Source organism: Anser anser, assembly GCF_964211835.1.
Source record: "Anser anser genome assembly, chromosome: 4".
Classification (NCBI taxonomy): Eukaryota; Metazoa; Chordata; class Aves; order Anseriformes; family Anatidae; genus Anser; species Anser anser.
The window spans coordinates 23,121,511-23,265,689 of record NC_139724.1 but is presented as its reverse complement, the minus strand read 5'-3'; the positions used below and the strand labels follow the sequence as shown (position 1 = coordinate 23,265,689).

At 36.9% G+C, this 144,179-nt stretch overlaps 2 long non-coding RNA genes across 4 annotated transcripts; both read right to left on the bottom strand.

The window, feature by feature from the left end:
• Positions 1-22,934: 22,934 nt before the first annotated feature.
• On the bottom strand, positions 22,935-54,035 carry LOC310898582. Of its 3 annotated transcripts, none has more exons than XR_014583449.1 (5): positions 54,000-54,035; positions 49,622-49,819; positions 39,071-39,166; positions 28,047-28,154; positions 22,935-27,405 (listed from the first exon to the last, which is right to left on the bottom strand). It is a non-coding gene; the product is annotated as an uncharacterized lncRNA (long non-coding RNA). The 3 variants fall into 3 exon arrangements; XR_014583450.1 differs by having other exon boundaries at positions 49,622-49,816; XR_014583451.1 differs by having other exon boundaries at positions 49,622-49,737.
• An 11,148-nt stretch (positions 54,036-65,183) lies between these two features.
• On the bottom strand, positions 65,184-129,798 carry LOC310899268. The gene is made up of 6 exons (XR_014584136.1): positions 126,046-129,798; positions 109,806-109,998; positions 107,452-108,807; positions 105,502-106,005; positions 93,092-93,202; positions 65,184-66,049 (listed from the first exon to the last, which is right to left on the bottom strand). It is a non-coding gene; the product is annotated as an uncharacterized lncRNA (long non-coding RNA).
• Between the last annotated feature and the right edge of the window lie 14,381 nt (positions 129,799-144,179).

Sequence of the window (144,179 nt, the reverse complement as noted above, 5' to 3'; positions counted from 1 at the left end):
AACGCAAATCCTGTAAGCCTGTTAGAACTGTACCTCAACATGTCCTGGGTTACAAGGCGACACTTAAGTACTTGTCAAAATAGCAACGGTTGCTCACAGCAAAGGAGATAACAGTAAGAAGAAAAGAAATGCCAGCAGCTCACTCTCCATAGGAGCTGTCTCTCACTTCCAAAGTCTCACCTAATGCTATACTGCATTACAGTCAGAAATGCAACTGCAACTGAATGTGAAGAATTTTGGTTTAATGAAAGAAAAAAAAAAAAGTGTAATAAAGTTGATTTTTCAGGACCGGATATAACTCTGAACTGACTGAATGCACTGGCACATAGAATTATAACAGATGAATGATTGATAATAACATTGATATTTCATATATGCCCTTGAACATACCACCACAGTTAACCCACCGAACTGACTTTCTCTGCTTGTCTCCTGATGACATTTTACCAACACAGGGTGATCAGAGCCCAGGTAGGAACTCAGAACGGCGGTGTCCTTGCTGTTTGTAAGTGATGCCTCTTTGGTACATGTGGCACAGAAACAGAATTAAGAGGCATCTTTACTAAATATATGAATAACATTGGCTTTTCACATTCATCATTAAAAAAAAACAGGGAAAATACCCATTAAAAAATTGTTGCCACATTCTGGATTGTTTAATGTTTGTGGGTTGTCAAAATCATATCCTCCCTCTGAAATGCCTGAAATCTATTTATCTGATAATAAACCCTGCCCTAACTTATGCAAAGAAGTCTGCTATCAAACATTATATTTACCAAACTAACTCCTTCAAACCTAACAGAACTACTTCTTTTATCTATGAAACCTATCACACCTCTCCGTACCATCTATATATAATACATTGCTGTTCTGCCAATGCAAGAGAACTTTGGTTTAAATCATTTAATATTTCATGATGATTTTAAAACTAAAAAATAAAAATTAGTGCTAGGTATTTCTTTGCAAAGGTTATATTAACACCTCTAAAACATGCAGAATAAGAGCTATGCAAAAAGACGATGCAGTCTAATTCAGTCAGTGTGTACACAGCAATATATTCATCTTCTTTCTTATGGCAAAAAAAGGAAGTGTAATCTCAGTGTGGGAGTCCAGTGTTGGTTAAAGGGAGTGTGGGCCCAAGTTTAAGACAACAGCGATACTAATTGGTAAGTATAAACATAATCCTGGATAATTCACCAAGTAAGATATAAAGGCTAAAAAAAAAAAAAAAAAATTAAGTTTAACATATAAAGGTCAAACTAAATGCAGCTCTAGCTGTGATAAAAATGTATTCACATAAGTATGAATGAAGCTTTACTTGGCTCTAGCTAAACAGGATGCCTTGAACTTTGTGGTGTTCTTTACCAAATCAGTGTTCACTGCTGTATGATTTCATGAAGATATTTTCTTATGTAGAATTGTATCAGCAGGAATATAGAAGCACTCTTATCTCTAAAATCTGCTATCTTGCAACTGCACATGACAAAGTATAGAGAACTTATAGAATAATTCTATAACGCTGGAAATTAAAAGCACAAGACTAGTATACAATTTAAATTGAACAATAGCAGATAGGTTTATATCGTCTTTGTATTTTGACAAAATACAATGACAACTTTAAAGAACTGTTGTGTGTCTATGCTCACTAAGGAGATGAGCAGGAATTGCATTGCCTGAAGGACAGTATCAGGAGTTATAATGCAGTTGCAAAGGATAATAGCATCTAGGTCCTAGGAAACCATGATGAATTTGTGAGTTTTCTGCTCTCTTTTAATAGTCAGCTCTTTATTTTAAAATCAGTCCTTCACAATGCCCTTACTTCTCCTTTCTAAAACACTACTTTGGAAGCTACGCACCTTGAAGCACAGCTGGCTGGACATTTTCTCTTCAACTTTTGCCTTCTTCTTCCTCTACTCTGAATTCATTTACAGCTTCTTCCTTCAAATGTAGGTAGCACCCCAAGTGCTTTTAAAAAAATCTAGACCTCTGCTTTGCACATGTATACGCACATAGACTCATATACACCTGTGTACTTAAGACAGACTACACTGAGAAGCAGCAAAAAAAAAATTCTCCCTATGTTACATGGGCAAAATGAGGAAAAACAAAAAGTGAATGACTTGCTTAAAACCAAACAGAATTGAAAATAAAGGTCTCAGTTGACAAGAGTGTCTGCTGAAATGTATACTATTACCAGTTGTGCATGTCCCATTACTTCAGCAATACGCACATAATTAAAACTGAATATTCTTGATGAACTTCTTTGAAACTGGGTCAAAACTTTGACAAGGAAAATGGACAGTGTGGTGCTTGAACTACTGGAAAAAGTTAGTCCCACATACACAGAGGATCTTCCTTTGGTGAAACTATAATTTATATATCATGTGTATTTTCTAAGGAAAAGCAATAGAATTTATACATAAAGGAATAGCTAAACTATGAGGTTTGCTATGGAAAAGTATGAAAATACTTTTGAAAACACAATACCTGAAAATAGATACTGGTGGGTGTTTTGGATTTTATTTTTTGGTTTTACTAACATGGTTAAAAAACACACTGGTCAGAACTTGCATTTGATTTGTAAAATATCTCTGTTAGATAATAATTTGTTATCAACACAATCACAGAATGGTTGAGGTTAGAAGGCACATCTGGAGGTCATCTACATGATAAAACAGAACGAATGATTAAAGTATTTTGGGTGCTGAAAACATCCTTCTTTATGGTATTCAGAGAAATATCTCATTTTTGTATGAAGTATTTGATTACAGCTCCTGCTTTTTGGCGGTTTTTTCTTCAGAATGGTAAATGTGCTATGTGAAATTAATAACATGAGCTGTCATGGATAAACAAGTGCCATCACATAAGCTAAATGAACCACGCTGCTTAAATGGCTGGTAAATGAAAGCAAGCAAGGAACGAAAAGGAAGAATCTTTACAGGAGTTAAAAACAAATGATGTGAAAGCCTTTGGAGAAGAGTATAGCTCATATTCAACCACTTGAAAAAACATTTGATCAAAAAGACAAACAGGAAGATTTTTGAGGCTGTTATTAGGTGTTCTAAACCAGTATTAGATAGAAAATTCAACGTTCTGCTTATCTGTACCAGGAGGATCTTATTTATTCCTGAAAAAAAAAAATGTTCTTTTTAGTCATTTGACAAGCTGGTATCTCAAGTACCTAGTCAAGGCAGAAGAGAATGCAACTCAGAAACACATCATGCACATGCACTTGCATCATAATTTCACTTAAATTAATAGGACTAGTTCTATGATATAGACCGTATGTCTCAATAAAGGAACAAAACGTTTGAAGTCAGGACAATGATTCTTGTGCAACCACACAGTCAGTATGCATTATGGAAGTTTTGGAAATTTTAATCTAAATACTTATTTAAAAGGAAGATAAGACATTTTGTGTTACTCAAAGTCTGCATTCTGTCATTCTGCAGGACATATGCAGAAACATACCAAAGAGAATTATATAGAACACACCTGTCTGAATAATCAAGGCAAAAAGTGATTTAAATTGTTTATTTTAGAATACAACAGGTTGTGATCTATTTTATTTTAGGAGAAAACATGAGCTACCAAAAGAAAAAAAAAAAAAAAAAAAAGAACGGTGGCAGAGAGGAAAAATACATAGTGGAGCTTGACTCACAACACTAGCAAAAATATTTGATTATTAAAGAAAATATATGCATGTGAGATTAAAAAAAATAATCATCTAATGTGAAAACCAACTTAAGTCTTTCAAGCTATCTAAAGAAATGTTAATCATAAATGGTTCAAAATGATTTTCAAAAAGCCTGTAATTTTTCATTAACTCATTTTTCTCCAAGGTCAGTCATTCTTATATTAATAATTTATTGACAAACTCTAACCATGGAAAACAGATTTAGTGCTACTTAGTTATTTTTTTATGAAGGCAAAAAATAATAATAATAATGGCCATTTGCTTTCAGTATAAACCAAGACTCAAAGATGAGTTTCTGAAAAAGGAAATGAATGTGCAATAAGCAACATGATGCCTATAAACTATTTATGAAAAGAAATTTAACCCACAAATTAAGAGCTAATGGGTCAAATATTGCTAAGCTTAGTCAGGTGAGTAATGTCATCTATTTCAGTACAGCTCATACAAGTAGAGCTATACAATTTGACTAACATGAAACCTTAAGCAACATCCGTAACAGCACTAATGTGTGATAGATGCTCACCACAACAGCAATTAAATACTCTGCAGATCATCTAGTACTCTATCTGTTTTATGACTAGAAAACAAACGTGTTCATTTTTGTAGTCCATCTACTTTTTTTTTTTTTAATCCCAGTTGCTGATTCAATTGTAAAGACTTCACTGGTTTGGAGAATCTCAGTATAAGTAGTTTTCCTTTTCTCTTCATCCCTATACTTACTTACCATGATAGACAGCTTTTTTGAGTGGATCTAATATCAGTCCTAAATTATCACATTTGCCATCTTGTCCATGTTTGATGTGAGGTGTTAATTAGAGACAGTTACCTATAGCACACTACTAGATATAAATCCAATCATACTTTTTCCTCAGAACAACCAGGTGTTTTATCCTTTGCTATTTTTAAAATTAGACTCCAACAGATTTTGCTGCAATTTAATTATTTCATGTCATTATAATTTCATTGCATTATTTGATTAAAAAAAAAAAAAGATAAAAACTTTGACCAATAAACCTGTGGTAAGCTTCATCTGCTTCTGATTCAAAATATAAGATTAAAAAGGAGTTTTTTGGTTTGGGGTGTTTTAGCAATTGTTCTGGTGTCAGTGTCACCTTTCTTACTGCTTGTTACACCTGTTTTTTTTTTCTAGAGATACTCACCTAATGTTTCTGTGATACTTACCTAATTTCGTTCTTGTTTATGTTCAGTTAAATAGTGATTTTAGCAATGTCACACTGCTTTATTTCAGTGAAGTCAGCTGTTGAGGATTTTTAAAGCCTATCAAACTCTGGAAAAAGATTTTTAAAATAACTGCTAAAATATTCACTTAAAGATTGCCATCAAGCTGCGCAGACAGTATTATCCAGTCACTTTTAAACCATGAGAACTGTTCTGCCCAGTCAGTTTCAATTGTGTTTTTCATTAGTGACAATTCTCAAAACCTAACAGGCTACAATAATATTCTGATGCGATAATTACTATCCATTCCAAGCTTAAAGCAGTTGCACCCGTAAAAACAATGAAAGCAAACTGGAACCTCAGGCAATGTGCTTAGCACTAAATTTCAGAACCAAAATTCTGTCTTGGAGCAGGACAAGTTGAACTGGTTCTCCAGAGGTTTGACTGATGCATCTACATGGATGATGCATCAATGATGCATCTACCTTCATTCCCTGGATAAACTGAATATAACTATTACCACCAAATGTTTATCCAGCTCAGATAATCATTCCTTTCTATGAAGAGGCATGAATCGCATTCTATACATATAAACAACAGCAATCAAACGAAACAAAACAAAACAAAATACCAAAACCCAGTACTTTCTAATATATTTGAGAATCAGCACAGCAGGACATACTTATCTGACCTTAGTCTTTATAGTGCTTCTTAAATAGCTCAAATACTTCATCTTCTAATGCAGTTTCTCTTACTTATTTTCCTCACAGTTTTTATCAGAACTATGCATTATTGAAGCAAATCCCAGAAATATATATTATAATAGCAACGCAGCCTCTTGTGTTAATTCAGTGTAAAGATTTCAAGTGATCTTACCTGTAAATTCTTTAGGAAAAATACAATGCCTTTATTTTTTCTAACTCTTTTGATACTTCCTTATACGTGGAAGGTATAGTATACAGAATACTTTCATTTACACTTAAAGCAAAACTGAAAAGATGAAATCCCCTGTAACATGCATGGAAGGCTCTCTTTTTATGAAAAACTGTGACCTTTGAGAGATAAACTTTAGTCCTATAAAGTAATTATTTTCTGACACCTCAGCCTGTCTGCTTTCAATTGCCTCTTAAAAGTATACTGTTTTCTCATAGAGATACCAACACTTTAAAAAAGTCATATATTAAGAATATGCTGCCCTTTTTCATTTTAACAGATACGACATTTTAGCCAACATCTAAAACACACATATACCTAAACATTTTGTGAACTTTGACATCTCTACTTCTATAATTAATACTAAAGTCAAATAGACATGAAGTATTTTACAATTAATTTTCTTTTACTGCAATGAAAGTCTATGACTTCTTGTTGTAAATTCGTAATATTACCATCATTCAGCATTTTGGTTTTTTTCTGCGCTTGGCTAAGTTTTGGATATGATGGTTGTGAGTATCAAGTTGACAGGTGCATTCACCTTAAAGGGCTGACTGAGACCTCTCAGACACAGAGAGCAGTTGCAAGACTGGTTGTCCCAGGCTCACACGCAAAAAGAACTCTGGGAACATGGGACATGGCAGAAAGAAGAGTCGGAATTCCTTTTTCTGTAGTTCTGCCTTAGATTTGCTCATTGGTAGCACACAAGGCTTGCAGTAAGCCAAGCCTTGGAGGCCTGAAGACACACAAAATTGTGGAAGTTGTCACACCGCTATATGATGCCCAAATATTTCTCTTTAATGGACTTTACCAGGTTGTTCAGAAGTAACTCTGTCAAATAAAAGTTTAAGGAAACAGTTTTGAGTTGAATTTCACATCCCCCTACCTTGAGGCTCCAATACTTTCGTTCAATAATGCAATAAGAGCCTCGATGATAAAAGAATTCCCAACTGCAACAAACCAAAAGGATGTCAGTTGGACAGAACTGAAAGACCCACTTACAAGCTGGCATTTCAGGTGAAAGAGGAACTTGATGTTTGAACCCGAATTTTTGAGAAAATAAGAAATTCATGTGTCATCAGGATTCTTAACCCTCTTTGGATTTCATAAAAGTAATAAAGAGCTTTAAAAAAAACATTGTTGACTTACAGGGAGGTTTGTTTGTTTGTTCATTTGCTTATTAAAATCAGGCTTTCAAAGTGGTTTTCTATTTGAACTTTCAGAGGAACAAGCTCTTAATAGCACTGTGGGAGTCTAGTTAGTGGGTATAACAGGTTTCCCAAGGTCAGAATATACAATAGCCATGTGAGGTATTCAGTGACGTCAACAAATGATTCTCTTAAAACAATGAGTACTTATTATAAAGAATTGATATTACCAAGATAAAATCTTCCTCCACCAACAAGGGTGATCTCCTTACATGCAAATTACTGCGTTTTGTGTAATTCAACACAAAAACATTTCCCTAACCTGTGTCCTATAAACAAAACAAGTGAGGAATAAACAGCAGGTAGTCATGGACGGGAGGAACCTTTGGGCAAACTACAGGCAGATTCTAGTGGGACTTTTAACACAGGAAAAAAATTGGAGAGAATAAGAAAACTGCAATATTCTGAATATGAAAAATCTATGACTATCAAGTATCTTTAACAGAGCAATAATTCTGCATAATCCTCTATAGATCCACACGAACATTATGTATTTATCTCATACCTACATATCTGCAAGGATCAAATAAATTTTTTGGAGTTGCTTAGCTTCAGGTCTCCATGATCTATAATTGGATTAATAAATATATTCATTCATGAATGATGAGTCACAAGTTGAAGTCATAGAGCTGAAAACCAGCTCCACAGCCACCCATAAAAAACATTCTTATATTACTACCTACAGACAAAGGATTAAAAAGGTGTCAGGTGGTTGTAATTTTCTATTTTATAAATATATATTATCATATATTAATTTTATTTTTCCCCTCATACAACAAGATCTCATCACCTGAAAAATAAAAATAATAATAATAAAAAAAAAGAATATAAAAACTACTCTGTTTTCCACCCTAAATTTAAGACATTGGAGTTACTTCTGTTTCATGGAAAAAACTCAGCCCTCATTTCCTCCTAATTTTTGTGAAGAATATCATAAGTCATTCGTATTTTTTTTTCATAGTAGATTTTTATTACTTGAGCTGGGCAGAATCTGAGAAGAGTAAACACAGAAAGGTTATTGTAACTTTTTTTTTGAAATGTTAATAAAAATAATGCTAGCCTCTTAAATTAATAATGAAACTACTCCTGAATACAAAGATTATAAATTAAGGTTCTTCTTTTCATTAAGGAAATGGTTTAAAAATACTCTGGGGAAAATATGGTAGTTTTCATTGTATACAATTTCATTTTAGAAACAATATCAGCATATGTTTTTTATTTTATTAGTTTTACAGGGCCTTTATTCAAAATGATTTATTAAAATCTAAAGAAAAGAAAGAATGCAATCTTTGATTTAAAGAGATAGTGGGGAAGGCGTCCTAATCTTTTCATTAGATTTTCAGAAAGAAGTTATTAAATGGTTACAGTAGTCGGAAGTACAGCACGAGTATTGTTAACAGAATTAATCTTTAAAGTACTTATGAACAAGTGAACTTAGGTGTCTGACAAATGAACAGACAGACCCCTACTTTACATTTCAAATCTTATAGGGTGATCTGATGAGAACGTCTGAATTAACAGCATCACAATATGTTTCATGATCATGGGCTACCGGTATAAGTTGGCCTGCTTTGAGTTCATCGGTTGCTCTTTTTGGACTCAAGTCAGGACCCAGCCACTACTAGGCCCTACATTATTGATACATGCTGCTTCTTGCACCACAGCATATGTGGCTCAGCTCATGAACTGTGACAAAACGAAGTTCACGCATTTGTCTTGAAGACAAATACAAAAGACAGATAGAGGATTTTAAGCCTTCTGTGTTCTCAAGCTAGATAAAAAATTCAGCTACCCAGGGCAACTGTCCCTTTAGAGGCTTGGGAGGAACTAAAACAAAGTACTTTGACATAGTTCATTGGTATGTGTTGTGAGTCTGAAACCATACACATCAGGGTGTGCAGACCAGTGATGGTGGTGATGTAGAGAAACATACTGGAAATATTTCAGGATTCTGCTTGGTTGCTGCTGGGCTTCATTTATTCATTTATTTAAACTTTAAGCTCTAGTCTGGTCCCAGCGACTGCCAGCCCATTTGCAACTAGCATGCCATGTACCTCTGAAGCACAATCCAGTACAGTTTCGTCCAGACAAATCTAGTTTATAAATTTCAAGACCATACCATAATGTAAATCAAATCACAGAAAGTGAGAAAAATCAGGAAATCTACTTGAAAAGAGCTCTCTGAGCACTAGAGATGCATCCTTCCCACTAACACAACCATCCCTCCTCCTCATTCACAAAGACATTTTTGTTGTATGCTAGTTGTATATTATGTAAGTAGAATGAGTTAATCAGTACCAACTTAGAGTTCCAATTGCCCCCTGCCTAAAAACAATACAAAGTTCATTACAGACACAAAAGGAAAAGACTATTCAAAAAGGAAAGAAACAAATCTGACATTCTCATTTTTCTCAGCCCATGAAGCATCACTAAATGCCTCATGCAGATCAGTGAGAACTGGGCACACAGATTCTTTTGCCAAGGGCTGAAATGGAAATCTGTGCAGACTGTTATGACAGAGTGGATACAAGTGCCAGAGTCACACCAATGTCACAGAAATCCTGGTTTATTTTCAGATTAAAACAAAAACTTTGGCTGGAACTTTCATGTTTGCTGAAAACAAACAAGCATACATAATCATTGCCTGATACGTGCTAAATCTCACTGAAGAATTATGTCATAGAAATCTCTTCTTTTAACCCCAGAAGAAAAAGTATATCAACACAGTGGTTTACGTCCAATTTTTTGAAGTGATAAGAGTACATACAACTTTTCTGGTTATGGAAACTAGCATGCTGTCATCATATAAACACTGGTTGTTTCTGTTTTAGTAATGCCTTTCACGCTCTGTCTAAAGCTGATCCCTCTCTCAATTTTTTTCATTCTCCAGCACATGCTGATACCCTTGCCCAAACCTCTCCCCACTGCATGTATTTCCAAAACCTTATTCTCTTCCATTTCATACTCTCTTGGGCACTTGCATTTTGCCTATCTGCTGACCAAAAGGGTATAAAATAGTTGGTTCCCTCCCCAGTTCTTACCAGGAATTTTCCCCCTTTTATGAGGGAGAGATTGGCCTAGTGATGAACACTAGAAAAGAACAAGTATTGTTAACAATGCGATAAGCGCATTGTGCCTCCCAATCCCCGTCCACAAAGCTCAAAATGCTCAGGAAATACATCAATTTTACAGAATTATCTCTCTCACACCCACTCCCAAGAGCCAGAAAACACGCTTATATTTAAACTGTGTTAACAGCGTGTCTTTTTCTGTTGCTGTTGGCATCAGGAGAAGATGCTGGAAAATATCTGAATCCCTCCTCCAAAATCTGAAGCTGCATGCTTTCAAAGGAAGATTTGCAAAAATAAATACATATATAAATACTCCAGATATTCTAAGGGTTTTCCTCTACCTCCTTCTCAGAGACAAGATAATGGTTCAGCACTATATCCAGTAAATAACATTATTTATCCTGTCTGATAAAGAATACAGAATGAAATATTTACAGAAGTTTTGAATCATGAATGCTAAGTCATAAGCTACATAAAATCTGATTTTATAATGCAAGCAGTGGAATAACTATAGACAGAGCATAACCCACAGGCCCTGAGTTGAGCTTTCTGACCCCAGGTCTAATCTGGTGCAGCACAGCTGTGTGACCTTGGCTCAGCCTTACTGAGAAGATTATTGTTAAGATATGAGAATACATGAACGGGAGCCACACAAAGTAAGCGAGCCACACAGGCAGAAGAAAAATTGTTGCAGTGACAACAGCTGGCAGCTCAAGGAATCAAAAGGAAAAACACAGATGTGGAAGATATAACGCTGTAAGGAAGCCAGGCAACTTGAACATGACAAATCAGCAAGACCAAAGGTAAGACCTTTTCCAGAATTAGGGGAGGTGACACTCCACCCACTTACAGGTCAGCAGAGGTTATTCAGGAGTCTCAGAGCTGATGAGAACACTGATGTTTACACTGGTACCATACCTATCTACTATATGTATTAGCCACACAAACTGGTGTGTGTTTTATGCCATGTATATCCTCCTTTTACAGCGCCTCTTTGCATGCAGTGGACTAAATTAGGTGCCTAGAGAAAAGTTTCTTGATAGGAAGGGCTGCAGAGCTGGTAGAGAAGGGTTGCAGCCTGGGTTCTTTGGGCTGAAAGCCGGATGCTTCAGAAGCCAAATAATGGAACTTTATGGACGGTCATGCTTTGGTAGCTTTTCTGAAGCTGTGCAGTGTTATACAGCGATTTTCCTTTGTGAAATTACCAATCCCTATTGTCTTAAATGAAGACTTATTGGAGAAAGGATATAAAGGAAAAAAAATCAATATAAATACAAGCTAAACAGATTAAAGCATGTCTGCTAGATGCTATGAGTTTTGCTAGAAAGGAAAAATATCATAATAATTCTGTGTTGACTTAAGCATGATTTAAATACTTGAATTCCTAACATCCTTTACTGCACTCTTGAAAGTGAGTCCCTCTGGATACTGACTAGTCATCAGGCTACTATGTTTTCCTCTCTTGGATTAAATATGGAAAATCCCTGAACCCTGATCCTCAACTAATTTAGGTATCACTCATTCAAATTACATTAAAAAAAATAGTGAACTTGTTTTATCACTGTCCTCTGTGATCTTAATAGAGATTGTGTATTCTGTTCTTGGTACCAAGCTCTTTGCTGAGACATAGCTTTGTTTTGATAGGTAATGACAGTTTCAGCTCATTCAACGAGAGAGGGTTCTACTATATTTTAAATGTCTAATTACTTCTGAAACATCAGCACACACAGGTAATTTAAAGAAACAAAACTAAAACAAACCTCTTTCTTCATGTCTCCCCAAAGAATTCCATTCCCTAGATTGCTGAAAAAAAATATCCTAGGCCAAAGGATTCAACAAACCCTACCACATCTTAACACTCAGATAACATTGATTAAATGTTTTCACTGCTTATCTCTGGATTAGATATAAAGATTTTCATGCGTCTAACAATTCCAGTTCTAATATTTTAATCCTAAATCTAAAGTGCTCTTTAAGGAGGAATCCTGAATGAAAAACTGGGTAAGAAGGCATATACTTTTAGTGCACTTAAAAGATGCTTGAATGCAGATTTTGCAATGTCTGATGAATAGAACAGCAAGGTAGACGGAATGTTCTTCTGTTGTGGTTTAACCCGGCTGGCAGCTAAACACCACACAGCCGTTCGCTCACCCTCCCCCCTCCCTCTCTGGGATGGGGGGAGAGAAACGGGAAAGTGAAGCCTGTGAGTTGAGATAAAGACGGTTTATTAAGACAGGAAAATAATAATAACAATAATAATAATAATAGTGATAATGGTAATAGTATTAACAATAATAATGTGTAAGAAAACAAGTGATGCACAATGCAATTGCTCACCACCCGCTGACCGATGCCCAGCCTATTCCCGAGCAGCCGGCCCCCCCACCCCGGCCAGCCACCCCTATATATTGTTTAGCATGACGTCAGATGGTATGGAATACCCCTTTGGCCAGTTTGGGTCAGCTGTCCTGGGTCTGTCCCCTCCCAGCTCCTGCTGCACCCCCAGCCTGCTCGCTGGCAGGACAGAGCAAGAAGCCGAAAAGTCCTTGGCCTGGTGTAAACACTGCTCTGCAACGATTAAAACATCAGCATGTTATCAGCGCTCTTCTCATCCTAATCCAAAACATAGCACCCTACCAGCTACTATGAGCTACTTAACTCTGTCCTAACTGGAACCAGGACAGATATCCACCCCTTATTCCATACCATTTATGTCATGCTCAGGTTACACTCTGTCCAATACATTCTAATTAATCACCATTTTCATCTATGATATATAGCAATCATGGTAGTGATGACATACATTATTATATAATAATTAACATACTACAATTCAACTCATGGGCTATTCTCACCCAGTATCAAATCCCCTTGAGGTACACACCGGACCTCCCCATTCTTTTGCATTACCCACCAAGTGCATCCAGGTCCCTGAGCAAAAGCAATTCCACGAATAGGTTTGCCTTTTCCTGAGGCAGGAGTAGCCCAGACTGTTTTACCCAGCATGTTTCTTACGTGCACTACAGGAACTTTATCCCCTTCTACAGTGCGTAACAGGTTTGATTGGGCAGGTCCAGCTCGGTTGGCAGATCCCCTGGTATTGACTAACCAGGTGGCCTTTGCCAAATGTGTATCCCAATTTTTGAATGTCCCAGCACCCATTGCTTTCAGTGTAGTCTTCAACAGTCCATTGTATCGTTCAACTTTTCCAGAGGCTGGTGCATGATAGGGGATGTGATACACCCACTCAATACCATGTTCTTTGGCCCAAGTGTCTATAAGGTTGTTTCGGAAATGAGTCCCGTTGTCTGACTCAATTCTCTCTGGGGTGCCATGTCGCCATAAGACTTGCTTTTCAAGGCCCAGGATAGTGTTCCGGGCGGTGGCATGGGGCACAGGATATGTTTCCAGCCATCCGGTGGTTGCTTCCACCATTGTAAGTACGTGGCGCTTGCCGTTGCGGGTTTGAGGGAGTGTGATGTAATCAATCTGCCAGGCCTCTCCATATTTATATTTCAGCCATCGTCCTCCATACCAAAGAGGTTTTGACCGTTTGGCTTGCTTGATTGCAGCACATGTTTCACAGTCATGAATAACCTGTGCTATAGTGTCCATGGTCAGGTCCACCCCTCGATCACGAGCCCATCTGTAGGTTGCATCTCTACCTTGATGGCCTGAGGTGTCATGGGCCCATCGGGCTATAAATAATTCACCTTTATGTTGCCAGTCCAGGTCCACCTGAGCCACTTCAATCTTAGCAGCCTGATCCACCTGCTGGTTGTTTTGGTGTTCTTCAGTAGCCCGATTCTTGGGCACATGAGCATCTACATGGCGTACCTTTACAACCAGGTTCTCTACCCGGGCAGCAATATCTTGCCACAATGCCGCAGCCCAGATGGGCTTGCCCCTGCGCTGCCAGTTGTTCTGCTTCCATTGCTGTAACCACCCCCACAGGGCATTTGCTACCATCCATGAATCAGTATAGAGATAGAGAACTGGCCACTTTTCTCGTTCAGCAATATCTAAAGCCAGCTGAATGGCTTTTACTTCTGCAAACTGACTCGATTCACCTTCTCCCTCAGCAGCTTCTGCAACTCGTCGTGTAGGACTCCATACAGCAGCTTTCCATCTCCGATGCTTTCCCACAATACGACAGGACCCGTCAGTGAACAAGGCATATTTCTTCTCATTTTCCGGTAGCTTGTTGTACAGGGGGGCTTCTTCAGCACGAACCACCTCCTCCTCTGGTGATATCCCAAAGTATTTGCCTTCTGGCCAGTCCATAATCACCTCCAAGATTCCTGGGCGACTGGGGTTTCCTATTCGAGCCCGCTGAGTAATCAGTGCAACCCACTTGCTCCATGTAGCATCAGTTGCATGATGCGTAGAGGGGACCCTTCCTTTGAACATCCAGCCTAGTACCGGCAGTCGGGGTGCCAGGAGGAGCTGCGCTTCAGTACCGACCACTTCCGAAGCAGATCGAACTCCTTCATATGCTGCCAATATCTCCTTTTCAGTTGGAGTATAGCGGGCTTCAGATCCTCTGTATCCCCGACTCCAAAACCCCAGGGGTCGACCTCGAGTTTCCCCAGGTTCTTTCTGCCAGAGGCTCCAGGTGGGACCATTCTCTCCGGCTGCGGTGTAGAGCACATTCTTTACATCTGGTCCTGTTCGGACTGGCCCGAGGGCTACTGCATGAACTATTTCCTGCTTAATTTGTTCAAAGGCTTGTCGTTGCTCAGGGCCCCATTCAAAAGCATTCTTCTTACGGGTTACTTGGTAGAGCGGGTTTACAATCAGACTGTAATTTGGAATATGCATTCTCCAAAACCCCACGACACCTAGGAAAGTTTGTGTTTCTTTTTTGCTAGTTGGTGGAGACATAGCTGTTATTTTGTTGATCACATCCATTGGGATTTGACGGCGTCCATCTTGCCATTTTATTCCTAAAAACTGGATCTCTCGTGCAGGTCCTTTAACTTTATTCTGTTTTATGGCAAAACCGGCCTTCAGAAGGATTTGGACTATTTTCTTCCCTTTCTCGAAAACTTCTTCTGCAGTGTCACCCCACACAATGATGTCATCGATGTACTGCAGGTGTTCAGGAGCTTCCCCCTGCTCCAGCGCAGACTGGATCAGTCCATGGCAAATGGTAGGGCTGTGTTTCCACCCCTGGCGCAGCCGATTCCAAGTATATTGGACTCCCCTCCAAGTGAAAGCAAACTGTGGCCTGCACTGTGCTGCTAGAGGGATGGAGAAAAATGCATTAGCGATATCAATTGTGGCATACCACTTGGCTGCCTTTGATTCCAGTTCATACTGGAGTTCTAGCATGTCCGGCACTGCAGCACTCAGTGGTGGCGTGACTTCGTTCAGGCCACGATAGTCCACTGTTAGTCTCCACTCACCATTAGACTTTCGCACTGGCCATATGGGACTATTAAAAGGTGAATGAGTCTTGCTGATCACTCCTTGGCTCTCCAGTTGACGAATTAGCTTATGGATGGGACTCAGGGAGTCTCGGTTGGTGCGATATTGCCGCCGGTGCACAGTTGTGGTAGCGATCGGCACTTGCTGTTCTTCAACCCTCAGCAACCCCACAACAGAAGGGTCCTCTGAGAGACCAGGCAAGGTAGACAACTGTTTAATGTCCTCTGTCTCCAAAGCAGCTATGCCAAAAGCCCAGCGGAACCCTTTTGGGTCCTTGAAATATCCTCTTCTAAGATAGTCTATGCCAAGGATGCACGGAGCATCTGGGCCAGTCACAATACGGTGCTTTTGCCACTCATTACCGGTTAGACTCACTTCAGCCTCCAATACAGTTAACTGCTGGGATCCCCCCGTCACACCATAAATACAGATGGGCTCTGGCCCTTTATAGCTTGATGGCATTAGAGTACATTGTGCACCGGTGTCTACCAAAGCCTTATACTTCTGTGCGTCTGACGTGCCAGGCCATCGAATCCACACAGTCCAATAAACTCGATTGTCCCTTTCCTCCCCCTGGCTGGAGGCAGGGCCCCTCTAGTCCTGGTCAGAATCTTCATTTCTGTGTTTAAAGGACTGCCTGCTGGAAGTTGGAGCAGCAAACCTTTCAGAGAACTCCTTTTTCCCAATTGTTTTCCTTTGCAATTCACGTACCCGTGCCTCTAGGGTCGCAGTAGATTTTCCATCCCATTTTCTCATGTCCTCTCCATGGTCACGTAGGTAAAACCACAGGGTGGCGCGGTGTGTGTGCCCACCATATTGTCTTCCTTGCATAGATGAACGTTTACCCCTAATAGCTGAGACACTGGTTTGTACAGGTGGGGAGGAAAATAAACTCTCTTTAAGTTGGTGGATCTCTTCAGAAAGTTTCTCCAAGGTATTCTCTTTTAGCTGGTGGACACTAGTTCGTTCAGGTGAAGGGGAAGATAATCTTTCTTCAAGTTGGTGGATCTTTTCAGAAAGTTTCTCCAAAGCATTCTCTTTTAGCTGGTGGACACTGGTTCGTTCAGGTGAAGGGGAAGATAATCTTTCTTCAAGTTGGTGGATCTTTTCAGAAAGTTTCTCTAAAGCATTCTCTTTTAGCTGGTGGACACTGGTTCGTTCAGGTGGAGGGGAAGATAAATTCTCTTTAAGTTGGTGGACCTCTTCAGAGAGTTTCTCCACAGCTGAGACACAGGCCTTTAGGGAAGAGGAGAGATTTCCTTCGTACTGCCGGAGTATTTTAGTCACTTCATTCACTGTGGGATTCTCCTCCGTTTTCCAGGCTAGTATTGCCAATGAGTTGGCATATGATGATGGGGCACTCCGTACAAACTTCCGCCACATGGGTGGTGTACACTGGACTGCATCTGGATCTGTGGATGTTTGTGCGTCATCTAGGTCCTTATAAATTACTTCCCGTACGGCCAATTCCCTCAGGTACTGAATTCCCTTCTCCATGGTGGTCCATTTGCTTGGTAAACATACAAGTTCTTCCTTGAAGAGATACCTTTCCTTCACAGCTGACAGGAGACGCCTCCAGAGGCTGCGAGATTGTGCTCCATCTCCAATTGCTTTGTCAATGCATGCGTCCCTAGCAAGGGATCCCAGCCGCCTGGCTTCCTTGCCCTCCAATTCCACATAATTGGCTCCCGTGTCCCAGCACCGGAGCAGCCAGGTGACAAGCTGCTCGCCTATACAGCGACCAAAATCTTTTCGCACATCTCGTAGCTCACGCTGGTATAGAGTCCGGGTAATTACTGTTGATTCTCCGACATCCTCATCCTCATCTTCAGTCTCCTGCACCTTTGATGGCTGGTATGGAGTCCGGGTAGTTACTGTTGATTTTTCGCCATCCTCATCCTCATCTTCAGTCTCCTGCACCTTTGATGGCCCAGCCTCGTCTTCACTTCGCCCAGACTTAGCAGAAGACTGTCTGCGTTTTAAACGACCTGAGCCTCTATACCATTTTTTCACCTTGTCTACAGGGGCAACTTGCACTGCTACAGCTCGTTTCTCTGACCCAGCCACAGGGTCTGCCACAGGGGTTGGAATACCCTCTGCGGGGTCAACTTGCACTGCTACAGCTCGTTTCTCTGACCCAGACACAGGGTCTGCCACAGGGCTTGGAATACCCTCTGCGGGGTCAACTTGCACTGCTACAGCTCGTTTCTCTGACCCAGACACAGGGTCTGCCACAGGGGTTGGGATACCCTCTGCGGGGTCAACTTGCACTGCTACAGCTCGTTTCTCTGACCCAGCCACAGGAGTGGGAGCAGCTGCACGAGCTGGGGCATCTGCAGGAGCTGGAGCGGCTGCAGGGGCTGGAGCGGCTGCAGGAGCCGGAACGGCTGCAGGAGCTGGAGCTGCAGGAGCTGGAGCTGGAGCAGCTGCAGGAGCTGGAGCGGCTGCAGGAGCTGGAGCTGGAGTAGCTGCAAGAGCTGGAGCTGGAGCGGCTGCAGGAGCTGGAGCTGGAGCTGGAGCGGCTGCAGGAGCTGGAGCTGGAGTAGCTGCAGGAGCTGGAACTGGAGCGGCTGCAGGAGCTGGAGCGGCTGCAGGAGCTGGAGCTGGAGTAGCTGCAGGAGCTGGAACTGGAGCGGCTGCAGGAGCTGCAGCTGGAGTAGCTGCAGGAGCTGGAACTGGAGCGGCTGCAGGAGCTGCAGCTGGAGCGGCTGCAGGAGCTGGAGCTAGGTTGCTAATAACATCAATTGCAGCTCGATAGGCACAAGCCAGACCCCAGCACGCTACAGTGATTTGTGTCACTTTGGAACTGCCAGAGTCATGACACCTTTTTTTCAAGCATTCTGCCAGCTTTTTAGGATTTTGCAGTTGTTCAGGGGTGAATGTCCAAAACACTGGAGGTGACCACTGCTCTAGAAACCTGCCCATATCCTCCCACACTCCCTGCCACTCGCAACTATCCCGCCTCAAGACAGATCTCCGGATGAGATTCCTAAGTAGTTGTTTAACCCTCCACAAAATCTGAAGCGCATTCAGGAGACATAACAACAAGAGCAGGCTGGTCTGAGTATCCCAAGGATATTCAACATCTCGGAGAACCACCGTAACTAACTCGGGGGATAAGAGGGTGGTGGTGAAGGAGAAAGGGAGAGTGAACAGGTAGGGAAACATGTCTTCCCCTGTCCCCTTCACAGATTGGCTCCCTAACGAAAACAGGCAATAGGTGTAATTGCTAATAGTTTCCGAGATATGGGTTCCAAAGTATAGAGTCGACGTCAGTGCTGAGTACAAATACCAGGTTAAAGTCGTGACCAGATATTTCATCATTTCATAAGCCATTGTTACACCGCACAGTACCATAACAATCTTAAACCAGGGCCCGGAAAGGATAAACAGTGCAACAGGGAGCACATACAGAAAGTAACGCACCATAAAACTCAATTTGGAATACAGGTACAGCAGACTGGAGATTAAGGCAATCAACATCGTGACTAGCAACTATTAAGCAGGTCCAATACTTATACCAATTTTAGTTTAACACACTCTGGTCAGATTTGTCGATATCTCAACCCTTCGGGCCCCACGTTGGGCGCCAAAAAGACTGTTGTGGTTTAACCCGGCTGGCAGCTAAACACCACACAGCCGTTCGCTCACCCTCCCCCCTCCCTCTCTGGGATGGGGGGAGAGAAACGGGAAAGTGAAGCCTGTGAGTTGAGATAAAGACGGTTTATTAAGACAGGAAAATAATAATAACAATAATAATAATAATAGTGATAATGGTAATAGTATTAACAATAATAATGTGTAAGAAAACAAGTGATGCACAATGCAATTGCTCACCACCCGCTGACCGATGCCCAGCCTATTCCCGAGCAGCCGGCCCCCCCACCCCGGCCAGCCACCCCTATATATTGTTTAGCATGACGTCAGATGGTATGGAATACCCCTTTGGCCAGTTTGGGTCAGCTGTCCTGGGTCTGTCCCCTCCCAGCTCCTGCTGCACCCCCAGCCTGCTCGCTGGCAGGACAGAGCAAGAAGCCGAAAAGTCCTTGGCCTGGTGTAAACACTGCTCTGCAACGATTAAAACATCAGCATGTTATCAGCGCTCTTCTCATCCTAATCCAAAACATAGCACCCTACCAGCTACTATGAGCTACTTAACTCTGTCCTAACTGGAACCAGGACATCTTCGTAAAAAAAAATTATTTTGAATTATTTTGTATTCCCTAAACTTTTTGTCTAAGAAATGAAGCTTTGCAAACAAACAAACAAAAATGCTAGGGTCTCTTTTTCTCTTTTTTTTTTCTTCTTTTTTTTTTTTTTTGAAGCCTCAGGATGGATAAGAAGGGAGGTCCATTATGGGAAGCATTACTCTGTTAGGCAGAATACACAGAGCCTGCATGTTTTACAGTTTCAGTGTAATATTTTACTAAACCCTGAAATAAAAATATATACAAAATTTTATTGTTGCCATGCTATACAAAACAAGGCTTTAACAAAATTACTTTCTGGCTTTACTAAGCCAGAATTCATTTACTTCAGAGTAGCATAGGAAGAGAGAGAGTTATTGACTCCACACAATTTCTGAACACTCCTACATATTTGTCATGCTTTCACCAGGAGATTTTTAAGTGGAAAAGATGCATTCAGTGAGGATGCATGTTGGTAGTGCTTCTTACTGAAGAAAGCTCCAATACTATTAACAGTTACATAATAAAAGCTCCCAATAATTAGTACAAAACAATTAGGAAGCACTTAAGGTTAACACTTACCTGGTCTGTATCTCCTCATTCTGAATTTGGCTTTCTACCAGAACTAATGTGTTTGACAAACATGGACTAATTATTTAAATGGGGAAGTCCCTTACAAAATGTGCCCTTTGGAAGCCAATTTAATTAACGCCAATTAAAACTCCTGACTGAAAGCTGTAATAGTCTGCTTATTTTATTTCACCTTTCTCACTAACGCTATGGCCGAAAATAAGCTAACATTAAGCAGCTCCCTAATGCCTCTTTGCAAGCGTAAAACTCCAGAAGGGCCATAAGACTATCTCAGTATGCGCATATCTGTGTGCGTACATGTGTGTGTACATGCATGCATGCCTGAGTATGTATGTATGAATATACTTGCATCCAAAAATACAAAGCTTTTGGTCAGGTTGAGAGTTCCTGACAATTAGAAGACTTGAAAGTACAGAGTTCTTAAATTAGAGGGGTCTTCATTACTACATACCTTCCTTCTCTCTTCCCTTATATTATCAATATGGTGTGTATGTGATGTATGGATATCTATCTGCAAGAATTGCTGTATATCTTCTTTTAATTATTGTTTAAAGGTTTCAATAGCAGGAACAAACTATGGTAATTTTGTAAGTTATAAACTTCTTACCTATGACCCAGCTGATATTTATACAAGGTCAAGTGGGTCTAACAAAAGAGTCTATACACATGAACAAGGATTTGAATTTGTGTTTTTTCACATCCCAGATGAGACCTAATTGAAATTACTGGCTCTTTGAAATATGGGAGTTTTGGTAAAAGAAAGCAGAGGAATGGATGAGGTAGTTACTCAGGCAGGAAAGTTTTCATTCTAATGTACAGCTGAAACTAAAAAACATTGTCATGTTTACCAGGAAAAAAAAATAAAAATCTAGATAACCTTATTCTTGATTGATAGGTGATAATCATCTATAGACTATATGTTGAAACCTCACCCACTCTCAGCTGAATGTTATTCCATAAATACTTTCTTCTAACTCATCATCCTTATTCTTATTTATACACGTCACTTCAATTATTTGGTTATTTAAAGCATACATGAAAATGCTTATAAATTAAGCTTTATCCATATTTAAAATGTTTGTCTTATCAGAGATGTATAATTGTCCTTACTTGCAGTGAGAAGTCAAGCCCTATAAGAATGCACAGAATGAGACCTTATTTAGCACGGACCCAGAGACTACAAACTTATCACTAATTAAACAGAAGATAAAAATCTAATTTCCATAGCTCTCAACGTTAAACCACTTTAACTTTTTTTAATGACCTTATCTGAAGGTAGGGAGAGTCAGAACCTGTATTAATAAGAAAAAAAGGCATATATATTGCCCTCTCCAAATAGGAGACAGATGTTTTAGAGACATTTCAAACAAGTAACAAACCTCAGCTACCAAAAGTATTAGAAAATCTGTCCATGGGCTGAAGTAATATTTGTCCATGGATTTAAATAATTGCATTTCTGCATGATGTGGTAGCTGAGTGTGTGTATCCACTGAGAGGTGGATTCCCTCAGTTCAGACCTACCTATTTTCTTGTTTTGAAAGTAAAGAAGTGATTAATTCATCCTCCCTAGACATCCAAGGCACCTAGATTAGGAATAAACGACATCATCATCTCCCTCCCCCTTTTTATTGGAAACAGGTACATACAACAATATGTAGACAAAATATGTAACAAATAGATCTCTAACAATAGAGATCTACAGGCAGGCATAGCTGTTTTCTGTATATTCCATCCTCTTTCCATTAATTATACAAGACATAGGCATAGTAAGTTAGCTAAGTTTAAGTCTTATAACTGAACGAAACAAGTCAGGACATAAGAGTCACTTCAGTGGAAAGAATGATAAGTGGATCTGTAAAAAATCCACACTATGAAGTAATAATAAACAAATATGATCTTTCTTGATCTTGATTTGTTCAGTGCCATACATATGTATAAATTGCAATGTCTACATGTATATTTAACCATGTCTACACTTTGCACCATGTTAGTAAACTCCAAGGGAAAAATATGTGTATAAATATATTTATTTCTTGTCCTAATCGGAGCACTCCATTGTTTATGTTTCTATTTGAATAGCACTTTCTCTGAAATGCCTGAAGTATGAGAAGTAACAATACGGAAATAAAGTTTTTCCCCTCTCAGCACCAAGATTAATGAGCTTGTCAACTACTAGATAGTATGCAAATTTTCTATAACAACAGTATCTAGTACATTTTGTTGTACAAGTAAAAGAAGAAGCAATGGGGTCTCAGAATAAGAAAAAACATAATAAAAGCAGATGCATGGAGTCAGTCTTGGGTCAAATAACATTGTAAACTTACATTGCCAGTCCTGCTACTATCTCTGTTCAGCAGGACAATTGATAAATTTTATAAATGCGTTCTTTTGTGTACATCCTGCTCATTCTGCTAGGGTGGTCACTTTCTCTTAAATTCTTCTGGGATTTCACTCGTTGATATATAGTTTTTCAAGCCTACATACCTCACCTTCACTCACACCCCTACTACTTTGCTCTTTTGAACTCTGTAATTCATGTGATGTAGACCTTAGCCAGAACTCAGAGCAGTGCTCAAAGGAAGGACTCAAAATACTAACAATGGCCAAGAGGTCACTTTGCCATTGAATTTTAAGACATGCTTAAACATTATTGAACATATAGCTAAACAAGTAACTGAAATTAAATCACCATTTACTACCTTTTAAATGTTCTTGAAGTGACACACATTTCTCGAATCCACTAGATTATAGAACTGTAAATGCATCACAGAGTTGTAGGTGAGCCAAGAAAAGAATAAGAATGTAACAGCATTTAAAGTAATAAACGTAACTATGAGTCTAATGACTAGCTGTGAGTCTTCTATCATCACTAACTATTAAAATGAAAAATGTAAGACTGTCACCTACTGCATTTTCTACAATGTCTATCATATTTTCAGTGGAATCATAAGTATATGATGATGTAGAGAAATACTTTACCAATAATTTTAAGTACAATGATCAACCAATATTTTCCATCCTATGCTTTCTATCCAGCACAGGAACAACAGTGGGTTTACTATCATGTCAGAGATTATTTTTTAACTGAAAAGTATTTTTTTAGAAGATGTGATAGACTTTTAAAGAATAAAAATATTTCAAAATACAGGTAAATACTTTTATACAAGAAAAGCATGACAAAATTATGTAGTTTAATTAAGCTAAGCTTTTTCTAGATTATCTGACATAAAATGAAAATACAGAACAGGAGAAATAATACAAGTGATGGATTTCCTTTTATATGCACACTTCTGCAACACAACGACTACTGTTCTTGACTCTATGCCCTATATTCTCTTATAACAGCATTAGTCATAGGCTTAGCTGCTCTCCTATTTTTCCTTGATCTTCAAGCTGCACAAGCACTGTTGTCATTTCTTTATTATTATCTGCTCCTATCTTTGGCCAAGCCCTGGCTAACATGCTCATTTTTATCATTGCTTTGTTTCTTTCTTGGCTTTGGACACATCATTATAAAAGGGATAATTCTATTTACACTCATTATGTAAGGAATTTTTAAAAATGGTGGCAAAACCCTGTAGTTTCAAAAATAAGTAGTTCATTTCCTCAATTTCTTTCACTTCCCTCAAAACATATGGACAAGAAGCAAGAGAACATCAGCCTGTAACAAGGACTGAAGTTCAGTCTCCTAGAAAAAGCTAAGACTGGTAAACGAATAAAACCAGGATTCAGACAGAATTCCATTCTGAATACTGCCATATCTTTCTTGAGCAGTATTGAAATAAGACAGCTCCCATGTACTGCCCTCATATTTCTGTGTGCAAAATGGGTATGATTTTTCTGTCTAGATCATGTGACTCATTTTTGTAATTTAGTTCATCAGGTAGAAACGGAGAGCACTACATATAGCATTAAAAAGCTTTTATGAACGTCTTAACCAAAGATTGTGAAAAAGTCAAAAGTGGGCAATGGAGTATGATAGGCAAACTTGGCTGACAAAGAAAGGAAAAAGTGAATGTCTGTTTAATTTAAAGGTAGTTGGATTTTCTGGCTTGTTTTCCAAGCATGAGAAGGAAAAAGGACAGTTTAGAACTAGCTGTGGGTAGAGAAGAACATTCTGAAGACTGAGATTACCTGTCATGTTTCACAGGGCAGTACCTTGATTATTTAACAAAGATTTTTTTTTCTCCAAGTTCCATCCTTTCTTTTTGATCCAGATGTGACCTACCTATGAATGCATCTATTAATGACAGTAGAATAACATCATCAACTTAATTAAAAAAATATTTGGTTTTAGGAAAGTAGTAGAAGAAAAGTTTGACTGTAGATTGTTGCAATCTGGTATAACAAGCCCAGAACAATGAAGCAGGAGGCTTCAACATCTCAACTCCTACAGCTCCTGTTGTTCAGATATGAAAAATAATATTAAGCCATTTAACTTTCTATTTAGGGAACTATTCTTATGGTATAGATAATAACATCTGCCATGAACATTGCATACTATGAAATTTCAGACATTACAGTCGATGAAAGTTCTTTATTCATGTCTTTAAAAGAGTATGGTAAATGAAGCCCAGAGAGATTTATGCATCTAACTTTTCCTGGAGATTACTTATAATAAGTATTCTTTCTAATCCCTCCCTATCACATGACCTTATTTTTACTTTGCATATCAGCATTTTTTATGTCTCTTTGTAAAGGTGTTTTGTTTGCTTGTCTTGGAGAAGGCAGACATATCCAGCCATATACTTTGTTCCTACAAAGTTCAGTCTTCCAGCAAAAAAGACCTAGGTAGGCCTCTTCAGCACCAGTTATCTCTTGTTCAGATGGCCCCTAAAACTACCACCATGTTCATTAACTTTGCTGGTTTTGTGCTTGATAGAATTCACTGTGGTGCTTCTGGAATAGTTTCTTTTATGTTTTATGCATGGCACCAAGCAAAGCTTTCTTGCTACAGCACTGACTAGCAGTTTATCAAATGTCAGGCTTGGTCTATGTCAATATTCCCCAAGTCTGCTGTTCCTGTAATTGTCAATAAGGTAAGTTTTGACAACCTCATTTTGCAGAAGTGCTATAACACAGTAGCATTTTTAAGTGTGCTACAGCTGAGCTTTTTATGAAACAATATATAGATTTTGACTCCAACTGTCTTGCTTACAAAAAACTAGAGCTTCTCAAATACCATTGTGTTTTTGAATATAAAATACCTATCTAGATGATCCATGGTAACTTTCAGGTAAAAAATTATGTTTCTATTCTCAATGTTTTGGAAATCTCTTGGACATCTGGTTCAGCAAGCTGCAGCAGCATAGAGTCCTGCTGGCTATCATTTGTCACTTCTATTGCTTTTGTTAAGTTTAAAATTGACTTTTACTACTTTTCTACATGTTCCTTCTGATGATGAGGCTGTTCTGAGTAAATAAAGACACCACAAAACTTTACCACATCTCTGTTTACCTTGGCATTTATAGTTTGCACTTTATGTATCAAATGTCTATTTTTATACATATAGTAAGGTACAAGTTGTTGGGTTTTCTGTTTGTTTTTTAATTTCATCTAATTAAGAGCAAAGTTTGTTGAAATTTAATGAGCAGTCCCTTTTGTGACCTATTGTTTTCTACTAGAATTTGTGTAAGAATTAGTTGCATTTCATTGTGCCTTTATTTTGCATGTCATTATTTAGGTTCTCATCTTCTACAACAACACTAACCTCCAGAGCACTGTGCTTGCCTTTGTTCCCTCCCAATTATTCAGGCCATAGCTGATTAACTAAGCTTCAGAAATAACAGCTTTCTTAATATCCTGTCTAGTTTGAGCTTAAGTTACAGTCCTATATTTCAAAACTTAACTAGCTAAATAAATATAACAAATAGATAGAATCATAGAATCGTATATAACATATATATCTTATAGGAATTTAGGTATCAGTTATAGCTGCTAAGCTCTTTCTTGAAGGTGGCTTAAATCTGTCTCTGTCAGTTTAAACCAAACTAGAATAGAGTAAATTCATCCCTGAACCAGAGAAACCATGCTAACTTCTTCATTGGTTTAAATGATCAATTTACATTCAAATTTTAACAGAAGTAGGTGCAAATATTCTCATAGTCTTTAAGACAGCTCAACAGTTAAAGCTTTCAGGAGTTCAGTGCTCTGTCTTTAACAGCAGTCCTAAGGAAGAGTAACAATTTCTTCTTTATATATTCCATAAATATACTACTTCCATTTATATGTTGTACCTCTTCCTTAATACTGCTTCCAGTGATTGCCAGATCAGATTTGATGCTGTTTTTTAATTAACTCTTGATGCATCTTGTTTAAATCCAGGTAAATGTTTTACATCCTCAGCATTCTTTGTCAAGAAGTTCTGTACAGCTCTTATGTCCTTGGTGATAAACCACCTCCTCTTGCTTGTTTTGTGTATTAATATGCTGGACTCCAGTACTTGTACTGAAAGCTGCAGTGAATGGTTGCTCTCTAGCCTCTATCTCCTTAATACTCTTGATATTTTAGACTGCCATGATACCCAATAAGTCACATCTATCCCACGTTGCAGTCTCTTAGCATACTCCATCAGTCCTTGTATGAAAATTGTTCCATTATTTTAGAATCTCCCTTGGATCATCAGTCTTTTCAAACTCTGTCATACATTCCCCAAAATAAAGGGAAAGAATAGTACACTGTCTTTAAGGTGTGAGCAAGTCACAAATCTGTAAGGTGGTAAAAGCATACAGTTCAAATATGATTCAACAGTCAACAGTATTAGGTATGTTGAGCCACTATACTCTAAAAGGCTATTCCAAAATTAACACCTAAAAGGTGACATCAGTCACCTTCCTGTTAGCTTTTCCCTGATAATTTATAATTATCATCCCTGTTAATTTATAATAAAGGTACACTGCAAATTTTTAATTTCAGTATGTTATGTATGCCTCCTTCTTCAATTTTATTCACATGCCAGGACATTTAGGGTAGCATTAGCTTTTGCTCAACTTCCTAAGTCCATTCCTCCAGCTTATCAAGGTTCTTGTTGTGGGGTGATTCCAGCCAGTATTTATGCACCCCCACAGCCACACATTCACTCCCCTGTCCTCAGAGAGATGAGTAGAGAACTGGAAGAGCAAAAGTGAGAAAATTCATGGTTAAAGAAAAAGACAATAAGTGAGGCAAAGAGAGAAAAAAAAAAAAAGTGGTACAAAGGCAATCACTGACCACTTCCCACAAGCAGAACAATGGTCAGCCAGTCCCTGAGCAACGGTTACCTTGTCAGACAGACCCTCTTTCCTCCATCTTCTTCTTCTGTCCCCAGTTTTTATTGATATATTTAATATCCCTAAGGAATGTCTAACCACCAGTTACACATAATTGTTAGTCAGTCCCTAGGCCCAGTGATGTTGTCAATTTTCCACCCCCTCATGGTCCACCTATCGAAACCACCTCCTCACAGTTTGGCTGCTAGAATGTTATCTGGCTATACACACAGCAAGCAATATCCATTGCTCTCCCTTTGTTTACCGAACCAGACCTCCTTGAGACTGAGGTGAAGCTGACAAAGCCTGTAGTTCCCTAGATCTTTATATATATAAAGCACCTACCACCATATTCATAAACAATCTGGAACCACTCTGATGGCAGGGGTGAGAACAGGAGTTGGCCTGCTAGTACCTCAGCACTTCTGTTCCCAACCAATTTCAAGAAAAAAAAAACAAACAAACAAAAAAAAAAAAACAGCTACAAGACTTTGCTGGCATACCTCGAATCTGGAATATATGCCACCTGGTCCCATTCCATCCATGGTCTTGTGTATGCCCAGTTTTCTTAAATGGTTCCTAAATCAATCTTTGTCCTCTTTCACCAGGTACTGAAATCAAAATATTAGCATATATTGTTATAGCATAGGATTCTATTCCTCTGAATTTTTAAATATTTTATCCAACACCAAATGGTTTGGGGATCATTAAGTGAGAAAAATGTTAGAACATTTTCTACACCATAAATATAGAAAAAACTTCCAGTAAGAAAAATATTATATCAAGAAAAGTATCAGATATGATTATGCTGTATATAGGAATATCTCCAACATTTGCTTAAAAATTATATCGAGAGCAATTTGTTGATGAAAACAATTCTGTAAAACAAGATCACACGTAAATGTCAAATATACTCAAATGCTGATAACTAACTACTAATTTCTCAGCTTCAAAATATGTTTTACTAGAGTATCTATGCTTTCAAATATGGTTCTGTTTACATTTAAGGAAAGTTCACATTTCAATGTGCTTAAAAGCAAATAAAGATCCTAGCTGTGGACTCCATTCTGTGCTCCACATGATTAGACACTCTATCGATTGTTAAAAATGGACACAGCATGTCAGGTTTTGTTTTGGTTTTGTTTTTTTTTCTTTTCCTTAAGAGCAGTTTATTCAGACTTAGGTTGCAGTAATGCACTATTGATAATAGTTGTCCAATCCAATTTTTCTTCTTTATTTCCTTTTAGCCAATAATTTTCATGATGTATAAGAGTAAAGTAAATTTGTCTTCACAAGCAATCTTATTAACCAAAGTGCTAAAACTAGTCATCATTTACTTTTGGAGATCTCGTTATAATTCTGTTTTGAACTTTTCAGCACTGTTTCAGCCTGCAGCTACATCAGTGATATTTCAGATCACAGCTTCCTTACTTCAAAGTAAACATTTGTAAGAGTAGGTAAAAATTCTCCATGAGGGGGCAAAGATTGTTCTTTGGAAGAACATCATTACTTGGCAAATTGTCAGCAGACAAATGAAAAACTCAGAAGATGGAAAGCTAGGACACTGCTGACACTGAATAGGAAGATGAAAAGTAAGGAGGATAACACAAAATTGTCACTTGGTGTAAAATGCCAGCAAGAGGCTGCACCATTGTTTAAATTGACTAGTTCAACTTCAGGAGCACCCCTGTAGTGTCCATGAGACTAAGATGCCATAGGAAAAGCATGCACTATCCATGTCCAGAGCACTGTATATGGATTATTTTTGCCTTATGTAAGAAGACTGAATTAGAAAAGATCCACACCAAAATGCTTCCAAAAGCAAAGCGCTGCTTTCCAGTCTGCAGCACAGAGTTTGTTCCTGATGGAAAGAAAAAGGGAACAGTTCAGATTTCTTTCAGTCTGCTTTCTGCCATTCTGTTCTGTCTATATTTACTAAAAAATCTTTCATATGAAGGCCAGCAAATAAAGATAAATCAACAGATAGGTAAGGACATAAGTAGAAAGATAAATAATAGCAAATACTGCAGTGAGACATGTGGTGCCTGACTCCAAACAACTCCAAATCATTGATTTTCCAACACAGATGCTGCAATACTTAAATATATACATATATGTATATATACACACACAAACATATATCTGATATACCAAAACACAGGGACTAGGGTTCACAGGAATAAACACGGAAGTTGATGGAACAGTTGATGTAACATTGTTATAGCATTGTGTACACACATTTTGAGCATCACACATACACGCATCAATGGTACACTGAAGCCATGTGTGGTGGTTTTACCCTGCTGGACAGCTGAACTCCACCACAACCTCTCACTCCCCCTCCTCAAAGATATAAGGGGAGGAAATAAGATGGTCCTTTGGGGACCCAGGAATTGGACTCAGTGATCCTTGTGGGTCCCTTCCAACTCAGATATTCTACGATTCTATGTTCTGGACGCATACATATCATTTTTCTCCCCCCACCCCAACCCCTTTTTCTGCCCCAAATTTTGTTTAGACAAAAAAAAAAAGAAAAAAGAAAGTAATAAAGGTTCTGAGACACTTGTTATTGCTGTCAGTGGTAGAAGACTAGTGAAAGAGATTTAAGGAAAAAAATAATACAAAGTTACTCTATTTTCCCATTGGGATGTTTGTTCTTGTGATTCTCAGGATTATGATTCTAAAGAAACATTGAAGAAACATGTAAGTTGCTATTTTTGTACATAAAAGCTGCCTGTATGACTTCTGCATGCTGAATTAAAAAAAAAAAAGTCTGAACCATAGATGGGGCAAAAAAAAAAATCACTGTTCCAAAAAAGACCTAAACCCCTTATTGAATATATATGTGTGTGTGATGGATTGTCATCCAAATGTTTACCTGAGTTTGCCTAAAATAGTCAAGATATTCCTTGCTCTTCTCAGCAAGAATAGCAGCAAAATCAGCAAAGGAGGAAAATTCGGTATTGTTTTAAGTGCAAGCAGCTTAGTCAGCTGACGTAAGTGTATTTTTTAGAATGGTGAACTTTGTCCCTTATTGTACTAAGGATCTTTAAGTAAAGCAATGCCATAAGCCGTGTGCAGTAAGGGCTGATAATGACCGGGACTATAAAGTCACTCAAAGAGTCTGAAGAAAAGTACCTACACTAAAACAAATTCTTCGTTGCAGTGTAAAGTAATTAATTGACAGTCATCTCAATTGAGTGTTTACTCAGCCACCGAATTATATGGAGGTCTGCTGTGCTTGTATTTCCGTCCCTCCCTCCCCCCGGTTTTTATTTTTATTTTTTCATTTAAAGCTGTTTTCTCCTCTGGTGTTTCACTCTTTAATCTTCTTGTCCAAATGATTACTCAGTGACAACATCCTTCCCACCCACACTACTTCTTCACCACCCTTTTACAAGTCCTGTGTTTCTGTTAGCCTTCTTACACATAACCTTTCATTCATCCAACTGCTGTATCAGTAAAATTTGATAACACTGATCATTCAGATATCTGTTTCCTTTGGACTTGCTTGAAGAAATGCTGAGCTATTTGACATTTATTTGATCATAGATCCAAGGACAAAGAATTTCCAGGCTTACATCCAAACTACATCCTGTTTGCAAGCAAACTGTATTTTCTTGTATATCCTGTCATGGTCAATCAGAATTGATAGTCCATCTCTGGTGTGGATATACTTAGCTTCTTGAACTGTCACTTCACATATTCAGTGAGAGATAGTCCTGCACAAAATTCACTGCTATAGACTAAGCATGGCTAAGACTATCCAAACAGCACACAGATGGTATTGAAATACCTGACACTGAAATTTTGTTGTTTCAAAATAGCAGTAAAACAAGCATGCCATTTTCCTGAAAGCTATTCCAGTTTATATATTACTTTGCGTAAGTATCTTGCTTTCAAGGTCCCTCAAAATATAGTGATTTCCACCACCAGTAAAATCCCACGTATTATAGGGAAGATATACTGCTATTTATTTCCTATTTTTGCCTAATTTGTTAAATTATGAAATGACACAGATTAATGAATACTTTCCTAAACAAAGCCCAATGAAATATTTAAGTCCTGCCCCAGTGCTTAGACTGGGACTTATGATCAATAGAAACTATTGCCTAGAGATTAGTTTTACCATGAATATTAGTGATAAATTGATTGTTAATCTACTGTTCTTATGCAAAAAGGAGACCAACAGAAAAATCTCTAGAAGCTAACTGCAGGAGATTATCTATTCCATCTATTATGTTGGATCAAATGTATCTGTCAAAGATGTTTGCTAAATTCCTTTTAAAAATCAGTGGTGAAAGACATTCTTTCACCTTCTTTGAAAGCCATTATGATTTTTTTCTTATTACCAAACATAATGATTTTTTTACTAGAAAAACAAACAAAACAAACAAGGATCAAACTGACTTCCTCTCATTTTGTTTGTAGGAAAAACAGTTAATCAGCCTTCCCAGTACAATAGGAGTCAAGACGAGTTATCGCATATTCCTCCCCAGACCTAACCTTTAAGGTGACAAAAAAATAAATATATAAATAAAAATAAAAAATTTATTTCTTCATAACTCTTTTTTTTTTTTTTAATAAAATTAATGTTACACTTCTCTGGTGGAATCCCTTTGGCTTGTCTGCCTCTCAAATCAGCTCCAAATCAGGTAGTATTTCAGTAAAGATTTCAGTAAAGACCTCAGAGTGGAGTCTCCTCTATTTCTACATTAACATACATTTCAGCGTGAAATGTCCCTCTCTTACAACTGCAAAACAAAATTGACTAAAATTAAGTGCTTTACTATATCTTCTTGTCTAGTACTGCTGCCTTTTTAGTTATTTCCCACTTTACCTCTGCAATTTGATTTTTTTCATAGTTGTAGCATTTTGCTACATATAGTGTTATCATTAGTAGTATTTAGCATAATCTTTGCAGTTTCCTTTTTTTTTTTTTAGCAAGTTCTCCAGATTCATTAAAATCACGTAAGCCAAATCACTTATCATTCCATTCCACGGTGTTTTCCATTTATCTTTATTTAGTGCAACCACACATTGTATAAACATTGTCCATTTCATCAAGCTTTATCCTGTTCCATAGCTTAGGAGCTGAAATATTTAGGGTAAGGGCACACAAGAGCAGTATGCTGAGAGTGCCATGTAAGTCATCTAATATCAAAGATAGAGCTGAGTCACTAAATCTATTGCTTTCAATGACTTAGTTCCCTAACTTGAGGTTGCAAAGCAGGCCTAGCTTCAATCTATGTTTATAGACCATCAATATATCCTAAAGTTAAAGCAGCCCTTTGTTAAAAGTCACAACCAAGGTAGAAGCTGTCAGTCCTCTCTACCTTACACTCGTCATCCAGAGTGTATTCAGTTTCAGCAGATGAATTGAGATTCTGTTTTTTATTCTGCTTCAGACAATTTTAACGCATCTCCCCAGTCCACAAAGAGTGCCATAAAAGCAAGACAGTTGGGGAAATGCTTTACAGGATTTAGATTTGAGGTCCAAGGTTCTTGGCCACACTATATGTAATCCACTTGCAGGCATAGGGAAGGAAAGATCTTCAAAGCACCAGGGAAATTTAATGCAGAACTCCAGACATCTATGAACAGAAAGTGTAGCCATCAGGAAATAACCTAAATTTTGTCTGATAGAGAGAGGTTTAACTTCTGCAATACTTATATACGTTTATATACGGCAGGTACCTGCTGTCTGGGATGCAAAGGCTATGTGCAGTTCTGTTAGATTACCAAAAAACACTGCATGTTCCTCTGACCATTCTGTGAGCATGCCAATGAAATCAAAACATAACTTGCTCAAAACATAACTAGAATACAGACTTGCATGGGCTATGTGTCTTACTAACTAGTTGATATTCTCTTACAGGAAGTGAAACAAATGTTGGCAAGTTCCAATCCTTTTTAATTATCTATGAATCTAGGCCTCTAACAAATCTTTTGGCTTTTATTTGTGACTACATTCATTATCACATTTTATAGGTTTTTGCCAGTTTATAGTGCACATTTTTTTCTTACTACTATTAACAGCAGTTCTTTAGAATGGATGCAGACTTTATTTGGATTACGTTAAAAGAGAAAATCAAGACTTATCTGCAGGGGGAGGGAAGAAAATTTTGGTTACCATTTTCAAGGAAGACAATTTCTTTTCCAATTGTTGCATTCATTTACATATAAAATAGCAGTTTCAGTGAAACTAGAGATTAAGTCATTTTAAGGGAAGATCACTCCCACCTTGAAAAATTCCCCTCTTTTCAGATAGCTGTGTTCTATGATGAGTAAATCAAAACTTTCATATTTGAAATGAGAAAAATAATAATAATAAATCTTATCACTAGAATACTAGGAAAATTGTCAGACACTTTTAGGCAGACAACTAGTGTACAGGAGAGAAAAGAAATCTATACATCTTAGTCAAGATGGGAAACAAATCATCCCCTCATCCTTCTGTACAGATTTTTTTCCTTGCTCCTTCAAAATGACGGAAAAGATGTATGAGACTACAATATAAAGTACATTCTATGTGATACAGTCCTTAGGCATATGTGGTCTTTCAACATAGAAAGATACTTCCATATATTATCTAAAATGAAAACCTTGCCAGCCTGCAAATGTAACAAAAGAAAGGGATGTTGATGCAATATGATAAACCATTACATTTTCTTTTTCCTAGAAGCTCAGCTTAAGTTTAGACCAATACACGTTAGAGCTCTGCACTTTGAAAAAGCATTATATAAACCCAAGGACCATTGTTTGCAATGTCCTAATAAAAAGTATGCAGCAGTTCTCATACCTTTTGAAAAGAGAATGTAGCATGGCTTATCATCAAAACAATAATATTTAATACACATTTAATGCACATTGTGAAGTAGTGCTTGACATTCTCCAAAGAAGTGTAGAAAGAAAAGCTGTGAATCTGAAAGTCTCCCGACAGTGACATAGGAACTTCCCACTTTGTTGCTGCTATTTAAAGCTCACAAAGCATACCGAGTTTTAACATAAAACACCTTTGAACTTCAATGAACATATAGATACTTCCCCTCTTGCTCACCTCTAGCAATTTTTATTTAGAGACAGGAGCTCAGCCTTTATGATGTGACAGTTCGAAACAGTATGTCATTTAGCATCTTCAAACTTTCAGAAAAACAGGAACATACTCCAGACTTCACAGTTACTCGTAAAAAAGTGTTCCAACACTTCTGTGCAACTGATTCAACTGCTGGGATCAGTATTTAAAAAACATACTAATAATTCACTTTCAGAATCTCCATGCAATGCTTACTGTACCCAAGGATCACCTCTTCATTTTACACAGTTCTGTCTCTGATTTCTCTTTAGCAGAAACAAACTCCCACTTTAAATCAGCCAGTTAACAATTTGCCTGAGTTTTTCTGAAAACATAACACTTCATCACAACTTCTTCCTCCTCACTAGTGAGAAACACACAGTGTTCTACCAAATATTCTCTTCATACAAAGTAACTAAAGATGGAATAGCACTTTGTTCTGTGGAGAATGCTATCAGTCCTGGAAACAATCTGTTGATGCTACATAAATCAGTTTCATTTCCTCTCTTTGTCATTGGTTCTGATTGACTCAGATCTCAGAAGGTGAATGAATGTAATCTGTTAGATTATTTCCTCATAGTGATTTTTTTTTTTTTTTTTGTATATGCTCAGCAACAGTACTTGAGTCTATACACATATACACCTGTGGGATCTTCGCACGAATTGCTATTCTGTACTCTATATATAAGTAAAAATAAAGAGTAACCTTAATAAAATTAGTATATTCTTTTTTTTGACCTGTTCCTTTGACCAAAAGTCACATGCTGTTTTTTAAAGCATGTACATTACAGAACAAATAAGAGATTTTTAACCAGCTATGACTAAATGTTCATCTTTTTAATATGCTTTTACAACTCTTAAGGATCTCAAGATTTGCCATCAAATTAAACAAACTGTTCTTAAACTCATTTATTCACAATTATTACTGGTAGCAATGGAAGAAGTAATGGCTTCTGTTTATATGCTTATGCAGAACATGGTTCCCAGCTGGTTTGTTTTTGCCTACCACTCTGTCATACATAGTGTATTACACTACCAAAACAGCTGAGATAAAATAACCTGGATGTGTGGGAGTGCAAGATTTTTTTTTTATTACATTCACAATTTATTTGATTTGTCTACCATGATATCTTCCATTTTAACATTTTGATTAACTGAATTTTTTTTTGGTAAAGTCAGCCTTATTTATTTAGTCAGCCTTATTATTATTTAGTCTAGAATACAAACATATTCAAATATCATGAGTAAACAATCAGGACCAGGTTAAAATTTGTTCAGGATGAGTTTGAATTTAAAATTCATATAATAAAGTTTGGTAATCACTTTTTGCCACTTTTTTTACTACAGTGTACCGACCATGAAGAAATTTCAGAAATATTTAGAAATAGCGCTAAAGTTCTTGTGTGTGTTTGTGTTTAAAGCTCATTTTGGTTTTAATTTTGAAGGTTTCATTTGTTTGTTTTTTTTTTTTTAACTACGGATTTAAAGCCCTTTTTGCTTTCAAAATGTGGGTTTTATACTCTCCTATGCTCACAGAAACCAATGTGAGAACATTTTGGTATTTGTGAATGTAGCACAAAAAGTAAAATTTCCTATGGATACATATAATTGTGATTCCACTGATTTTAACTACAGGTAGAAATCTGGACCAAATCTGCTCATGTTTTCTTTTAAGATGTAGGGAACAAACAGGAAAATTTTGATGAATTATGGAAAATAGGCTATGGACCTAGGATGAGAAGTGGAAGGAAGGAAGGAAGGAAGATAAAGCATATGTGTATGAGAGTAGAAGAATAAAAGATAATTTGGTTAATTTACAATACAATACAAACAGAAGCTTTTATTCATGGAAATGTTCATTTTAGTTTTTACTGTTTTTGTATTTTCTAATATAATTAAGAACATTCATTTGAAGTTATGCTTACTGAGCTATTTATTTAAAAATCAATAGGCATTGAAAATAGAATCTATAGTTTCTACATGTTTCTTTTGAATTAGAGATTTTATTTTTAATAGGAAAAATGAGAAAAGGTCAAAATGCTTATTTCAAATTCTGGATGCTTCTATTCTTACAGACAGAAATGGATAATCAAAAGAAATGCAGTGGCCAGTTTAAAAGAATGATTAAATACCTGGTTATGTATCTAAATCCATAGTTACGTCTGAAAATGTTGTTAACTCAAGAATGTTTAAAAAAAGCATTTTTCCTGCTGTCCAGTGTCTCAGTTTAAGTTTACTGTAAGCTCACTATTTGACAAATTTATGTCTAAAAGGCAAAATAAATATACATAATTTCATAAACCTATGTGATGAATGCCTTCTCTTTCAAGCTACTGTGTTAAAATAAATTATTTCAGGATACTTCAATTAATATAATTTTTCAAGAAGTAAAGCATTTATTGATATTTGTATTACCTAATAACTGACAGAACAAATATTTTTCTTGCTTTTATTTACAACTTCATACTCATTCATGATTATGTACTCCCAAAGAATCATGAGATTACAAAACAAGCAGGAAAAAAAAAAAAAGTGTTATTTACTCTTTTTTTCATTTCTGTTTTGGGATTTGTACCTAATCTTCTCCTTCATGACATGCTTAGTTTAATTCAGGTCACTTTGTAAAACTTTACCAATCTGTGTTAGAAGCTTTCATCTCGTTGCTTCATCTCGTAAGCTTTTAAGAAGAATAAAATTTATTGATTTTTTGCATAATGTCATGATACCTGGAGATGTGATTGAAAGATCATTTATGGAACCAGCTGTGTGTCTATTGAAGCATTCCCCAGTCCCCACTGCAACAATTCCATGCCTGTTCACACATGAGTTCCTACCCAGCTTTGAGACTCTCTATATTGAAATTATTTTTTCTATTTTCCAGGCTAATTTTTTTCCTAATACTCATTTATATCTAGGAAGGTCAGTGATGGATTTCCTATCTCTCATATCAGTATCTCATTCTACTAAAAACTAGCAATTACACAGTTTTCAGTTACCAGTTTTTGAAATGTACTGAACATTGAATTTAGCAATAAATGGCAGTAGAGTATTCAGGAAATGGAGAGCGTGTTCTTTCTTGTTTACTTGCACAGTTACACAACCTTCAAGATAAATCCCAGTCCTGAAGAGAATTAAGCGTATAAATATTGCAACATTGTAAGAGTAGTGTAATTGCTTTCAATTGTTCTTGAAGAAATCAGGTTCCTAGGTGCAGTCTCTTTGCCTTCCAGTTACAAAAATCACGTGATTGAAAGGAATAGGTAAACTATTCTATCATCTAGTTTTCTAAAAGCAAAATCTGTTCCAGGTGTACTGGAAGTCCATACCTTACTATGACAAGACTTACCAGGATAAAGATGTTAAAAGTTGTTAATTTTTTAAATGTTTTCCATCTTCAATACAAAACATGTAAGAGTTTAGTTCTAAATGAAATACATTGGGCATAAGTCTGTATCACAGAGGTACTAACCCTAAAACATTGAAATACTTTGGAATTTTTGAGTGAGCCTTGGCTAGCTTTTTAAAATAGGTACTTTTTTGTAAGAGGAAAACTGTTTTAAACTTAATTAGATCAAGAAATATAACATAGCTAGTGAAATATGCATGAGTCAGTTACTCATTATTTCAAATACGTCATTTTTCAGGTATTAAGTCATTTTGAGATGGATTTTTAGTTGGTGAGAAATATCTGAAATATGCAGTTTGGGGTTTTCAACACCTCTGTTGCTAAGGCCCATCTCATTTTAAACTGGCATTCTAAATACAAATTTGGCTATGAATGTCCATTTTTTTGATAAATATACATGTGTACATATAGATAGATAGATTCTGGGTTCTGTGTTGTAACCCGAAGTAGCATGTTAGTCTATTGAAATCTATTTCTGTGATCGAAAGTCACACTAAAATTCACTATGGATTAATTTGAGTTACTTCTGAATAAAGTGATTTGTGCTCAAAAGTGTGATGTAATTAATTATATAGCGTTTGGGTGCTTGTAAACAAACCCTTTTTTGAATTTTACTGAAAATTACAGTAAAATCACCTGTAACAAAGATAGTTCCAATGCAACCACTTCAAGTCTGTCATCTACTGCTGCTAAAACATCTTTTATTGCTCTGGAGACTACCTAGACTAGTCAGGCCTAAGACTGTTAAGGTTCATTAGATCTGTTACTCCAGGGCTGTGCTGACTAGACAGTATTTCATAGCTGAATGCAGAGATGTGGTTATGTTCCATCCTTTATAAAAAGATGACCCATGGAAAGTTTGTAGTAGCTATATTTGACTTCTGATTAATTAAGCTATTCTGCTTGTTGTTTAAGAGGGCCCTTTGCTGAGATCTTATATCATCTTCAGAGAAAAAAAAAAACGATAGGTCCACTTGAGTTTTAATCACTGTACAAAAAACTAATCTAAAAGAATGAAAGCAGAAGAGAACTAGGTATATTCTTACCTTCTGCCACTCAAAATATGCATCACAACCACTTTAGAGCAGAGTGTCTTACTCATTCTTGATTCGCAATGAACAGAAGAGCTGGACAGCTTCATCCTAGTAACAACAGAAATATTCCTTCAATGGAAAAAGTCCTTCTACTGCAAGAGCTCACCCACATCTTCCCTTTGGGAGGAATGGGCTCTCATTAAACTACAGGGCACCAGCTCCCTCCTTAGAAGAACATACTTAATGCTTCCTTCAGAGTCAAGAGTTTAATCTAAAAGCCGGAAAGGAAGCTTTATCACACTATAGGTAACCAAACCCACTGCACAACACAGGGAAGAGGCTCCAGATAAGACAGTACAAAACAGAACCTCTGAGGGAATGTTGCTTGGCTTCTGTGGCTTCTGTGAGAGTCAGGACCATATGGCTTGGTCTGTGCTAGCAAATTAAGTGTGTCTGGGAACACTCCTGGCCTCAAAGGCCAACTGGCGCAGCACGGATGGTGTCTATGCTACCAAAAAGTTTGGCCTCCAAAAGAGGGAAAGCTGCCTACCAGGAATGATACTTGAAAAGTCTAGTGAACTGTGTGTGTGCTGTGTGTGTGAGAGTGCTACATTGTCACTGAAACCATTTAATCTACTGATATATGAGTAGCCTATATTTTCTAGGGATATTATCATTCAATATGACAGGCCCATATCAGCCAATATAAAGTAGGAAGAAATTCACTACAAAATCATTTTAACTCATCCTCCAGAGAAGCCAATATGCACACGGAATCCATAGACTCAGAGGCTCAGAAGCTGACTGAAGTACAGCTGCAGGTGCATCACAGCCACAGAAACTCACTGTGGGAACATCATGTGTAATGCATCTATACAAATATCACTGATATGTCATGCAGTATCACTTGCACAAGTGCTTAAATTAGGAATTATTAAAACACTACCATGTTAGCGTGGCTTTATTGTAACACAAGCCTGTTGTATAATCATTATTCTCCAGAAGTCAAATAATTCTATTTTCTTTCATACTTCTCTATTTATGCACACGTCATTATTGTTTTTACCTATTACTCCAGTATTTTTCTTCTTTCTGAGCCCCTGCTAGGCCACAGTGATTACCCATTATGTCTTCACTATTTTCCTTTCTCCCAAGCCAAGATGGTGGCACCACATCAAATAGCAAGCTATTTGAAGAACATAAACTTTTAGTGCCACAAAAAAAAAACAACAAAATTTGGCAAAATGTTTCTGACCCACTGCTTAATTAATATTCACAGGTTTTAGCCAACATGCAAAATTTTAAGACTAATCTACCAAGCCAAATTATACAAGTCTTTATTTATTTATTTTCTTATACATTTTACATCCTAGCCTTTACATTATTCTCAGAGCCCACCCATTTTTCAGTGCTTATTATGAAGGTCTCTAGACATTAAACAGCAGTAATTTTACTCTAAAACAGTGTTTCCATTTGTCATAGAGATCAAACCACATTTTTCCCATTTAGTTGGAAATTCTAATCCATTCTTTTACTGACTGGTAAGTGGATTCCCAGCAAATTGCAGTACGACATCCTCCAGTCTGCTTACTGTCATTTAAAAAAGAATACTACTCTAGCTTTTAGCACCATGCCTCAGGATAACAACCTGAGATACAATCACAAACAGCAGAACTATGGATTCAGTTACAATCTTCTCTCTGCTGTCCTCTACCACATTTCTCCAATTAGCAAGTTTTTTTATCACAGAAATCAGGGAAAACCTATCAAGAACACATCTGTTCTAAGTTGCAAGTAGTTCTTAAAAAAAGCCTTTTGCCAATTCCTTTTCTGTCAATGAACTTTATAAACCAGTAATACCAACAACAGCTGGGTCTTTCGGAAAGACCAGAAATATTGACACCTTGTCAAAGAAAAGATCACTGCAGAAAAGAATCAGAGAAAATCAGTCCCTTTTCAGCTTGTCATAAAAATGCTAAAGTTTTTTCAGTAATTGAATAGGCCTTGGAACACCAGGAGAATATATCCTATATAAACTTGTGCTTCTCAAGATGATAAGACAAATTGGATTACCTGGAGTATTAAGTGGCCCCAAATCCCATGGGGAATGTTTATTAATATGCTTCTGTTACTTTACCAGCTTTATGATTCAAGAGAGGATTTGGAAAAGACTGCACATTCTTGCTACATCTTACATTTCTGACAGCTTTGGAAATTTATTTATTGACCTGAGATTTCAGGTTCTCTCTATACATTGCACAAACTGTTTTTCAGGTTCTGCTAGCATTATTTTTTCTGAATATTTTTTCATGGTGGACTGAACTCAAATGCATTTAATATTAAAAAAATATATATTTTTTTAATATTAAATAACAATCACAGTACTGTTCTGTTATTTTTACTGACTTTGTTAACAAAGTCCATTATATAAAATACACAAAACACAAAGAAAGGTTTAAAATCCAAGATACTTTCTCTAAAAAGCAAAAACAAAACACACACACACACACAAAAAAAAAAAGCACTGCATTTATTTCCATAGATTATAGATTTTTCCTGGAACTGTTTTCTCTAATGTCAAACCTTTTGGAGATGGCTCCACAGACCTTACCACTGTCAAATATTTTGTGCCTATGGAATGAAGGACACCTTTTGCTATTTTACAGACCACTGCTATGTTCTCTACATTCTTTGATGACAAAAAAACTCAGTCCAGGCAGTAAGCAACTGTATTCCTCAAAATTCACAACTGACTTCCTTAAATCAATATCTTCCTTATAAGTTGCCTGTATCAAAATACATTTCTTGTTTTATCGATGTGTGAAATTAAAATCCTTTATGCTTCTAAAATCTCAAGAGAGAACAGATTCAGTGTGTGAAGCAAATCTTGTTTGTTTTCAGAAATCTTGACTCTTCAGCTGTCTAGGTGTTCTGCTCAGGCACCCACAAGGTTGTATGAGGTCCCTCAGTATTCAGAAAAAAATGAAGAAGATCAGGCAGATTTGGAAGCATGCAATCATCAGAAACTTAGTTTCCAAAATACAGGAAATATTTCTTTATTTTGTCTTTTTTTTTTTTTTTTAATTTTCAGGAGAGGATGACTAGATTGATCATTAATGAAAGTGAATGTGATAGATAGGTCGATCAGTTAACATAACTGTAAAGCAGAATAATGTTTGACAGTTGAAGAAACATTAGCCAGAAAAAAAAATCTTTTCCAAAGTAATTTAAACTGATTGGTTTATTATAAGAAATTAAGATGGAAAAATATAATCATTGACTATAAATCTTAATAAGCATCATTAGTCATCTTAGATCATATAGATTTTGGCTAACTTTCAATAAATTGCAGTAATGGCAGTATATTGTCTTGTATTTGAATGATGTGCATCATATTTCTGTCCTTAGGACAGAAGAGCTTGTAAAACGAGTAACAACAGCATGTTATTCCTTTCCTTAAAATCATTAATAAAAAAACAAAGCAAAACAAAACTATAACTGTTTTATGAAAAAACAGGCGGTACCTAGCAGAAAGGGAAACACAAAGCATAAAATCCAAAGAACAAAGCTCTGCAAAATGTGGTATTTTCATTTCCAAGAGTGTCTTGTAACACTGAGCCAGATATGCTGGTATGCTCCAAAAGTTCTCAACAATTCCAGTGAAGGAAGGAAACAGCAAGGTTGATTGATAAATCAACTGGCCAGAGTATACCAGCAAGTTACCATCATTTACTTCAGATTATTGCCTCATGAGTTTGTTCTTTGACTTTGAGTTCAGAAGTTGAGATAGTAGCTTGTAACAGCCAAGTTCCATTATGTTTAAGTCAATGTACATTCTACATGATTTAAATGAAAAACTATAAATCAGTATCAGTGTACTAAGAAAATGGACGCAGATTCACTATAAAGATTTCTGAAGTATAGAAAATGTTTTAAGGATGCTCAAGAGGACTTTTTTACTGACTCACAGGGAGTAGGCTGCTCTGCTATCTCCAAATTGGTGTTGGGAAGGCCAAAGTGACTATATGGGTTTGCCACATAAAATACCCTTGAGCTGAAAATGCAATTTGGAATATGTTTGAATATTAGTTTGAAAGGATTTAAGAAATTGTTCAAATACTATTTTTACCATGTAAGTATGCTGGTTCCCCAAAGTTAATATTATTGTTCCAACAATTGTACAATGTAGTACTATGTAGTAGTGCTATGTTGCACTAGAAACTCACAGCTGAATCTGTGAGACAGCTGAATCTCACTGATCTGCTCTGAAGTCAGGCATCAAAAATAGAGTTATATACGCACAAAATTCTGGATCAAAAAAATTTGAAAGATCAAAAGTGAAATTAGAGGAACGAATGACTACTATGAGGTACTTATTAGTAGATAGCCTAGATGGTAAATCTTTTGACAGTTATAGCTGTGTGAGATTAATTTAGATCCTGAACATCTACAGAATAAGTGGTACTCTTTCAAAAAGAGCCAATTTCCAATTGTATAGATGCAACTAGTTACCATACATTCCCATTTATCTTTATAGCATGCAAAAAAGTCACATAGACTTTTTGTGTTACCCTTCCTAATTTGTAGAATGGATATAATGAGAATTCCTCTCTTCACGAGTGTTGAAGAATATGCAATGGCATTTTAATAAGGCATTTACAAAATTGATAAGTCATATAACACTCATTGAAAAAGAAATAAATGTGTATTAATCATTTTATTCCTTTATCTTCCAAACAATCTATAAGCTAAAAAAAGTACTTAACTTAGAATCAGACCTGGAAAATGACTTGCATGGGAAGCAGTATAAAAACTAGTTGTTTTTTTTTTGTTTTGTTTTGTTTGTTTGTTTGTTTTATAATAAGGATTTGTCTGTGATCTGTGTTACATTTTTCTAACATGTTGTTTTTATAATGTTTCTGCGTGCTTTTTAAAGTTATCTCCAGTAGGAGATTTAGGGATTTTTGGTTATGGAGAACTGAGTATATTAATCAGAAAAAGCTTGCCTTGCCTTGAAGTCTGTTCTCAGGTTTGTGTTTTGGTCTGCTTTTGAAATTCAAATTACTATTAAAATAAGCTCATGTTCTTACTTAGCAAAATCGTTTGTGCTAACAAAGTGCTTTCTCTGCTTTACTGTAGGTCCCTAAGGTGACTGTTTCACCAGATACTGTATAACCATACTGTGTTTAGTGGCTGATGATTAGATTGTGACTGTTTATTTCCTTCTTTTTTATTATAATCTTGTTCAAAAACCTGTCATGTCACGTTACAATCCCATATTCCTTTTCATGGAAAACTTCATGCCAACTTGTCTGCATACCAAAGTCTTGAGTCCAAAGTTTTCTAGATGATTCAGAGAGAAGGAAGGGGAAAGGACAAATTTCCCTTCCACAAAGCAGAGCCTTGGAACACTATAGTCATACTAGTGGAGAGACTGAGGGAGCACAAAAGAGACCCTTTGTGACACAGCTGAATTTGCGGGCCAAAACCATACACTATTTCTATAAGCTATAGTGATGCAAAAACGGATGAAGCAAGGAGCAAGATAGATCATCTGTATCTTAACGACACAAATGTTCAGGTAAGGAACATTCCTCAAAATATTAGTAGATGCTATCAGCGACCTTTAACATGCAGCTTGTCAGAATAGCTTCTCTGGTTATCACATCCCTTCAAAATGTAAATGTGTCTCCCCTGACCTGTGTGTTCTTTGATTTCCAACTGCTTTGTGCATTTGGAGGCACATGGCACTCTTTACATACCGTGAAAAAGAGAAGCAAGCAAGCACCTGCTAATGACCCCGGTCTACTTTTAATGATCTCCACATCCAAAATTGTGAAACTGCTGTTAACCACAGGAGAGCTCCCTTAACTTGCTCACTAGATGGGATTTTAAGATTAGAATGTTTAGCAAAAAACTCATTCTGCTTCCTGATAGCAGAATTGTTACAAAAATATGAAGCAAAGCACATTAGAGTTATGTATAACAAGAAAGATCTTCACATTCTTTGGTATGTCCCCCAGCCTCTTCTTCTTTCTTTAAGGTTAAGTTGGAATCTTTCTCTAGTAACTTAAAAGCTTTTCTGCTATTGATTCTATTGGCTAAAACAGTTCATAGAATCATAGAATCATAGAATCATAGAATATCCTGAGTTGGAAGGGACCCTTAAGGATCATCAAGTCCAACTCTTGATACCGCACAGGTCTACCCAAAAGTTCAGACCATGGTTGCCCTTCAGTTGTTGCCCTTCCTCTTCCCACCTTTTTAAGTAGCAAAAGGACAGAGAACAAATCTGAGACTTTTCCTGTATCTTCCTGTTGCTTCCTTCTAGTGTGAATACTTTCTTCCTTGATCCTTGACTGCTTATTGTGAGGCCTCTTGGACTTTCAGGAAATTAGATTAGAACAGAACGGAACAGAACAGTGGGAAGGGACCTTCAAAGACCATCAAGTCCAATTGTTTGACCACTTCTGGGCTAACCAAAAGTTAAAGCATATTATTAAGGGCATTATCCAAATGTCTTTTGAACACTTATGGGCATGGGGCATCAACCACCTTGCTAGGAAGCCTGTTCCAGTGTTTGACCACCAGCACAGTAATGGATTTTTTTCCTAATACCTAGTTTGAACATCCCTAAAAATTGTTTGATAGAAACATAAAATACACTGAAGAAATGCATACATGTGTTTCAATTTGTTCCCCTGCTAGGAAGTACTACTCTGCGGTATTTGGTTAGCATATCACTTGTTTAAAAACTAATTTTCAAAATTGCTGTGAATGATCATCACAATTAATGGCTCCAGTAATTTAAGTCCATGACAAATGAAGAGACTTCAAATGCTAAAAAATCAAGCCCCCAAATGCATGCAAAACACATTTTGAACACATTTTGTATTAGAGAAAAATATATTTTCCCAGTCTCCACTTTCTGACTACACTTCCAACATTTTTTCCTCAAATTCACTATTACAACCAGAAGATTTTGAGGAAAGTATTACAGCCATAAGAAAAAAAAAAGAAACAGAAGTCCAGAAAATTTCTTATCACAGAATTAGAACAAATGTCAAGTTCAATTACCAGGAAAAAAAGAGAGAAAGTAATCATTCCTTGTTTCAACTGACAGGTAACATTGCTCTGGCATCTTAGCTAAACACTAAATGCTAACAGCCAAGCACTAAGCTGCTACACATACATCCTCCTCTATAATATGAATAAGGAAACATTCAAGTTGATAAATCCAAAGAAATTTTGTCTTTGTAATCATAATTTGTAATAAACCTATGGCATTTAGTGTCATTGAAAGTAGCTGATACAAAGAATTCCAAAAAAAATAAATAAAAATTAGGATACTTATTTAGAAGATCCAGAATTGTCAGAGCAATGATAATGCCTTTAACATTTTTGAGACAGATAGTAAACTACAAATGTACTTGGAAGCTTAATATATGAACATTTAATTCTACCTGCCAATTTTACCCAAGTCATTTGGTGAAATATTATCTTCTGTCCATAATTAGAGATAAGGGACTAAACAGGCTTTTGGTCTGTTCAAATATGGCACTAGTTATGTTCTTTTGTCTTACTGTCTTAAAGATGGTATAGGGTTGAAAACAACTAATTGTAACTTTTAAACTACTCATTCAAGTTAAACTTCACAAAATTGTGTGGAGTATTGCTCTTTCATATTAATCTATAATGACGTCAGTTTACTTACATCTTGACAGCCTACGCTTCCTTTTTCTCTTTTTGCCCTTTTCGCCCTTTTCAAGGGCTTTTTTCTTTTAAGAGATATATGATATGAACCTCTGTCAATGTATCAAACACAATAAGTCTATACAGAAAAATGTGTCTGAGCATTAGTTCTCTCTGGTCTACTTTGTTTATAAGGAAAGACAGCTCATATATTGCTTGTTATTAATATCCAAGAGTGCTGAATAGCAAAGAAGGAAACTTTCCTCTCACAGAAACCTTTTATCTTGACTCAGCTGAAAGTTAATATACTATAGTCTCAGTTAATAGATGATCAAAGACATAACCCAGTGTGAGGATTAAAGAGAGTTCTGCTGTGACCATCTTCATATATTCTGCACAGCAAGGTATTAATGAAAGCAAAGATAAGTCCAAAAAGCCAATATTGATTTTAAAAAATGAACCCATCTTTTCATCTAAAATAGGTGAATATGACAAAATGTCACCATGCACTTGAGAAACAACAACGAAAAGATAACAGCAGGAAATTAATTAGTTTACAGAAAAGGTGAGAATTTATTATACCAGGTTCTGATTTAGGAAGCCATCCCTAGTCAGCAAAACACTTTAGCGTATGTTTAACTAGAAACACATTCATAAGTTCCACGAACTTGATGGGTTATAACACATTCTTAACGTTTAAGATTAAAGCAGTGATTAATGCCTAATATTGTTCTTGCTAAACCTCAAAAGTTTTTGCTACGAACTTTTGCTATAGTTTCCCTTTTAAAGCTAGTATGCTTCTACTATTTATGCTTAGTCCTATTCTGTCTTTGTTGTTGTCATTGTTGTTATCTGAATAAGAAAATAAAATATTACTGTAATATCTAGTTGTTTTTATTTACTTCTGAAGATTAAGATTCAAAAAATAAGAGCTGACTTGTAATCTTGAATGTGGAATGTATACATTGCCTTGCTTCATGTATATATCACATACACGTATATTCAGTAGTCATATTATGTATATGTATATTATATTCAGTGTATACATTGGCTTGCTTCATGTATATATCTGTATCACAGATTCATGTATTTAAACAAGATTTTAGAAGTGTTTCTGTTCTAAGAATTATTTCCCCCTTCAGCTGCTTTTTAAAGATTTCCGACTGTTTAATTCATAAAAACAGAGGTTTTGGAGCGAACAAAACCATCAAATATTTTTTGATGTACATATCAAGGACAGATATTTGAATATGTATATTTTAGACAAGTTGTACTGTGAAAATAATTATTGTGGAGGAATACTGCTGTGTATAGAAAGCAGAGAAGCCAGATTGGAACACCAGGGGGATGGTGCTATGAAGAAGTTAACATGAGGCATTCAGACTGTGGATGGCTTTACAAGTAGCACTGACTCTGTGTGTGTTCTTATGTCATGGCAAATGAGACAAAATTAGAGGCTTTGAATTCCTCACTGTAAGTGAAATAAGTTGCTTTTTATTATCACAGAAGATGAGTATGGGGACAAACAACTGTTCTGAAGTAGCTAGTCCACTGGAAATCTTTACAAATTGTAATTTTATTTTGAATGACTTTGTCACAAAGCCATCTTGTAAGTATTGTAGGTCAAAGATTTATACTCTAAAGAATGTGTCTTCTATTCGTATTCAACTAGATAAAAATGTTCTAGAAAAAGTAGATCTTAAATTTTCAATTCTAATTTTTATGCTTATATATTTTTTATAATATTATGAAACAAGATTAAGCAAGTAGGAAAGTAACAATTGTAGAGGGACTTCTATTTATAAATATTTCTATGCAATGGGCATTTCAGAATCAATATTTGCTAGTGATAGATGTGATACACTAATCAAATAGGGAAAGCTAATACTAGTTGAGTACACCAAAGAACACAGCCATAAAGTAGAGAGCTATATCAGACCATCTTTGTTTTCAAAAGTCAGAGAGGGTCAGGTTGGTTATAATAATAGACTTTTTAAAATTCTTCTGTGTGCTTTAAAAACCTCAGTGATGTGGCAAAGCTTCAGAAAAGTATAAAAGTCACTGGTATTTTGCCAGAGAAAACCTAATGAAAGGAGTTTCATGTATATGTTTGAATCCCTTTCTCTACAAGACAATATTTGCTAGAGTTGTTTAATTCCTAGTAGACAAAGTTGCTAGAGACTGCCAAGGGAAAGCAGCATATAGCACATGTTTATGTTTTGTACACCAGACTGCTTACAGACTAAAAACAGGACACCTGCTGACAGGAAAAGTGAGGTATCTTTTAGTTCAATAGGTAGCCCTAATGCTTTTGAATACAAAGGTGCCTGGTTCCATTTTTTGCAAGAATTGATTCCTACCACGTAAGACTAATGTTTCATTTGATACCGTCCGAGTTGGTTACTTCATTGTAGCTTCCACTTCCTACATCAAGCTTTGTGATTTCTATTTGTTATTTCTTTTCAGTTTTTCATTTCCCTTTTCCTCTTACACATTTACAGAAATCAAAACATGAATAAAAGGTCCTAGGTAACCATAGCAAGAAAATGAACTATTTGCAAATATTTTATTGCCTTTGTTTTTGCATAAGGGTTTTGAGCTGTAAAATACCAAACACCATATGCATTTAATCCCTTATTCACATGTTTGTTTTTGTTTGAATTTTTTTTGGAGAGCTGTACATTAAAATAATGAAGTGTACATGAGATATTTTGGTAAAACTATAACAAATATAACTTCTGTTTGGCTACTCATAGAATGCACATAGTTTGGAAACTCAGGTATATGGTGTAATAAGCCTATTTTATGATCAGGATCTATTACATATACAAATATATATACACATATTCTATTATTCAAAGGAAAACTTACAGTTTTACAGTTACTCTGTTTTGACTTGTTTTCTAATAAAGATGTATACACAGATGTCTGTTCCACACTTAAATGGGGAAGTTTAAGCAGGAGTGATTCCAACTGCTAGTGGTGACCTGGAGAAAGCCCAAATGTTGTGAAATTTTGCAGTGGAATGAATGGAGATCATTCACATAATTGGTTACTGTGGCTCAGCTGCTGAAAAAGAAATGTCCATTTTAATCCATTACGTTATCAACAAAATGATTGTCTGTTATATCTTAAAGTTAGGTGGTTACATATTGAAAAATTTAAAATCCTCTTTTGTGTAAAGAGTAACAGAATGGACAGGTTCTGTTCCTATACACATACACACACACATGTATATATAAACACATGCTGTGTGTTTTTCCTCAGAAAGTAATATTCATAAACTCCCTTCTATTTGAAGCTCTGGACAAGATCTTTTTTGCGTCAGAAAAAATATACTCAACACATCAGCAATGGAAGTCCTGAAATGGTTCTTTCATCTAATCTCCTAAGGCACTATGTAGAAAGCTTTTTCAGTAAAGTTAGATACTTTCACCTGTTATATTCTGCTCATGGAAATTGCCAAAGCACTAGGAAACTTCTCTAATAGAATTTATATCAACCCAAGTTACACCAGCTATTGGTCTTAATCTTTTACAATAATTCTTCAATATAGATTACATCTCCTGAGCAGAAGTCACAGACTTCAAGGCCTCTTTAGATAATAAACCTGTGAGAAATTAAGTGATTAATTATATCAACAGAAACATTCTGAGGCTATTCCCTTCTGTGTGCCATGACCCACACCAACCCTTATATTATATATATATATATATATATATTAATTATATGTTATAAAAGTCACAAAACTATCACATTCAGCCAAGGAAAAGAAGTATGTCATACACCTTTAAAAACTGCATTGTTCAACATGCACTACCACTTATTTTATACAGTTCTGAATATGTGATTTCCATGAGAACAGCATATCACAGATTATTTTCATAGCTTTTTAGTTAAGATGCATTTTCTAAAAAAAATCACCTGAAATTACCCTTCTTTCCTACCACTCTTATGAAACCTCCATTTTACAAAATTGAATAAAATGTTTCTGCCTGTCATTTATGATATAATGAAATCACTGTATATTTGATATTGTGTACTTTTCATATGTGCCTTTTCATATTTCTAGGCACCTGTAATGTTTACAGAGTTTTCCAGACATTTTGGACATAATTCTCTCTTGGCTTGGACTAATGGAAATTAGAAGCAAAACCTGACCTCTCAGAATGATTGTGTTTCACAATCTATACTCTACTCTGAAAATGACTGACAAAACGTAAAGAACGAAGCTGAAGTTCTCAGAGTTTAACAAAAAGTCTGTGTTCTCTTGTGCAGAATTTCTTTTTTTTCCCCACCTTGTTTTCTTATTCCTTTACCCTAAAACATGATTCTGACTAAATGTAACTGTTTCCTCTTTGTATATATGAGAACAAAGGAATGTCAGTGTGTGGCTACATAACAGATGTACTATAGAAAACAAAACAAAACAACAACAACAAAAAACACTGATACTGTCAGAAAAAAGAACTAGTTCTTTGGGTTCAAGCAAAAAAAGAAAATACCAGGTGAATATTTTCAAATATTGAAATCCTCAAATTATGGGAAATATGAACAACCAGAAATCAAAAAGTATGGCTATATGGAGCTTGAGAATTCAAACCATACATCCACCTCCCCAAGGCAGGACTAACTATCCCTTCACGATTATGAAATTCAGCTAGGCTGTACTTGAAAATTCTAGTGATAAAGTTACAACAAGAAACACACTATTTAGTTCAGTGTTTAACCGTCTATATATAGAAATATTTTCCCAAAGTCCTAAATATCTTTATTGGAAGTCAAAGTTATCATTTTCTGTTCTTTCTATTCTGAACAAAAACAAAAGACAGTTTTTTGCTTTTTCTTTGAAGATTGCTATCACTTCTCTTCCCACTCTTCTCTCTTCTAGAGTAATAAAGCTACAGCAAATTGAAAAGTAATTTTGCACAAATTATTTCAGAGATAACTTGAGGAATTTGACTTTTTCAATCACGATGATAAAATCTTACAAAACTTCAGAACTTAAAACCAAGCATAAGCATAAAAGACCTTTGATACAGATACACATTTGGAAAAGTCCCTGTAGTGTACCATACATTAAGTAAATGCATAACTGTGTTTATTACATATACTATATGATGACAAATATGGAAATAAAAAAGAGATTGAATAAATAGCAAAAGCAACAACAACAACAAAAAAGCCTGTCTTTCATTTGACAATTTTATTTTAGTCACTCCCTTCTGTGCAGTCACTTTCACTCATAGAAGTCAGGAGAGAATTAAATTCTCACCAGATTCCTATCTAAAGAAAAGTGAAAAATGTGCCTAACCTTAAGGCTGTGACCCCAGCCTGGAGAAACAGGCAGTATTAGCTAAAACTTACATGGAGACATAATAGAGTAACAAAAGCAGAGCAGAATGATGTTAAATTACAATGAAAACAAAAAGTTCATAGCTGTCATCTGCACATTTTTCTGAAACTACAGCTAAGTTTTATATTTTGGACTCTTAAAATATTTAGGAAGTCATCTACATTGATGAATCTTAGCTATGATATTTTCTATTGTATTTTTATCTATCTTACACTTATGCAGACTGGTGATAATAAAGGATATTATCTTTCATTAAAAAAAGAATACTTTTGAATGATTGTAGACAGACATTCACAAAGACCAACTCAAAGGCACAGAAAGACACACACAAAAAGCATTTAGAAACTTCTAGAAATAATCCGTGGGTATTGTCAATCTTTCCAGTTTGTACTAAATGAACCTATATTTCATTTTCATGAATATCTGAAAAAGGATATTTGATTTCTATTACCTTGTACAGGTTGGAGTACAGGCCTGTATACAAGACTGACTAGTTATTCTAGGTCAAGAGATTAGTTATTGCTCGCATCATTAGAAACCTGGTTACTCTAATTAGGGTAGGGCCAGGTATGATCAATGTCTGCTGGCACTTTTCAGTTTCTAGTTAATTCAGAGCAGCTTTTGTGCTGTAGCAACAAAAACAAAGAAAAAGGCAACTTTTTCTGAATTATTACTACTTTTAATATTATATTTTGTAAGAACTTGCTGTTGAAATGAAAGATCAGTATTCAGAATGTAAAAGGAACAGTGCCATCAAACTGAAGAAAATTACTGTATTTCTGTATGTATTTTAATTCATATTCATCAGTATGTCTTCAAAATATTTACGTCTTTAACACTAAATATAGTGTTGACAAGTAGTACAAGTAGGGGACAAGAAGATGAGCACTAAATAGAGTCATACAAGAATTCATACAAGAATGGATCACAAGTTTTATCACTAAATATATATATATCATTTCTTACAAAATGAAAGTGCCTTGGATTATCTCTCTCAATACTGTCATTTGCTTTATGTATTTTACTCAAACTTTGGGCTGGTGCTCAGAAGACTGTCTTCTTAGACTAACCAACTTTTTTATAAGGTTGTTATTTTTAAGTCCTAATCTTGCAGTATGTTTCCTAAACTAGTAAGCATCATATTAAACATAATGCAATTACCTTCATTTTGAATAACCATAAATGTGAGTATCAATCTTATTGAAAAGTCTCTGTATAACTGTTTGACAGGTTTTCTGTTTTCTTATTATGATAACAATGATTTGTAGCCAGCTGGTCATGTATCGCTTCATTCAGCTCTGATGTTCTCCAGGATGCCCCTGAAGTGAGTGATCTCAAATTAAGACCACCTTTCCAATTCTTTTTTTTTTCCCTTTTTTTTTTTTTTAATAAAATGAAACTTACTTAAAATCATTTACCAAAAATTCTTTTACAAGTTCTTAAAGCAGAACATTGGAACAATCAAAGTAAAATGCTACAAAAGATTCTTACAATGCACTGATCAAATTTTGAGTTTGGTTTGAAAAAATTGGGTTTAAAATACCTAATGCCTAATTTGTTACCTAAATTTTGCTGTCATATTGCTACTGTAAATGATATTGTTAAATAACAGGCATGAATATGTTTCCATAAATTGTTCACTGCTATTACTCAATTATCAGACCTTCAATGCTATAAGCTAATAATTTTGTGGATAGGAAAAAAAATATTCTCATATACTAAATGGTCACAAATACTGCCTCTCTGACAAGAAGATCACAAAAATTAATATTAATTGACTTCCAATTTTTGCTGATGTTCATATTCATATAATGGCCTATATTAAATGCTGGAATTAAATCATTTAAATCAGAAACCTTGAGATATTAAAAATATACTAAATGAAGCACATACCAGAAGAAAATTTCTGTTGCAGAGGCTATGTTGAGTTGCTAGGAGTTAAATTATTTTGAACAATTTCGAGATAATTTATCCCAGTTGCAAGAGATTATTGACACCTGGCTTTTGTTTAGATTATCCAAGTACAACTAACTACCTTGAGATACTGTTTGAAAGTCTTCTACTTGCCTGTAGATGCTGATCATTTTGAGTACTGCTGTCCTGTCACAACTCTCGCTGAAGGAATTTCACTGAAGCATATATGAAGTTATAAAAACAATTCCTGTTTTATAGACACCTAATATAAAAGACTATTTTCCATGTGCTAATACAATTAAATTTAGTGATGAAAATGAAATTAGAATTCAGAATATTGTTTTGCATTATTAACATAATTTCAAGATTACTGAGAGCACACAGTGGTGTTACAGTGACATGTGACTGATGAGGTGGAAGTATGTGTGAGAGCCATTGAACACCATGAATTTTCATAATATATCATCACTATGAAAACACCTGTAGTAAAGAACATTGTGCTGATACACAGAAAATTTCTTTTCTGTGGTTGACACAATTTTCATTTTGCCCTGCCATTATTAGAAAGGAAGACAAAAATGTCTGCCAGATAGAGTATTTGGAGACTATATAAAAGACTTCTATGCTGATAGCACATTGCAGATTTTTTTATCAAAAATGAGGCTGGAAAAATCTTTCCTTTCCTTCAAGTCATTGAACTGAAAAAGAGCCATTTCAGCAGGTATTTTTGAATGACTTTGCAGTTCTAATCTTCTGCCTGTCTGAGAGATGAAAGGACTAAAGATATCAAAAAAAAAAAAGTTATTAATGATCTAGTTGGGAGAAAGTGCATCCTCAGAAAGTTTATAGATAATACAAAGCTGTGAAGGGTGGTTGATGCACCACATATTTGTGGTGGAAGGACCTCAACAGGCTGGAGATCAGCTGCCAGCAACCTCACAGAGTTCAACAAAGAGAAATTTGAAGCCTTGTATCAAAGGAGGAATAATCCCATACATCAGCACAACCTAGGGGCTGACTGGCTAGAAAGCAGCTTTGCAGAAGCAGACCTACTGTCCTGGTGGACACCAAGTTGATCATGAGCCAGCAATGTGCTCTTGCAGCAAAGAAAGCCGTGAGCTTCCTGGGCTGAATAAGGCTGAGAATCACCAGAAAGTTGATCCTTCCTCTCTACTTCACCCTTGTGAGACCAAATCCAGAGTGTTGTGTCTAGTGCTGGGATCACCAGTACAGGAAAGGAAAGGGCATATTGGAGCAAGGTTCAGGAAAAAAAAAAAATGATTAAGGGGTTGGAGCATCTCTCATATGGGGGGAGGATGAAAAAAGGAGGGATTGTTGGATTGTTTAGTCTGGAGAAGAGAAGGCTTTGGAAGAACCTTCTCAGATTCATAGAACCGTAGAATGGTTTGTGTTGAAAGGGACCTTAAAGAACATTTAGTCCCAACCCCACTGTCATAGGCAGGGACACCTTCCAATAGATCAGGTTTTGCGAAGCCCCATCCAACCTGGCCTTTTAACATTTCCAGGGATGGGGCAAACACAACTTCTCTGTACGTGTTCCAGTACCTCACCACCCACATAGTAAAGAATTTCTTTCTAATGTCTGATCTAAATCTGCCTTTTTTCAGTTTAAAGTCATTTCCCCTTGTCCTACCACTATACTCCCTGATAAAGAGTCCCTCTCCAGTTTTCTTGTAGGCCCCCTTTAGGTGTTGGAAAATCACTATAAGGTCTCCCTGGAGCTTTCTCTTCTCTAGGCTGAACAAGCCCAACTCCTTCAGCCTGTCCTCATAGGAGAGGTAGTCCAGCCCCTTGCTCATCTTCATGGACCTCCTCTGTACTCATTCTAATACTTCCATGTCCTTCTTTTACTGGGGACCCCAGGGCTGAACACAGGTGGGGTCTCACAAGAGCGTAGTAGAGGGAGATAATCACCTCCCTCAACCTGCTGGCCACACTTTTGATGCAGCCCAGGATACAGTTGGCTTTCTGGTCTGCAAGCACACATTACTGGCTCATGTTGAGCTTCTCATCAACCAACAGCCCCAGGTCCTTCTCATACTTTCAATACGTTCTCTTCCCAGACTGTATTTGTGCTTAGGATTGCCCTGGCACAGATACAGGAATGGCACTTGGCCTTTTTGAACTTAACGAGGTTCACACAGGCCCACCTCTTAAGCCTGTCAAGGTCCCTCTGGATGGCATCCCTTCCCTCCAGCATGTCAACTGCACCACACAGCTTGGTGTCATCAGCAAACTTGCTGAGGGTGCCCTCAATCTCAGTGTCCATGTCACCGACTGTTGTGCTTTAACCCGGCTGGCAGCTAAACACCACACAGCCGTTCGCTCACCCTCCCCCCTCCCTCTCTGGGATGGGGGAGAGAAACGGGAAAGTGAAGCCGGTGAGTTGAGATAAAGACAGTTTATTAAGACAGGAATATAATAATAACAATAATAATAATAATAGTGATAATGATAATAGTATTAATAATAATAATGTGTAAGAAAACAAGTGATGCACAATGCAATTGCTCACCACCCGCTGACCGATGCCCAGCCTATCCCCGAGCAGCCGGCCCCCCACCCTGGTCAGCCACCCCTATATATTGTTTAGCATGACGTCAGATGGTATGGAATACCCCTTTGGCCAGTTTGGGTCAGCTGTCCTGGGTCTGTCCCCTCCCAGCTCCTGCTGCACCCCCAGCCTGCTCGCTGGCAGGACAGAGCGAGAAGCCGAAAAGTCCTTGGCCTGGTGTAAACACTGCTCTGCAACAATTAAAACATCAGCATGTTATCAGCACTCTTCTCATCCTAATCCAAAACATAGCACCCTACCAGCTACTATGAGGGAAAATTAACTCTGTCCTAACTGGAACCAGGACACCGACAAAGACAGATGTTAAACAGCACTGGTCCCAGTACTGACCCCTGAGGAATACCACTCGTTACTGATCTCCACTTGGACATTGAGAATTGACTGCAATTCTTTGATTGCGACCATTGAACCAACTCCTTATCCCCTGAGTGGTCCATCCATCAAATCCATGTCTTTCCAATTTAGAGATAAGGATATCATGGGGGACAGTGTCAAATGCTTTGCACAAGTCCAGGCAGATGTCAGTTGCTCTTCCTCTATCCACCAATGCCGTAACCCCATCATATAAGGCCACCAGATTTGTCAGGCAAACAAGGCAGAAAACTAGAGACTGAAATAAAAATAAGCATATCCATTCTTCAAAATATTTTTTATAGCTGAAGGCACTAGACAATTGGGATACTGTGGTGATCACAAAACTACATAGCTTCTTAGATATTTTGATATTTGTAGTCTATTACCTGCAGAGAGCACTGTAGTGAAGATCATCTATTGTTTTGACAACATCAGTGCTGGATATGATTATGTGTTAAGTTAAAATATTGTCCTTTAGACTGAAAAAGTTGTGCTGTTGCTTCATAGATGGCATCTCCGTTATCAGTCATCAGTAAAAATGACATACATCTTACTTTAGAGATTTTCAGCAAATAATTTCCAAAAATAATTTCTTTCACAGTGTGAAATAGACCTAGAACTATCTTGGATGTGAGAATGTTACAGACTAAGAATAAGGCCCTCCTAACTACAGTAGAAAAAGGACACTAGTTAATTCTTGTTCTATTTTGTGTTCCAACTATATTCAAGCAGTTTTGATTCAAGGAATGGCCAGGAAAATACCAAAGAGTTATAGCTATAAGATCAATCAAACAAAAATCCCAAGACAATTTCAAATTTCATCACCAATAGTGGGTATTTATTAAGGATAACTACAAAACCAGACTTAGAAGAATTAAAACCTTACCTTAACATTGCAAATATATGCTGAAAGTAGGACAGTAATTGTATATGAGCTCAAAGTATTATGGGTACTTACCAAAAATATTAAAAGATGATAAAGCTTTGCAAAATAGAATTCACATGCTAACCATTAGCACAGATACAGATGACTGTAAATATTCACCATGATCTAGTATTTAATTAGATCGTTTCTTGTTTCATCCATTGCATAGAATAACTGGTACTAATTCAGTTAACAAGTACCCATAATTTTGCTTCATTATGTCCAAGGTAAAGCACTACCACAATGATGGAGATTTTTTTTTTCATTTAGTTTGTTATGAAGACAGAATTATTCTTTTTTATAACATTGTCTTATGATATTCTTTGCCAAAGTACACAAATATTTCTTGAACTTGCCAACAGCTTGTTAGCTGACTATACAAAATTATCCTATACTCAACCAAAGCACAGATACACTGAGGTCCTCTTAAATAAAAGCAGGATCTTAATGTGAGACACCTTCAATGTCATTCATTAAATACTTAGCTCTTCTGCTACTCACAGCATAGCTTCGTATTTGCATCATAAAGAGGAAGGGGTGTCACACTTTGTGACCATTTCTTATGTGCTCAGTATCACATAAGCACTTTCGAAAGAGGCAGCAATGAATTCCAGTCTCCTTCTAAAAACCACTAGGAGGAAGATAAACTGCCCCCATTCAGCCGCTTCAATAGGTTGCTAGCTCAGAATGCATGACTTCTCCTGAAAAGTCAGCCAGGTGTATTTAACTATTTTTGAGTAAAGATGAGACTAAGAATCAGGTTTTTCCCTTCCTGGGATAGTTCTCTAATTACAAGGTATTTCACAGACTCTAGATTCTGGATTGTACGAGGCTGTATCCTGAGTGAATAGAGATGGCTACTATTTAACCAGAGACAAGTGCTTGTACTTCAGGGAGTGACAGTAGGTCAGGCTCACCTGTGCTTTTAGATGGCTTGCTGATTACTATGTATTTTTGAGGATCCTTCTGCTGATTTGTAAAGCTCTTCTGATACATTATAGATCACTCTTCGGAGGCACTTTCCTCCCTTTTTGACTGTTTAGTTTGACAGACCTAGCTCACTTTCCTTCATTTGTCCTACTGACGATGAACTGTAACACAAATGAATTGTGTTGTAAGTATACTACTTGGAGCTTCTCTGAAAGCTCCAAGGCTTCTCACCATGACCAAACAATTCTGCTTTAGCTAGCAAACAAACATCGTACTTCCTGAAATTTTGGTCAGGAGTGATTTTATTTTAAAAAATTGTCAAGTTAACTATATTTGGTGCTCTCTCTTCTGCTGAAAGCATGTTGATTGATAGTTCCCTGATTGTGATTTTTACAATTTAAAAACCTCCATCACTCAGAATAGGTTTATAGGCTTAAGTGAAATTGCTTTTTTTCTTGTGGCAGAGATCCAGCATATTTCACAACTGATTCACAATAAAAGTTCAGAACACAGCTCAACCACATTAATGCTTTCCTAACTGTTCCTTACTTATTATCCTAATGAGCTAGCATCTAGGTTGCCAACTTTCCCTGCCATCACACAAGCGATTCTAGCATCACGGATTTATATGACTGTAGCATGACAAGTTGATTCTGCTGATAGGAAGGGGGGAGAAAGATTAATCATGTACAAAAAGATGTTGACAGAATCATTCCCGCTTAGTATGAAGGTTATTTGAAAAATTGAATTTTTATTTCTTGGCTGAGTCAACCCACTGCTTTTCAGTTTACATCTGTAACAGTCAAACCCAGTCCTGCTAAACACATGCTCTGCTTCTGCCAACTTCAATGTTCAGCATTTTTCAGGACCAAGAACCAAGGTAACAGAATTAAAGATTCAATCCAATGGCAAATTGCTCTTTTTTTCCTTTTTTTTTTTTTTTTTTTTTGACATTTTGGGCTTCCAGAGGGGATTAAAATCTTTGTACTCCTTATTCATGCAGTATCTTATATATTAAAAAAATTACCTGTCATATTTCCTAAACATGCACAAACAACAATGTACAATGAATTGTACATTGAAATTGCACTAGTAGAGGAGACCTAGCAAGAATAAAAGCTTCTCTTGATTTAGACAAATAGCTAAACAGTAATTCAGAAAAAAAAAGAAGTCCTTTCATTGAAAAGAACAGTAATTTTCAAAATCATATCTTTTGCAATATTCTCAAACAACTTTCCCATCTCAGCTTTGTCAGCCTTGTCAGCTGACTGAAATAAGCACGTCTCCAGATAACTGACAATAAAGCCAATACAAACTGGATAAATCTGTTAAAAACACAAACAAATACGGATTTTTTTCTGCCCAATGTAATTTAGTAGTGTAAATTTACTGTCTACCTGTCCTATAAGACAATATTTACGGAATACTACCTTTCACAGGTGATCAAATTTCCTTATGTCTGTGATCTACACACTGATGATTTTGAAAATACAAGGGATGATCACATTAATATAAAATTTTATAATTTATTTTTAATTTAAACCACAAATGATTGTACACTATGTATCTTCTCATTTTTAAGGTAATCTCCGTATCCTGCAAGGACTCACTAAAGAAAGTAGCACAGTATCTGAAGAAAGCACATTTGCATGGTCTGTATTTTTCATGCTGCTTCAGTAAAAGAAAGATAATTGAACAAAATTAGAATCTCCTCCAGAATTTTGTTGTGAGACATAGACAAATTAAAAGTTTGAACACTGTTTGGGGCAAAATGAGAGAACAGAGCAGAGAAGAGAATTTGGAGCTGTTCTACATGAAATCATACCTGAATAGTCATGCCTAATCAACACAAAATGTTAACACATCTCAAAGCTTATAATCGGCAGAGAAAAAAAGTTTCTGTGTTGCAGAAAGGAAACACACAACTCCCGTGTCTATTTCTATCTTTTTCACTTCAGCACCAGCCTTCTTATCCTCCAGTTTCAATATTTTCCAAACACCCTAACTTTGTCTTTGTTCATCTTTCCCATAAGATTTGCAAAGAAATTAGAAACATTTGAATATGACTCCAGTTTGATAAGCAAGTCTTTGAATTGCATCTTCAAAGAAGAAATTTTCAAATTAGGGTTGCTGACTACAGAGAACATTTAGTTTCATCAGATCTATGTTTCATATCAAAACCCAATGATGGAAGGCAAGGGAAAAGTTCTCCCATGAGCAATCAAGATATTTGCAGAATAGTTTGTTCCATCTTCTTCAGAAATTTCTATTGTAGCCACTGTCAAACTTAATAAATCACCAATCTCGGTGAACTCTAAAAGTCCTGTATTATGCTCATGGGGAGCATTTTGCAAAATAAATGTAAAAAGTCTTTTGCTTAAGACCAAAGTATCAAGATTTTACCAAAAAGAAAAAAAAGAAAGAAAAAAGAGCATATAATTTGCAACACGCATATTAATTTTCTACTAAGACTAATTTAAGAATACATGAATTTAAATAGCAATTTGTAGAGCTCTTTGAATTATTCAAAGTCGCTAGTTGGCTGCAGAATGGCAGGATTATTTAAGTGATACTGAAATAATGAAGAAATAAATAACAGCTTATTATGTTAGGGCCAATTTTACAACTTGAGTTTTTTTTTCTTCTGGTATAGACTTCTGAAGAGATTGTTTTCAAAGCAGTATCTTTCCTAATATAAAAAATATTGAGATAAAAATGACTCCTTAAAGAAATCAGCTACCATTTTTATTACAATTTTTATTGTAATTTATAGAATTATAATATTGCTAACATCACTTAAAGATCAGTTACTTCTCATGATGCATCTGCTTCATTTTTATTTTTTCAGTGTTTCCCATAAGAACAGCAGTCAAATAGTAGTCACTGAAGAAAATTATAAAATGGCTTAGGTACAAAAATATATATTTTTTTAATTGAAACTGATCAGTTGTGTGTGCTATTTAGGGAAATGATAAACTCTATTTTAAAAATATATACTCTTTGAAAAACTTCAGACAGTACATCATACATGTCTAAGGACTTATCCACACAAACAACTAAACAGAGCTGGGAAACTTTTAGGAGAGTCAAAATGTAACCTGTATTCTTGTGAAGTGGTATTTGCTCCACTGGCTATAGCATTTAATTGACCAAAATTGCTGCTAAAAATCTGACCATACATTTTCTAACAAAGGTTGCCACTTTTTAGGAGAAATCAACCATGAGAAGGTGTATTCTTTTCTCTTTTTGTTCAGGTATTTCTTTCCCTCTAGTTTATACTGCTAATGAGGTATACTATTCTATTTCAAATGCTAGGTACTTTAATAGTCCTTAAAAATGTAATACACCAAAGCAATGCTCACAATTTCCCCAACACCTTACTAACAGCACAGGTGTTGAAAGAAATCTAGACACTTTGATAAAAATTGCTCCATATTTTCTCTTAATACTTAGTCTTACGAAATCTCTCTTCCTTCTGGAAGTAAAAATTATGCCAGTGTCTTCATTTTGTAGAATACGTTAAGCCTGTAAGTTTAATTTGTTGCCTTTCTTCTCCCTGTTACATTCCTCTGGATATTGAAGCTAGTCCAGACAAATAATCTTTGCTTCAGAATTTTTATTGATCCTAACATAGATCCTATACAAGCAAAACAATAACAATGAAGAAAACATTTACAATGTCTGTTGCATCTTTAGCATTTTTAGCATTTTTTACACAGATGGGAGTAGGCTTCTGCGGAAGACCTGCTAGATACTATTTTCCAGTTTCTTAAAGCTCCCACCCAAGTGCAGTCACAGAACTAGATTCTTGTCAGTATCATTTTGCTGGAGATCTGGTACTTGGAATTTCTTTCTCTATCTACCTATCTCCTTAGCGTGTCTTATGGAAATTGATGATGAGGCTTGAAAAAGGTGTTGTAAAATTTGTCTGTACATAGACTTAAATTGTGGCATGATGTTATAACTTACACGTTCTACTTGAAATCACTCATGCTTCTCAGTATGAACTATCAGCCCTGTAGAAGGGAGGAGAAACCTATTTGGACATGCGAAATTACTACAGTCTTCCATGAAGAAAAATGATGAAGGTGCAAACTGCATGTGCCAAACGCTTTTGTTTCCTGCTATAGTCAGATGCGGATTAACCAGGAAAAAGCACGAATGCAGGCTAATGAGGAAATGTAATGGTGCAATTTCAGATTTCAGAACAGTGTTTCTAGACTTGCAATATCTGAAAATAGACATCTAAGAGGTTGATGCTGATTAGCATGTGAGTATATGAAAGGCTAGTAATTCTGCTGATGGAATAAAGTGGCATTACTATCACCCTCACCCTGCTAGGCTTTAACCCGTACCCTTGTTCTCATCAGTTACAGCAGTTTACTTTCCAGTGTTACAAAATGCCTATTAAACTAGGAACTATTAACAAAACCCTGCAGAAAATACTGCTGTTCAAAAAAATCAGGGCTAATGCTCACACAAGCCAACTTAGTTTTTTAGAAGATGTGAAAGTATTTGAAGGAAGGGCAGGATAGAATAATGCAAAGAAATAGAAATGTAAATGTTAAAATTCTATCTATAACTTCATGAGAAAATGTGACTATGTTGCAACTGGGGTTTTGCAGAGCCAGGCATTAGAGAAGGATTTTGTTATAATCAATAAAAATTATTAATGGTTTGTATATCAAGAGCTTATTAAAGTCAAGAATCCTTATGTGGATTTTGTGGATAACATTACTCTTTGTATAGTTATGAGTCAGTGGCAGCTTCATCACACCATACCAAAACTCAACATCTTTTTCCAGGGGACTGGTGAATGAAACACAATATTCATTTGGCATAATAGTCTTGTTAGCTAAGGTCCAACAACATTTCAGTAAATCACACTATGAACAAATTACCCTGGAATATTTGTGAGCCTCCTGTTGAACAGATGTTTGCACCTGAACCAGAATAGCAGTAAGCTTCCAGTGCAGCAAATGATCCACATTATGCTTGCTATCTTAATGGTGCTAGTTATGGCTGAAACTTAATTCTATATAAGCACCATTTTAGTATGTAAAATATTAACAGTAAAATAAAATAAAAAATACTGTGAGCATTAATAAATAAAAAGAACTGATAGCTATTAAGTAATAGGTTTATAACTGTGTATTAAAAAAATGGAACACATTACTACTCCAAAAGTACAAAATGACTTTGTGCACTGAATAAAGCCAAAGGGGGAAAAAAAACCAACAAGCATATCAATTATAAAAAAAAAAAAAATCAATCATAAGTGGTTTGTTCATTTCTTGAAAGCTAGGCAGGCTTGGCAGACTTGTTCTCCAGCCCCAGTTGCCAACTGTATGGCAAAGTTTTAGTTATTGGCTTTGCCTCAGGAAAAATATTTTAGCAGGTAAGTCTGTCTGAAAGTTCATATTTTTCATTTATCAATGCCTATAGTCATATAGGCAAGATTAAAACAATGTTCAGAGATTCAATGGTTAAAAGTTATTTTACAAGTAATTTTACAGCAGTAAATTACCAGGAAGGTTCTTAAACCTTACTCTGAAAGAGCTCCTGGAAAGGTGGCAATAGGACTCTTGTTTAAAGGAAATAAACACTGGCATCCAGCTAGACAGGCTTAGTATTTTTCTTAAATATAAAACCCCACAGTGAGTTTCTTCAGAGTCCTAATTAATTGTAATGAAACAGAATCAACTTTGTAATTTCCTTACACTTTGCATGTATTTTTTAATGAAAAATAAATACTGTATTTTCAACACGGGTGATTCTCTTCTTGAAGTATTAATTTTTCTTTGTTTTTGTTTGCCCAAATAACTTTTTTACATATAGAAAACATAAATTAATCCAATCACATAAGAAAACCCTTACTGAGAAATGATCATTTCACTTTATATTCATCCTCCCACAATTTCTCCCCCTTCATTTGTTACCTCTCATTGTATGTTTAGATACAAGCCCACTCACACACAGTCTTTGTTTTTGAGTTCATATAACTAGCATCATGGAGCCAGTGTGACTGTCTGAAAGCCTTGACAACACAAAAAATCCATGTAACTAATGGCCACTCCTTGCTGACCAGTTGATTGCTTTCTCTTTTGAAAGAAGGCCATCTTTGCAAATTCACTCCAATTTGTGCTTTTTTAATGAAGTCCTTATTCATTTAGATGATTTTAATAGATTGTCTATATTTTAATTAGGGAATTTTGAAAATTATAATAAATGTAACCTTTCCCTTGGACTATTTGTCTTTCTGAAGACTTACTTCCCATACTGCTTTTCACTGTTATAACCATCAACAAACAGATGACTGATTTTGGCCCAGAAAACACAGAGGTTTTTGTCACCCTTTGTTTTGGCTGCTGGAAACAAATCTTCACCTCTTCCCTGCTACAGCAATGGCAAATTAATGGGGAAGTGGGGTGGAGAGACAGTGGCTACGTCACCAATGCTAAAAGCTTTTTCAATATAACTGTCACATGACTCACATTCAGAGATTTCTTCTACGCCTTACAGCGAATTTAAAGTTTACATTAGGAAAATCGCCTGATCAAAACTAGTAGTGAACAGTACCAGTGCTGGTCCTGTAAGAAGAGCTGTTCAGACAGCACAAAGGTAATTATAATTGTCTGCCTTGGAAATGTATCTCCATGCATGTACTGCTGTGGGGCTCCGTGTTCTGCAAGATTTTAAAAAACATTTTAAATAGGTTCAGGTCGTACTGCAGCTGTAGAACACACTATATTGTATTCACAAAACTTTTACTTATCTCTGGGTATCTAAACTTCTGCTGCTAGGGAAGTACCTTGGGGTCATTGTCGATGTTTCCCAAATCTGTAATGCATACTTCTTTCTCAAGTCCTAAAAGGGATGTGGAGGAATTGCCCTCCTCCTACTACATGTTCTTTTCATTCAGCTCTTCAAATAGGTCTTACGATATTTTTTTTTTCCCATATTCTGAGTCACAGCTAGATTCCTCACTTTTATGCTGTTATATAGAGCATACGGGGAGACGGGATTAAATACACAGGTACCTCTAGGCTCCTCTAGTGGTGACATTTACCTTTTCTTCACAAGATGAATAGAGAACCAGAGTTCAGAAGGATGTGCATGTCTTAGCAGCGCTGTACGTTCTCTGCAGACAGGATCCATAGTAGCAATTTTGGACAACTCTCTTTTGCAACTTTTTCTCTCTATGTTTTATTATGGACCAATAGCCTATGGAAGAAAACGCAAAACTGAAAACTCACTGAACTAAGGCAGTCATGCAAGTAAAATAGTACTAATTCTTTGATAGATGTTTACATTCGCATTTGTCACAACATGAAACCATTTAATCAGGAAAAAAAGCCTATAAAGAACTTGATACTGAAAAATAGCTTTAAATTATAAAATTAAATTAAATCTCAAACGTAGAAATAGACCTAAATCCTAACATTTAAATTTTTTTTTTTTTTAATTTTGTCTACTAGATCCTACTCAGGAGCTTTAATCCAATGTAATTTTAGTACACTTCAAGGGGACTGTACTTACATAAACAAATGATGGTTCTTTATTTCTTTAGTTAAGCACTTTCTATATTAAAACAGTAATAATTGTCTTGGTAGATACTCTTACAAGGTGAGAATTTGTAATTAAAACTCTATGTGAGAAAAAGAGATCCACCACTTTTTGAAGCGAGCACCAGTAAGGTAATGACCAACATTTTAGGCATCATTCCTATTTCATGACAATATGATGCTCCAAGTGCCAAGTCATGGAAATATTCTCCCTTCAGCAATGCACAGCTTCTTGGCAATATTATTTAGAAGCTGTACCAAAGATTTACTTTCCTTCAGGTATATATGCTCTTGAGTGATATGGGCTATACAGTTTGAATTTTCCTCTGGTGAACATGTTTTCTTTAGACATAACATAACTTTGGCTCCAAGCAAGTCTTATACTTTTATCTGTTCAAGAATCAATGATACACACAACATTTTCTTTTCTTAACTTGGCTATAGTCCAAAGGTCCTAATCTATGTCCAGAGGGTAAAGCTGGCAGATGTACAAATTGGCAAAGAGCAGTAACAGTTTATTTAGATGCCCTTTCTGGCAACATTTTCATATATGTATCTTTCTTCTGTTTTAGAAAAATTACTAGTTTTATCTTCATCAGAAAAAATAGTATTTTTATTCAGATTATAGTAGCACATAACAAAAGAAGAACTACATCAATATATCAATCCACTTGAATAAAATGGAGAGATATTCCTTTAGTATGTCTCTAGCACAGATGAGTATATTTGAGTACAACAAATGAGAAACCCAGACAAGAAGGATTTTTAGGGTTATGTTTTCCTTCTAAAGTTCCTGTAATTCTCATTGACAGCGATAAAAATTCTGTGTGTATTGCTATGGGACAACGCTTGCAACACACCTGACTTGGAGGAGAGATGCTTTCTATTTATCAAAACCGTTAGTCTTTTATTCATATGGAAAAAGGTGAGGAATTATTTGTAAAATACAAAATAGGCTTTAAAAATAAGGGAAGAGAATTTCTATGCCCTCAGGTTATCTGTTGGACTTATACATGTGTGTGTGTGTGTGTGTGTGTGTGTGTGTGTGTGTGGTGTGTGTAAAATGAAATATAACCACAACAGATAATAAAAGGCATTGGGGAATGAACAAAACAGGGAAAAGATGAAACCAGAGATGAGAACAGAGACTGTGAAATGAAGAAATTAAGCAGTTAGTGTAATCAAAAAGGAAAACCCTAGCTGACTGAAAGACAGAATTGATGCATTAAACAGAAAAGAAATGCTTTTAGCTATACCTACATAGACATCTCACAGACAAAAGAGTAGGATGATTAAAATGCTATGTCCCAAGCAGACCCCTTCCAAGATCTCTCGAGAATATCTCTCTCTCTTTCTCTCTCTCTCCCCCCTCCATCTTGCCTATCTACCCACAAATTTATCTATTTATCCTTTTAAAATTTTTCAAATTGGTATGGGAAGATTGTTCAGGCTACTGTAAAGCAATGAAATAGCAGAGACTACAACTTTCAATCTCCTTGGCAATCCAGAAGCAGTAAACAGGGCAGAATTTGGTGTTAGTTATGAGAAGGAAAACAAGAGGGAGGAGATAGTCATCATTAGGAAACTCGGTGAGGTTATTCTAAAACATGGAGTAGTTGCAGAATTACACTGGAGGAAAAAAAATAAAAAAATAAGACTGGCAAAAAATGAGACTATTAATGTCTACTTGCCATAGTCTATTTCTGCCCCCTTGATTCTAAGACTTATTAGGCAAAATAACTGTCTCAGCATTTATTTAGGCCAAATTTCTTGTTAAATCCTATGTTTCTTTACCTAATTAGAGTTAGAATTAGGAGGACTATTCCCTGGGTGCTAAGCAGAACAGAATTATCACATCTGTTTATTAAAAGAACTGAAAATTCTGCAACCTTTATCCTGCAACCAGATAAAACCTTTTTTACCATAGTATGCTTAATGATATACAGTGTAGCCTAATATAACACACTTTTGGTATAATATGTACTGTTCCGACCCTAGTTATGCCAGGGAAACAGCATCAGAGGCAAAGAGATAACTTGAGGAGTTAATCAAAGATAGACACCATCACAGCTCTGACAGAGAAGACATAAAAGCAAATCTGCCAACTTGTTTTCTTGTCAAATCTGGCCAAATTTGTTTGGAAAGTCCATTTCTATCAGAGGAATAAGAACCGTACAAAGATTTACACTCTACCTCACTTCATTGCATGCTGCTGCTAGGACTTTGTAATAACATGAATTAATTAACTATTTCTACATAAAAATTCTGTATGTTTTGCTTCAGAACACCTACTGCTACTTTGCACACATTCAGAAACACAACAAAATACAATAATAATAATAAAGAAGACACATACACCTATCAGAGCAATGTATGCACTTCCCAACAGTAGACTAATACAGTAAAACACAATTGTTTTACCCTCTTCAGACAGCCCCTTCTCAAGAAGCCCAATGAATGCGCTTTGAAATATGAATAAGCTTTATGAAGTTAAGAAATCTAGGAGAAGACAGAACATAAGGGATCACACCACAGTCAAAACCCCTCCTGAGAACCCCCTGCTAGCATTCATTTCTCATTAAAAAGATGTAAGTAAGATGTAAGTAAGCCTTGAAATTCCTACAGGAAATTTTGAAAAATCTAGGGTTTTTTCATACTTATTTTAAACCTCAAAAAAAAAAGAAAAAAAAAACACTATTATGAAATCTCTAATATGTAGCAACAACAACAACAAAAGATAATCTATAATTCCTGAATAAATACTCAACACTCATAGAAGAAAAACATAAAAAGTAATACATCAAATTCAAACTTTCTGGAAAATAATGTAAAATATATTCCCTGTTCTGCTGCTGTTTCAGAACCTCACCTATCACAGGCCAACAATCATGGAGGTCCCAAATGTGAAGGCAGGGATCTCAGGGTCTCTTTCCTATCCTCGGTTAAGCCATGCAACCAACAGGCTTTCAGGAAGCAAGAATTTTGAAAGCTTGGTACATCGCTACAGATTGGTGAATGTCTCCTTTTAACAACCTTGGCATGTGAGTGAAAATCTGTTTTGCCATTAATTTCCTTGGCCAGTCTAAATGGTAGAGAAGAAGGGAACCAAAACTCATTTCATTTCCAAATCACGTAAACGAAATCACTGTACCATAGGAGATACCATGGTTGTGAGTTTAGAGTGCACTATGCCTTGCATTATCTTCACATTTTGAAAGTGGTATAATTGAATTCATTTGTCTAGAACAGGACTTTCTGTATGTTAAAAGCCTATTAAAAACATCTTTGAAAGCTACAAATCACAAAGCAGGTTATTGTTATACAGAAGTAAGAGGGAACGGATTTAATGTGATGTCTATGTAGTCTCAATTTGCAGAGATTTTATTTGGTCTTTTTAAATAACATTGCAAGCTAGTAGGTAAAATTTATTTATTTATTAATTTAAAATTCTTCTAACTGATCACTATGTGATACCATTTTATAAAATGTATCACTGCTGATGTGTCTGTAAAATTCTGTAGAGGAATATAACTGAACTTCCTTCAGTAAAAAATGCACCTGCTATCTACCTATGACTGTTTAAAAAACTTTACTATGACACTCCAAGATATGAATGTCATTCTTTGAGTTGTTATATTAACCAGCTAGGGGGAAGCATATAATTTATCATGTTATACAGTCATACTATAAAATTGTGTAACACCACCTCATTTTTCTTAAAAACACTTAAAGTAGCATGTATGTTTAGTGCCTATTAATGGCCCAGTCCCATAAAATATTTTTTGTCCAAGAACATGCTAGTGAGATATACGAAGCTCTGCCCATCTTGAAGCCAAGGAAGACCAAAGTGGCCACCAACAAAGTGATTCTTCTAATTGAAAGTTTAAAAGCATATTATTTTTGTCTTTTGAAAGTAAGAGTGAACTGAAAGCTACATCACAAAGCTACAAATGGGGCTTCAGAATGGCAAATCTCCCAAATCAAGACAAAAGCACCCTAAGTGAAAGGGGGCACTGACATTTAGAAACAGCTATTGTTAGGCACACATGTACATACTATTAGACAGAGATCATCTCTTTAACTCACTTTATGATACAATATTTTACTTTGGTATTTTTGCCTTTTTATCTGTATACTGTAACTATACTGTATCTATATACTTTATCTATATACTACAACAGAGCATCAGCAATAATACTATATTTATGCTTGGAATATTTATGCACAGTAGAGGATGCCAGACAATATGCAAAAACACTTCATATGCTAATAATTTCTACAGCCAATGATTTAAAGTGATAGAAAATGAAGGCTAATGTAAAGATATATCTTGGGTGCAATTATGTTTCCTAGGGAAAGCAAACAAAAATTCAAGCCCTCATTTACACATTTAAAGTTGTTACAGCCAGCAAGTCATAAACTGACAGAATTTTAGGACACAGATCAGAGACATTTTTGGTGCTTGTGTCAACATCTGTTTTTCCACCCATGCTAATGCGTGGCTGCTTTCTCCATTGTATTGGAACACTACATACAGGAGTTAGTAGGAACACTTAGGAACCTTACACCAACAGTTTGTTACTGTGGAGAAAATACTGGATTCAAATATGGGAGATCTGCACTGTAGTCAGCCAAGATCCCAGTGCTCGGGTCATTCTGCCTTGGGATTTTTAACTCACTGTGAGCTCACCAGACTTTCTCAAGTCATTTTCTTGGGGATAATGGTATTGAATGCTCAGGAGTACTGATGAAACCTGCTACATATAAGTTAAATAGCATTACTACATTTATATCTTCATTGTTGTTGTTGTATCTTAACTGCAGACCCTCATTACACCTATATGACTGTAGATTTCTCCAGTAAAAGCACAGAAATCCACTGATAAAACAATTTTAATGCAGAGTTCAAGTAGTTCATAGCATCACTTTGCCTTCTGGAATTTGTAGTCATGCTGAGACTTCTGGGAACCAAGAAACAGAAACCTCCAGGTACTCTGAAATCAAGGCATTTGAGAGTTACCATACTCCAAAGCTATCGCAGCTATGCCAAGAGTAATGACATTGCCCATTCTAAATATGTGCCCACAGCCCATTCTATATTTGTAAACAGTTCACATCATTCAGGGGAAAGAGTCCAAGTTAGTTTGTAGAACAAAGTCCAACACTTCTCTTTGGTGAAGAAAACTTGAGATTCAGGCAACCCAGGCTGCACCAGAGATATATATATATTCAGACACTGGCAATGTTACTCCGCCTAAACAATTTCTTATTTGCTAACTTGTGCAATATTTTAGTTCTTTCCAGCAATCACTCCTACACAGTAAATTAATTTTTACCTTTATCAAACCTACAGACAACTGCTGTATCTCAACTCTCTACTTAAATTCTCCTTGAAAGGACGTCTATTTCTGATTACATATAAACCTCACTTCTGAAAAAAGATACAATGGACCCCTCTATGTAGCTATATTAAATACACAGTGGAAAAACAACCTGCAAATCTGTTTATTTTACAACTGCAGCTCTGTCAAGCTTCTCTAACAATCCTTCAGCTTTCAACACACTTACAATTGACTGGGAAGGTATAGGTGGGGAGGTTGCACGTAACTGCTAGTGACTTCCCAGCTTGAAGGGGGTGAACAAGGAAGGCAGGAGTAATTTTGTATTGCCATATATCTTAGCTTTGAGTAACAGCAATTATTTTCAAAATCACATGAAGATGAAATCTAAAGGTCTGGAGGAGGACATAAGAAAAGTTAGAGTTGCAGAGAGCAATCAGACTAGCAGAATGCACACAAGTATACCTTTGCAAATTACTAAACAATTTGTAAGCATTTAGGGGACAATGAGATTGTAAGAGTCAGTCATGACTTGTAAAATTGTGTTGACCTAAGTTCTCTTTTTATGAGTTTATTTGTTTATGAAAGCAGAAGAGTAACAGATCTGATCAACAGCTTTGTTAACATCACAGTGTGATACAATCTGATATAAAATTGCCATAAGAAAGAATAAAAATATGATCTATACCAAATTACTTTCAACAGGTTGCATGACGACACAAAAAGCAGAAAGGCAATTATTAATAAACATGTCTCAAAGTGGACTGATAAATCAGTGGGGATACCACAAACTTTAGCTTTGGTTTTATAGTATTCAATGTGTTTTCATTACATTGGTTAGCAGCAAACTTAAAGCCTGCACTTACAAAATCCACAGATGATGCCAGGCTTTGTGGGACTCAAAGCAGTCTGGGGAGCAGTATTCAATTCATTTTTTTCTTAATAACTTCGTGAAGTAGCCAGAAAGTAGAAAACTATATTCAGTAAATAACACATCCTAAACACATTCTCTCAGAAAGAAAAAGAAAAAATGCAGTACAAAATGGGAAGTAACAGTTCAGTAGGAAAGTAACTAAGAGCACAATCGTAGTGGATCACAAATAAAGTAACAGTTGTATTATGCTAATAAAGAAAATAAAGGTAAGGAATTCTGGATCTTTATATGCATGAAGATTAGTATTTGAGTTTACTTCAAAGGTGAGACTGGCAAAAGTACGTTGCAAAGCTTCAGTCATAGTTTTGAAAGATGAAGGCAAAGCAAGGAAAATCTAGAGAAGAATTAAAAAAGTCAGTAGATCTGATCAGCATTATGTATCACAAAATAGTTTTTAAAAGCAGTTCACTTCTTGGTGGTGCTGTAAACAATTATGGATCTATGAAACTGTGCATGTAATAGAACAGATCATTCAGAATTATTCAGAATAAAATCTAGATTTTACTTTGATGAACTGTATTCTAAAACAGATGGAATTTTCAGATAGATAAAAAAATTACCCCCCTATTCCAACATCTAATCCTCATCAATCACACACCTGATAGAAACTCTTGCAATTCAAACTGGCTCTTTGTTTCCAGACAATTTGTAAAAATTAATAAACTGTTTTTTTTAACTTTGTTTAATATTTACCATTGTTGACTAATATTTTATTGATACAAATGTCAGTCTAAAACTGATATAGTTCCTCACTGATCTCAAGAACTATTTACTGTAAATATTGAGCATTTATTATGCATTATTCAATCTAACTAAACTCTGAACAGATTAAAAAGATTTTTTTCTCTGGCTAGTTGAAATTTAAGCCCCAAGAACACTTTTTCTTTGCATTTTCATTCATGGGCTCAAATACACACCAATATGTATGTGAGATTGATCTCGGAATATTTATGTAAATTGAGCAACACCTAACCCAAGTATTTGGAACTTCCATTTGATTTGTTTTTTTTTCAGATTTTTTTTCTTATTGTCTCAAATGTCTGTCTGTATGTATTATTCCTATTACTTGTTACTATAAATGTTACTATAAATTACTTGTTACTATAAAAATGGCAACTCCCTGATAGTCAACAAAATGCTTTTTATAATGCACATATACTTAAATATATACATGTATAAGCATATACATAAATGATTAAAATCATAAACACAGCCAGTTCTGTGTTCTTTATCATACTGAAAATAGTAAGAACTAACAGTTTTACTGTTTGAATTTACCTTTCTACTCTGACAGTAAAAGTACATTAGAAAAGACTGAGGCATACTGAAAGCATCCATACTTTTGCTGCATAATTGCCAAGCACAATATCACCTTACGCAGTACTGCATGAACGTTGCACTTGCAAATTAACTAGATACTATTTGTCTCTGCAGATAGTGCTATGCTGCCAGCTACCCAAAGATCAGGGCAAAAGCCAGGGCAAATGCACACTGCTTCTAACATCTTCTTTTGATTGCCATGCAGTCAGTCAGTCGTTACTTGTTTGAAGCCTGTTATCCAAAGTTCATTCACACACACGCAGCCATTTTCCCAAATGTTAGGAAAACGTGCTGCTACAACAAACCTGCTACAGCCCTCATATTGATTCACGTTCTTTCTCTAAGCATTCACCTTTGTGGAAATCTCTTTTTTTTTCCCCCCTACATTTTAGACAAGAAAAAGGCTGAAAGGTAGAGATGTGGTTCTCACAGCACGTACTGAAATGTGTACATGCTTGCAGCGAAGTGTAAAACAAAAGGATTTTCAAGCCAAACGATTCTGCAGCAAGTTGTTTCTTCTTCAAGTGATACATACTACATTCTAGACTACATTATAATACTAACAAAAATTACACACATGTACTGATGATTCTCAAATGAACTGAATGAGGCAAGGAAATACTAAATCTGTTCTTTATTTCTCATTTTCATAATAAGCAGTAGACACTACAGCTAAAATTCTACTCGTGTCAGGTTTGCTAAGGCTATTAGACATTGTAATGAGAGCTTTTGAAATGGGTTTGATTTTGTTATATTTAGCCTGTTTCTTCAAGGAAACCTTCCAGAAAAGAAAATGACAAAGTTTTCTCCGTAAACTCAAGCAGTAAGTCAAGCTGCAAAGTGTCAGCATGTTGACTATACCAGCTGCATACCAGTGCCAGTGAAGCTTGAAGCCAGAAGTGAGCATTCAAGACAATAAACAATACCCTGGTTCACTGGCAAGCATACAAACAGAGCACCTATCTATAAGAGTGTTATTGTAAGACTTAAGCACAACTCCTTTCTGACATGCTAGACACCCTCTCTAGCATTTCTAAAAAATCCCATGGAAGGTTTCCTTTTTGAATGAAGAAAATGACACTAAATTATGCAAATGTATCAGAACTTTATGTAACGGAATAATTGAAAAAACAGTGTGTTCATTTACCTTGTCCATTCTTATTTATCAGACTTGAAAGTAACATGGATTTTTGCAATGCCTTTAATAAAAACATATTCTTTAATCTTTGCTGTGCCCTATAAAGGCCTGAAAAAAAAGATGACACTTATTGAAATTATGAGAGCTGCTATATGAAAATAATTTGATATAGTTCAAAAGCAGTACAAGAGCTTGTACCATCTCAACTTATAATTACCCTTCCCACAATAGTATGAATTGAACACTATGTTCTAGCAGTAGTGATAGATTTGTTGCTACTTTAGGAAGCATTTTATCTGAGACAGTTTGCCTCCCCAAGACTTACTCCTCACAGAAATGCTGCCCAGCCTTTCAGTTTCTTCCAGACTGATGTATTACACGTTTAGAGAATAACTCTACTAACATATGCATCAGGGTGCAATGAGTGAAGTCATTCTGATATGCTGAACCAATGAACTGAAGAGAGGAAAATGTCCGCTATTTAAACAGTAGATTACTTGTTATGGTTCTTATTTAGGTATGAAATGCAGGAGAGGTGAGTTTGAGATAAAATTTCAAACTCAGATTCTGATATGCAGCAGAATTTCTGCCAGTTAATGTAGCAGCTGCTCCAAAGGTTTCAGTTTGATCCACATTTGTCCAAAAAGGAGAAGAAGGAGAAGGAGAAAGAAGGAGGAGAAGGAGGAGAAAGGAGAAGGAGGAAAGAGAAAGGAGAAAGGAGGAGAAGGAGAAGGAGAAGGAGGCGAAGGAGGAGGAGAAGGAGAAGGAGAAGGAGAAGGAGAAGGAGGAGGAGGAGGAGGAGGAGGAGGAGGAATATTCAGTAGACTGGAATGGTTTATTGCCAGATTTGGTTCTTCCATCTTGCACAGCACCCTTACAACAACCTGTATGTAGAAGCCAGTTAGAATGAATAGAACCCTGTATGTATAGGCTGGGTAAAAGGAATAGAACCCCCTTCTTACTGGTACACTAGCTAAATAAAAGCAGTTTGTGAGAAAGGGATATTTAGCAACTGTGCCAGCTTAGGCATGGCATGGTCCTGTTTAGAAATTATTTCTGGAGACTTATGCATTACCCATCAGAAAGAGTACATTTGAATGTAATTCTACTGGCATTAGAAAAAGTTTAATAAGAAACTACAGTATAAGGCTTTTCCTTATATTAACATAACATCTAAAATGCCATAGATGGAAAGGGGAGAAAAATTACTCTTTTTCTACATTTTTTGGTCAACTACAAGCTTTAAACCGAATAGTCCCGATGTCTTTCCTATCATTTGCTGAAGTTCTGAAAGAGGAAAAAGCTAATTATTTAGAATGTAACTTGACATTACACCTAGGCTTTCAGAGAATTTTCTTCTGTTTTGGGTATGAAATGGGATTAAAATCTACCTCCCTCTGTCCAAATGCTTCTTTGAGAAGCGAAAATGGAAAAATCTAGTAACTATCTTCTGTGGAAAATATCTCTGACAATTCATTTTTATTTGATTTCATTTCCATGAGGAACATTGCAGATTTCTGGACTAAAATCAGTGGTAGTATGTTCAGAGTTACATAACAAACAGGACAAAAGTGCTGACAGCTTTTGTTCTCAGCATACTGACCGACTTCTTTGATGTACTAGATTGAGTCTGTGTCAGTATACCCAAACAGTCTAGAAAAATGATTTAGTGCCACAGCTGAAAAAAAAAAAAAAAAAAGAAAAAAAAAAAAAAGTAATTCAAGGACTCTGGTCAACATATGGGTAATCTGAAATAGTCCCTTAAAATGTACACTGAACTATTTTGGTCAGGCAGTTCTAATAATTCCTATTTCCAGCACAGACATGCCTGCATAGCATCTCAATGTACCATTCAAGATTTCTTCTTGTTGTTGAAATATGAAAGATATATTTGACTGTATCTGTGATCCTTTAGAATGTTATAATGATGAAAGAGTGACATTAGCAGACAGCGTGACATGCGTGACATGAAGTACTACTGTCATAAAAGATTCTTTCTACAACAGCTACAATTCAGACTATTACAAAGATTATGTTAGTAATTAGTTATTTCCTTTTGAGAGTCAAACCGTTATGAGCGACTTAGTAGAACATCACATGGAAATACCATGATCTGGTGAAGAGGCAAAAAAATTCAACATCATGAAAGGGGAAGAGGCAAAAGTAGAGATACCATGTAATATGACTAGCAATTTACAGAAAAGATGTAGACTTTACTAAACTACTTTGTGGAATTTATATTGTTTCCTATTCTAGATAACATCAAATGACACATTTCCCACAGCATAAATGTCAGTTACTGTTTAGTAGTCATATTTACAAAAAGCCTTTCATTACCCTGCCACAAAACAGAGGTAATAGTGCATGAATTAAACAATGCTAGTGTCTGCTGTGTTCTTTTATTCCTCAGTCAATAACAGTACATAAAACAATGTATCCTCGGTAGACGCAGAACTTCTAAACACCACTGAAAATTAAAATAGTTATCATTGACTACACAGTATACATTGCTTTTATCTGGCTTTAATAAATGATTAAGCTGTTTAGCAAAGATTAAATTATACAGCTACCATATATTCTACAACACAGATGGAAAAGCATTTCTTAAAATGAAATTGTCACATCAGATAGATACACATGCCAGATACAGTAAAAAGCATTCAAAATATGGATGTTAAATCAGTGAGTAGCAGTGTCCTAACCTCTGTTGTGAGATCTGAATTTAGTCTCTAAATAATAAAAGAAAATGTATCAGATCTGAATGGTTTTCAAGAAATTCTCATTGCTAAAGTTGAGAGATACGAAAGTTAATAATTCTTTAACTTAAATATTGAAGTTCTTTCTTTTTTAATATTATCAGGTAATATTTACAACACAGAAAAAACAGCAAAGTTGTATTTTTTCTTTTAAGACTGCATATTTGTAAAATTATCAGTATCCCTTGCAATGGGATAATCATGAGCAGCAGAAGTCCAGCTGACTTACACAAAACTATTCTGTATCTGATGTTAACAAACACTGAAATAGTACTACATTTCCCAAGAAGGAGATGGAATTACATTTCAGTGATATGTCCCAGTTTTTAATCTCTTTTACCTAGTAATATTTGATGCATCAACCGTTCACATTTAGCCTCTGTTATTTAAGCATAAGGCATAACAGGACATGATGAGTCCTACGTGTTTGCCATTTATTTGCCCATACTTGTCCAAGGCAGTGGCAGGCCTGTTTTCCAGTGGGGTCTGTCTTTTTACACTACTGGTTTTACCCATTTCACAGCTGGGTTGGCTGAGGAACAAGGAGGTTAAACATCTTATCAAAGCTTCTACAGTCTATGGCTCAGTTAGGCTTAAAATTTGCTCTGGGCAACTGCTGCCTGTGTGGTTTGCACTGAACATTAGATAATGGGCACCCAGATATTCTGAGAAGCCTGGATATATTTACGGATTCTAACATGACACTTTGGTACTAATTAACTGACACTAATATGTAGTAAGTTACTTTCTAGCTGGTCTAACTCCATTCCTACCAAGCTACAATTTGTGCGTATATGTATTGTTCACTGTGACAAAGACTCAGGTCAGAACTTCAGTCTGTCACGCGCTAACTCAAAATTAAATACTTACCCTAGAAAAGCATGTCACTTAATAAAAGAGATTAAAGTCCTTTCTAAACTACCCTTAAGGGAATAATCAAAAGAACTTTTTTTTTTTTTTTAAGACATTAATGCTCATTTCATACGTGTTTCAGAAGCTTCTCAAATATTCAAACATTCATTTTTTAAATATATCAATATTTATAGTCTGAAAACATATTATTGTTATAAATTTGTTAGGGCAAAGAAAAATATCCACTAACAGATGAGATAGCAAAGGGCAATAGAATGATTCAGTTTATTTCTACCACCAACTGAACAGTCCATTAATACTGTTAAGTGAGTTATGAAGGTCATGTCCTCCTGTACAAGAGAAAACTGTATTTGCTTGGACCACTAACTTTTGTGTATTTCATACATTGAAGGTTTTTGAAAACTGCCATTCCTATACGTTACAGAAGTCCCAAAGCTAGAACTCCTCTAATATCTATATGAAGTCTACTGCAAAGTCTTTTTATTAAGCAAGTGGACTTGCATTTTGTAATTCCACTGAGTCTGCAATTCAATTATGTACTATATGAAAAGGTGTTTATTCTGTTCTAAACCAGCTACCTGGTTATATTACTTACTGCCCTAGTTCCAACAGTCTGAAAAATAGGAAATAATTGTTCTCTATTTGCTCTCTGTGAAGTTCATGATTTTACAGACCTCTTTCACACCTGCCCTTAGAAATACTCCTCTACTTTTTTTCGATAGCGTAAATGACAAGAAGGGAAAAAAAAAAAAGACATTTTTAATTTAATTTATCAGTTTCTTCTAATGAGATATGATTTTGGAAAAAAGTCCTCAGATATATTTTTTTGTTAGTAACAGAAATATCCTTTATCTCCTTTGAGCGACTACCACATGATTCATCTAGCTTTTCTGGAATGGTCTTATTGTTCTTGGGTGAACTTTTTATGATACACTGAGATCTATTCACAACTCAGAGCAGCATTCAGTTTTTGCAAATATTGTTGATTTTAAAAACATGAGTCACACTTCAATCTCCTTTAGAACTGCGCCACTGACACATTATTTATCTTCCTTTATGTTCCTCCTCTTGTGCATATGTATCACAAAGTAGTCTTTACTTACACAACCACATACTATTTTCCTCAGAGGGGCTCTTCTTCTTTCAGTCCATAAAGTGAACACTATCTGCAAGGACATGTGCAGGGAACATCAGAAACTGCTTCCCTGTACTCAACATATCTTTTGAGCTTTTACTGGACTCCAAATCAGGTAGAAAATGCCAAAGACCTGTCCAGTCGCACCTTGAAGTTTTACAGAGAAGTCTCAGTTTTACAGCTTCATAGCAGTAGACTCCAGAAACACTATTAAGAACCAGTTGAGTCTATAATTTGACAAAACTTAACATCAGATTTCAAATTTATAGTATGATTAGCAAAATTGTTGTAAGGATTTAACATGGGAAAAAAAAAAAAAAAAACACTTTTCTCTCATCAAGCGCATCCTGAAAAATGAATATTTTGGCCAAACTTTGGTAAAATAAACTTATGCAAATGATTAAATAATTGAAATGTAGAAGTTGGTGAAAACAGTTTCCTCTAATTAGAAATACCAGACAAACTCCTCTAATTAGAAATATCAGACAAACATTCTCAGTTTTTATACAACAGTTTATACCTTGAATTGACATAGCATCATGTGTCCTTGATTCACAGATACCTAACAATAAACAGGCCATTAAAATAGAATAATCAGGTGCTTATTTGTGCTTTTATTGATTCGCTTTGTCACTGACACTAATTAGATGAAGGCTTGGCTCTAACATCTTTGCTCTGCAATGTCAAAATAGCTAACAAATCCAAAGAAATAAGTGGAAGACAGCACAGATCCATCACCATTTACAAAATGTACACCTGTCTTTCCCCCAAAGTTTGCACTATTGTACATTTAAGCTAGGAAAACGGAATATTTCCTACACAGTTGTGAGAAATTCAGATACCTGTTTAAGTCCCTTTTTTTTTTTTTAACTTTCCACCATAGTGGAGAACTCTTTCCTTTCTTGGGAACATTCTTTGTTCTGAAGTAGAATATAAAATTCATAGTCTTTTTTATGACTAATATCACCTGATGAAAAGGTACTTAAGAAAAAAGGAGTATAGTTAAGTCATAGAATTGTGTGGAAATAAGCACATCAAAAGCTATCTTTCCTTTAGCTCATCTTCTGAGGTATTTGTTTTGTTGAATCTGTACCAGAGAAGAGGAATCAGTTGTCTCATAGGTTATCGATGATGGCCAATAACACCAATTACATATCACACTCCAAAGGACTAAAATATTGCAATATTAATCAAATTGTTAGGTGCAAGTATTTTTGAGTGTAATATGTGTAAGTATTCTGTATCTGACACACAAATGAAGTGGATTTTAAAGTTGAAGAATATTTTTTCGGTACTTCTGAAAACAATATCATGGTTTGCTTTAGGAAACCCAGGAAGAGGACTTAGTATACCAGCCATTATGACTTAGATCAAAGTCTCATTTAGTTGAAAATCCTCTCTTTCATACTGGCTAGTGATACTAGTGAGATGCATATCAGCAGAACAAGCTTGTTCTTTCCTGGGGTACTATCCTTCAACAGCTTGCAGCCTGAGAGCTACCTGAGCCAGAGATTGAGTCTTTGCATACCAAAATTCTTGAATTTTGAAAGGAAATCTTTTCTTTATCAAAGGTTTTCTTTGAAAAGAAATTTGGGCATGAAATCAAGGAAGAAAACTCAGTGTACATTTACTAATCCTCCAGTCCTCTAAACTCACTACGAGGACTGTGAGACACACTGGAGAAGACATCCCCACGGCAGTATAGACAGTACATTCAAAGCTGCAATCAGGATGCTATTTAAGAAAAGGTGGGCTCTTTTTCTAGTTACATTTTAAAAGAAATCATTTATCACATCTACTACCAAGAGAACACCTAAGAAAGAACAAGAGTGAAAAACACCTAAAACCAGCCATATTTGTTTCTACAGCCACATTGCTCCAGCCAAGTGCTATATTTTCTTTTCTTTTGGGATTGAGTCCTTAGCTATAACTTAAACAGAAATGCATATATATTCTAACAAAGATGATGTTTCTAAAGGAAGGTAGCATTTTTAATCCATGAAGACACTATTTCACTTGGAAATTGGAAAGAAAGCCCGTATGTTAATTTTTGAAACTACTCATCAAGTATGAACCAAGTTTACAAACCAAGCTTACAAATAGTTTAATTCCCTATAATTCCTACAGTGTCTTTCAACATACTGTTATCTACCAGAAATTCACTGTTCAATCATTTTGATTAAATGCAGTCACATTAAAAAATAAGGATCTCAATACAGAGGTTGTATAAGTCATCTCAATTCATCCCTTGGATGACTTAAGATCATTGAAAGGATAAAACTAGGATATTTACACAAGAATGAATGTCCCCTTACTCATTCCAGGAACAGAGATACACATGCTGATGTTCAGTTATTTCTTTCATTATTTTCTAATGCTTCACTACATTCTTCATTTCTTCAGGAAAAAAATGAAATTGGTAAGCCAGTCAAAAACTCAAACCCCAAAAATATTTGAAGGAAGTATCCTTGACTATATGTTCTTTAATTTAAGTGAATCTTTTTATCATCGCTTTCTGAAAGCACTCAATTGTTCAGAATTCACTAGGTATACTTTTGGCTTGATTGCTTGAGTATTTGCTGAAAGTAAATTTTAAACTGAACATCTGATTATCAAGTTTGTAGTTTGCCTTCATGCTGGGTTGGTTAGTTACTGTGAGTCACATGATATGTGGATTTTGATTGCCTGGCATACATTGCTAACACCTATTATAATCAAACACAGTTGGAAATTTAAACTGGATTGCTTAAGTTAGTCAAATACATTTGTTACTGCACAGAAGATAGAGCACAAACTGATTGTAATATTCATAATTCACAATTAAAATAACACACCAAGACTTATTTGCTAAAGGAATTACTGAATAATGAATAAATTTGAGAAATGAATCTCTCAAAGAGAGAAAGGTGAAATTCATCAAATTATTTGTTCTGAATTACTTTTAATTTTCAATATTAAAACTTTGTGATAATGATATAGGCCAATCAAATAACAGGGAAAGAATTGGCTATATACTATGCAGATAATATTCTGAATACTCTAAAGTGCAAGAGCAGAAGGCAGAGATTGACAGCAGAACTACAGAAAATCATAAACATTCCTTGCCTCGAGCTACAATGTAGATGTTTTAGTAATTATCTACCCCGTAGAGTTACTTTTTAGTGGGGGATGGGGGGCATTTTCTAGTCTTGTATACTTTCCAGAATTTTTTATTTGATGTGTAATTGGTTAGAAATATATGCATTATGCAATTTTACTTGATGTGCTGTTATGAGTGTGTAAATATTCCTTTCCCAGAATTGCCTCTTGTGGAACATAGATTGAAAGCATGGTAAATACAGTTATTAACTATTTGTTGTAGTACAGTACGTATGTAGTTCATACTGTGCAAAAACATTTATTCCTCTGAAATAAAAGTATGAAATGGAGAATCAATTATGAATTGCAACATCCTTTCTCCCAGTCAGGCAGAGTAATCTAAATTAGACTAATTCTCTCCACTACCTAATAGTTACTCACAAATCATTACTGATCTAAGAAACATTACATCTGCTATTGTTGTCTTCAGCAGAACTAACTAAATTTTTATGTTGCAACATCTTTTGAACAAATGTCAACTTGGTCAGTATCCATGCAATCCGGTGGCTCTGCCTTTCAAGCTTACAGCTAAGGCTAGAAGGAATATATATATATATACATATATATATGTATATATATAAGGAATATATATATATATATATATATACATTTCAGAGTCTGAATTGGACCAATTTTTAGCTGTCAATTTGATGGTCAATCAAAAACATAATGCTTTAAAGTAACTCATGCCCATTCAACTTTATACCAAGGCTACACAGATGACAACTTCCTTATCAATAAAAATGATGTACAGTATCCTGTGGAGTTATTCAGTCAACAGTTCCCAGAGATCATCTTTGCTATAGAGTATGGAAGATCTGGGAATCCTTTTCTAGGATGTTAGGTTTTATGGAGCAGCACCAGCACGTTTGCAAATACTTGATATGAAAATGGTATTCCTTCAAACACGTCAGGGAGCATTTTCAGCACAATGCACTGAGATTTAGCTGCTTCATTCTCATTAATGTTAATAGGAGTTGCATGGCTACATCCCAGTGGACTTGACTAAAATGTTGCTCCTTCCAGTTCACATCTGCATACCACATACCTATTGAATGCAGTCTGACTACTGGACTAGTTCACAGAAGATGCAATAACAGGAGCTTGCACTGAATTGAGGTAGAGATCTCATGAAATTAAACTTTAAAAAAGTCATTGAGAAAAATATGCCAAGAATAATGCAATGTAACAGAGAAGTTACAATAAAGGCTGATAGTTGTACATTAAATATAAGTCATAATTTGAGGAAGTAATTAAAAACAGTGTCTTAACCACTGTGTATAGCAGCAGCCTAAGGCTAGGCGGACTTGCTCTCTATTCCCAGCTCTGTGTGACTTTGGATAACTCATTTCATTTTTCACTGCCCTGGTTTCCACCATTGTGAAATGGGAATAGTGAAATTCTCCCCTTTTGCTATATTGCTTATCACAGAATTCTATAAAAATATATATATTATTTATATTTATATTATATATATATTATTTATTCCTGATTTAACTGAATTTTAAGACTCACTGATGTGGTAACTTATGAGAAAAAAATTGAAACATTTAATGTTATACGTACAGAATCACAGAAACTGGACCTCTGTCAAGCCAAATGCAAACACAGTGGACACAGAGTCAGATTTAAAAAGCTAGTCCTAGTCAGCCTACAAAATACATGCCTTTAGCATGATATCAATTTTAATTTTTAACACAAAATAATGTGTCTTCAAGAGTTGCAAATATTCCTTAATCAAGCTGCTTAATTCCTTAATTAAGCTACTTAAAGAGCTTAACTTGATGAAAACAATCTAGAAAAAAATATATGTAATACAGAATTTAAAGGAAGCAGCAAGTATTTATTGCTCCTGGTCTCAAACATATCAATTACAAATTGAAATTTTAGTTAGTTTGGCAATGTTATATCAAGAATGAGTGTAAATGATGTTTAGAGGACTACCTCTACTGTCTGTTTGTTATGTCATATCATGAAACCATTTTGGAAAGTACAGCTGTTATTACATGATACCTATTGTTTTGATTAAGAAACTACTGATGTTTCTGTTGGAATCTCAGACTTTATCCTGTTGTCTCTAATAAGTCCCAAACACCATGCACAGTCTGATTCCTGACTATTAATTAATTAATTTTTCAGCTTTCTTTATTTCAGAGAAACTAGGTATTTAGACAGCAACTGAGCATTGAATTTACAGTCTCACAGCAATGCCTTAGGCAGTAAGCACTGACCAATAAAATATAATTCCATCAAACAAACAGAAAAACAAACAAATAAAACATTCATGATTAATCCAATCAATAAGTCTGGAAAATCCTTTGTCATCCCTTCCCCCATGTTCTTAGAATGCATGGGAAATTTTACTTAGTCTATCTTATATTGATTTTGAAATAGTTATAGCATACCACAAACACATGAGCATCACCAAATGCATTGGAACATGATGAGGAAAAAAATACACATTTTAATACTGTTGCTGTAAGAAATAGTTGAGCTTGAACATCTACACAGTGAACAAACAGTAGGAATCAGGTATTCTTCTGATCAATTATGAGAACAGAATACTGTCCAAGAACATTTATGTAATGCTATAAAACTACTACAAAAAACTTGATGGTTTAAACAGAACTTTGACCTCTCAGCTTTCTTTATTCTTCCTCAATTAAGCTACTTAGACTTGTAACTTGATTTGCATAGATTCTGAACTGCTTTTGAACTTGTGCTGGTAGTCATTGCTGTTACTCAAATGAGTCACAGCAAGCAACATATTTGGCAAACATTATGTTTTTTTCTCAAAAATTGGATAGATTCAGCAGTGTAATTTTGTATGTGGCATGGTGTTGATTCTTAGAGGAGCAGGACTACAGTTTAGATTTATGATACAGAATGAACATCAAAGTATACAGACATTGTGACACAACTAACAGAGAGCTAGACATGACAAAGCTAGCTTGAGAAAATGTAAACCTTAAGCATCTGAACACAGTTGCGGAATCCATGACCACACGTCAAGTGCTTGGGGTCTGTATGTAATGTACAAGTCAAGTTATATGGTCAGACAGGAATGTGGAATGCATATGCATAAGAAATGACAGACCTTGAAAAGGTGACATCTTTACAGTAGTCTGCCCATCAGAACCACCTTAATACAGTCACTTGCTAGAATAAATTTTACACTTTGCTTGAAGGTATATTTGAGCCTCTTTCCATCTTACCAGCCCCAAAAACAATGACGCTTATTTGATTTCAAAAACTGAGATACAAAATTGCATATCACTTAACCATGTACTTACACTTTTATGCCTAAACTCTTAACAAATTAAAAGTTTTCCACATCTCTGTTGTAACAAAGTCACTGTTTCATTTAACTCCAGCCAAACAAGATATACAATGAATTCTCTAAAAGACAGATAAAAAGGGGATCAAAATACCTCTTCTATTTTCATTTGAATGAAAAATATGAACACAAGATCTATAAGGAACATGTTGGAAAATAACAAAATTTTGGCTGAATCTGTACTTATGGTGCTCTGATATCTGTATAGCATTTCCCCATCTCAGTATCCACCCAGTTTAAAGATCTGATTACATTTTGAAGCAATGTCTTCATTTAAGGTCAAGAAAAACCTTGAACACATTAATCAAAATGAATACTTATTGTCATATCTCATTTCTGACATTTAAAAGAAAGTCTTCATGCAAATGAGATATGTGACTGAATTACTAGAAAAGGCTATCAAATACTGAACACAGAAACACAATGAACCCCACTATATTGACTGAAGTTCTTCATGTGCCTCCTCTAAAGTGCAAATTAGACTTAGATTTGTGAACTTTGAAGTTTAGGAACCCTTGCATGTATGTTCCTTAATGCATACTGATGTGTATACTAAATCAAAATTAAAAGTATCCCCTTAAACTTAGTTTTCTGCTGTTGTGTTTCCTATGCTTGTAGGCTTGGAACTGAAGATCTGTAAGTTGAACAAAGATGTCTAATAACCATTAAGACTGTCTTTCAAAAGCAAAAATATTTATTATCATTTATTTCATGAATTTATTTGTAATATTTGACTTTGCTACTTCTGAGCTGATTTTATTTAAAAGTAACATTTTCTTTAATTCACTGGCCATTTATTTCTATAATTGAAATAAATATCTTATCAAATCTGGAAGCTACCTTTCACATTTCAGGAATTAATACATACTGAAAATGTAAAGGCATTTTTAGTGTCCAACAAAGGGTTGCCACTAAGAAGGCCAATGGTTATGGGTGACCCGTTCGGTGATAAATTGGAGCTGATTGATATGGCGGTGCACTAAGGGTTAAGAAGAAGGTTACTCCGAGGCATAGAGTGGTAACCAGGCTAGAATAAGAGGAAGTGGGAACCAATAAGAAGAAGTTGCTAGGCTTGGATGGGCCTATAGAGGGCTACGCGTGATCAAAAGGAATGCACCAATCCGAAGTCTGTAACTACACACGCTAGCCACATGCAGTGCGTGTAGCTGGCTCATAAGCTATATAATATCTGGCATCGGAACAATAAAGGGTCTCCATTTCTCGACTATCTTGGAGTCCGTGTCTTCGTTCCCTTCAAATGGTGACCCCGACGTGATAAGGGGTAGAGCAATGCTGCACGAGCGTCCGGAGGGAACCCAGCCGAACAAATCAAGCTCGCAGCCAGACTGCAGCTTCAGTCCCGGGACATCGCCTGAAGGACAGGTGAGCGGCTGGGCATTCACAATGGGAGCCAATATCTCAGCAGAAGAAGAGGCAATAGTAAAATTATTAACGCAATTATTAATAAAAAGGGGTGTAAAATATGATCCATTTAAGATAAAGCTACTATCAAAGTTTTTGCAAAAACAAGGGGTCCCCTCAACGGTCTCAGCTGTGTTCGATGTAAAGACTTGGGAACAAGTGGGGTAGAAAGTGTGGGAGGCAGCATCAAGTGGAGATACGAACGCTGCTGGGCTGCGGGCCCTCACCTAGCTCCTCCCCACTGCCGGATAGCAGCGCCACGGCAGCGGGCAGGGTCCAGCACCAGCGGCAGTCCCCAGAGCAAGGCAGGAACTCACTGGAGAGGAAGAGCCCCGGCTTGCCAGGCTGCAGAGCTAAGTTAAGACCACCTTCATCAAGCCCTTCCAGTATTATTCGCCGGACTTCCTCGTTGGACACACTTGCTGCTCCCTACCTTGCTGGACAGTGGCCTCGTGATAATCATGGACAAGCTGTTCCATGTATGAGAGACAAAACCACTCAGACTGAAAGTGCCTGGGCTGAAGAATATTTAGAAAAGAAGAGAAGCTCACAGAAACGTTCAGCATCGTGGGGCAATCAAATGGTTTTGCAAGATGTCTTGTATGAAAATGTGTATTTTATAACAAAGACTTTTTTGGTGTAGCAGATAGTATTTAAAAGACACTTTTCTGGTGACACTTCTCTCCCCCCTTTCCCCCCACACACTTTTTTTAGTAGGGAAGTTTCTTTTTACTTGGCTGTTTTACAGCTACTGGGACCAAAGGATTGCTGAAGTATTTCAGCAGTCTCAAATTATGTGACCTTGCTGAACAGCCTCAGCCCTAAACAAAATAAGACAAATTATCTGGCATTGGAACAATAAAGGGTCTCCATTTCTCGACTATCTTGGAGTCCGTGTCTTCATTCCCTTCAAATGGTATCCTAGGCTACATTAGGAGTGTTGTCAGAAGGTCAAGAAGCATGATCCTTCACCTCTCCTTAGCACTGGTGAGGCCACACCTAGAGTGCTTGGTCTAGTTCTGGGTTCCCTAGTACGAAAGAGACATGGACATACTTGAGAGAATCCAATGAAGGGCCACAAATATGATTAAGGACCTGGAGCATCTCTCAGCTCAGGAGAGGCTGAGAAAGCTGGGACTGTTCAGACTGGAGAAGAGAAGGCTCAAGGGGATCTTACTAATGTATATAAATACCTGAAGTGAGGACAAAAAGAAGATGGAGACGGGCTCTTTTCAGTGGTTCCCAGCAACAGGACAAGAGATAATGGGAACAACCTGAAGCACAGGAGGTTCCATCCAAACATATGGAAACAGGCTTTTTTTATTGTGACAGTGACTGAGCACTAGCACAGGTTTCCCAGAGAGGTGGTGGCGTCTCCCTCCTCCTCCTTGGAGATATTCAAAAGCCATCTAGACATAGTTCTGTGCAACCTGCTCTAGCTGTCCCTGTTTGAGGGGAGCTGGACCAGATGCCTTTCAGAGGTCCCTTCCAACCCCAACCTCTCTCATTTACTGCGAGGGTGGTGACGCGCTGGAACAGGTTGCCCAGAATAGCTGTGGATCTCTGGAAGTGTTCGAGGCCAGGTTGGACAGGGATTTGAGCACCCTGGTCTAGTGGAAGGTGTCCCTGCCCATGGCATGGGGGGTTGGAATTAGATGATCCTTAGGGTCCCTTCCAACCCGAACCGTTCTATGATTCTGTGTCATTCTGTAATTCCAATTTTCCTTGGTTTTACACCAGAGCAAATATGAGTAGAAGCAATTCAAAACTACTATCTAAAGGAAGTACAGGTACAATATGTAAGGTTTGAGATTTGTTTGGTGAATTTACTGTCCGAGTCACATACAGACTTGGTTTCAGACCCTTGCTATAAGCCAGAAGTAGAAGAATCTAACCCACCATTTTCCAAGTTCCAGGTGAATTCTTTAAGTACCGGACTTTGAGTAAAAAGGCAGCGTTGATATTGCATTAGTTGTTTGGTAAGAGAAGACTGGCCAAGTTTCTGCTGTTAGAAGTTTACAAACTCTTGAATCTTCAGGATGATTATTATTAATGATAATATTCCAGTATCTCCCTTTCTGTCATCTAATCAGGCAGAGTGCTGAAAACCTCCTGCTGAATGTTCTTGCTTCCCACAGGTGCCAGTGGTAGCTGATAGCATGCAGCAATTCCCAGACATACTCAGTAGCAGAAATACTTTGCAGGTTTGGCATCCAAGCCAATTTCAGATAGAACATTAGAAAACCAAAGAGTTATATATTCATATTTAGGTACCTTCTGGAAGAGTTTCAAAAATCAAAGAACCTTAATGCTCCTAATTGCTCAGGCCACTATACTCAAGGATCTAGCTTTCTTTGGTGCATAGGCACTTCTCTCTGGTGCTACATATGGATCAAAGAACTACACTGGAAGAACTACATCTTAAGGAAGATAATTGGTTCAACTAAGAACTAATAACCAAGTTCAAGTTTTCTTCTACTGTTAACTCTAATTAATGAGATTTTTTTTTTCACTTTTTCTGATGATTCTATTAACAGGTAATAATGAAAGCTACTCTTTTCCTTAATTAAAATATGTTTTAATATTCTTTAATTTCAGTTTTTGTTAACTATGGTCATATTATCAGTAGTAAATTAATTAAAACTTGGTGTTAGTATTTCATCTTATTTACAAACATTAGAAAATATACAACAAAACTGGTGTCAATTACTTAAGAACATTTACTATGAATGTGTTTTTTTTTTTCTTGAGGAACCACAGCTTTGAAATAGAAGACTTTCACTCCTTCAGGAATACAAATAATTATTTCTTATCAGTACAGTCATGACACTTGGAATTAGAGATAGCACACAAAGAGAAGCTGGCAAAAGTTGTGAGGCTTTAGGGTTAACAGAGGGCTCTGACTTAAAGGCTAACTCTTCCTTCCATATACACTCACAAATATTCTACACAATTGGAGATCTTGAATGTGTATATGCTGGGTTTTCAGCTTAAGCATATTTAGTAGTTGCTGCTGTACCAAAAGAATTTGCTTCTGTTAAGATTTACAAAGAGGACTCTGCTGCCTATTACAAAACCTATTTTACCAGTAAACACTTGAATAGTAACACAAAATAAATTATTATGACTACCATGAGAGGCAGTTAACAAAGACCTTTTTGGAAAAGAATTGACTTTCCACTTCAGCAATATGAAAGTCATCAGACACAGAACTCCGGTATCATTACTAATTAATTTTTCTAGTAAAGCAAGCAAAAACTTTTTTTAGTATATCTGAAGACCACTAAAGCAATCTAATTTTTTACCAGTTTTACTCTGATCTGCTTGTCCATAAACTTATAATACATTTATTTTTTTCCTATACATTCATTAAAATACATCTAGCAATTTCCAGATGTGATCTTTTTTTTTTCCTGTTCTTTTTTTTTTCTGTTCTTTTTTTTTTTTTTCTTGTTCTTGTGAGCCAAAAGTCTTTTGCAACAGATAACGACATTGCAGAGATGATGGAGGAAGCTAATCTAGAAAACAGAATCACTGGCAGAGACAGACTGAGACTTTAAAACCATGCTACACAGATGGCTGAACATTGCACAAGCGTAGTCACATTCTCACCAACTCTGCAAAGTGATAAACGTGTTCATCATATAAAGATGCTATAAATCTGGGCCAATATCCTTATTTCACACAATATCTAGAGTTTCATAAAATCTTGGCTTTAATATCTTTAGTATTTGAAGCATTCCATTACTAGCACCCTTTTCCTGTTGACTGCTAAAACCTCACATATCCTTAGTCAACATGATTTACAAACAATTAAAAAAAATTGTTGTAGATCATGTTTCACAGAAAATACTACCTATCTACAAAATTGCACATCACAATGTTTCTTATAATAAAGACAGAAAACTCATATGGTTTTACAGAGAATAACTCTGGTCTTGTAGGTTACACATGCTTTCATTTTTGTATACAAGTGGTAATACTAAGATACACTGGCACTAATAAGAAATACTAATAGCCTTCAAAGTAGAAGGAGAAATGTAAAATTTGGTTATACCAAACATAAAAAAAAAAATTGTTTGATATTAAATAACTAAAAACTGTAATATAACTGTGAGGAGAATAGCAATAATATCAGATGTAATTACATTGTATTTTCTATGCACAGAGCTATCTGTGGGAATGACATGTTGGGATATTTTATAGTTCCAACTATTAAAGATAGACATTGACTCCATACATATGTAAACAGCAGTTTCCTATAAACAATGGAGGAATCAAAGTTTTATATACTAGATCCATATAAGAAGGGTGAAGTAAATGGCTTGCCAAAGCTACATTCACACAGTTTTTCTTGTCTTGAGAAATGACTGTTTAAAAAAAATCAGAAGTACATTTGAAGTCAACAGTTAATCCGGGAAAGCAAGGTATAAGAGAAAAAGCATCATCTTTCACCTGCTTTTTCTCATATTTCTATTTCTTTCTGCAAAAGAGAACCATACTTTATCTAAGCAACATACCTGATATAGCTACAATTTTACATCAGTGATGAACAACCTTGTTGCTTCAGGAATCAAATAGACTTTTCTTAATTGCAGCAAGGGACATGTGATATTCACCTCAAACAAATTCGAAGATAATCAGGGGAACTTAGAAATGATTCAACTGTTTCACTGCAAATACAAAGAATACACACTATTGTCTTGAAGAGTGTTTTTTTTTTCAGTACTAAGTAGCAGCTGCCCTTCATGATTTAAAAAATAAAAATGACAGCCTTTATTAGTTTTAATTAGTTGTGCATCATTGCTACTGTCAAGTCAGAATGCAGTTTTTGACAATTTTTGCTATGACATGACAGTGGCAGCACACCATCAGCTAGATCAAATGCACCGCACAGAAAAATAAAGAAAAAATAGCATATATTTAATTTTTAAGAAAAAGCATTCTAGAAAGAGCAAAATGAGGAAGACTTTGATATTAATGCTATTTGCAGGAGTTTCCAAGAAACATATGGTTTTTTAAATGTTAAAGATTTTAATGAAAACAGATTTTTTCATGGAGAAAAACCCTAACTTTTTGACAAAAAAAAAAAAAATCCAAACATCTCAGTGAGAACCACTTTAGTCTTGACTCCACAATCAGTAGAGTGCGTGTTGTTTTACACACAAGGTAACATGCATTAATTAGCTGATGTAGTATTATGACTAACAGATGGGATGCATAAAACGGTGCCAAAAACACTTCAGCAGTTCTTATTTAATACATTCACCTTTAGGAAAGTCATGAAGATTCAAGGATAATGTCATTACCTTTTGCTTTTATGTCTTCAAATGCCCTGCTTTGAAACTGACGTTTAACTGTGAGAATGATGTTATTCAGAATATTGCCTTCGTTTGTTCAATCTAGTTGGTATATTATGCCTGCAGTATAAAAATATTGGTTATTCAGAGAAAAAATACATGTGTCAATATAATGCCCTAATTTGAATTTATATCTTTTAAAGAACATCATTTTCCTCTTCATTTCAATCATAAATGTTGGTATAGACCTCAAATGCAGAAGGGAACCTGAACTGTGAAACTTTAATAGATGGCTGTGCTTAGTCTACTGCCACCTGAAGAAGTTTCTAATGCTTTTTAAACAAAAAATACCATGTTTTTACTGGCAGTTATTGATGCATTACAGATGGTTAAGGACATGTGTGGCTAAGAGAGAGTAAAGTAAATTAAAAGAAATGGACTAAGAGCTCCAAATAAGTACTTTTCTCATAAGCTGTAGATAACAAGTAAACTCTATGGATGATTTCCAAACATGCCTATTGCAGTAAAATATTTATTAAAATGGTTGGTGCAAACATTTACATTTTAGAGAAACAGGCTGCAACAGCCTCGTGAAGTAGTATCTCACTTAATATTAGGAAAATCAAATATATAAAATAAAACCTGGAAGCAGAGATCAGTCTTTTTCCTCCCAAACTGCAGCCCATAGACTAAATGCATGTTCTTCTGAGGCTCTGTTTTCCAGCCACAGTTTGCTCCACGACAGAATGGGATGAATGGAATGCTCCCATATTTGGTTTGTTTGCTTGCTTGATTTTTGTTTGTTTGTTTTGCTTTCTGAGAAACTATGGTAGTGTCACCAATTTTTTGCACCCAGGTTACAATAGGTTGCTTGAAAAACTGACATGCTATACACAATTAACAAAAGCAACACACTGCATATGCAAAGCAGGAAATTACTGTTGGTCTAATTAAAGACTTTGCAGTCAAATCAAAAAACCCTTACTAGTTGAGTTGCAACTAACACTGATAATTTAAATTACACAAATTTAAACTGATACAAACACAAACTTTCTTCTGACTACTCCTGTCTCTAACATGCTCTCCCTTTCCATATCGTATTGGTTTTAAGGTAAATGCCCGATCTAGGGGATGAGGGTGTATAGTTAGTTATCAGCACCCCAATTCCACAAGATTACGTTATGCAAGATGGCACAAACTCTATTTCCTACAAGTATGTTTTCTGTGTCTAGATATCCCTGTGTTAGGAACCTACTGAGGTTTAGGTTTGAGCTGGGCACATATAACAGCTGTGGATATGCAAAACAACAAAGTTCCCTGGACACAGAGAAGTCTACCTTCAAACAAGGACAAGGATACTTTTAGTACATGCAGCAATTTTCCTGTTTTGATTATTTATTAAATCATGGTTTAGACAACTCTTATTTTGTTAGATCTACTCACAAATATGTTTCTGATCACGATACAGGTGTTAGATTCTGTACAACTGTGTTTACCCCATCCTGTATTTGAATACACATACCTATATACAATTGCAAAGATTTTCTCAGAATAATAAAGCTTTTTTTTTTATTGGTATCAACTTGTACTGCATTCATTTCCCTGGATTACTGCAATCCACAAATAACATCTGTTCTACAAAACTCTATGTCTTATTTTACTCTGATGTCCCTTTAACATGACAAAACAATGTAGATTTAAATTTTTATGTGCTTTAGAAAATGTTTTTTCATGAAGAGATGCCATAGAACTGCATAAATATAATAAACTAATTCTATTATGCTGTTCTTTCTCATACACTGATATTTTTTAAAGAAAAAAGTAAGGAAACCAACATTTGAGGTGTTCACTATAGTCTATAAATGTTCATGAAATGCTTAGCTTTTTGTAAATCAGCTTTTTGAGCAATTCACTTTGTTTTTCAAAGACGGGCAAGTTATTTCAAATTCTTATAACTATGTATGAATCAATATCCCATTTGGCTGAACAGCCTCTTGAAATAACACTTAGAAACTTTAAATTAGGCAGAATCTAATGAATTACATAATTTCTGTCAAATTCAGTAACTTCTTTATGTATAGATTTGGATTTTACTCCTTTGATGGTATACCCCATCAATTAGTATAAAATAGCAGAACATTTTAAAAGAGGGAGAAAAGGCATGGTATTTGTCCTCTTAATGGTAAAGAATGTGCATATGTTAAAGCATAAACTGCACTGTACAACTTTAATTTTGATTAATGATTTAGATCATCATAAGTAAGATTATAAGGTAATGTAGGCATTTATTTAAGGTATATTTTATGCCTTTTTCTATGGAAAAGAACATATAACTGGCTTAGAATGGAAAGCAATACAAGTCAATAGCTCTCATATAATCAGAAGTCCCAGATCAATTTTATGTTATAACCTGAACCCTTATTTTAAGATCCGGATGTCACAGGCCATTCCAATTATCCAGAATGTGCAGGATATTTCCCAAAATAGGTCTGTACTTTATATACACACTAGAGGAAGCCAGCTTTAGATGGAGTAAACTAATGAAGTTTAAAATAGGAACTTATAAACAACGAAGTTGGTGTCCCCTATGTTATTACCAGTGAATAATACTTTATCATCTACAAGTTCAACTCATTCAAAACGATCACTACTCAGAATCCATTTTAATACCAATTCTTTGCAAGGATTTCTGGACTCTGGTTGCTGATTTTCTGATTAATTTACAGATCGGAATCCTTTCACTGATTATTAGAGCTAAAAAATAAACATATCCTTCAGACACCAGCGAGATGAAAGTCTATTCATTCTACAGGTACAAGAATGATGCACAGGGAAATCAATGACATATCTAAAGACACATGGGAAGCATTTGCCAAATATCATGAGCATCCTTTCATCAGAGTACAAAAGTACAAAATAGCCAAGACAACAGCCCCAGTTGCCTCAAAACTTGAACTTCAATCCATGAAAAATGCAAGCTTTAAGAATGAATGTTAAGACTATACTGTTTGTAAAGCTCAGAACCACAAGGATATATCTCTTTAAAACTGAATTCAATGTTTATAACAGTCATAATACACCAAACCAAGATCCCAGAATTAGATATTCCTGTGCCTGAATCAGAGGGAAAGCCGGATTTGAGGCAGCGTCAGTGAATGTTAGCCCTACATAAGTACAGCAGCTTCCAGGATACTTCCCATCAGAAAGATGCCCTGAGGGAGTTTTTCTTTTTTTCTAAAACAACTCACTCCTTACCCATAAAATGCCCTTGGTTCTCTCTTGCTTGCCCAATGAGCCTTGATTGTATTTATTTGCAAAGCGGTCCTGTGGGAGGTAGGACGAGCAGGCCTGGCTGCCAGCCTAGCACCATTGTTCACCCAAGCTCTTGGAAAATGCATCTCTGTAATCTCCTCTAATAGTATCTTCACAGCACTAGCCCACAGGTCACTGGGCTAGACACCACGTTTTGTTGTCACACATTTCTATAATTCAAACAGTCTAATTAAAATTTGATTCCTTACGAGAGTTTTGCAATACTGTGCTGGCTGCCTCCTGCACCTTTTTCTCAGTGGACTCCCAGCATTCATCCTACAGCACAATCAAGTCCGTAAAAAACAGCATAGTCTAATTATGAGATTCACAAATGTATTTATTAGCAATAGAGTGAGGTTAATTTCTTCAGTATGCAGGTTAAGAACTAGTTAGTTCCCTTTGCTAATGGCTCCCACAAGCACACACTTATTGGTAAGATTTAAGAATTCAATGCTGCAATGAAAACTAACAGCTTTTTTTTTTTTTTTTTTTTCCCCTACCTCAGAAAACACCAAGGATTTGGGACTGTCCAGGCAGAGTAGCTTAGCAAGACATGAGGGGCAGCAGGCACAGGGCTGCTCCCTGCAGCAAGCCATGCGAGGCAGCTGGGCTGTCACCTCACCCTCAGGCACAGTCCCACAGGCAGAGGCAGGAGGGCAGGACACTGGGGTGACAGCAGTGGGGACAGCGAGCGTCGGCCAGGAGAGGGGAATAAGCCGTGTCTGAGGTCAGTGTGGGGAATCAAAGAGCCCGGGGATGGGACCAGGGGCAGGCTGGCCTGTGGCACTGCTGGGGCAGGGAACCAGGGCCCTGGCTGGGCTGAAATGGGGTCCTGGGCCTGCAGGGCGTGGGGCAGGCCTGGAGGGAGGCCTTAATTACTTCAAGAGAAATGTGCCTAATCTTTGAAGAAAATTAATACATTCCCTTCAAATCCACTTTAACTTCTCCTGTTTGTGTTAGTTATTTAATTACAGTTTAACAAACCCACCTTGAAATACCTGTTTCAAAGAAAGTATTAACACAGACAACTAAAGTGCTTGGTCATAAAATGCACCAGGATGAAAGTGTTTGCTCTCTTTACTCTCACCAATAGACAAAACAAAATCTCTGGAATTGGGATATGTAGATTTCACATCTGCTTTACATCTATATGAGTTGAGAGATCTCTCTAATGCATTGTTTTTATCTGTGTAAGTATTTATTAGTGGCATAGTTATAGATAAATTTGAAATAGCTATTGCCTATATATGAAGATGATTAAGTGATTAAACTATGATGAAATACGTGATCAAAAGCCATGTATTTTATTGGACATAAAGAACAGAACACTGGCATTAACAAGAATCAGGTGGCAGACCTGTTTCTCCTACAGCACTGCAGAAAGGGGAAGGGCTGAACTGTTCTTAATTACCTCACACTTCTGTTTTGAAAATAAACATATCAGTCTTTCAGAGAAAGCCTGTCTAATTTAAGAATTAGATGAGAACTACCGTTACTGAGAGCGCTGTCAAAAGGGCTAGTTCAGGATCTGTTATGTGCCTCCCAAGCTGTATGTTGCAGTGTTCCTGATTCATAGCTTTGCTCAGGCTCCTGTAGAAAGTAAGATTTACATCTCCTACAGAATTCAAACTGCTATCCTGACATTTTTTCCCTCCTGCAAACACCAAGAAAAGGAGTTTTCAAAGCAGGATTTGAGGAGTCAAGACAAGCTTCCTGTTGATTAATCAGGCGGGTTTTTAAATACCATTTTCATGAAGGAATGTTTCAAATTAATGAAACTGATTTCACTGAAACTCAGAATATCGCCTTCTCCTCACAATCCTATTTAAAATGATAAGTGACTGATTGTATTTCTTTTTCACAAGGAAAACCTTTAAACATATGTATCAGAATAAACATATAATGAGTTTGAAAAATGAGTTACTTTAATTAGAAACATATTATTGGTAGTTATTCAAATGCAATTTTTCTTAGTTGTCATATTTGTACTCTAATTTTAACTATTAAATCAGTGAACCAGATTTACAAACATCCCTTTCTGTGTTTAGTATACCCGTAATTTATGTTCTCATTTACTTCTGTCCTTGTACTATGCAATGCTTCCTTCTCTCATGTAGCCTGAGTCACAAGGGCTGACTCAATTGTAATTTAAACCATCCCACCCACTTGCAGAAGATGGATACCTGCTGGAGTTTCTCCTTCATATATTTAACGTTTAAACTGTGACCCTAATTTAACACCACAGTAATAAAAACAAGTCAAAAAGCATTATGCACCAGACTAGAAGGTGCAGTCCTATCCATCAACAATTAAAACTTTTTGAAAATTCCTCACCTTTGCTTTCCAAGATTCATATGTGTATGTTGACAGATGTTTTTTCATGCATATATAGGAGCTGGAAGCCATCATGCAGCAGGCAGGCTATGACTTGGTTGCCATCACGGAAACGTGGTGGGACCACTCTCATGACTGGAGTGCTGCAATGTCTGGCTATAGGCTCTTCAGAAGGGACAGGCAGCACAGAACGGGTGGTGGTGTGGCTCTCTATGTTAGAAAGTGTTTTGATGTTGTGGAACTTGAGGCTGGGAATGATAAGGTCAAGTCCCTATGCGTTAGGATCAGCGGGAAAGCCAACAAGGCAAGCATCTTGGTGGGGGTCTGTTATAGACCGCCAAACCAGGATGAGGAGACGGATGAGGAGTTCCACAGGCAGCGGGCAGAAGTTGTGAAATCGTCAGCGCTTGTTCTTGTGGGGGGACTTCAACTTCCCAGACATATCCTGGAAGCACAACACAGCCCAGAGAAAGCAGTCTAGGAGGTTTCTGGAGAGCATGGAAGATAGCTTCCTGATGCAGCTGGTTAGAGAGCCTACCAGGGGAGCTGCCCCGCTAGACCTTCTGTTCACAAACAGTGACGGACTGGTGGGAGATGTGGTGGTCGGAAGCTGTCTTGGGCAGAGTGACCACGAAATGGTTCAGTTCTCTATTCTTGGCGAAGTCAGGAAGGGAACCAGTAAAACCACTGTCTTGGACTTCCGGAGGGCTAACTTTGAGCTGTTCAGGACACTGGCTGGCAGAGTCCCTTGGGAGGTGGTTCTGAAGGGCAGAGGAGTCCAGGAAGGCTGGGCACTCTTCAAGAAGGAAATCTTAATGGCTCAGGAGCGGTCTGTCCCCACGTGCCCAAAGACAAGCAGGCGCGGAAGAAGACCGGCCTGGCTGAACAGAGTTGTGGCTTGAGCTTAGGAGAAAAAGGAGGGTTTATAATCTTTGGAAAAGAGGGCGGGCCGCTCAGGAGGACTATAAGGATGTTGCGAGGCTGTGCAGGGACAAAATTAGAAAGGCCAAAGCTCATCTGGAGCTCAATCTGGCTACTGCCGTTAAAGATAACAAAAGGTGTTTTTACAAATACATCAACATGAAAAGGAGGACTAAGGAGAATCTCCATCCTTTACTGGATGTGGGGGGAAACTTAGTTACAAAAGATGAGGAAAAGGCTGAGATGCTTAATGCCTTCTTTGCCTCAGTCTTTAGTGGCAAAACTGGTTGTTCTCTGGATACCCAGTACCCTGAGCTGGTGGAAGGGGATGCGGAGCAGGATGTGGCTCTCACGATCCACGAGGAAATGGTTGGCGACCTGCTACAGCACTTGGATGTACACAAGTCGATGGGGCCAGATGGGATCCACCCGAGGGTACTGAGCGAACTGGCGGAGGAGCTGGCCAAGCCACTTTCCATCATTTATCGGCAGTCCTAGCTATCAGGGGAGGTCCCAGTCGACTGGCAGCTAGCAAATGTGACGCCCATCTACAAGAAGGGCCGGAGGGTAGACCCAAGGAACTATAGGCCTGTTAGCTTGACCTCAGTGCCAGGGAAGCTCATGGAGCAGATTATCTTGAGTGTCATCATGCGGCACTTACAGGGCAACCAGGCGATCAGGCCCAGTCAGCATGGGTTTATGAAAGGCAGGTCCTGCTTGGTGAACTTGATCTCCTTCTATGACAAAGTGACACGCTTAGTGGATGAGGGAAAGGCTGTGGATGTGGTCTACCTTGGCTCCAGTAAGGCTTTTGATACCATTTCCCACAACATACTCATCAAGAAACTGGCTGCTCATGGCTTGGACTGGCGTACGCTTCGTTGGGTTAAAAACTGGCTGGATAGCCGGTCCCAAAGAGTTGTGAATGAAGTGGAATCCAGTTGGAGGCCGGTCACTAGTGGAGACCCCCAGGGCTCAGGACTGGGGCCGGTCCTCTTTAATATCTTTATCGATGACCTGGATGAGGGGATCGAGTGCACCCTCAGTAAGTTTGCAGATGACACCAAGTTAGGTGCGTGTGTCGATCTGCTCGAGGGCAGGAAGGCTCTGCAGGAGGATCTGGATAGGCTGGACTGATGGGCTGAGGTCAACTGTATGAAGTTCAACAAGGCCAAGTGCCGGGTCCTGCACCTGGGCTGCAACAACCCCAAGCAGAGCTACAGGCTGGGAGATGAGTGGTTGGAAAGCTGCCTGGCCAAGAAGGACCTGGGAGTATTGGTTGATAGTCGGCTGAATATGAGCCAGCAGTGTGCTCAGGTGGCCAAGAAGGCCAACAGCATCCTGGCTTGCATAAGAAGCAGTGTGGCCAGCGGGTCTAGGGAAGTGATTGTCCCCCTGTACTCGGCTCTGGTGAGGCCGCACCTTGAGTACTGTGTTCAGTTTTGGGCCCCTCACTACAAGAAGGACGTCGAGGTGCTTGAGAGAGTCTTGAGTGCTTGCGAGAGTGCTTGAGAAGGGCGACAAAGCTGGTGAGGCGTCTGGAGAAAAAGTCTTACGAGGAGCGGCTGAGGGAGCTGGGATTGTTCAGCCTGGAGAAGAGGAGGCTCAGGGGCGACCTTATCGCTGTCTACAGGTACCTTAAAGGAGGCTGTAGAGAGGTGGGGGTTGGTCTATTCTCCCACGTGCCTGGTGACAGGACAAGGGGGAATGGGCTAAAGCTGCGCCAGGGGAGGTTTAGGTTGGATATTAGGAAGAACTTCTTTACTGAAAGGGTTGTTAGGCATTGGAACGGGCTGCCCAGGGAAGTGGTTGAGTCACCATCCCTGGAGGTCTTTAAGAGATGTTTAGATGTTGAACTTAGTGATATGGTTTAGTGGAGGACTTGTTAGTGTTAGGTCAGAGGTTGGATTAGGTGATCTTGGAGGTCTCTTCCAACCTAGACGATTCTGTGATTCTGTGATCTGAGAATGTAAAACATTTTTAAATCCCATTTCTGTTGCAGTTGTTTGTCACATACTATATATGCATGTGTACTGATAACTGTCCATTAAAGTCTTCATTGTCATGTTACAGTCTTTATCCCAGTGGCTTATTCTATATGCACCTCAGTATGAAAAAGCTTATGAAAACAGACAACTTTTTATATGTATGTGTATCTTCTGACTGCTTTTAAAGAAGACAACTAATTTGCATGTATTAAAGAAAAAAACAGTAACAGGCAGAAATAAAGATAGTTTACATTTTCCATCAAATGAATGAAAAACCTTATGAGGCCTGAAGAGTCTGTGAGGCTTTTGTTTGTTTGTTTGTTTGTTTTTGTTTCCTTGTTTCTTTATTTCTTTGTTTTTAGCAAAATTCAGACTGAGAGGGGCTTTTAAAAATACATCACTGAGTGACTGCTTAGGAGGAAAAAGAGCTATAGAAGACAAAGCATATTGTTGACATGAAAACAAATGTGTAAGCACTAACTAAGAATAAATTTATGCTAGAAGTGAAGAAAAAAATCTCTAATCATCAAGGAAGCAATTCTCTGGAACATTCCAAGAACAATACCTGGTGACCCAGCATATCACGTCTCATCCTCAGTCTTTAATTTTTATATGTTTAAAACATTGTGGGCTGTGATCTGCCAAACCTCCCAAACAGCTGTGGCTTCTTGCTACATTAGCTAAATGTCACTTTAAAGAGTACAGAGGAATACAAAGGGAAAAAAATTCATGCAATACAGAAAGAAAATATATTTTTATAATAACATTGAAACTGAAAACTTCATTTTTACAGATTTCCGACTACAGTTTTTCAAGATTTTTAAGTATTTTGCCAGTTTGTCAAAGGTAATGTTGTCCTTGAGGATTTGCCCTGCAGTTTTATAGCTACTAGCTTTCCTTATTTACTACTGCATTAAGCAGGTCGCCTGATAGTAACATAAATGGGTATGAAGCACTGGTGATATTTAGTCATTCTTAATAAGAATGTTGGCTAGCAGGTATGTGTTCCAAGGGGCCAACGAATATAGATGAATTACATTATGGAATATGGAGCACGGAAACCCCAAGCTATCAATTAAATTCTCATAATTTCAATGGAAAGAATTGTAGGTTATCAGCAAGATTCATTATTCTGAAATGCTAATGTTGAAACCTTTGGTAGATTATTAGGTGTTGTCTGTGTTACAGGCAGATTTACTGGGACAAAGAGTATGTTTGTGGAACTGGGAGAGGTTTTTCCTTCACAGTATCACTGGCTTTTGAAAGGTCTGCATAGCTGCTTATACCTGTGTGTACTATGTTATGCCTGTGTAGCTGCCATTCTAGCCTCCTCCTTATAAACAAGCATTCTATTGTCATAAATTTATCTTTGGTTGGTTGGTTGGTCACCTTTTATTTTTGGTTGGTTAGGTTGCAACAGGGTACTGAGGAGCAAAACAACTGTAGATGCCCTGAGGTATGGCAGCAGTATTGCAAGGGTACTGCAATGTCCCCATCACACCATCCCTACAGGTGGGAACCTGTGACTGAAAGGAGTAGCTCAATGGGAAGCTGCAACATCCCTCAACTCTTCACATAATCCAGGAAAGAAAAGAGGCTGTGCTAAAGTACCTTTGTGTTACACCCACTTACATTTCTGGCAAGAAATCTCAGAAGGATGTTAGCATCACTAGCTTGTTTTAATGCACAGCGTCTGCAAATTTCACTCCCTGGGGTCATTGTCTTAAAGAATGCAGTTTCCCCACCCCCCACCATCTACTGCTCTTTTCAGATCTAGAAAAGTGCAATAACCACTGTCGTTGCAATTCTTAACTTAATTGGCAGTCTTTCAAGTGCAATTATATCTAAAAGGTTGGCCTTTAATCTTGCTACACTGCTACTTAAAATGCCTGATTTTTTTTTAATACACTGACCATATTCACTCATTTTAAATATCACTCTTACAGCTCTATACAACAAAAATCACTGGGTTTGGGAAGTTCATTCAATAAATGGTTTTAACATTTAGAGTAGTACAAAGTGGATATTTTCCCTGTAAAACCTAAAATTGTTTGGTTCTTTCACCTAATTAGCATGAAGTCAAGGAAAATAAAGAATGGAAAATATATCTTGTCCTTTATCCGGCCCATTTTTGAAAATGCTTATTTTATTTATTTTCAACTAACTTTAATTTACGCTACTAAGCAGTGAGAGATTGCTTATTTCAGATAACACTTTTGCTGAAGAAGTCTCCTGTTTTTTTCCACTTGAGAGTGAGCCAGATAATTTATGGCTGCTATTCACGGTTTTGCAGCTGCTGGTACTTTCTATACCTGGGCCAGATTAAGCACAAATACAGTTTCTCTATGTTTCTTGAGTCATGTTTGCATCAGACATCATTTTCCTTAAAAGGAAAAAGAGGGACATTTGCAGCCCTGAGTGCGAAGACTTTTCTTCCACCCCAGAGAATGTATTTCATCTAAAGGGATAATTTCAACAGGAACACAACAGTTTTAATGAGACCAAATTATTTAGTTGCCATATTAAAAAAATATATAAAACTATAAATTGAAAAGAATTGACATTTTTACTGACCCAAAATATCCTTTAAACATTCTTGCATTAGGAGAAATAGTCCTATTTGTTTTCATTCGGAATCAAAATCAATGAAAATATTTATAAATTTTTTGCAAAGTTATAATATCATTTTCTTTAACAGCTCAAAATAACTGGTATGAGTAATGCTCAGCTGTGTCTACAGAAAGTCAAAACTCAATGATTTGGCAAACTGAAAACTGACACATTTATCTCATATGTTAACCCCTCAGCATACTGGAATTCCTTAACCTATTACAGCATATTACAATCCTCCATAACACTCCAACAAACAACTTCATAAGAAGGAAAAGAATAAAAACAATATAAGCAACCTCCTTTTACATCATGCTGATACCTCTCTGCCTTTGCAGGGTAGAGACAAACACGTACACTAACAACTGAGAAGAAAACTTAAAGTTCTTCAGAGATAGACAGGTGTATGTCTGTGCAGGTGGTGTGGTAAATATAATTTACCATTTCCTAATCTTCAGAAATTGAAAGAGAATTTACCTATTATCCACAAAGTTGTTGGTGATTTGTTTTGCCACCTTCTGTTCATGTTCTCTTTTCAAAGAGACTTTATGCTAGCATTTTCCCACACTATGCCCAGTCCGAGGTTGTCACGAAAGATGTCACTAAATCTTTGGAAATGATCATTTTAATGGACAGTACACATGAAACCAGGGATCAACAACAGAGTTTTGATACTGTGCAGGTTATTCTGAGTGATCTAGCAAGTTCTAAGAAATTCAGATTTAAAATCAAGTGAAGTAAATCATGCTGAACAAAAATAAATAAAAAGTCATCATTTGAAATAGAAGGATAATATGAGAATGAAAATAAAGGGCTCAGAAGGCTCTGAACTTGATAAAGGTGATTTATCAAGTGGTGACCACTTCTGAGAACAATAGCATCCTTCTGACATTAATTTTCCCTTCCAAATACCATGTACAGTGATGAGCAGGAGACTTGCAAACACTGGTTCTACCTCATGTACTACTCTCCTGTTTCTTGTTTTTAAATCAACTTGCTTAGATACATAACATTACTTGTTACAATGCAGTACTACAATTAAAAAACAAAAATCACTTTTTGCCTTATGCAGTTCTGTTCACACACTATCTTCATTCTGAAAGATTTAAATTTTCTTCTAATCTTATTTGTTTCTCTTTCTGCGTTGCTTAAATGAATTTATCCCAAGGAGGACTCCCATTTGTTTCAAATTACTGTTTCAAAGATTTTGACAGGAAAGGGGGAAAACTTAAGAAAAAGAATCATGAAGCTTACCTCAGCATCTACCCAAAAGCTGGCAATACATGATTTTCTGTGATCATGTATGTTTGTTCTCAGGAATTGCAAGTCTCTCTTGAAAAGCCATAGGTTTTCTTGAAGGCAGTGATCGCACTGGATTCTACAAGTTAACCGTATGTAGCCTTATATCAGATAAATAGAACTATTTCCTCATGATTCCAGATGTAATGCCTTCAAATTTCATTATAATATCTTTGCAATCAAAGAATGAAACAGCACAGAGGATAGGCTGAGTTATTTATACATTTCAAAAGCTAAGGTTGATACAGAAATTGTTCTTATTTTCCCAGAAAGTATCAAAAAGGAGTTGTTTTAGAAAGTTAACTAGTATAATACATAGTTACTTTTTCTTATTTCACTTCTCTTTAATTGTCTGAAATTCTTTAATGTTCTTGCTGACATGTCAGCAGATGTTGCCTCCTAGATGATGTGATGCAAGTAGTATGACATATTGCCTTCAAGGCTTCCAGTGCTCTTCGACTGCATAAACACAGAAACAACAGCTCAAATTTGTCAATGGTGAACTGATTCAGAGAAAACACAGTGTTATATTTTATTTATCTGTAGTACAAGGAGCAAGATGTAAAATGTAATATCTTTATCTTCCTTTAAAAACAAACAAACTGAACATATCAATTGAACACATCAATTACAATAACAAAAATCAATAAATTGTTATGAGGTGAAAAAATACAGTCTATCAATACAGGTAGTTAGATTGTGCTGAAGAGAATCATTCTGAGAACTAGTGTAACTGGGCAAAGGTGACAGACTGGGGTGTTTTGTTTCAGGTTTCCCAGTATTTTAAATTTTTAATAAATGCTCAGGTTTTGGAATTACATAAGGGGCTCTGCTTTTATTTTTTTATTATTTGTTGTAAAATAATCTCTGGAGCTCTTAGGACCTTGAAAACAAGCTTGAAAATATGACCATGAGGGATAACAAATAAAAATTGATTTAAAAGCAGAGGGTAAATAAAAAGGTTTATTTACTCAACCTTTCTGCTTTTTTGAGTACATGGATATTCAGATAATTTCTTATCTAATCCCAGAGTTTCCTAGTCCAGTATTTAGCATCCCTCTTTTCCTCTCTTCAGGAGCTAACTTCAGCAAATCCAGGCAAAACTCAGAGGATGAGGCTCTACATAGTTCTTCTCTAATCTTTCTCTTTTTTATGGAACTTCTGTATGCCACAGTATCTTGTGAGCTGCTCTAGAATGCTGAAGGCACATGAAAGTTGATGATATTGAAGCTAGCAGCAAAATATCATAATTTACTTCAGCAGTGTCAGAACTTGTTTTGTAACTATTGAGCAAGCAAAAGGCGATTTCATAAAGAGTAAAAGATATTGAGATCGCTTTACATTTTTTTTTCCTGGACAGTGTTGATAATGTTGATGGTAAAATGGCCTTAAAATGAGCTTTTTGTTTAGTATCATTTAGTGAATACATTACTTAGATAGGAAAGCAATTCTTTATAGAATAGCCCGCTGACTCCTAATTAATAAAATGTGGTGAGCTTGGAAAACGTTTGAACTCTTTTAATCTAATTATGTATTTGAGAACAGAAGAAGGTATCATGGAGTGTTTTTTTTGTCAAAATAATCTGAAAAACATTCAGACTTCAGAGAATATTTTACGTATGTGGTAACTGCTGTCATTAGTTCTGTTACTATTCAATTGTGTTTTATCAATACTCTTACATAATATTTAGCTAAAATGCCAGACCAAAGGTTACCCATAAAGAAATACAAGATTTGCATAATAATTATACATCAATTCAAAAGAAGAAAGGGAATAATGAATCTTTTAAAAAAAAACTAAACATTTCATTGCAGTTATAGATCCAAGTCTAATGTATTTTATTCCAGTGTTGCCCAGAAATTATTTTCAAAGTCACAGCTCAGTATACTCTAAAAACAACTCACCTAACCATAATCATTCTTTTTGTGTCCTGGGAGATTCTTTAATTAATTAATAATGATAATGATCCATGCTTCCACGTTACTTTCCCTCTGATTAATGAAGTGTTTCACATGTATTCTTAAATTAAATCTCCTAATACCCTGAGAGATGAGTAAACACTATTATTTCAGCTACAACATACAAAAGAGAAGTTAGGTATGGAAAGGTTAAATTACTTCCCTAGCACAGGGTGAACAAGGATAAATATTAAGAAACGGGGAGTAATTCGCACCACTAGCATCATGAAATGGGTTTAAAACCATGTGGTTTATATTTCTTAGTGCTATTTTTTATTTGCTTTTGCTCCCCTGGATTTTGGCCTTCAGTTGTTTCCTAATAGTTCTTTTCAAAGATTCCTCTCTACAACAATGGAGTGTAGAGACTTTTTTTCTTAAAAGAGAGAGAGAAAGAGATAGATAAAATTCTCACATAAAAACTCATCCCCAGAGGCTTAGATTTCAAGCAGAGCAACAAATAATTTGAGTTTGGAACAAAAAACAGGAAACAAACAAACAAAAATCCAGTGCAACAGAACTGAAAATAAATCATTCCTTTCTTTTTTTTTTCTTTTCTTTTTTTTTTTTTCTTGGTTGGGACCTAAAGGTGAGCTTTTACATTCATACACAGGTGCCTACAGAAGTCACTTGACTTTTGCAAGCTAATTATGCACACTGTGGTCTTTCTTGAGTTATCTGGAATTTAATGAAGGCTCAGAACCACTGAGCACCCAGGCAATTTTTGGGGTGTGTACTTAAAGGGTTCTGGGCTAAACTTTAGGTTCCAATTTTGGAAAATCTTAACCTGCATCTCCTGACTTTTACTATTTTGACTTACTGGCACATTTTTCTTCTTCACGCTTTTATTTATATTGCATTTGTCACCATAGCAGATTAGGGCAAATTAAATTCCACAATAATTCACCAAAAGCTGTGAGTTCTATTTTAAGATTAAGAGCAGTTGGTTCATTATAATAAAATATTTCCATGTTAACTGCATAGTCTAGGAAATGATGAAATTATTTTTATAACAATATTAACACTTTTGACATACACAGCACAGAAACCATAAATTAAAGAGAAGTTAAATAAAAAATGTTCATTGTAAAGCTGTAGATTCTTTGTGAGACCTTTGTTTAAACAATCCTTCTTAACAGATTTTTTTCAGAATGTTCTGTCTAATTAAATTCACTTACCTCTTTTGCAATGTAAACAAAACACATGTAAATTTAGCAGGTTCATGATAACACTTTTGGTAGAATTGCTCAGCTTGACAAAGTCCTTTGGCCTCAGTGTTCCCTTCAGCCCTTCTATTGTAAATTCCTGTGAAATAAGGAGCAGATAGTTTAAAATTTTTGACCTCCAGCTAAAGTTTGAACAGAAACTACACATGGGCTCAAGCACAATTAAGCACTAACAGAGTTGCCTTCATATAGCAGAAATAAATTGTCCTTTCATTGTAATCCTTCTGTTTTATACTTGAGAGAAAGGCCAAAAAGGGGTAAGAAATGATTGCTTCAATGACCATATAGATCAAATACAAACTTTAGCATGTAAGTAAGCACATATCTAAAGGATTGTGCTCGTTGATTTACTCCTGGGCCTAGCACTGTCATAAATATAAGGTCGATCACTTTTCCAGTGCCTGAACGAGCCATTACTTTTTACTTTATGAACTGTATACTCCATCTCTGTACTGTACAGGACTAAACCTATTTTTTCTGTTTCCTAAATAATTGATACACTGCCATTATCACAACAGAACTCTTCCAGAAAAGTATTTCCACTGCAGTCTCTCCACCACCAATTTGACCCGTGTTTGCAAAATAGTGAGGTAATTTTTAATCCATTGGGACATTTTCCCTTTTAAACCAATATTATTTAAAGGCAATATAGGCCAGGTGAAAGAATGACTGGTGATTTTAAAATACTGTATATTATAATTATATTACTCTATATTATAAATTATTATAATTTATTTTAAAATATATGTTTAACTTGATTTCATTCTGAAAAATATGCTGTACATAATCGTAGTACAAAACAGAGTTCAACTCCTTTAATTAATATTTAAGTGGACTTTACTTAGAGATTTCATGGGTATCTTCTAGTGTTCGTTATTTTTTTTCTGCATTTCAGGATCTTTTGGGAACTGAGTTATATTCCCAAACCATATATCTGTTTCTTGGATATATTTCTTAGGGTGGGGTTGGAGTGTTTTCTGTTTGTTTCTTTGCTTGTTTATTTGTTCTGTAGGGACTGTGGCAGTGAATAGAAAGCTGTGTGAAATAGAAGCTCAATTGAAAACAAAGATTGTCAACCTTAAATAGGGAAACAAAAAACTTGGGTGAGTGATGCATGCAGCACTCTGTTCTCATCTCTTTTCTCCTTCACATACAGTATCTATTGATCACTTTTTTTCCCTTTTTCTTCTCTCTCCATTCCTCTGCTTCCTTCTATGCTGTTTTCACATCTGCATTTGCTGAATTTACTGCCTCCTTCAAGCGTGGTGGCCTACCAAGAGAGAGAGTGAAATACCATTGTACCTCTATTTTACAAATTATTGTAATTTCATTGCATAGGGCTCAAACAGGCCTTCCTGTAATACTGTAATATCACTGTACAGCTTGCAAAATCATCTACTGTACTGGCATGCATATGTAAACACAAAATGTCTTTCTAAGATATGCAGAGATACATTCTGTATAATGACCTCAGACAATAGGATTAAGGAATATGACTTTAACCTCTATGAGTGGAGCCATAAGGGAAATTTTAAAACAGAAATGTTTTAGTGTCTTTAAAAGTGCATAAAATATGTTCTTACTATCCATACTGATAAGAACTCATATAAGGGTTTAGCTTTTAACCATATACACATATATTTGTTCTTCTCTTTTATGTTAAAGGTTCTGCAGTAAAAATCAATCTGTAGAAGGGTAATATACATAACAGCATCAATAACAATAATTTTTGAGTTCTGCTAAAGGCCAAACCACTGTCAAAACAGGATTTCATATTATGCTTTCATCGTCTTTCAGATAAAAAACTATCAATTTAATTTCTGTAGTACATTTATTGTCGTTTGTTATGTCTGTGCTGCAAGTACAACTGATGCTGTTTAAGCATTATCTGTTAAAAGAGTAACCTAGTCAGCTAGAATGAGATATATGTGCATATGCTGATAAACTATTTTTTTGTGATTTAGCTGTAATTTATTTCATCCAACATAAAAGGGAAAGGTAGAATATAGGACAATCTTACTGATGTATCAGTAGCCAGAACTAAATTTGCCAAAAGCTCATATATTTCTAAATGCTTAAAAAAAAAAAAAAAAAAAAGTTTTCATATGTAGCTCTATTTTCTCTAGGAAGTGTAATACATATTATTAACTGTTAATGTTCTTAGCATGGAGTTATGCACATCTGATTCAAGGCAATGTCACTGTCTTGGATGTTGTACAAATGTGCAGGGAACATGTACTTCAATCCCATCTAACTAAAAAAAGTCTAGAAACAGAGGCTGGAAAATTGACAGTTTAGTCTAGCATAACAATTGAGATATAAAAAAAAGTTGGGATATGATGAAACCTTTTCTATTGCATTTTTCTTCTTTGCATAATGTATCAATTTCTTTAGTTAATCCTTGATCAAGAAGGGGGAAAACTGGTAATGGAAACACCAGATGGGCATACAGACACTATGAAAGGGAAGAAAGAACAAAGTTTGGCAGCCAGAACTGGTCTGCTGGTATATTTCAGTCCAGCTGTAGTTTATATGCACAGTGAATTTTTCTGTTCCTACTAGCATTTCTCTTCAGTGTTGCTAGTAAAACTCAAATTGTTTGAGATTCTGGTTTAGTAATGTAGATAAATAAAAAAGCTGCTTGCAATCTACCAGCTTTTACCTTTCCCACAGTCTTTGTAGGTAGGCAAGTAAAGCTACCTTCTAAAGTGTCTAGATAGTAAGGAAACGTTTTTAATGACTACCCACCATCATTATGGAAGAAATTTGAGCTACTTTATGACTTTATAGAAACTACAAAGAGGTTTTTTGAGATGTTTTTTGTGGACAGTGCAATTATTTCTTATTTTCATCTACTGTTGGCATTGAGAGAAATATTTCTATTTCTATGACCTACAGCAGATGCTCCTTAGTCTTCAAACTTAATTAAGCTTCTCTCCACTACCGGAATACATCAAAAGCCATTCTGTGAAGTTCTTCTTATAGTATACCAAGGCAATGGCATGAAAGTATCATTTCAGAAGCATCAAGTATGGTAATATTGGTCAGTTTAAATCGTATTTTTTTTTCAAGTAATTTTCTTTTTCAAATAAAAATCTCTGTATAAGGCCAGAAGTGATTTGTAGTCTGATTGGTCATCCTGAATTACATGAATTGTTTAAACAAGAAAAACAAAAACAAAAACAAAACAACAACAAAACACTCAAGAATCTGAAAATAGGAAAGACAGAAGGCTGAGATGTATATAGATGACATATAGGTGTATATCAATTTTACTTCTTTAAAAAAATTCTAGCAGCCACTTCTTCGTCACAGAAAACAGGATAGGCCAGTATTCTGCATTCTCAAAATACCTATCATACCTCTCTCAAATATGTACAGAAGGTCAACCTTCAGATTTTCAATGCAAACATACTCAATCCTCTACTCCAAAATTAATGCACAAATGAGCCATCTGCAAGCAATATTTTATCTAAACATAGAACCACAGGTGTGAACACCAAGAGGGATTCATAGTATGACAATATCTTCATGAGTTCCCTGGATAATTCCATATACTTGAGTACCAGAATTATTCTGTGTGTAAAATACACAGATGACATCTTCACTATCTGAACCCCAAACCTGAAATTTCTCAGTGCAGCAGAAATTCAGTAATTATGATTCCTCTGTAAAACTGTCTCTGGAAGACTCTTAAAATAATCCGACCTTTCAAAATATCCTGAGACATATCGGAATGGGAACCTGAAAACTTGAATATATAGCAAAATTGTAGACCAACAGATGAAATTCAAGATTAATTATATCAGGAAAAGAGTACTGCATACAGAAACTGCAGAATAAACTGGTAACAATAGACTGTCTTAACATCTGGCATTTATAAAGGAACCTTTAAAGAATGTGAAGGCTTGTTTTGGTTTAATATTCATGCCACCTTTTGTATAGCCTCACGTGCCCCATCACACTTGCCGTCCCGGCACTCTGCCCTCTGTCCATGTGCCCAGTACCCCACTGCAGCTCAAACCAGGTGAGGGCTATCCCTGGCCCTGCCTCTTGAGTGGACTTCAGCCCTTCACTGTGGGTAGCTTGTCTCCTGGATGTATCTGTGAGACATAAATCATATCCTTGTCTCCAGCGCTGCCTTTTGGCCCTATCCGTTTGCACATGGCTGGGCTTCATGGATGCTCCCTGGGCCTGGTCTACCACTGTTGGGGTCTGTGTCATCCACAGCTCCCGGCCCACCTTCCTTACAGAGCAGCCAGCCCTCACTACACCCTGACAGTCTTAGAGGACTGTCAAAATGCTTGAAGGTATATCTTGCCAGAATCCTTTTTCTAGGTATAGACTCGACATATGGAAAAAGGAATTAACACAGTCTATGAAGCCTTTGTATTTAGATTTTCAGTTTCATTGTACTTCAGTTTCTAAAACTAATCTTGGACTATTTCTCTCAATCTTAATTTGAAAAAAAGTAAACCACTAAAAAAAAAAACCTGCTGAATTAGCAGCAGGTTTATTTTCAGCTGTACTTACTTATTTTCAGTGCTAATTCTACAGAAGTCAGTATGTTGGCTTGCATGTATGCACTAATCATATGTATTTGATGGTACACAGTATACATGCACTGAAGATGTGCAGTCTTATATGTACATATTGAACTTTATAAAGTTCTTGTGTAAAATGTTAAGCATGTAAATGAGTGTTTAGAGTGCCTCTTGGTGGACCATGATATCCCTAGAAAATTATATTAGTGTGCCTGCCCATATTCTAGAAAATTCGAATGTCAGCATTTTTCTCTTCTTGTCTAGCAAATTCCTTTCAAACACCTTTTTCATTTCTTTGTCCTGTCCAGAAGGAATTTCTCCCACAGTCATTCTAAGTCTTCTTTTGTTTTACTAAGCTCTAAAACTTCATCACCTTCTCTGCAGTTCTTCAATACTAACCTTTATATCTCTACATCTTTCAATAAGTGATATTAAATTTATTCTGTACAGATAATTGAACTAAACCTGAATCTACAGAGTTAGACCTTTACACAGTTAGACAAGTTGAGAATAGGGAGGTGGAGGAATTGTATTTTTTAGTTTGTTTAGTTTAGTTTTCAATTTAGTTTCTTTTTTTCCATTGTAGTTTTTAGTTTGGGTTTCTCCAAAACAAATTAAAAATTTTGACTTTTACACCAAAGAAACAAAGCTTTTCTGAAGATTATTGAAGATTTTCATATTTCCAAAGTCAAACGTAAGTAAAGCCCCTTTTACAGTAGCTTTCTTATAGTTCAGTTTGTAGGACCTATTGCTAGGCTGGTAGATCAGTTTCCTTAGCCTCTACATGGTCTAAACCAACAATAACAGCTGAATTTTTTAGCTCATTGTCTTCATTTTACATACACAGATTTAGTCCATTGTTCATTTTACTAGACTTTTCTTTATATACAACAGACCTATCCCCATTAATATGTTCAGAAAGATTTCCTGTGCTAACAAAACATAAATTGAGCAAAGTTGTTTCCATCCTTCAGATAATGTCATGAACCCAATTAACCCTACCTGCAAAAAGGAGAAAAAAAATCTATCTGAACATTAAATAGTGTTTTATTTTGTTTCTGATTGGACACACTGCTGCTGCTGATTTTCAACAAGAAGGCATTGTTTAGTTTTAATTGTGTAGATATCCAGCTCCACAGGTACTGTAGGACTGCTTAGAAAAATCACTATTTTCATTTCAGACTTTTATTCTAGTCATTCTCTTTATAGAAAAATGATCCAGATGGCATCTTTCTCTAAAGATGAAGCTGTTTCCTTTCAGTCTCCTTCCCACTCATTTTACTAATCATCAGAGTCATGTAATCTACTGCCAGGTTCTGGAAGAATCATGAAGTGGGACAATTTTTTTAAAAAATTATACTGGGAAATCTGTGTTGATATTAGTAGATCCAATTATCTCCCGCGATAATAGAATAATAGGTTTATTTATTTTATTTTTAATGGCCTACCAATTATGATGTCTGAAACACCTGAAAACAAAGGAACACAAAATGGCTCATGGCAGCTGTAATATAAATTATAAATTTACTTCTATAATTGAGGAATGGCCAGGAGGTTACAGTTACTGGTCAGGTGGAAAACAGGTTCCTTCATAACACAGGGGAAACAGCTAGATGAATGCAATACCTATGCATTACCTACCACACAGCCTTCTCACCACTTTCTGCAAATACTGAAAACTTGGACGGAATAACGCTTCACTAGGAAGGAGAAAATGTCACCTTATTCTGTTCCTTCTTGTCTTCTCCAACAGAATGTGTATGTACTTCTGCAGACATTTTTAAGAATATGATTAGAATATTTGGTCTATGGTTTTAGTCACCAAAGTTTATGTTAAAATAAAAATGTTAAAAAAGATATAGATAAATAATATATATATATAAAAAGGCCATTTTTGTTCAGATTGGAAGGGCCCTCAGGAGGCCTCTGTTTCAGCCTCCCACTTCAAGCAAGGTCTGCAGTGACACCAGAGGTCAGCTATGAGATCGGTATGTCTCTATCCACATCACCCAATCATGCGTTGTTCTATTGATCTTCTCAGAATTCCAGGATTGTGCTTCTTTTGACAAGCGACGTTGTGTTAGTCAAAATTATTGTCCGTGTTCTCTTGTCAAAAGGCTCTGACACAACACTGTAGCTTTAAAGCAAGTATGCTGAAACTTTTCCAAATCCTACACAGGGTGTGTAGAATTTCATGCCGTGATTTTCACATTTCCATTTTGATAGGTGTTTTTTTTTGTTGTTGTTGTTGTTGTTTGTTTGTTTGTTTTAAGTCCATCATGCATTCTGTAGCACGAAGCATACATTTGCTCGTTTTACTTCAATGAAAGATTGACTATTAGTGTGTCCATTTCTTTTGAAAGCACAACACCCAGTACGGTTGGTATCTAAAATCCTTTCAGGTCTCAAATGTTAAAAGTATTTTTAGGAAATCTAACCAGGTGAAATATCAGTAACTTAAGATTCATGAAAATGGAAAAGCTGACAAGGAGCTTTGATATGACACGAAGTGGAACTTCACTCACGCCCTTTCTGCTTTCAGCAAATATATCGTTTCTAGCATCTTCAGTGCAGTGTGTGCCAATCAATGCCATTGATAACCGGTAGTATTTTAAATATAAAAGTTAAGGTCACCTCAGTGTGAATATGAAAATGAGTGATGACTGTCAAATGAGAGAAATCCTTCAAAATGTGGACTGAATGTTGCTTGGCAACAGAATGCTTGTCTACTGCTGGAAGAGCCTGCGAGACTTACACAGTTGTTAAAACAGTGCCACTTAAAAATAGGAGGGAAAGTACGGTACTAACAGTAATCAACATCTCAGTAATCATTATGTAAACAGCCTATACCCATCAGTTCCTAATGAAAAAACAAGACTTGGAAGATACAGTAGCTTTAAGTCATAGTCTGCTCTCATTAAGACAGCAGCTGCACTCATGGACATCAGTAAAATTTATTTATTTTTTTTTTTAGGTTTTAGATTAATGTGATACATCAGTTTCTGAAAATAATTCAACCCACAAATATTTGCTCCATTCGGGCACAATACAGATAACTTATCTTTATGTCATTTGGATAACAAATAAGAAAACTGAATAATGTTTTATGTTGTTGTTTGGCACTTTATGTAAGATACATTTTAGAGTGCAAACCCACAAATTGCCTTTAATTTCCAGTCAGAGAGTGGAAAATCATGGGTCATTTCTTAAGGCCTTTAGCTGCTGGAATACTTGTGTTAAGCTGAGAAGGTTCTGGAGCACCCATAACTGGAATGAGCACTGGGAGAAGTTCTCTTACAGGTCCAAATCAGCCTGGCTGGTTTCCAAAAAAAACATTTTCAATGGGCTGTTTAATTAATTCTAAACTGACTTAGCTCGGAGAGCAGAAAGACTTCAGTACATATTTTTGTAAGACATTTTATCTACATTGCCTTCTAGAATTTAAGATAAAATTCTAGCCCTAGGGCATTGGGGTTACGGCCTGGTTAGAACTGCTAAAATTACAATAGTTCTCCTAAAATGTGTAATCTAAATTTATCTCCATAATAGTTTGTGTAGTTCTAACTGCCTATCTTAAAATAACTAAATATGATCCAATTTAATAAGCTAAGAAAATTCCGAGCAATTTCCCTCTTTAGAGTATTTTAATTTGGGTTAAAAAAAAAAAATCAAAGTTGCTTTTGAGATAAGGCTGTGTATGGCTTTAGAGAAATCCTCTGTTAGAGAGTCTTAAAAGACATCAAAAGATAATGCATTCCTATAGATGGTAAAAATATGCTTTGTATACTGTGACATAAATTTCAGTGAGGTTATACCTCTACAATGTCACTGTTAATGGAGTCATGAGTGGTAACAGAATTTCTCTCTTTGAGTTTACTTAAGGAAATTTGCATTTCTTTGTATTTCATCAATATTTCTTGATACCTGTTTCCTAGGTCTTAATTAAGCAGAAAAAAAACTTTTACATGCATTTCTGGTGAACTAAGCAATTTAGGGCTGAAATGGAAAAGCCTGTCTTACCTAACACTACATCATAAACTCTTCTAGAGTGATACTCACTTAGGTGAAGTATGGCAATACCTAGGTACAGCAAGCTCACTAAAACTGAAATTTTGATTTCAGCTCTGAACTTCCTTCCTGTTATAGGTTTATATTAGCCAGTGTTCAGTATTACTTTGATGTATCGTAGGTATTTTTGGTGCTTCAGTTGTTAAGTGACCATATGTAAGTGCATGTATATACAGCAGAACTATCCAGTCACAGATTACACACATCAGTCACTCCAATAGCTTCACTTCCAGCATCAGTAGGGAAATGAAATCATCGTAGGGAAAAGCAATAATCTGAGGGTACAGCAAATGTTCTGCTCTAAATACAGAAGTTTCTTGCCGTGTACACTAATCTCTTCTTTCATAGGAGGAATATTTTGCCTATGTGTGTTACTTACCCTCCTTGGGTCATTTTTCAGTCATTTCTAGCCCTGCACAAAGAGCCTCTGCCAGCAAGATATATATAGCTTAAAAGTAGAAAGCAGTTATTTATTGGCTGATGCACACAGAGATATCAATGATTTAAAAAGCTACTAGACCAAGTGCTAATATGCACTCTGGCTTGATAAGACACCCACAGTCTCTGCTGGCCAGGCAGGCACCAGCCAGGATGAGAAGGGCCAGCCTCCACTGCCCCTGAACCAGATCCTTTTTCACCGACTCTTTTTTTCCTCCAGGATTTTATACCATTTCATGCTGATGTTTTTCCTCTTGAAACCTTGAGCTACTAATGATCCAGTCCCAACGATCCTACTCTGTCTACAGTTTTACCTTTCTTATCTTGCATACCTCTACTCTGCCGACTTCCTCTCAACTTAGCAGCTTCCCCGGAGGTCTGAGGCAAGGTTATGAAGCTGAGCCATATCCAAGCCAGACCTTCACAGGCAGCTGCACCCTGTGGAGAGTGCGGAGGCGGTTACAGAAGGGATCACAGAGAGAGATGGGTACAGGCGCAATTCAGTTCATGACCAAAGACAGCAGCGAAAGCAGACCTGACCTCAAAAAGCTGTTAAAACTACATTGCTTTCCAAAGCCTGCTGACTGGTTTTATACCCTCCAAATCCTCAAACAATCACCGCTAACAGCACTCCCCACGCTGGTGTCATCTACCTTGCACACACACTGAATCCCTTTCAAATGTGAGGAAACGCCTTGCCCAGAGGCCCAAACACTGGGTTTCGGCGTCGCTGATCTCTTATTTGATTCCATTATTCCTGTTTCAAATATTGCCATGTGCACTGCAGTACCAGAGATTAAAGTCTGTATGGAAAAACACAGTTTCATTCCTTTCCCTTCAGAGAGAGAAAGAGAAAATATTTTTGTTCTCTACCCTCTGTATGGCTAAGAAAGATAGTTCGGAAGTAATGAGATCTTTCATCCTTTCACCTCTTTCACCTTGAATAGGAGACAGGGATAGGAACAAATTGAATTTTTTTTCTCTTTCTTTTGGCAGAAAGTGTCAGTCATCTCTGGGATGACAACATATCTAGGGCTGCTGCAAGCAGCATAAATACATAATTGTATTTCTGATTAAATATCTTATAGCTAGTGAAGGGCCAGTTGTTTATTACCTCCTAGTTAGTTCCACAGTGCCCACCCTTGAAATCTTAAGAAAATTTGACCATAAGGAGTTTACTACGGGGGAGGTAAGTAGGTCACATTCCCCAGAATATCAAGTTTAGAGCAATCCCATTGATTCCATTAGGTAATTTTCATGCTGACTCGCTGTAGCCAATACAGGTGAAAAATCAACATGTCCTAGATACATGTGCCTGTCTGAGTTCTGGGAGTCACAATGCAGTCCAGAGACTGAGGGAACTTTGTACAACTATTGTGTAGTTAAATTATGTTCATTAGATAGGAAGCAATTTTGTTTGCTTGCAGGAGTATCTAAGATCACAAATGAACTACAACAAGAGACCAATTATCCCTCCATACCTTCTTCCTTCCCAGTTTCAGCAAATGCCAGACACTTCAGACAAAGACAGTTGTGCAGACGGTACTTTCCCAAAGGAAGACAGAAACTTCAGTTCACATTTTTAGCTCTTCTTATAGATAATCAAATAATTATTGTATTACGCTTTATTTTATGTCCATCCAATTAGGGTTAGTTTGGACATGAATAAGCGGTTATTGACCAAATCAATAGTCTCAGCAATGTTACAGTGCACATAAAATAGTTACAAGAATAAAATCAGTTGTTATATTAACCACTGGCAAAGAATGGTCAGGCTAAGCATTGAACTAACATTGCCTCATTAGGTTATATTCAGATTAAGAAGAAGACAGGAACAAAAGGAAGTAATTTTTTTAAAAATTAGTCTTCCATTTCCTTTCCACACTTTAGATTAATTAGAATTTACCACTAAAAGAGCCAGACAGTACAATTAAGTTTTACAGCAACCATATTAAAGTTTTTAAAAACTGAGCTTCTACTTCCCCATAAATCCCGGGGGCAGTTACAATTAAATTAGGCTTTGTCATCTGAAATAACAGAATGAGATACATAATATGCCACACACTGTCTGGAACAGGAACCCAGCTAATCAAGACAGTGACCTAGCATATTGCTACTTCAAAAATACAGCAGTAGTACAGCACTACATACATATCTGGAAACACTTCTCTTCTGAGAGTGCATTAATGTGGAAGTTATTTCATGTTTCTTCTCCCCGATAGCAGTACTGAGCTAGAGCAGAATGAACAAGGTGTGACAGATAAGTTATAAAACAGATTTCACCTCTTTTCCCCTTCCAGTTTTGGCTTGTCCGTGAAATGGTCAAGTTCTTCCCACAGGTATTAGGTGCTAAATAGAATCTGAATAATTTCCTTCCCCTGATTTTCTGTTTTGAACTTATTGCCCAAAATCCGTGTTGCGTTTTTAGTTGACAGCTCTCCTCTTCATGAACACAACTGTTGGAATATCACTACATTTCACAGAAAATAACCAAATCAATAACTTTAAACAGAAGTATTTTAGAAACTTGGTACGTGATTTTGGCTCTGCTACTTTTCTGAGGGAATCTTTTGTTTAAATGCTGGGTCACTGATGAGAATATGAGAGACAAGTGTTTTTGTTTGCCCCTGTTTTATATAGAGTGGCCTATGGCCTCTCTGAAATATATTCATAAGAGTGCTGAGTATATCCTGGCCTTTACAGCAGCAGGAAAAGAGTTACAGGATCAAGACAAAATGATGAGTCCAAGGCAGCCACTAGGAAGCACTGTAAGTTCAGCTCAAATCCTACTCACCTCTGGGAATTAGCTGACCTAGTGGTAGATCTTTGTGCTTTCCTTCATAAAGAGAGTGAGAAACCAGATTTTTCTTTCAAAATGTGATCAGAAAAAAATTATGGGGATAGCACAGTCCCCAACATCATTCATCACTTCCAAAGGTGAAAAGCTAGAGCTGCTTCTTCATCTGATGAGATATTTCATACCTCACAGGAGAGTAACCTACCTTTCTGGCTGAATTATTCAGAAGCAGAGAGGTTTCAGATGAGCACTCTCTTGTTATTCAATTAATGTTCAATTGATTAAGCTATTCAGTTAATATTAACATAGGCACAGAGCGATCTGAATTAGATTTAGGCATGATATACCTGTGCTGACCTGCTTATCGCAAGCAATTCTGAGGTACGTCTCAGTATGCCCAGAAATAAAATTTCAAGCATCTGGACGAAGGTACAGTGACTTCTGCAAATCTGAAACAAAGCAACAGCTCTTGATTTGAAAATCGTAAGCAGGAGTTAGGAGAGAAAATCAGAATCTTGAACGATCTCCAAGAAAAAAGTCAGGTGTTGTATGTGCTATTTAGGCAGTGTTTAGACATTTACATTCTGATCTGTTTGGCTGTATTTTTGTTTGTGCTTTTTTGTTTTGCGTTCTTTGGTTTTGTTTTCTTTTGTTTTGTTTTCTGAATCACTAACACATATTCTTGTGACCTTGGAATGTTTCTGGCAAATGCTTTCCAAGCTTTTAGCACTATGCAATTGCACATGTCTAGCGCTACCACAGCCCCCACTCAGCTGCCTTTCTAGGCACTTTTCTTTTGTCTCCAGGTTATCAGAAAATAAGCACTCGAACTCTGCATTTCTTGGTAACATCAGTTTGCTATGCGTGTTTCAAAAACAGCTCTCTCTTGGAGTTGCTTTTGCTACTAATGCAAAACAATACTAGGGCACAGCAAAGGTAAGTTACTTGCCTAAGAGATGTTAATGTAAATTTCCCCAAAAGTGCTTGCAAAAGGACATTTGCTTGCAATTTGTATCCTAATTATTTTACGGACTCTTGCACAGTAAGTTTCACAGACCTCTCACTGGATGAGTGAAATGATAGTGAAACACAGCAAAGATTCGGTGCATTTGGTTCCTCATAATGGCATTATAGCCCAGACAGATGCAGATACCTGACCTGTTGCAAGTGGAGTGATGAGAGAGATCTTACTACTACGTTACATATTTGTCCAATTCCATAATTTCAAGCACAGTTTGGCCAAGGCAGCTCGCCATCTAATAAAACATTGGGAGAAAGCACTGATAATTGGTATTAAAATTTAAAGAAACAATGTATCTCAATTCCAGTTTTGTCATTTCAGTATGAATACTTGACACTTCACAGATTAGGGATTTTTATTTAAACAGTTAATATCTATCATCCCTGAAATTATGTTTACTTCATGGCATCTGACATGTCTCTTGCTTTGCAGTAGCTGTTTTCATTTCTATAGTCTCAACGATGGATGGCAATGTATGATCAGCAATACAGCACCTTCAAAAGTGCCATAAACAGGCACTTAGGAACTCAATGAAAGATGATACCATTTTCTAGTGGACAGAGTGCTTAACTCCATTAGTGTCATAGGTTGATTAAATCATCCTACATCACATTTCAAATGCACTGCAACCAATTAAGTCAGCCCATTGGTGCTCGATACATCTTTGCTTTTCTATGGTCATGAGGATTTTGTGAAAATTTTTTGAGGTAGCCTGTAAGTCAAATGACTTATCATGCTATAGTTATACCTAACACACATTGTCAAAATAAAAAGGATTAAAATATATTCATTCAGGTGTTTTAGTATAGAAAATCACTGTAAAAGAAAGTCTTAATCGCACACTTTGGAGGGTTATCCCTAACTACAGCAGGAAAGTAAAGGACTATACAAACCAACCAACTGGAACAGACTAAAAAATAAGCTACATTCATTTTTCAGCCAGGTCCCTATTGTGGCAACTTCTCCTTGTAACTTTAATATTTCACCTGAATGATAATATCACTAAGAAGACACTGAAAAGGATGAATTTGATCCCCAACATCTTTCTAGATCCACCTAGCCAGCACATTTCAAAAGCATTTCTGATTATTCAGTTGTTCAGTTTATTTCCACATTTCTAACACCACATAGTTGCTACACTACTATCAGAAAAATTTTTACTATCAGAAAAATTACTGAATGTTTTCAGCAGTATCTCCAGGATTCAACACGTGCTCACACTGAATGTTCTTTATCACAAGTTCCTGACAGAAATAAAAAAGATCACACATGTACATGCCAGACAGCAAAGACAGAAAGTATGGCAACAAAGACATGCTAGCTCCATGACAAGTAAACAATCCCTACATTCAATACTTGAATTTTTTGTGGGGTAGAAATTTTTAGTTCTTCCGCTGTCTCTCATACATCTCAATTTTGCAAGCATCAGTGAAGGATCAACTTCTAAAACTTATCGGGACTCTGTATCTATTCTGGTCAAAACAGGAACAGAAGAAATCCTCTTTTATTCCCAGACTTAACTGCATTTTATTATCAGTTTTCCATCATTACTTCACCAGTTTTTGACAACTTCCTTGTAGGATCACTGGAATATATTGCATGCAGGCTTTTCGTTCACAAAGTTATTTGATCTTTCTTTGACAGAAGCTGGATGTTGTGTTGGTTATATTGTCATTGCTTGCTTCACATAAGTGCATTTGTTATATCTTTGCTTTTTCATAAATAAAAGATTGATATGTATAAGGTATACTGGGTTTGACTGGGATGGAGTTAATTTTCTTCATAGCAGCCCATATTGTGCCTTTTTTTTTTTTTTTTTTTTTTTACATTTATGACTGAAACAGCATTGATAATACACAAACATCTTAGCTATTGCTGAGCAGTGCCTGCATAGCATCCAGACCTTCTCCATTTCTCAGTGGCAACACAGCAAGGAGGCTGGGGGTGCACCAGAAGCTGGGAGGGGACAGCTGGGACAACTGACCCAGAATGACTGAAGGGATAGCCCATGCCATGCAGTACCATGCTCAATGATAAAATCTGGGGAGGGACTGAGGAAGTGGCTGATGGGTGCTTAGCTGCTAGCTGAGGTCAACCCACCACAAATGGCCTCAATCAATATAACCCTTTATACCATATACATGGTTCTGTATTTCAATGGAGATGTTTAGTAGAAAGATCTAATGCTTGGATTACGTTAAAACCTACCAAAAACTCTGAAATTCTCAATTATGATGTGATAGATATATCATTTTACACATTAAAAACAGAATTGAAAAGAACTAGGGAATATACAGGAAGGTGAAATAAGCATGGATTAGATACCTTATATTGTCAGAGTGAAACCTTATCATCCTTAATGATAACATTCAAATGGAAATGAAGGAAGCCAATATTTCAGCTATGATGTTTTCCATCTCTAATTCTTATAATTCTGCTCAAATATTATTAGAAGCAGACAAAAAGAGGAAAAATCTCATGTGTATTGATGCTAATTCCTGTGTCCTAGAATAGTGAGTACAAGTGTCTCAATTTTGAAGATGCATTGTAGTCTTGGCAATATTGGGATTTAGCAACACAATACTTAATGACATTGCCTGATGTACAAGATAACACAGAAGTTCCTGATGAACATAGCAGTCAGAACAGAACTAGCATCAAAAAAGGACATTTTCATGTTTCCTTTAAGTAGCACTGTGCTACTAGCATCTAAGGAGGTCTTCATGACAGCTGAGAATGCTAGAAAGTACTTTCTTTGGTTGCAGAGGTAAGGCTTCATTCAACCTGCCCATTTCCCCCATGGTTTTCCTAGTTTTATAACTGGAGGTGCACAAAATTAATGTGCTGCAAAGGTAGTGATGGTTTCACGGAGACTTCTTTAGTTTATTATTTATAGCTTGCACTGTGGGCCAGGAGAGTGAAGGAAAGAGAGAACTTGCATACTAAAATCAATACAAATAATAATAGCCTCTTACAAGAGAAGCCTCAGGGGCTGAATATCTCTGGGTTCCTTTTTTTACATAAATGATCTCAGTGGATTATTGTTTCAATGTTTTGTGCTGTCAGTCACAGTCAGGTAGCAGCTCTCTTTTTGTCCCATGGAAATCTTCTCACTTCTATGTGCCAAAATAAAACAAAATTACATAGCAGCAGGTAGCCCATGATGGCTTCTCTGAGCATCTTCAGCAGAACAGCATTACAACAAAATCAGTAATCCATGCTGTTCATGGGCTCTTTTTCAGACACACACCCTGTCAATCACTGCCAAAGTGGCCAAATGTGATCCCACATTATATCCAAACTTTCTCATACCAGAACAACTTGGGGCTGTGGCTCAATTATTTGTTGTGTTTTATTTTCACTTATTTTTAGCAAGCAAAACACACTGAAAAACAAAAATATTCATTTGGGCCATAGGAACATTCATATTTGATAACATTACTGCCAGTTTAATAGGAGTGTGCATTAGGATTCTGCGGAGTTCTGAATACCTTGATATTAGGTAAACCAAAGACATTCAGATGTCTCTGAATGTGTGCATATAACAACAATATTCAGTGCCTATATTTTTCTACAGACATTTTATTTTGCCTGAGGAATCTACTTATTTGTGTTATTCTACTTAATATTGTACTATATACAGAGGAGAAATGACATTTTATCATCATGCATTTATTTTCTTATTAGTCATCTTTTAGGAAAAATATTCAATGACATATTCAAATTGTTTTTAAAAGTTTATAGTTACTATTATTGTATAATTACAGTCTGGAGGTATAAAATCTTGCATAAAGTAAATAATCTCTTTAAAAAAATAGACCTTGATTACTCCAGTAACTGACTTGTTCATTGCTTATAGCAAACATATTACTGTCTGAATTTTTATATTTTTATAGTATTATGCTACTAAAACAGTATTATTATTTTGCAACAAGAGGCATATTTTCATTGGATCCCTTTTGAGTATTTGTTCCCTTTCATATTCAGATAATTTAGGAACATTTGAGGAAAATTATTTAAGATGTCTGCATTTTCTGGATTTTAGAAGTTCAGCAGTCAGCATTTTGACTCATTCCTGGCAAGTAAAAAGTTATTTTCTCTCCAGCGAACTTTTCACGGAAACCATTCAGCTTTTGACTGAAGTTGTGGTCCATGTGCAACAGTGGCAGTTTTAGAAACATACCTCAAGAAAAGGGACAGGAAAGGTTTCGACCCACACTAGAAACTTCGCTGAAAGACATTGAAGGCAAGCCTCTGTATCACTTGTGAGTACTCACAGAATGTTATTTCTTTAAGACCACAGGAGCTAGAGAAATGGAGGAATTCATTGCCAGAAGCTACACAGTGAAACTAAAAAGTATGGAATAGACCAGACTATCAAAAACATTTTGTAATTTTTGCTAGATCTTCGAAACTATATTAATGCCTAACTTCCATTGCAAGCAGTACCTTAAATGTCTTAAAGGAGCAGAGGTCCTGAATGTGTTCTCTTTCTTGAAAGGGTCCATGCTTAGTTCTAGGAGAAAATAATAATAATAATAATAATAATACACACACACAGAGAAACCTCTTATCGTTATTATGTGACAGATTATGCTGATTGATGTTTAGGTTCAGTGTTTGCTGTGGCAGAAGTACACATGACTTCTAAAATGCAATTATGCTTTTTCCGTCTACATTGTTATAATAGCTAATTACACAATATCTGTTTTTACTTGATGTTTGATGTTTCTTCCATTTACTGAATTCTTCTTCTTATGCAGCATACTCCTTGGTAGATCTAGGAGTCACGTTAGACATTCTGTATTGTTTATACTAATCTAATCACAATTACTAATGTTATCACAAATTTTTTCTCTCCACTACAGTTTGTAATTTAAGGTTATATACTACGTCAAATTATTGATATTTATGTATTTGCTTGCATTTATGAGAAATTCTATTTTTCACATTCTGTACAATACTATGGAAGTTGTTTGCATAAAGCACTGAAAGGTAATGTTTTTTTTCTCTGACTTAATGGTAATTTTTAAAGCTAGTAAAATAGCACTAATTCTCAGAGATGTTTTCAGCAAAGCTAAAACTAATGACTATTACTGTAACTTAATTGGAGTACAAATCAATTGCTTTTCTTTTCATTTAAAGCCTCTTGTAACATCTTTACAAATAACAGATTTTTATTTTTCAGGGCCTTTTTTAATCTTTAAACAGAACGGGATAGTAATTTACCCTGTAGAATAAAGAATAACAAAACCTTTTTTATTACAGCATTAGCTCTAACCAGTAAGTTAGCACAACTATGTCTTCAACAGTCATCTAATTTTCTATATCTGTTACACTTTGGGCTTTCCGGATGGGAATTTAGGGGTAAGATACACCACTTACAATGAGGTACTTAATAAGCAGGATACCACAGCTGGTGTAGAGCAGTTTCCAGTTTATCACTTGCACACATGATCTGTACAGAACACACTCACACCAGTCAGGACCTCCAGTCTCTATCCAGCTCCATGGACTTGGGGGGCCAGTACACTCATTATGGGTAGTTTCACATCCTGGCTGGCATTCAGCAGTCTCACCTCTGGCTCAGCCTTCAGCACAGTATTGGAAATCTGTGGGCACATCTTCGATCACCCAAAGCTACTGCTTTTGTTATTTGCAGGCTCTGACTTAGATGGTTGACTTAAACTGCCAGTGGCAACTGGGTTACATCAGCCCAGGACAATCCCTTTGATTTTTCCTATATTTAAAGCCAACTAGCTGTTCTTACTGAGGCTAATATCACCTTCTAGCTTACTGCCTCAAATGCATTATAGGGACATAAGCTGTGAAAAAGTTCACTCATACTTTTGTTTATTTCTGTGTATACCTAAAGCGATAGGAATGAGCAGATGTAGTTGAGAGCTTTTGGGCACATCTGCCCAGTAACCACTACCCATGCTTGGTTTGTTTTCCCAGGGCATACCAGTATCACCGAATGAATAAAGAGGTGAGCAGTTATAGTCATGATATCACCTACCTGGCAGTGCTTTTTAGCTGAGCTCACCTTGTGGAAAGGCTGTGGCCAAACTGGGGAATTGTCTGAATATTTTGAACTTATAAAACCATTTGCCTTGAAATTTGACAGTATGCTGGAACCTGTGCAGAAACATAAATATTTATTATAACTGCTTGTTTCCCAGTCTGCATCTTCCAAAAATTAAGGCTTTATTGGAATTCCTGGATATAAGCTAGTTCATATGTTATATGTCTTTAAAAGAAATAGTAAATAACAAAGCTTGCTAAATCTATGAAGTAAAGTGGTTGCCATGCTAATTACACTCACTGGCAGAGTTAGGCTCTTCTGAGCTCTCAGCCATTTAGGATGTAGTCCCTCCCGCGCGGGCTTCTCCTTCAGCCTGCACACACAGCCCTGCTGTTGCCTGGCTGCTCCAGGCGTGGGGATCACAAAGGCAGCACACACAGTCAGGGGTGCTGCCTAACACTTAATGATGAAATATGCACACACCAATATTTTTTGCTTTATATAGCATGTGGGATCAAAGGTGCACAAGGAGAAAGAGCAGGTAAGGAAAAAAGCCTTACCTGAGCTTTCCTAAACCAATATTTATTATGATAGGTACTCTGATTATAGACAACTGAATTCAGGGACCTAAGTTGTCCCTTCCAGCTTACTGTTACTATGATTTTGATTATAGGTGTATAATTCCAAATGAGTAGTATTTGAATCCTGTGTGCTGGAGGACCTACTCTGTATTTCACATGTAGTAGTGTCTGGCCTTAAACAGGGAACAGATTCACCCTTCCATATGGTGTACGAGAATTTTATAGCCTTCACCTTCTTTGTGGCTATTGTTTGTTTTTAAACACCATTTCATAGAGAAATCTTTAAGATTTTTTAGTTTTTACCTGTATTCTCAATTACCTTATATTTTTCACTCTCATATTAAAATTTTCTGTCCCTTATTTTAACACCCTACTTAAAATGCATAAACAATGAGAACGTTTGTCTAATCATGATCTAATATGGATAATTTCATACAAAAAAAAAGGAGGAAAAAATGAATAAGTAATAGGATATGGTTTTCTGAGCAGGATAAATATAAAACAGAAAACCTTAGAAATATGGCCATAAGGTGGAATGACTGGATGTCTCTACATAACATTCCAATAGTCTTGCCATTTTTTGAGTTGCAGGCAATTAGCATAAAATAAAAAGTTTAGTTTTGTTGCTGCACCATCTTATCTCCAAGTGTCAATAGTATCCATATCTAATTTGAGCCAGTCTGTGAAGTTAGACACTGAATTCTTTCTAAATGATAAGATGTCACTTACCATGACATTAGAAGGCTGCTAACAAAGAACCTGTATAACAGTTCTTTCTTATGTAGCTCTCATCTTTTGTGAGTTACTGAATTCAGAGGAAGATGAATTCTAGAAGGAGACACTGGAATTTACAGCACTTGAGAAAAAAAAATCATCCATTCAGACAGTTGTTTAGATTTCAATACAGTCTGTTTGCTCAACCTTGCGAAGTTTGAAGTTCACCGGTGCTGTTGTTAGAAAGCTGCAGACATGCTATTTAAATTTTTGTTAAACCTCTACCAAGACTTCATCAAAATATTTTTTATGATATCCTGTGTAACATGTTGAACTTAAAGATGATAAATGGCAGTAATGAACTACTATATTTCCTGAATTAAATTTTTTTCCTGTACTCTTATTTCTTCTTATTTAGCACAGTGTACATTGTATAGGAAGCGCCACTGTTATCAGATCATCTAAATCACACAACACTTTTTTTCCAGGATAAAAATTCAAACTCAGTCTTTTGTTTGAAAAATATTTCAGCTTATTAGTTAAAACATAATTGCAATAGTTTTAAAACAATTGTGATCTAAAGCATCTTTCCATTTTAATTCATAATGTAATACAAAGTGTGCAAAGCATTCTAATACATGCCATTTAGCATGATCTTTACAGTTTCTTGAGCCATGCGCAGTCTCAAGAGTAACAATCTTTGTTGACTAATCATCACTTATTAGTATTGTTCCCGTGATCCCTACCCACTCAGGTTACAGCAGCAAACACTTAAGTGTGTACAGCTTTTCTTGAAAATGTTATTTGTGTTATGAAATTAAAAAAAAAAGCATAATTAGCAAAGTTATATTTACCCAATAATAAAGACAATTTAATTAAAAGAAAAAAACAGCACATTTGAAAAAAATCAGAATGCAGTGGATATACCTGAAAAGACAAAACAATAATTCAGTGGAATTAGCGTTCACTATCTGTAATGACTTACCATGAAGACCATACTTTACCTTGAAGGAGGTCTACCTTTCTAATTAAGATAGAATATTATATGCAACCATTTTTAAATTCTGTCTTGTGTCCCCTCAGGCTGTATCATCATAAAATCTTCTGGTCTGTCTTGCAAAAACAATGGTGCTGATGAAATAATGTTGAATTTTGCTCAGGTAGCAGAGAGCTGGGCTAGTGAATTGATACACGAGCTCATGTCTGTCAGTCCTGCAACTGATATTGCTATTACTACAACTTGTCTTTTTTTCCTCCAAGTGAACATAGTCAGTGAATACTAATTACAAATTCATTTTTATCTGTGTAAGAATTAAGTGAAAACAAAACATACAATAACTTACATTTGGTACTAACTAGATTGCCAGATGTGAATGTAGGAAATGTTGAGTATCAATATAGAAAAATATAGACAACTAGAGGAAAAAAAAAAGTGGGATTGAACTATACCTGAACCTTCTGTAACTGATACAGAAGGAAATCTAAAAATTTTCATATAAAAGAAATAAAATAAAAACAGGGGGGAGTGTTGAGCAAATATCCCACCAATAACTTATCCTCAGCTTTCAGATGTTATTATGGACCAATATCATACCTGTTGTCTTCCTCACTTTCTCCCCCAAGCCGTATTTCTTTCTTATCCCCCCCCCTCAATCTTCTTTTTTATTATTATTATTCTTGTTATTTTTGTCAAATATTTGTTCTGTATAATTCATTAAAAAGTTAATTGGATTTTTTCTACTCTCTGCAATAAAAATATTTACAATTTACCTCTTTATTAAAATACCTCCTTTTTCTTCCCAAATTGGTGAAGCAGAGTTATCTACTTCAAGGGTATTGATAATAAAACCTTGTCCATTTTGCCAGCATTTATTTTACTAGTTTTTAAAGTTATAGTTATTTGTAACTGCACATTATTCAGATAGAAAGAAGTAAGGAGGAAGGAAGCTTGAACACAGGTAGGGAAGGACTTTGGAAAAATGGTTGGTCTCATAGAAGGCAAGTGATATGTTGGTGATACCCAACAATTTCTCCACAGGACAAGAAATGGGACCCATCTCAGATATTCAGATTACAACAGTATTAAACCTCTTTCACTCAAGTTTATGAGCTGATGAGTACAATACTTATAGATGCATATATACATAGTGATTGGTTGAGACAAACAAAGATTTCTAAATGATGGTTATGCAACTTTCTTCATCTGCTCATTTTCAGGAAGAGTCTCGATTAAGTACTTGCATGCAATTGAAATGCAAAATATTAACCAATTTATGCAATTACTTCAAACAAGTTTTTTTTCCTGATTAATTCTAAGGAGAATAAGTATCCAGATACTTGGAGTCAAGATTTTTTTTTTTTTTAATATTTCCCTTTTTAAGGGATCTTTACTGCCAGAGGTTAAGATTTATAGTTCCAAATATCACGAAGTTTAGATAAGTGTGAGGAAAACAGAGTGTTAAAGTTACCTTGATATAATAATGACTAAACAGACAACTCTTATTCTGACTTGGGATAGGAAGGGGTTTGTTCTTGGTCTCAATTTTACCATGCATGTAATCTAGCAGTATCAAACATTTCTACCTATTGCAAGAGTTAAAATTAAGTTTCAGTGATGAATTGCATTTCAAGAAAGATTTAAAATCTGAAGAAAAAAGTATCTCAAAACATTAACAAAATGTTTGGACTAATCCCAGTTATTTTACTCTTTATGTTCCTAAAAAGGAATTAAATTTTTACTCAAAATGAAATCAGTGTTTGGTTTAGAGTCATTAAAAGAATTTAACAATAAATATGCAACATAGAAACAGCCTATTTGTTAATGTCATAATACAGCTAGAATATGAAATAAGAATGAGAAATGACCACAGCTGAAGCTCTGGCTACAGTCAGGAAAAAAAAAAAAAAAAACATGCATACACACACACATCTCAGCTGTAAGGGAAGGAAGACAGATGTAGTAAACCCATATGAGACCATAGTGCCTTCAGCTGCTTACAGGGCAAATATCAAAATATCAATACCTCTATCTTGTGGAAGTCTAGCTTTCATTTTACTCTTTGCATTGAACATGATGAGTCTTCTTGTAAAGAGAAATCAGTAAGGCTACCCTTTTCTCAGATATTTTGCTTATCTAAGCTTACTATGTTTTAGTATCTTCTTTTTTCCTTTGATAAACTATGTTCCAGTGAGAAAGCGTTTCATGTTCTTTGCTTATACATTTAAAACACTGAAGAAAATATTACATATTCATTTTCATGCAACAAAACAACTCTGTTCTTGAAAGTCTATAAGATGTCCTGAAAGACAAGGACTGTATCAGGCCAATAGTTCTGTTTCAGTAAGTCATAAGCACTAAACTTTTTAACCAGTTATTTATATGTAAAAGAACTTTATCCAGTTGTATTCATCAACAAAATATGTCAAGCTCTAGAAGTAAAAGACAACTGCTACCTATTCAGAGTAACAACGTATGAGATTTTTAGAAGGAAAAAAGAAGAAAATATTAGCCAAATGAAAACAAGCAATCAAATTTGCTCATAAAAGACACTAATGAGCATAATATAAAAATCATAATAGAGAAATCCAATATAGATTAAAAATGACATTTTTCAAAAGTGAAATTAATCAGGACTTTATGGCTAGCACTTCCAATTTTTATTACATGTTTTAAGTAATCTTACAGCAAGATGTCATCTTGATTTCAGCTGGATATTCAGGCAGAAATCTTCTTTAAGATAGATAGTAACTCAGATAGTATACTCAGAAATGTTATTGTCATGTTGAAATTTATTCAATTTCTTGAAACACCATTCTTCTCGTACTTGATTTTCTTGTTTTCTTACATTCTATAGGAATCAGTTTGGATTTCCTTTTTTGAAGATTCTAGTTTGCAGAGCAAAAGCCATTCTGAATGCTAGAGTCTTCTACCCATTGCACCAATTACTGCCTATTACTCAAGTAAGCAAAATGAAGATAGATTGTTCTCATCTCAGGATGGCATGATATACAAGAAATGATCTTCTTTCTCTTTGCAACTAAGCTTTTAATCATTTATTATTAATAAAATTCTGTAAATTATACACATAATCAGAAAAGGTTCACAGGTAATTTAGGAGATGAGGTGAGTTTTCTTTTATGAGCGTAAAGCTTCAGTAGTTTAGTTATACCCTATATTGTCAAAGGTAGTATAGGAACCAGGGACAATAAAGTGTTCTAACTTGTGGCACTGATAAAGAATGAATTTTCAATAGCATTTTTACTAAAAGTTAGTGCTTTAAAAGTTTATGAGAAGTAAGAATGCTTAGCATATCAGGGTGCTGTATATCCTTAATACATTCATGGAGACTTCTTGAAGTGCACGGACCTGTATACACAATACAGCTTTTTATTGTTGACCTGGTCTAGAGCCCTGTGAGTATTTTTACAGTACATTATTTTTTTAGAACCAATAAATTACTCATCTTAACCATTGAAGTATAAACATGACGACTTTTTGTCAGGCTTGACTATGATACTATTACAATGAATTATGGATTTTAGTGGTTATCTGCTTTTGATGTGGTGCAATAAATCATGATCATTTATGATTGGTTCTGAACTTGATATTGGTTTTTCATATAGTCTGTACTACATCTGCTAGGTTCTTCAGAGTTTTACTTTTAAAGATGTCAGAGTATTTCAAGATAACATCACACTGATTTAAAATTATTTGAAAAGCAGAAGCAATAGAAAAAATTTAAAAAATGAAACATTTTCAGACCTCTCTTCTATTCCATATACAATTATATACATTGAAAAAAAAAAGCGAGCTCAAAATTCATAATATTTTGTTAAAAGACGAGAAAGTGAGAATAAAAAAAAAAAAGAATTGGCCTATGTGTAAGTTGGCAGATATTGGCAGTTGATTCATCTAACAGCAGTGTTAATCTTACCTTCTTTACACCCAATCTGTCAACTTTTCCTATATCCTCTGTATTACCCAGAAATGGAAGCACTGGACTAGGAGTTGAGCCGGTCCCCCAGTGAAACTACAATTTTACACTAATTCTACTTTATCCTGATTAATTATTCTCCTGTTATCAACATTTGAGTGTAGGATTTTTTTTTCTCCTGACTTTTTATACTACCTCTTTTTCGAAGGATGCATCTTTCTTTGCTTGCTTTTCTTCTCCCTCATTTGTCTACCTTCTCTTGTATTATACTGTGCTTTGTTATTTATTACTACAGAGAAGGAGAAGCCTAGACCCAGTAAACTGGAGTTAGACTTAAGGGATTCATCTGGTCACTCCATTTGATGACAAAATAAAAAAATCTCTTTCAATCTTAATCCAACTGTCAAATAGTCATAATAAAAACCATTGAATAACATTTTTTTTCTAATGAACTAAAATAATACTTTTTTTTCTTTTCCCCTCCCAGATTGAATAAATTCTTGTATTTATTTGAAGTTACATAGGACACGTAGGACAGAGAAGGAGTGACTTCTTTCCCTTAGGGAAGATTTGCACAGGCACAAAAAAAATAGTTTTCTCCTTGTCTGTCATCTAAGAATTTGCTAGAAAACTCACTATTTTTCAGCAGTATCCGTCTCAGGTGTTTTTTGATCCTCTTCTTTTCAGATAGTACTTGGTGACTGTCACCATAACAGTCTCACTGCATGCATCTGTGTTCAGCACAGCTAAGTGCACTGAATGTAGATTAGAAGGGTTTGTTTGGGTACAATTTATCCCTGCTTTACTCTTACTATGCTTTACCATCAGCTATCCTTGGAAACACGCTACCTACAACATCTGCAATGCAGGATTCTTTAAGGAAGGAAAAAGATGGGCTTTTTCCCCTATAATAAGCCTCTTTTCCATTTCCTAATTTCATATTAATTACTGCCATAATAACCAGAATCATTTTTTACACTCCAGAGAATGTATAGGTGGTAGATATGCCTGGGTTCAAGAGAGAAAACAAGATCCTCCTAAACCTTTTTAATACACTTTTTTCCTACTGTTTTTGTTAAGAAAGTTTTGGTTAGAAAATTGAATGCTGGTATCCTTTTGAACTTTTATCAATAAGAAAAACCTCAGTTCTTACCTTTCTTTTTTCTCCCTATTCTAAAGTCATTCACTTACCGTATTCCTCTAGAAGTTTATTAAAGCAGCTCAGGAAAATTCTCTTTAAACAAAGAAATTACATTAAAGTTTACCCCAAGGATACAACTAGGTCAGAAATAGGTGTTAAACAACAAATACCTATTTTCCTTTGTTACACATTAACACTTCTTTGTTAGTATTACATTGTTAGAACAGGAGTTCCCAGTGTTGCCTCTTACCTTAACTTCCCTTACTTTTGTAAGCCAATAAGGCTACTTGGCCGCTTCCCCCCTAAAACCAAACAAAGGACAACTTCTACAACAAGGAGAAGAATAGCACTGGTACAGCTATGTACCAGGTTTAGCTGGAAGTTAGAGACTGAGCAAGGAGAAAGAACACTTGCAGAGCTCACACACATTATTTTAACTGCAAGTTAGCAACTTAAAAGACCATTTTCTACCTGGCACATCTTTCCTAGGCAGGATCAAGCACAGGAAAAGAAGTACTAGTGCAGTTAAGCACATTCTCCATTCTAACTCATTCCACTGCTGCCTACTCAGCACAAAAACCACCAAGAAGACAAAACACACTGAAAGGAAAACTCATGCGAGCAGAAGAAGCCCAGTCTCATCAGAAGGAGAGTCAGTATTACCATTGCCTCCAACCTGCAACTGGTAACCAACTGCACTGCTTGTTAAGCTAAACCACCTAGCTGCAGGGAATAATCACTGCTGAGAAATAGCTGCAGCTCTGAGGTTGTGCTTCCTAGAGAGCCTGGTGTTTGCTCCTTCCCAGCTGGAGCACGAGCCTCACCAGAGACCCAGCTGCTGTATGTCAGACACAGGCTAAGAAGCCAAGTCAAGCACTCAGGGGGAGCAGATGAGCCTACTGTAATTATTGGCAAGCTATTCAACCTCTCACCTGTGTGGGCTTGAAGTCGGTTAACGGTTCAACACCCCTAGGTTCAAGCCTGGGGAATGTAATGTTTCTTTTAAAGAAGTAAGAGCCCAAACTGCCATTGAGCAGTTTGGTTGTGGTTTAGTTTTCTCTGCAATAATTTCTCATACAGAGCCTGCAAAGTGTTATTTTACTAGTTTGATTGGAACCAAGCAGGACCAATCTTTAACTGATAGCCCTTCACAGTGTTTCCTTAGTATGACTTTGTCTCTTAACTCAGCCTCCAGAATTTAACTCTTCATTGTCAGGCAAATATGTCACGTAGGTGATTATAAATGTAAATTATATTTATAAAACATAGTAAGCACTTTTAGATTCTCTTCATAGTGCTGCCCAACTTACCTCAATTTTTTGTAGTGAACTGACTGGTTTGTAAAGAATTAGCTGATTAGCTGTCTTATAAAAATGTGAAGCTAGAAGGTACTTGGACTCCAAGTTTCATTAAAAAAATCCTGTAAAACAGTTTACAGTGCCCCCATTTCTTCATCCATATACAACAAATGCTGCAACAATTTCCCCAAAGTAACACTCACACATGTGACTTGATTTGGCTCATGATTTAATTAGATTAAAAATTTAAAGCTGACAATAAACTCCTGTCAATAATTCCTTAGAAAGCTGAGATTTTACATTATGGTTTGTATTACCAGGACCTCTGACTCCCAGCCTGAGCCTTCCTGATGTGTGATGCCAAATGCACAGCATCTGTACCTCTAACGGCCTCCAACAAACATTACCATCAAAAATAGCTTGCAGCTCACATCTGAGATCCAGTGTGGGTTAGGAAAAGAGCTGAAAGAGATTTTTTAGCATTCTGTTGGCACTTGCAAAATATAACACATCTAAATCATGATATTCCCTTTGGAAGAAAACATGTATATTACTTCACAGTTTACAGGGACTATTGCAATACCTCAAATTAGAGTTTAAAACTAGAAGAGCCATGGCCATGGGCATCCTCATTTCACACAGTGCTAAAAGATGTTTACTACCTCCTAAATAAATACAAATAATGAGATTTGTATAATATGTAACTTTCGTATGCTGCTCTGAATTTTGTTGTTTGCTAGCAGGTAGCCTAAGGAATATAAGCCTGCCAAATGTACTTCATCTCCAGCTGCTGGCTGCTTTTACCAGCTTTTCTTTTTCTCTATCTGACTGGAAATTAAAACAAACAAAATAAACTAACAAACAAGCAAAAAAAACCCTTAATCCCATATGAGGGCACAGAACACATCATGATGATTGCATAGTTAGTTATGGTACACATAATATGGAAACAAATGAAATAACCCATGACTAAATGAATTCCTGGGTCAACGTATCTTAAGGCCAGTAGGGGCCCTCTATGGCTCTACAGACTCACATTAAGAGCCTGGGCCAAGATTTCAGGTCCTTGTTGTGCCTAAAAAACTGATGCATGTGGGAAAGGTTGTTTTTCCTTCTTTAAAAAAGAGCTGCTCTTGCTTTTGGAAAAATGTCAAAACCTGAAAGCACACCTAAGCAAAGAAACATAAACATGAGCCAAAACAGCAGTGGCTTGCCTTCTAAGGATGTATTAGATGTCAATAAAAGTCTGTAACTTATGGCCAGTTCTTCAATGGGCCCTGCTGATTTCAGAGATGTGTATACATTCCCAATCACGCCTGATGTGGAAGCTTAATTTTGCAAACTGCTGCCTGAAGATAAGCTCATTTTGTGTGTGCAGTAAAAAGATAATATCAAACACATCCTGGAAATCATAAAGTGAAAAATAAACAATATAATATAGATAATTGTCCTGGTTCCAGTTAGGACAGAGTTAAGTAGCTCATAGTAGCTGGTAGGGTGCTATGTTTTGGATTAGGATGAGAAGAGTGCTGATAACATGCTGATGTTTTAATTGTTGCAGAGCAGTGTTTACACCAGGCCAAGGACTTTTCGGCTTCTCGCTCTGTCCTGCCAGCGAGCAGGCTAGGGGTGCAGCAGGAGCTGGGAGGGGACAGACCCAGGACAGCTGACCCAAACTGGCCAAAGGGGTATTCCATACCATCTGACGTCATGCTAAACAATACATAGGGGTGGCTGGCCGGGGTGGGGGGCCGGCTGCTCGGGGATAGGCTGGGCGTCGGTCAGCGGGTGGTGAGCAATTGCATTATGCATCACTTGTTTCTTACACATTATTATTATTAATACTATTATCATTATCACTATTATTATTATTGTTATTATTATATTCCTGTCTTAATAAACTGTCTTTATCTCAACTCACAGGCTTCACTTTCCCGTTTCTCTCCCCCATCCCAGAGAGGGAGGGGGGAGGGTGAGCGAACGGCTGTGTGGTGTTTAGCTGCCAGCCGGGTTAAACCACAACAGTCCTTTTTGGCGCCCAACGTGGGGCCCGAAGGGTTGAGATATCGACAAATCTGACCAGAGTGTGTTAAACTAAAATTGGTATAAGTATTGGACCTGCTTAATAGTTGCTAGTCACGATGTTGATTGCCTTAATCTCCAGTCTGCTGTACCTGTATTCCAAATTGAGTTTTATGGTGCGTTACTTTCTGTATGTGCTCCCTGTTGCACTGTTTATCCTTTCCGGGCCCTGGTTTAAGATTGTTATGGTACTGTGCGGTGTAGCAATGGCTTATGAAATGATGAAATATCTGGTCACGACTTTAACCTGGTATTTGTACTCAGCACTGACGTCGACTCTATACTTTGGAACCCATATCTCGGAAACTATTAGCAATTACACCTATTGCCTGTTTTCGTTAGGGAGCCAATCTGTGAAGGGGACAGGGGAAGACATGTTTCCCTACCTGTTCACTCTCCCTTTCTCCTTCACCACCACCCTCTTATCCCCCGAGCTAGTTACGGTGGTTCTCCGAGATGTTGAATATCCTTGGGATACTCAGACCAGCCTGCTCTTGTTGTTATGTCTCCTGAATGCGCTTCAGATTTTGTGGAGGGTTAAACAACTACTTAGGAATCTCATCCGGAGATCTGTCTTGAGGCGGGATAGTTGCGAGTGGCAGGGAGTGTGGGAGGATATGGGCAGGTTTCTAGAGCAGTGGTCACCTCCAGTGTTTTGGACATTCACCCCTGAACAACTGCAAAATCCTAAAAAGCTGGCAGAATGCTTGAAAAAAAGGTGTCATGACTCTGGCAGTTCCAAAGTGACACAAATCACTGTAGCGTGCTGGGGTCTGGCTTGTGCCTATCGAGCTGCAATTGATGCTACTAGCAACCTAGCTCCAGCTCCTGCAGCCACTCCAGCTGCAGCTCCTGCAGCCGCTCCAGTTCCAGCTCCTGCAGCCGCTCCAGCTCCTGCAGCCACTCCAGCTCCTGCAGCCGTTCCAGTTCCAGCTCCTGCAGCCGCTCCAGTTCCAGCTTCTGCAGCCGCTCCAGCTCCTGCAGCCGTTCCAGCTCCAGCTCCTGCAGCCACTCCAGCTGCAGCTCCTGCAGCCGCTCCAGTTCCAGCTCCTGCAGCCGCTCCAGTTCCAGCTCCTGCAGCCGCTCCAGCTCCTGCAGCCGCTCCAGCTCCAGCTCCCGCAGCCACTCCAGCCCCTGCAGCAGCTCCAGCTCCTGCAGCTGCTCCCACTCCTGTGTCTGGGTCAGAGAAACGAGCTGTAGCAGTGCAAGTTGACCCCACAGAGGGTATTCCAACCCCTGTGGCAGACCCTGTGTCTGGATTAGAGAAACGAGCTGTAGCAGTGCAAGTTGCCCCTGTAGACAAGGTGAAGAAATGGTATAGAGGCTCAGGTCGTTTACAACGCAAACAGTCTTCTGCTAAGTCTGGGCATAGTGAAGACGAGGCTGGGCCATCAAAGGTGCAGGAGACTGAAGATGAGGATGAGGATGTCGAAAAATCAACAGTAACTACCCGGACTCTACACCAGCCATCAAAGGTGCAGGAGACTGAAGATGAGGATGAGGGTGTCGAAAAATCAACAGTAACTACCCGGACTCTATACCAGTGTGAGCTACGAGATGTGCGAAAAGATTTTGGTCGCTGTATAGGTGAGCAGCTTGTCACCTGGCTGCTCCGGTGCTGGGACGCTGGAGCCAATTATGTGGAATTAGAGGGCAAGGAAGCCAGGCGGCTGGGATCCCTTGCTAGGGACGCATGCATTGACAAAGCAATTGGAGATGGAGCACGATCTCGCAGTCTCTGGAGGCGTCTCCTGTCAGCTGTGCAGGAAAGGTATCCCTTCAAGGAAGAACTTGTATGTCTACCAGGCAAATGGACCACCATGGAGAAGGGAATTCAGTACCTGAGGGAATTGGCCGTACGGGAAGTAATTTATAAGGACCTAGACGACGCACAAACATCCGCAGATCCAGATGCAGTCCAGTGTACACCACCTATGTGGCGGAAGTTTGTACGGAGTGCACCATCATCATATGCCAGCTCATTGGCAATAATAGCCTGGAAAGCGGAGGAGAATCCCCCAGTGAATGAAGTTGCTAAATTACTCCGGCAGTACGAAGGAAATCTCTCCTCTTCCCTACAGGCCTGTGTCTCGGCTGTGGAGAAACTCTCTGAAGAGGTCCACCAACTTAAAGAGAATTTATCTTCCCCTCCACCTGAACGAACCAGTGTCCACCAGCTAAAAGAGAATGCTTTGCAGAAACTTTCTGAAAAGATCCACCAACTTGAAGAAAGATTATCTTCCCCTCCACCTGAACGAACCCGTGTCCACCAGCTAAAAGAGAATGCTTTGGAGAAACTTTCTGAAAAGATCCACCAACTTGAAGAAAGATTATCTTCCCCTCCACCTGAACGAAACAGTGTCCACCAGCTAAAAGAGAATACTTTGGAGAAACTTTCTGAAAAGATCCACCAACTTGAAGAGAGATTATTTTCCTCCCCACCTGTACAAACCAGTGTCTCAGCTATTAGGGGTAAACGTTCATCTATGCAAGGAAGACAATATGGTGGGCACACACACCGCGCCACCCTGTGGTTTTACCTACGTGACCATGGAGAGGACATGAGAAAATGGGATGGAAAATCTACTGCGACCCTAGAGGCACGGGTACGTGAATTGCAAAGGAAAACAAGTGGGAAAAAGGAATTCTCTGAAAAGTTTGCTGCTCCAACTTCCAGCAAGCAGTCCTTTAGACACAGAAACGAAGATTCTGACCAGGACTAGAGGGGCCCTGCCTCCAGCCAGGGGGAGGAAAGGGACAATCGAGTTTATTGGACTGTGTGGATTCGATGGCCTGGCACGTCAGACGCACAGAAGTATAAGGCTTTGGTAGACACCGGTGCACAATGTACTCTAATGCCATCAAGCTATAAAGGGCCAGAGCCCATCTGTATTTATGGTGTGACGGGGGGATCCCAGCAGTTAACTGTATTGGAGGCTGAAGTGAGTCTAACCGGTAATGAGTGGCAAAAGCACCGTATTGTGACTGGCCCAGATGCTCCGTGCATCCTTGGCATAGACTATCTTAGAAGAGGATATTTCAAGGACCCAAAAGGGTTCCGCTGGGCTTTTGGCATAGCTGCCTTGGAGGCAGAGGACATTAAACAGTTGTCTACCTTGCCTGGTCTCTCAGAGGACCCTTCTGTTGTGGGGTTGCTGAGGGTTGAAGAACAGCAAGTGCCGATCGCTACCACAACTGTGCACCGGCGGCAATATCGCACCAACCGAGACTCCCTGAGTCCCATCCATAAGCTAATTAGTCAACTGGAGAGCCAAGGAGTGATCAGCAAGACTCATTCACCTTTTAATAGTCCCATATGGCCAGTGCGAAAGTCTAATGGTGAGTGGAGACTAACAGTGGACTATCGTGGCCTGAACGAAGTCACGCCACCACTGAGTGCTGCAGTGCCGGACATGCTAGAACTCCAGTATGAACTGGAATCAAAGGCAGCCAAGTGGTATGCCACTATTGATATCGCTAATGCATTTTTCTCCATCCCTCTAGCAGCACAGTGCAGGCCACAGTTTGCTTTCACTTGGAGGGGAGTCCAATATACTTGGAATCGGCTGCCCCAGGGGTGGAAATACAGCCCTACCATTTGCCATGGACTGATCCAGTCTGCGCTGGAGCAGGGGGAAACTCCGGAACATCTGCAGTACATCGATGACATCATTGTGTGGGGTGACACTGCAGAAGAAGTTTTCGAGAAAGGGAAGAAAATAGTCCAAATCCTTCTGAAGGCCGGTTTTGCCATAAAACAGAATAAAGTTAAAGGACCTGCACGAGAGATCCAGTTTTTAGGAATAAAATGGCAAGATGGACGCCGTCAAATCCCAATGGATGTGATCAACAAGATAACAGCTATGTCTCCACCAACTAGCAAAAAGGAAACACAAACTTTCCTAGGTGTCGTGGGGTTTTGGAGAATGCATATTCCAAATTACAGTCTGATTGTAAACCCGCTCTACCAAGTAACCCGTAAGAAGAATGCTTTTGAATGGGGCCCTGAGCAACGACAAGCCTTTGAACAAATTAAGCAGGAGATAGTTCATGCAGTAGCCCTCGGGCCAGTCCGAACAGGACCAGATGTAAAGAATGTGCTCTACACCGCAGCCGGGGAGAATGGTCCCACCTGGAGCCTCTGGCAGAAAGAACCTGGGGAAACTCGAGGTCGACCCCTGGGGTTTTGGAGTCGGGGATACAGAGGATCTGAGGCCCGCTATACTCCAACTGAAAAGGAGATATTGGCAGCATATGAAGGAGTTCGATCTGCTTCGGAAGTGGTCGGTACTGAAGCGCAGCTCCTCCTGGCACCCCGACTGCCGGTCCTAGGCTGGATGTTCAAAGGAAGGGTCCCCTCTACACATCATGCAACTGATGCTACATGGAGCAAGTGGGTTGCACTGATTACTCAACGGGCTCGAATAGGAAACCCCAGTCGCCCAGGAATCTTGGAGGTGATTATGGACTGGCCAGAAGGCAAATACTTTGGGATATCATCAGAGGAGGAGGTGGTTCGTGCTGAAGAAGCCCCACTGTACAACAAGCTACTGGAAAATGAGAAGAAATATGCCTTGTTCACTGACGGGTCCTGTCGTATTGTGGGAAAGCATCGGAGATGGAAAGCTGCTGTATGGAGTCCTACACGACGAGTTGCAGAAGCTGCTGAGGGAGAAGGTGAATCGAGTCAGTTTGCAGAAGTGAAAGCCATTCAGCTGGCTTTAGATATTGCTGAACGAGAAAAGTGGCCAGTTCTCTATCTCTATACTGATTCATGGATGGTAGCAAATGCCCTGTGGGGGTGGTTACAGCAATGGAAGCAGAACAACTGGCAGCGCAGGGGCAAGCCCATCTGGGCTGCGGCATTGTGGCAAGATATTGCTGCCCGGGTAGAGAACCTGGTTGTAAAGGTACGCCATGTAGATGCTCATGTGCCCAAGAATCGAGCTACTGAAGAACATCAAAACAACCAGCAGGTGGATCAGGCTGCTAAGATTGAAGTGGCTCAGGTGGACCTGGACTGGCAACATAAAGGTGAATTATTTATAGCCCGATGGGCCCATGACACCTCAGGCCATCAAGGTAGAGATGCAACCTACAGATGGGCTCGCGATCGAGGGGTGGACCTGACCATGGACACTATAGCACAGGTTATTCATGACTGTGAAACATGTGCTGCAATCAAGCAAGCCAAACGGTCAAAATCTCTTTGGTATGGAGGACGATGGCTGAAATATAAATATGGAGAGGCCTGGCAGATTGATTACATCACACTCCCTCAAACCCGCAACAGCAAGCACCACGTACTTACAATGGTGGAAGCAACCACCGGATGGCTGGAAACATATCCTGTGCCCCATGCCACCGCCCGGAACACTATCCTGGGCCTTGAAAAGCAAGTCCTATGGCGACATGGCACCCCAGAGAGAATTGAGTCAGACAACGGGACTCATTTCCGAAACAACCTTATAGACACTTGGGCCAAAGAACATGGTATTGAGTGGGTGTATCACATCCCCTATCGTGCACCAGCCTCTGGAAAAGTTGAACGATACAATGGACTGTTGAAGACTACACTGAAAGCAATGGGTGCTGGGACATTCAAAAATTGGGATACACATTTGGCAAAGGCCACCTGGTTAGTCAATACCAGGGGATCTGCCAACCGAGCTGGACCTGCCCAATCAAACCTGTTACGCACTGTAGAAGGGGATAAAGTTCCTGTAGTGCACGTAAGAAACATGCTGGGTAAAACAGTCTGGGCTACTCCTGCCTCAGGAAAAGGCAAACCCATTCGTGGAATTGCTT